At 40.8% G+C, this 144179-nt stretch overlaps 1 protein-coding gene across 2 annotated transcripts; it reads left to right on the forward strand.

The window, feature by feature from the left end:
* The first annotated feature begins 2771 nt into the window (after nt 1-2771).
* Nucleotides 2772-110487, forward strand: LOC115518407 (regulator of G protein signaling 7 binding protein). Of its 2 annotated transcripts, XM_030321886.1 has the most exons (6): nt 2772-2992; nt 3886-4052; nt 64822-64952; nt 82428-82575; nt 93189-93259; nt 105098-110487. In XM_030321886.1, exons 1-6 carry the CDS (start codon nt 2828-2830, stop codon nt 105187-105189), a joined length of 774 nt encoding a protein of 257 aa, XP_030177746.1. In that variant the 5' UTR covers nt 2772-2827; the 3' UTR covers nt 105190-110487. The 2 variants fall into 2 exon arrangements, with proteins under 2 accessions (XP_030177746.1, XP_030177753.1); XM_030321893.1 differs by lacking the exon at nt 105098-110487 and having other exon boundaries at nt 93191-93263.
* The last annotated feature ends 33692 nt before the right edge of the window (nt 110488-144179 follow it).

Below are 144179 nucleotides of genomic sequence, written 5' to 3' on the forward strand. Positions count from 1 at the left end.
AAATCTCCTTTCCTTTAACTCTCCAAAGTACTGCCCAACTTGGGTTAAACCTTGGAGGGGAGGGTGTTAGTTACTTGTCATGAAAGGGGTTTATATCACAGGGCTCAAACAGTCTACAGGTGAGTATTATCCATTCTTCCTTAAGGCCCCTTAGCCTGCCTGAATCTTCCTCCTCAGCTTCCCCATCACTCACCAAATCCTAGCAAATCTCTCTGAATCACCTGATGTGTTTCTCAACCTTTTCTCCCTACACACATGAAGTACAGAGAAAATTGGGACTGAGGAAGGAGGGACAATCAGAGAGTTGGCAAAGAGTTAACCTCTTTCATCTTCCTATATCGGGGGAGACTCTGCCAGCAGAAGAGCCCCCCGCCCTGGTCTCCAAGCCATCTAAACCCCTGGAGAGAGAGTAGCACACCAAGGTCAGAGTGGGGGCTGATGCCTCCCCCTTCTCACTCTCTGTTAGGGAAAACTGATTCTCAACCTTTTGGAAAAAACTGTGCAAATACAACTGAACATCCATTCCGATGTCCACCTGTTAGGGTCTTTTCCTCCTCCAAGTACATGGCGTGTCCTTCAACAATACTTCTTCATCTCTCCAACACCAGCTGGGGGTTCTATGAGTCATCTCCATTCTGACACTAACTCCTGGGACTTAGCATCACCCTCCACTGGCTTAAGGGCTCAGTCCCACAAGACCACCCACACTCCAGAGACCAATCACAAGTACCGAGTGCCCAGATTACCCACACTTCTGTCACACCAGACACCAAGTCAGGGGTTCTCACAAAACCCCCTCAGATTGGGTAACTTGTAAGGGCGACTCATAGAACGTGGGACAGGGCTTGACCTGCCAGTTGACTATAAAGCATATGAGGCAGGAAGGGATGCACAGCGCAAGGTATGGGAGGGGTTTGCCACCTTTCCAGTGCCTCCACATCTTCAACAACCTGGAAGCTCCCTGAACCCTATTATGTAGTGTCTTTTATGGTGGTTTCATGATATCAATATGATCGGTAAAGTTATTGGCTATTCGCGATTAAGCCGATCTCAAGCCTTTCTCTTCAGGGAAGTTGGTTGTGGGGTTTAAAGTTCCAAACCTCTAACTGATTCTTAATCTTTCTGGTGACAAAACACTCCTGTCAGCCCTGTTACTCAGGAAACTAGGAGCTCTGTGACCAGTACTGGGGACAAAGACCAAAATATCATTCTTATTATACCACTCCATCATGCTTACCTGTCTTGTAAAAAAATCCTAGAGACGCACTCCTTAAGGTGTTAGTCTTCCCATTTCTGGCTCTGCCTCTCTGGGTTCTTTCCATATCCCCTTAAGAGACTGACCAGAGGTGGTAGACCTGTTTATCTGTCCCCTGCAAATAAATCCTTCAGGGGAACAAGCATTCTCAGATCACGGGAGCAGAACACCAACCCCACCTCTGTAGGGTGTTATGGTAACAGTGGACTCCAATGGCCGAAGAACTCACTCCCACCCTGCTTCTTGTAGGCATGCCCTGCACTTCCCTGGACCACCTCCACTGGCCTCTGGCTCACTGATGTCTCATAAAGGAGAAGTGGTCATTTCGAAAGCCTGAAGGAGGACTGTTGGCTCTTCTTGTTAAGTCTCTAATGGGAACCCCTCAGAGCCCATCTGGACACTCTGGAACACAAGAACAGGAACTTCACTGGTTAAAATGGGACGAGGACCAATTTGGCTGACGCCCTCTGTGCGTTCTGCCCCCCTGGCTGCCAGTTCCCTTCCCTGCATACTTCACACACACACACACACACACACACACACACACACACACAACTAGAGCAACAACCGACTCAGGGAAATAAAGCTTTCCTTTTAGGTCATCAAGAGATCAACCTTTTCAATCAATCATCTCTCACGCTCCTCTGTTTGGGCTTTGATGATCTGTGTGGCCCCAGATGGTCTCAGATGGTGAGGGCCTTAAACGCACACAGGTTGGTGAGAAATCCATGTTTAGGTCCCAGCATGTGGCAATGTGCTCCACTCTGATGACACTTTTCGTTTCTAATAATAGCGCAGATGAAGTAATATTGCAACTGACGTTCCCGGGGATTTGATTGGATAAGTGCATAAACTGTGGAGGAAGAAGGGGGGGTGCTCCATGGACAGATCACATTAGTATTCCCGTCCTATCAATGTGCGGGGCAGCGCACAACGTCAGGCGGACCGATTCCCTGCGTCTGCCAGTCCCGCCACAGATTCATTTGGGATCCTCAAACAGATGAGCCCGTAGAGACGGGGGATCAAGGCGGCCTATTAGAGCCAATTGCCTGCTTCGGGGACTGCCAGCCCTTCCAGGCCTGGCAACGCGTGAGGGTGGGGAAAGACGACGGAGCGCCGCTGCGGGAAGACACTGAAGCCAGAGCGACACTCATCCCCCCCCCCCCCACCTTACAGCGCAGGCTTTGAAAGCTGCTCCCCCATCTGAATGGAAACTCAGAACCGCCGGGCGGCGCGTTCCTTCTCGCCCAGCGTTGCGATCCATGCCGAGGGGCAGGTAGTGCGAGCCCGCGCCAGCGCCCAGCTCCCGGGACAGGGCCGGCAATGCTGCTGAGCAGAACTTGACCGAGCCCCTTCCTCGCTGCTAGTGGAAGCGATGCTGCACGGCACAGCCAGCGCTTCCCAGGCTCTCCTTCAAGCTGAAGGTTACCCACCCGCGCAGCCAGCCCCAGCCCTGTGAGCGCCGCGCCTCGGTTCCCGGCTCCGGCTGCTTGGCGGCACGCAGGGCAACGACCGGGCCGCCCGCGCCGGGGCGCACTGCACCAGCGGCTTCGGCTTGGTGGATGTGTATGCATGAGTTCTGCACCGAATGGGCGCAAAAAGCGCCCCAGCCGGTCCACCCGCTCCTCGATCTTCCAGATCAGCAAGCCCCCGCTGCAGAGCGGGGAGTGGGAGCGCAGGGGCAGCAGCTCCGAGAGCGCCCACAAAACCCAACGAGCCCTGGACGACTGCAAGATGGTAGGTGAAAACTGGGTTTTTTTTTTTTTTTTTTTTTTTTTTTTGGAGAGGAGGTGGGGGTAGTCTTGTATGTTAATCGTTTGCTTGACTGCCAGCCACTCCCCCACCCTCAGCTCCTCCATGCCGATCACGTGCACATGCACTATTTTTAAATCTGCAGTCCCCAGATTCAGGGTGACAGCCGGGTCGTAATGCCCCCACAAAGAAGTGCCGCGGCAAGGGACTTAGGGTCACCGGCTGTAAGTCATGCCTCTACCTCCTCAGAGAATGGTGGATGCGAAAGACTCGGTGAACTGGCTTGCTTACCAGGGAGGGAGGGGTTGGGAAGCTGGGGGTGCTGCTTTGTGGGGAGACAGCAGCAAATAAACCCAAACACAGCACACGGGGCGCTGCAGAGGGGACGAAGGTTCCAGCGCCCAGGCTGTGGCCGGTCTTCCCTTCAGGCTCCTGAGCCAGTGTGGTTCAGTGGCCTGGCCAGAGGTGAAGGTTTGCCTATGGCAGCCTACCTTTGGCCTTTATCCCTTCGCAAGTACACATCCTTATCTTTGCTGTAGTAAAGGGGAGCATTCTATGTAAGAGTTCCCAGCATCAAACTCTAGTGACCTGGGAGTGGCATATGTTCTTGCTCTTCAGAAACTGAGTCTGAATGGGTGGGGGTGAGTAGGTCCTGAAATAGAGCTTCCAGGACCAGACTTACCCATGAAAAATAAACACTGTGCCTCGGACAAAGAGAAACTTACCATCTTAGTGCTTTGATCTTTAAACAATTTGGAGGCTCCTTAGCTGGCAACTTGTGGAGTTGGCTGAGGGGTCACTGAAAGCCCACCTTTGTATACACCGCAATAGGAAACATTCTAATGATGTTTCGTGAAAGAAATTCAATTCTTTTCCAGCTTGTCCAAGAGTTCAACACTCAAGTGGCCCTGTACCGGGAGATGGTCATTTCTATCGGGGATGTCTCTGTCAGCTGCCCCTCACTCCGGGCGGAAATGCACAAGACCAGAACCAAAGGCTGTGAAATGGCCCGCCAGGCACACCAAAAACTTGCTGCCATCTCAGGGTAGGAGACTCTTGGCATTATTTGGTAACTCATATACATGATGCATGGATGCTGACAGTAATTTACGGTGGCCAAGACCTCAGAGGTGATCTTTGCAAATGTGGGGGTTTAACCAAATCACTCTGAGATCAGAATTATTTTGAGAGCTACAGGCAAGCTATATGCCAAATTACAATCTGAAGGTTTGTGATCCTTGTATGGACATATATTGAAAGATTTGGGTAGTAAGTGATTTTTTTTTAAAAAATTAACTTTCAATATGCTGTCCACATATTGGAACTTGGGGCTTAAGATTTTTTTGCCGAAAGTTTGGCTATCAAAATGAAGTTAAGTCATCATGCCTCAAGATTACTTGTCATCTGCTGCTAAACATCTGCTGCACAAAAGGCCTATACAGTAGAGAGGAAATCTTTGCTAAATCCTATATTTATGCAACTATTTATACCATCAGATAAACTCCTATGATACCCTTTAAAATAAAATCTCTAAAATAAAGTCTTGGATATAAAGTACTCTCCTCACTGTAGTGTATGAAAAGGAAGTTTTAACATAAGAAAATTATTTTAAAAATTGGGGATATTCACAAATCTACCTAAACCTAGGTTTTTTATAGGCCCCTCCCCATTATTTTTATTTTTATCACACTTACAGATTCCCAAGCCTACTTTAGGTGGTAATAGAGTGAAAGCTTCTCTTCTGAGACACCATTTACTTCTTCCTGATCTCTCAGTATCAGGAAAGAAGTTAGTCATGGATTTTTGTCAACAGTTACTATTTTCAAATAAGAGCGCAGGGCATGGAAACACAGAAATCCTTACACTAATACATTAATTTAAGTGCTTGATTTCATCTGGCTATAGCCTTTCTCTGTTTATCTGTGTATGTCTATCACACTCAAAGTTTAAGTCAGACTAACCTGATAATGTTGCAGATTGATCACATGTAGGAATTGTATCTAATTTACTTATTTGAAAGAATCATTCTTTGCCATCTTTAATGTAAATAATATGTATAATACCCATAATATGTATAGTGACTATTATTGGTATATACAGATTAGAAAACCATACGTTGCCTTTCTTAATAATTACATTTAACGAGTGGCATTTCTATCATGAAGAAAGATACACTATCTAATGTCCTTGAAGTGAGAGATAAAGTATGCCACAAATCTATTTTATTTAGTAGAAATACTGAGAAGCCTTAGACTTTTCTGTTGAACTGTTATACTATGAGTAACAGGAAGTGAATCTGGGATTCCATAAAGGAGATGGAAGGGAATTCAGTGTTTAAGGAATTGGGGGAAGAAATGCGGGTGTGACAAATCCCAGAGATGAAAGGAGGAAAAACAATCAGAAACACAAAGGGGAATAGTGGTGGAATAAAAACTGTAGAGAAACCATGATTCAGAAGGGCGAACGGGTTTAGAACAGGAAATTTTATGCTCAGAGCTAAAGAGTAGCATCTTTGTAAACTGTGTGTCCAAGAATATCCAATGGGATTATATTCATGACCCCTTTAAGTTGCAGTCCAAATGGGGAGAAACAAACAAGGAGTTCAGTTTAGTCTGTTTTACTAAACACATGAAGTTCAGACTCTTCCAAAGTTTCAGGAAAGAAGGAGTCTGAAATTCCTGACTCAAAGTTGAGTTTGGAGGATGTGAGATGGATTTTACATACTCAGAAGTTGATAGCCCTTTGCTACTTACTTTTATCTATCTGAGGGTTGATGTTATTGAGAGCAGTTTTTTTTTGTTTTTTTTTTTAAGCTTTAGTGGGAAAATATGGTGTTCTTAGAGCCTTAAAGAGGTAAGGCCAACTCTGTAGAATGTTCTCAGATACAATTTGAAACATTTTCCTCTTTACAATAATAAATACAATTTAACCTTTTTCTAAAACATGACAGAAATATAATTGAAGGAAATCCCTTTAGCTTCTCACCATTTGGGTTTCATTAATGAAGGATATGATTCCCCTTGGTGGTATTCCATTCCTGATATTGCTAGGTATGTGGGCTCTCATATCAAACTTGATGTGAAAGCTGGTAGCGAGACTGTAGCATTCACTTTAAAATTTGAAGCAGGGTTAAGAAAAGCAAAGGTTCCCAGGGACTGTAAAGGCCAAGACTGGATTTCTTGAGTACCCATCATTTTCCAGGACAATCCAGTTAATTCATAGAATAATCCTCTGAGGGAGGGATTAATATCCTTATTTTGCAAATGAGTCTCAGAAAGGTTAAGGAACTTGCCCGAATCCACACAACTAAGAAGTGGTATGACTTTGATTCGGCCCCACGTTGCTTGCTTCTGAAATCCATCATCCTTCCTCTACATATTGCTGCCATTTTAAAAGGTATTACGTAAGATGTGCCTGGATGGCTCAGTTGGTTAAGCGTCCGACTTCAGCTCAGGTCATGTTGACTGGCCTTTGACGGTTTGTGAGTTTGAGTCCAACAGCGGGCTCTGTGCTGACAGCTCAGAGCCTGGAGCCTGCTTCAGATTCTGTGTCTCCCTCTCCCTTTGCCCCACCCCCTCTCATGTTTGCTGGCACTCTCTCTCTCTCTCTCAAAAGTAAATTTAAAAAAACACACACACATTAAAAAGGTATTATGTGAATAGGAGTGAAATACTAAAACACGCTAACATATGGATGAGCCACAAAAAGAGTATGCTAAATCAAAGACACCGGTGACAAAATGCCACAGATCCTTGATTCCTTTCATATGAAATGCTCAGAAAAAGCACATCTATAAGCATCAGCAAGTAGATCAGTGGTTGCCTAGATCTGGGAGTGGCCACAGGGAGTTTCTACATATGAGTTTGAGGTAACTTTTTGGGGTGATCAAAGTGCTCCCAAATTGAATTCGGTGATGACTGTACAGCTATGTATTTACTAAAAGTCATTCAATTGCGCACTTAAAATGAGTGAAGTTTATGCTGTGTAAAATAGAGCTCGATAAGTGCTTTTTAAAAAGGTATGATCACCATCACTATGAATATCATTTGCCTTTGACTGCCCTCATTCTTTTCTACATACCTGGCTTTTGGCAAAAGGGGTATGAACTGAATGGACAGGGAAACAGAAAACTTGGCTCTCCACGCATGTGTCAAGATGCCTGCCTCACAGCTCTCACCCAAGCACCAAAGCTTTGCTCTGAGTAGGAACACAGGTGCTGCAAAGGCAGGACTTGAAGGATTAAGTGAATCCACTCATTTCTCTTTTTTTTAATGTTTATTTTTGAGGAAGGGGGTGGGGGGAGAGAATGAGCAGGGGAGGGGCAGAGAGAGGGAGACCCAGAGTCTGAAGCAGGCTCCAGGCTCTGAGCTGTCAGCACAGAGCCCCACACAAGGCTCCAACTCACCAACCGTGAGATCATGACCTGAGCCGAAGTCAGAGGCTTAACTAACTGAGCCATCCAAGTGCCGTTAAAAAAATTTTTTTCAATGTTCATTTCAATGTTCAATGTTCTATTTTTAAGAGACAGAGCACAAGCCAGGGAGGGGCAGAAAAGGGGGGGGGGCACAGAATCTGAAGCAGGCTCCAGGCTCTAAGCTGTCAGCACAGAGCCCGACACAAGGCTCAAACTCATGAACCGTGAGATCATGACCTGAGCTGAAGTCCAATGCTTAGCCAACTGAGCCACCCAGGTGCCCCCAATTCACTCACTCCTTAACCAGCAAAGACCACTCCTTTCCTGTTTATGCCCTGGCTTCGGGGCCAGAGGAGGGAGACCGGGTTGGAGGTAGACAAGGTAAAAACAGGATGAAGCAAGATAAAAGAAGAAAATAAAAACCCCTTTCATCCCTGACTGAGAAAACTCCCACTGTATTTCTCACTAGCTGGCCCTGGGTAAGAAGGCCATGTTCACAGACACAGTCAAAACATTTTCTCAGATTGTGTCTAGATCAGCAAAAGTTGCGGCACAGCAACTGAGGTCTTCTGGACAGAGCCAGCCAGATGAGTCCTGGGTCTCCTCTGCCTGCACTGACTTATGACAGTTGCTGTCCCTTTAGGGTGCTGATTTTCTCCTTGGTATTAAAGCTAAGGGGGCCTCAAAGATGACTTTGCTGCCGTGGTCTCCAAATCTGTTTTAGCAGCAGATCTTCCTTCAGTCTGAATGTGGAAAGTCAGATTTGTAAGGCAGGTCAAAAGTGGCATTGCTGTGCCCTGCTTGGGGTGTGTGTGTGTGCAGTTCACACATCAGGGGCAGGTGTCTGTTGAGCCAGGTGTCCTTGGACTTCCTTCCCAAAATGACTTCTGAGACAAGGCTAAAGAATCCCTAGGGCTTCGTGGCACAGAACATACTGATTCAGCACAATTTCCTCGTTTTGTCTTTTAAGATTTAGAGGATTTCAAGCGACTTTACAGGCAACCTGGTTGAGTATGCGAGAAGAGTTAGCATTCAGGCAGACCAGGACGGAGTACCATCTTCTGTAACCTGGATGGCATTACTTCACTGTCTGAATCTCAATGCCCTTCTCTGTAAACTAGCTGTGATGCTCACCGTGCAGTAGTTGAGAGGATTTGGGGGGGCCAAGGATGTGACTCCCCAGCCTGTAGAGGACGCTGTGTCAGTCCAAGGCTGCTCTAAGCCTGGAAACCATGGCTATGGCTCCCTAGTCTGGTGTCTAATCTATCAAACACACCACATCTCGAGAATGAAAGGAGCACAGCACGCAGGCTAGAAACAACCCGGAGGAGCCAACGGTCTCCAGGAGACCCTAAGAGATAATGCTGTGGCTGGTGGGCTGAGGGTTGGGAATCCTTTTCCGGCACTGTTTTTATGGCGCCTGTGTCTCACTTCATCTCCTTCTCACCACTACCTTCTGTTAGTGGCTGCTGACAGAGTGAAAGTGAGGTTTAAGTAGGAAAATGTGCGAGGCAGTATCGTGTGATGGCAAAGAGCTTCGACTCGACATCAGATTAGACTGGGATAAAGTCCTAGCTTTAGCACTTACAAGTAATGTGTGCGGATGGATATGCAAATTGCCCCCCAGGGTGGTAGATGTCGTGTCACTACACCGACTTTGGAGCTCCACGGCCTGTGTTCAAATCTCAGCCCTGCCTTTTACAGATAGTGTAACTACCTGATGAAGGTAGATAACTGTCCTTCTCTGCCTCAGTTTCCTCATCGGCAAAATGGGTTTATAACTAATGGGACTGAATCAGATGACACCCTAAGGACTGAGTAAGTGAACATACATCAAGCACTCACAAGGCTGAGTAGCATGTAGTAATGCTATTATGAAATTCAGATTCATGTGAGTATAATTATTAGTAAGACATTCAAAATTCAGGTTATCATGATACACTCACATGAAAAATAAATTTATTCATCAAATATTTTTCAAATCATTATTTCGGTTGAAATACATTTTTGTTGCCCTTAGTTCCTTTCATTATGTTTGGGGGAATTTTCCAGGTTGAGGCTTCCCAGAATGCTATCAAAAGCCTTATTCTTTAATACCTTAACAACAATACGGATAGGTGAGGGTTTAAAAGCACTTAAGTTTAGAAATATTTTCTTTGTACGGGGGTAACCTCGGTGGCTCAATCGGTTAAGCTCCGACTTCAACTCAGGTCATGATCTCACGGTTTCGTGAGTTAGCCCCCACATCAGGGGCTCAGAGCCTGGAGCCTGCTTTGGATTCTGTGTCTCCTTCTCTCTCTGTTCCTCCCCTGCTCATTCTCTCTCTCCCTCCCTCCCTCTCTCTCTCTCCCCCTCAAAAATAAACAATAAAATTTTTTAAAATATTTTGTTTGTATGAATCAAACTGTATTCCTCATAAACGATGTAATATTTACAAAATCTTTTGGCCTAGCTCCGGTAAAGGCTGTGAGACATTGGACAAGTCTGTTAAATTCTCTGTACACCTCAATGAGAGGGCTGCATTGAATGACTTCTGAGTCCTGGTTTCATCATTCCAGTGTTCTGCATTAATTCACTCAGAATCACAGACTTTGTTTATAGAACTAAGCTATAAAACAAGAAACAAAAAACAAAAGCATCATGCATGAAGTTTGATGATTGAATTCGAGAGGTAATTTATTGAGATGTGAACATATGATCACAAGAAGAATCTTAGTTTCCTAATGGCTTCTGAGAATGATATAATCACTGTCCTAGAGATTCGTACCTAGATTTCAGATTTCTCCCTCCAGCAATTACTTTCCTGTTCCCTAGTTTTCTCTCCTTTTCTCCTCCCATCTCTCCTCATGTTCTTTTTTCCCTTTTTTTAGTCTGTTTTCATTTTGTTTGACCATTTGACTTTTCTGCTCCATTTTTCCCAGTCCCCCCTTCGAGCTGGTTCTTGTCTGTTCTCTGTTCCGTTTGCTAGGAAGTTGGGAGGGCGGGGAGAGGGAGAATACAGATTCACAGCTCCATCAGTAACGCTTCGCTCCCACACTGGGGCTGAGACAGCAGCCAGTACGTGGGGTGGGAGAGTATGGAAATGCATGGAGGCAGCCCTCACAGCTTTCTTAATCCACATGATGGAGGAGGTCTTATTAGTACAAGAGGCCTGGTTGGCAGCCATTCCAAGCCACCCACTCTGCCCTGTATGTTCCCTTTCTACTACAGGTGTTTTTGCTTTCAAAATTTTAACCCTCACTGGTCAAATCATGAAAGGGGATTATGTGTGCCCCAAAAGAATACGCCAGCCATCAAAGGGAAGGAAGGGAGAACAATTCTGTGCTAGGGCTATAGTAACAAAATGCCACACACTGGGTAGATTAAACCTCAGATTTGGAGGCTAGATATCCAAGATCAAGGTACAGAGAGCATTGGCTCCTTCTGAGGACTGGGAGGAAGAATCTGTTGTTCCTCTCTTCCAGTTTCTGGTGATTTGCTGGCAATGCTGGTTGTTCCTTGGTGTGTTGAAGCATCTGTCTTCGTCTTCAGTGTCCTTCTCCCTGTGTGTGTCTGTGTCCACATTTTGTCTTTTTATAAGGAAACCAGTCACACCGGATTAGGGGCCTACCCTACTCAGCACGGCCTCATGCTAATGTAACTAATTCTATTTGCAATGATCTATTTCCAAATAAGATCTCATTCTGAAGTAGTGAGAGTTAGGATTTCAACAGAAGAATTTGGGGCTGAGGAGGCATAAATTAACCCAGCAGATTCCCTTGACCCATGTGTAGGAATTCTCTTCACACTTTGGGTTGTTGGGCCCAGTGGGAATGGAGGTAGAGTTTTGCCCAGAACTTGGTACATTCTCTCAACACTTCCCCACCACAGACCTCCCCGTGCCCAGTGCTTTATCATTAGACCTTAGCTGATATTAGGGGTGGGGTTTGTGACCATGGAGAAGAATGCTTTCTATATGAAATGGATGTGATCACAAAGGTCCTGAATCCCTGGTGTGGTTAGCACTTGGCACTGACTAATTTAACTACTAATGTGTCAACATGGAACACACAAAGGTGGTACAAAAATCCAACCGCAGGAGAGGGTATTTGGGTGGGGATAGAGGAAGCACGTGACAGTCCACATACAAAGTGTTCACCCTCTCTGGTCTTCATGGCTAGAACTGGCCAGGCACTGTTCCCTCAGTGGTACTAACACTATTGCTTAAGGACCGGAGGCCTACTCTGGAAACAAGTGACATAGTAATGACTCACATCAACTTAAAGAACCATGCTATTATCAGTGACAAGATGACAGGTGGCATGGAATCTAGACAAGGGCTCTCCCGTGGCCTGTTGAAGTTAGCCTTTTTATGCTTGGAAAAGATAGCAGCCTAATGACCTTCACCCTGTTAGAGCCTTCTTAACAGATGTGCCGATTAGAGAGAAAACAAAATCTAAAATGAACTTGAGGAAAATTTGTTGTCACTTTATTATTTATATGGGGAGGTGCAAGAGAGCACGGCCGTGTTTCATGCATGCTTGCACCCTGGGAAACATGTCAGTGAGGATACGTCTGTTTTGTTTGTTCATTGACTTTACGCGGCATTGTAAAATCTATTCTGACAAAGACTTAGGTTAAGAATTGATCAGTCCGATTAGCTGATTTTTTATGACTTATCTATTACTTTGGACCATTATTTTTTTTTCTAACTGTGAAACCAGTATGTTGTTTTTAAACAACAGAAGACTTTAAAATAAAGCACACTGACGACTGATTTCTGAAGTATAGGTGTTCATTATTACAGCAGGTCAGCAGGCAGTGTGTATTTTAGAACTGCTCCAAGTAATTATGTTTAATGAAAGTTGTTTGATAAAATATTGCCCTGACGTCTGTCTGCTTGGATACTGAATAGTTAAATAATGATTTTCCATTAAGATCACCTTTAAAAATCACTCTTGATATTTTTAGCCCTTGAAGGGTTAGTTACAACTCCTCTAAAAAGCTGTCTACATAAAGCACAGCTCGAGAGCAGTAACTATATTCATTTATTTCCTCTGCTCTACAAGACAGGACTTTAAAAAAAGGAAAAACCACATGAATAACACTTAATTGCTTGTCTCTATACATATATGCACCTATGTATATTGCTGGTCTATATGTATACGTGTATTTATATATAAACAAATACTAAAATTTGTGAAGTAGACTCTTGTTAGCATAAAGTGTCTGAGCCTTTAAACAAAAGAGCTGATTCCGGTTAACAAAAATCAGTATGTGCAGCTATAAGTAAACTCCTCGTCTATATGGATTTAATGGAGTTTGAGCAAAAGGGTCAAATACATACTAACCCAGAAGTCAAACCCCTAGTGTATTCTTCAGTCCCCAATTAAGTCAGTTCATAATAAGCCCCCCTCACCCTTATTTTCAGCACCAGTTCTCTCTCTCTCTCTCTCTCTTCCTCCCCATTTCTGAGGTTACCCTCTTAGTTCACAGTTGGTACCCCCAGGCCATCAATCACAACACTATCTCTCAGTTGGTGCCCTCACTATCAGTCTCTCACCTCTTCTTTGCAATTTACTCACTGGTTCTAGGCTAATCTGCCTATAATTTTCCTCTGATCTTGCCACTTCTTTGATTTAAAACTTCAAGCCAATACCCATTTCCTAAAGCAGTGTTTCTTCAAATGTGATCTCTGGATTCCCAGTCTCAGAATCATCTGGCTTGCCTTCAGACCCAAAGAACCAAAATGTCTGGGGAGCAAGACGTGGAAATTCAAATTTTTAACAAGCACCACCCCATCTCCCAAGAGATTCTTGAACATGCCAAATACGAGGCCTGTCGGCCTGAAGCAGTGATTCTCAGCTTGGCCTGCACACTGGAATCACCTGGGAAGCTTTAAAAAAAATTGCTGGTGCTTGAATTTCATCCCGAGAGTTTTTGATTTAAACTATCTGGGATGCAGCCTGGGCATTCGGATATTTTTTAAAGCTCCCCAAGTGAGCATATGTATCAAAATGGCTTACGTTTGGCTACATTTAACAAAAAATTCAAAGAAGTAGTTGTTTAAAGATACCAGGGTTTATTCTCACACAGAAAAGGAGCCCTAGAATGGAATTTAGAACATGGAATCACTGTTCTGTTGCCCATTCTTAGCATATGGCTTCCACCCTCAACCTGACTTGATGATGCAAGATTATGACAGGAGCTCCAGCCATCAGTCCAGAATAGAGGATGAAAGGGGGAAAGGCTATGCTTCCCAGAGGGGTCAGCTCTTTCTAAGTAAACCCAAACAAAACTTCTAGAACTGCATCACGTAGTCATACCTAACTACAGAGGAGACTAAGAAGTGTATTCTTCTCTGACACCTTAACTAGAAGGGAAAGGAAGAGAATGGATAATGGCCAACAACCAACCATCTCAGTCATAGCACCCAACCTGTATTCCTGGACTCTTCTTTTACTATCTGACTCTTTACTTACTCAAACTGATCTACTTCTTATTCCCTAACAGTGTGTAAAGGATGGTCCTCTCCTATTAGTCCATGTCTATGGGTTCTCTCTATAAAAACCTACCTTTTAACCATTAAAAAAAAAAATCATTTAGCCTCCTGAATGTCGAGGTCTTACGTGCAGTCTCATTACAGCCTACATGCTCCTCACACAGAAATCCACAACAGACAGAAGAGTCCCAAAGGGATTAACAAGATTTGGCTGCTTTTAAATAGACCCATGGAAAAGATAAGAAGTGCAGGAACCTCTTGGGAAAGCAGGAAGTTAAGCAAGGTACGTTTGAGTATAGTTTTCATAAGACAGGAGTATAGTTTGAGTATACTTTCCACAAGACAGGAAGTGAAATGAGACAGAGTCTACAAGGAGTGTAGGCAATGGCACTCAAGAAAACCTGGGTGGCTCAGTCGATTAAGCATCCAACTTCGCCTCAGGTCATGGTCTCACTTGCTCTCTCTTATTCTTTCAAAATAAATAAATAAATAAATAAATAAATAAAGAAAGAAAGAAAGAAATCATTTAGAATACATCTACCTGAGATTCACTGATGCTCTTTTTGGAACAATTTCCTTTAATAAATCAAAGAAAGAATTTCATCAAGGAGTTAAAATCTGATGAACTATTAAGAATAAAAGGTAGAGAGGCAGCATTTTCTGGATATAGGGATAAGCTGTAAAATGACCTATGATCTAGATTATAATAAAGTCATTAAGAAAAACTGAACTTGAAAATCATGTCACATAAACCATGTTATACAGCAGTTAGGTCATAAAATGCATTTAACCCATAACTTCCAAAATTATAAACCTATGCAACATATGATGGCATATTCTTTGGGGAAATATATTCATTTGTAACTCTGGAAGTATCCTCCCTTTCTGGACAACTATTTATAGAGCATCCACCATATGCCACGTGCTTTTCTAGGTGCTGGAGATACAGCAGTTCTGAACAAAATAAAGAAGGTTCCCGCCTTCATGGTAAGGATGATCAAGAAATGCTGTGGGTCTGAATGTTTGTGACTCTGCACCACTCCTACGTTGAAATCTGAATGTCCAAAGTTATGGTACCAGTAGGTAGGGCCTTTGGGTGGAGCTTCAGTTATGAGGTTGAAGCCTTCATGAATGGGATTAGTGCCTTTATAAAAGGGGCTCCAAAAAGATCCCTAGCCCCTTCTACCATGTGAGGACACAGTGAGAAAGCACCAGCTAGGAACCAAGAAGAGAGCCCAGGAAGAGAGCCCAAACATGACGATGCTGGCACCTTGGTCTTAGACAGCCCACCCTCCAGACCAAGAGCAATACATTTCTGTTGTTGTAAGCCACCCAGTTAATGGTGTTTTGTTATAGCAGCCTGAATGTATTGAGAAAAAACAAAACAGGAAGAAGAAAGTACAACTGAGAGATTGACAAATGCAATGAAGGAAATAGAGTGATACAATTAAAGAATGATGGATGCAAGGTAGGGAGTTATTTTCAGATAGGGTTTTCAGAAAGGTCCCTCTGGAATGTGACATGCTAACTTGGTATCTGATCTTGAGAAGGGGCCAGTCATGTGATGATCTGTGAGAAAAGCACTTTAGCCAGAGGCAAGAGCAAGTGTAAAGGTCCAAAGACAAAGTGACATTGTCATGTCTGAGGGGAAAAAAAGAAAACTAGATTATCAGTTTGGAATTGTCTTCAGCTGCAAGTAACATAGACCAGATTTCAGTGACTTAAACAGAGAAGAGTTTATTTTCTCTCATAATTAAAAACTCAGGGGTAGGGGATAGGAAGCATTGGTTCATGATCCAAAGATATCAGATATGAGATATGAGATTTTCTGGAATACTTCAGGCCTTTTCCTCAAGGTGCCAAGAATCCTGCTTAGCTCTAGAAGCTGTGTCTATGTTCCCAGCAGGGAAGAAAAGGCAAAGACATGGGACAATTAAGTGCAGCCCTTTCAGAAGCCTCATACAGCAACTTCTATGAACATAATTTTGTCCAAGATCATGTCATGTGGATCTCCCAACCACAAGTTTCATGATTTCATTTGCATACATCTCTCACCATACTAACTATCCAGTGAGGACAAAAGTTTCCCAATCTGTAAGCCAAAGTGATGCTTCCTGAGGCCCAGGACAGGATCTTTAGCAAGACTGGGGAAGGGTAGGGAGCTTGGACATGAGATGTGGGGAAAGAGCTACAGTGGGGAAAAAGAAGTAGGAGGAGATCCCTGAACATCTACCCACTCTTTTCTGCCCATTTTCTTATTGGGGTGTTCATCGAACTCTGAACTACCTACTTGAAGCAGGCACTGTGCTAGGTTCTGGAAATGTCAAAATAAAACACAGCCTCTGCCCTTGTGGAACTTATGCGCTAGCATCTGTGTAGAGACAGACATGTAAACAAATTATTGCAGAACAGGGTCATCGATGCTGTGATAGAAATATGCAGATGATACAGGAGAGGCAGAAAGGACACAGCTATTAGCTCTGCTTGAGTGGGAGTAACCAAGAAACAAGACTTCATAAAGTGATGGTAGCACTGTGACCAAACTTTGAAGAACAAGTAATGAGTAAATGAGTAAATGCTCCTGTCTTGAACCGAGGGACAATAGAAATAGCAATGTCAATGTGCTGTACCCTTTGCACATATCACTTCATGAGTACATGAGTTCATCTGAATATTTACTTAGAACCCAGTGAGCTGTTTCTCAATGTTTATTTATTTTTGAGAGAGCACGCGTGAGCTGGGGGGAAGCAGAGAGAGGGCAACAGAGGATCTAAAGCAGGCTCTTTGCTGACAGTAGCGAGCTTGAACGGGGCTTGAACTCACAAACCATGAGTTCATGAACTGAGCCACCCAGGCACCCCCAGTGACATGTTTTAAAGCCTGATATTTTGGCTAAGAAATCCATTTACCTAAAAGTTGCAGAAATTAGACCACAGGGGCCTAATCATAGAGCCAATATGTAGAAAGGTGGGAGGCGAGATTACCTTGGCAGTGGTCCCGCCAGGACTATAGTCTTTGGGATTCTTTGGACTTTTCCTTTATGCTTCCATGATAGCGGATTCATCCAGACCAACCGAGGCTTCATAGCTCCCTTCTGAATCTAGATAAGGTACACCTGGAGGCTTTCTGGAGCACCCAGAATACCAGATTTTTTTTTAATGTTTATTCTGAGAGAGAGACAGAGAGACAAAGAGAGACAGACAGACAGAGAGAGAGAGAGAGAGAGAGAGAGAGAGTGTGTGTGTGTGTGTGTGTGTGTGTGTGTGTGTGAGTGGGGGAGGGGCAAAGAGAGAGGGAGACACAGAATCCAAAGCAGGCTCCAGGCTCTGATCTGTCAGCGCAGAGCTGGACGCGAGGTTCGAACACACGAACTCTGAGATCATGACCCGAGCTGAAGTCAGACCCTTAACTGACTGAGCCACCCAGGAGCCCGAAGAATACCAGATATTTTTAAAATTTTCATTTTGTAGTAAATTTAGGTTGAGAAAGTTGAGACATTTGGTTAATTGGTGGGGCTGGGGTTTGAACACTGGTCTCTCTGGTAGCAGAATCTTTATTCTTGACACTATGCCAGGTGGTTCCCCAGACAGCCCCCTTCTTTCTTGGAGCAGTCCCAGAATTGGCCTACTTGCTTTCCTTCCCTTTCACTGCCACCAAATATTATTTCCACTCAAAGTCTCTCTCCTCCCCTGGACACACTTCAGGACAAGGACCTCTTCAGCTGGCACACAGCTGATATGAAGGCTTTTAAGGTTTCCTCAGCTAGTAAGAAGAGGAAAACAAGCAAGCAAGAAAAATAACACAATGATGGTCTCTCTGAAGCTTCCAGTGGAATGTGAATGTATTTGGGCTCTGCATTCTGGAGGCCTCAGCACTTCTCCCTGAGCCCCGACTTTTTCAGACTTTCTTCCTCCATGCTATGTGTACTCAGATCGCTCCATCCTTGGACACCTTCTTTCCTGTCTGTTTGTCCACACAAGTCATAAAAATGAGGACGTAGAATCAGACTTTTTCCCCGGTTGGGTAGGCTGAATTCTGGGTTTCAAGAACCAACCTGCTTCTTTCCCAGCAGAGGACATTTGAGTAGGAGTGGGACACCCCATTACCACAGTGACATTGGCCACATAGCTCCACTCCAAAACATCAGTGCATACAACATCATTTCAAGAGAAATGGAAGTGAGAAATGGTACCAAATGTGCCAGGGCTCAAAGGAGAGCCAACTTCCCACTGTGGTGACAGGTACATGCAAGAGAGTAACAGTGACACTGGATAAAAACATGGGAAGGGGCGGCCTGGGAGGCTCAGTGGGTTAAGCGTCTGACTTCAGCTCAGGTCATGATCTCATGGTTTCATGAGTTTGAGCTCCATATTGGACTCTGTGCAGACAGCTCAGAGCCTGGAGCCTGCTTTGGATTCTGTGTCTCCCTCTCTCTCTGCCCCTCCCCTGCTAGTGCTCTGTCTCTGTCTCTGTTTCTCTCTCAAAAATAAATAAACATTAAAAAAAAAAAGCGGGGTGCCTCGGTGGCTCAGTCGGTTAAGCGTCCGACTTCGGCTCAGGTCATGATCTCACGGCTCGTGAGTTCGAGCCCCACGTCGGGCTCTGTGCTGACAGCTCCAAGTCTGGAGCTTGTTTCAGATTCTGTGTCTCCCTCTCTCTCTGACCCTCCCCCGTTCATTCTCTGTCTCTCTCTGTCTCAAAAGTAAATAAACATTAAAAAAAATTGTTTTTTAAATAAAAAAAAAATAAAGGAAGGGAAGAACTCAAAAGGAACAAGAATGGGAAGAGATTATAGACCAATCTCAAAACACCACTTCTTAAAATACCCAAATCCCTTATCAGTGAATGCACAAGAGCTCCAGTCTCCCTAGCAAAGGGAGTTTAAATCACAGGAGTCATTATCCACCTTGCTCCCCCTTGTCAGAATGCCAGTTTTTAGCCACAATGATGGCTTGTTAGAGCTTCAGACTCTGATTGGACTGTTTTATTCTCTTAGTGGGTCTACTTTTGAAGTGTTTCAATTTGACTTGGAATTTCTATTTCCATTCTTGCCATCTATTCCCTGAACTGAGGAATTGGGTGATGCCGATTTTTTTTATCTTTTGCAGATATTCGTGATCCATAAACAGATCATTTCTGATTTTTCATCTTTTGCTATCATTCCTATCACTGTGTCACTCTTGAAATTCTTATCTATCTTAGAATTAAAGAATAAACCACTCCCCCTCACCTGCACCAAAACATTTCTGATATATGTTTCTGAGATGGAAATTTATTAGGCAGAAATAGAGTTCCTAAAATTGTTGCAGGTGTGTAGTTTCTTGAATTATACATCTCAAACATTTTGGGTTTTGTGTCATTATTTTTGTTCAAAAGGATTTTTTTCAGTTGTTCCACTCCTGTCTGTCCTTTCTCTAGTCCAAAAGCAGCAGGTGGGGTAAGAAATGAGTAATGGGAAAGTCAAGGATAAATCTTAATCTTAAGACTACTGTTCTTACTAGCACTTTCTTAACTTCCATAAAAATCTATTCATTTTGATTTCATAATAATCCTTATCCCAAAATAGTGGCTGGTGTACAAAGACCTTCTCTTTGAGGACCACTACAGAATTTTCCACCCCCAAATGAGCTAGGTAAGACAACTAACTATAAAGGATCAGACCCTTTCTGTGGATATGATTTGGCAATGTGTAGTTTGGGTAAGTACAGCTGTCCCCTCCATGGAACACAGAAATAGCCTGAGAGGTGAGTGGCAGCAAGCTTATAAACTGGGTATGTTAAGGTTTTTCAGAGAAAGAACCAATAGGATATATATGGGGTGTGTGTGTGTGTGTGTGTGTGTGTGTGTCTGTGTGTGTGTGTGCGCGCGTATAAAGTGGAGAATTGATGTGGAGAAGAGACTGATGTCCCAACTCAGTAGCCAGGAATAGAGAATTCAAACTTTCTTAACCCTCTTGTTCTTTTCAGGCCCTCAATGGATTGGGGGATGGCTACCCACATTAGGAGGGCCATCTGCTTTACTCTACCAATTCCAACACTAATGTCTTCCAGAATGACCCTCACAGACACACAGAGAAATAATACACAACCAAATATCTGGGTATTCTATGGCTCAAACAAGTTAAAACATCAAATTAACCATCACACTGAGCCAGTTCCCTTGATCATAGCAGATGGTTAAAAGCCCCACAACTCCTAATTCTCAGAGTGTAGCTGTGGGGAGATCACCTGTGGACATTTGGGAAGCCTTCTGTACGGGCAGTAAGGGGAGATACTTGAGGAAGCCCCTACCCATCAGCATATGGTCAGGCATCAGAACATCATTCACCCCTCACCAGGGAGGAACTACGTGGTCAACAGTAGGTTCTGAAGGAGATTGCTGGATCTTCCCGACTGGGTGACTCCCATGAACATTTTTCACCATAAGTCATGTTTTCTTACTCTCTGAATTTTGAGCTCAAATGGCTGCATCTGTTTTAGTACTGTACCATCACTGAATAATGAGGAAACTGCTCAGATTATTTTAGGCCACACCATGTACCATAATGCAAAATCACTCGGCAAATGTTCTCTCCACAAAAACAAGCCTTATCAACTGTTTTTATATTCATAGATTCAATCTTTTGTTTTCTGAGGATGAAATATGTTTCAAGTTACCAAGTCTGTTCAGACTAGAGTGCCTTTAAATTCTTCTCTAAATTTCAGTATTAGGTTATTATACAGGGCACCACTGTAGCTCTGACATGACAATGTGAAGGGAGTTCAGGTACCTATTTAGGTATAATCTTTGCAAAAGAAATGTCATCACGGTTCATTCTGGGACAGTCTTGCTTCACGCTTCAGTATTCTCAGGGCATTCTCCAACTTCAGGCAAGGAAACTCTGTGGGCCATGAGGGGGAAAGATGTAGGAAAGGGCAATGATGTAGCCGGAGAGAAAGTGAGTTAGAAGAAATTTGTTCTTTGGGAACCATGCCGATTCAAGAGTTGGTATTGACAAGAGATAAAGGAATGAAGTGAAGAGAAAATAAAGGCAACTATGCAATCACAGGGTTAGGGGTCAGAGGACATTCAAGCTTTCCAAACTCAAGTCCATCAGAGGCCCAGAAGGCAGTGTGAGAAAGAGAGCATGTGCCTGCATGTCTGAAACAGGCTTCACTGACTGCCGGTTCCCTGTGCAAGAGTGGGCCAAATGTGCCATACTTGCAACCTGTTTGTTTCTTAAGAAGCTCCAGGAATTCATGTTTATGTGTCAAATATCAATTTTAAAATATTGGCCAACAGAAAGATTCTGCTGACTACAAGTGGCCCTCAGCTATCAGTGTCTATCTCTGTTACTTATCGCCTGCTTCCAGCTCAGAATATTTGCAGGCTGTTGGATGTGAACAATAAGAGAAATACAAGGATGTCTTACCATTTGGGTTTGGCTTTAGTAACTGTGACCTGTATTACCTTCTTAATTTCTTTGTTGCTTTCGGAATGGCACAATGTCGATGCTAAAATTTGTTATTACCTGTCACCTCGTTATAAAAGTAACCAAATATAGAAAAGTATTTTATGGGGCGCCTGGGTGGCGCAGTCGGTTAAGCGTCCGACTTCAGCCAGGTTACGATCTCACGGTCCGTGAGTTCCAGCCCCGCGTCAGGCTCTGGGCTGATGGCTCAGAGCCTGGAGCCTGTTTCCGATTCTGTGTCTCCCTCTCTCTCTGCCCCTCTCCCGTTCATGCTCTGTCTCTCTCTGTCCCAAAAATAAATAAACGTTGAAAAAAAAAATTAAAAAAAAAAAAGTATTTTAGCCTTGAATTAGGTAATTAAGGCCCAAAACACTTAATTAGCATTAGGAACATGTAAAACATTTGTGGAATTGAACCTAAGGAGAGAAAATAGAGTATTTGTACATTTGCCCTCAAGTCAAATTGCTTGAAAGACCCTTTCTCCTTTGATAAGATGACAATTATTTAAATTATCATACAGCTGACACATTACTTTCTCATATCAAACGGGAGCCATTGATCTTATTATGATTAAGATCAAGACAAATAGCCTGTCAGATATGTAACAGAGTCTGAGGGCCACATGAATGCTGAGTAGAGGGTATTTTTTTTAACTAAACAAAATCCCAAGGTGGGGGGGGCAAGGATCACCCTGGTTTCTCGTTATTTATATGATCTGGCAGCGGATAGTATTTCACTGAAAGAAGATACTGTATACCAAGTACTGACAAATGTCCATTTGCCCCAGAGTCATAACCATTTCTCAATAGCTGTTTCTGAATTCCCAGCAGAAAGTGTTCCTCCTAGGACTTATTTCTGCTTACAATTGTGGAACCTACATCAAACCTTTCAATATTCAACGTGTCCCTTTTCTAAGATTCAAGATTTAATGTAGTAGCCCAGTGGACTAACCATTCTTCTCTTGCTCTTCTCCCTGCTTACCCACACTCTTTCCCTCGATCACCCACAGATTTCCTCAGCCCACAATGGGGTTACGTGCTGATAAACTCACCGTAGGTTGAAAATATTCTAGGTGGAAAATGCATTTAGTACACCTAATCTACTGAATATCATAGTTTAGCCTGGCCTTAAAGGTGCTCAGAACAGTTGTTCTTAGCCTACAGTTGGGCAAAATCATCTAACATGAAGCTCGTTTTATAATAAAGTGTTGCATTCAGTAAATGACATGGACTCTTCCGACACTGGATACCATACTGACAGTGAGAAACAGAGCGGTTGCCAGCATAAGGGCTTTTACCCCGGAGCTCGCGTGGCTGACTGGGAGCATCAGCTCGCTGTTGGTATGGGCATCACAAGAGAGGATCATTCTACACATTGCTAGTCTGGGAAAAGGTCAAAATTCGAAACTGAAAGTAGTTTCTACTGAATGTGTCTTGCTTTCAGACCATCGCGAGGTTGAAAACTCCGAAATCAGACCATCATGTGCCAGGGACTATCGGTATATAGGTGAACTAAGGATAAGGTGGAGGGGCGGGGGGTGGGGGCTAGAAAGGCATAGGTGGCACCCTGAGAGGGACAGAAGTTTGGAGAAGAAACTTAAGCATCTGGAGAAAAGCTGGGTCAAATGACTAACCTTTAAGTTCACGAAAACTCTAAGATCCCGGGCTTCCATAGTAACTTAATTTTTTCTTGATAGTTTGTTCTAGTTATAGACACAGCATCTGTATCTATGATTCGACATCAGCATTTCAAACATCAGTGTTATATTGCTGATACCATAATACCTTCTGGGGGCCTAAGGTTAGTAAGGTCCCCCATTTCTGAGCTTTCAAAGTGCCTTAAAAATGTTATTATTGGTTATTATTTTACTACTCCCCAAAGGGATAGCACACATGAGCCCACTCATCAGTCTGTCATCACAGGCACCACGCTCTTTCAACCCCACTCCCTCTGCCCCCAAAGCCTCTGAGCAACGTGAGGAACCCGGCTGAGGGCCTGTGTGGAGGTGCTCTGAGAGCTCCCAGTCCACAGAGTGGCAGAGGGGTGCTGGGTTCCACACTGAGGTGGGGAAATGGCCTCCTCTCTAACTCTGTGCCATACCTGATCATCTGGGGCTGAAGAAACTGTCCATCAGCTCTGGGGTATCTATTAATGCTTCTGCTTCTCCTCCAGCTCATCACAGAGGTCTAAATTTATTCTCACACCCAGGTGGTAAGCAGATACCATGCAACCCACCGCAGTCCTCTTCCTCCCCTTTGGGTCTATTTCCTACTCAAATCTACTTCCTCTCTCCCCCACAGATACATACAACACGTGCCCCCGCGCATATCCGCAGATGCAAATACTGGTGATGGATGTGGGGATGGGGGCAGAAAGTACAAAAGAGATAAGGAAAGGCGTTCACGACGTGAGGACATCTCTAGCCCAGTATGGTAGCCTAAAAAGGTCAAGGGAATAACTGGAAGAGCTACTGAGGCTCATATTCCTTCCTAGGTGAGTTCATAAAGACCCTTCCCATCCCCTGCCATCACAGGGTTCTTTGGGCCCACAACTTTAGAGCTGAAGTAGGTGCTGCGTACAATCCCTTGACTGCTTTCAGCCTTAAAGGCCCCCGAGAGGTGCACTTTCCCTTTACTGATGAAGTACAACCCACTGTCACTATGGATTTCTAGTGCTGTGCAGGATACAAAGTGCTTCTCCAAATACGATGTCCGTTAACCCTTTCTACCTCTTGGAGCTGTGGACGATTCTATTCTACATACACGCAAACTGAAGAGCTCTGAGAGGTGAGGTGGCCTGCCTCTGGCCACACAGCATAGGAGTGACAGAGTTGGAACAGGAAACCAGGTCTCGGGACTTCCAGCTATGAGCCCTGGCCACTGTCCCACAGGTACCACCCTCCCATCAAGTCATTATTTGTCTTAAAGTAATTTCTGGATAACAGGAGCTGAGATCATATGGATTCCTCTATCTTTTGTAAATGGACACACATTCCCTCTATTTATGATCCCTCATTTACCTTCATGATGTGTTCTGGTAAGTTATGCAGAGCTGGAAAACCCCGGTCATTGGAGGGCCAGCAGCGAGTCCTCAGGAGCAAAACCACCCCAAGGAAGCAGGCATCTTACAGGTGTAATTACTCGCAGAGTGGTGTTCTGGGGATAGCAGGGCCCCTAAACTCTTTCCAGCCCAGGCCCTGGGATGGAATCTGTGGTTTTGCACTGAAAGCTGAATCGCTAAATGCTAGAGCTTTGCAGTCCAATTAACTTTGCTCCCAAATGCTTCTTCAAATACGCGTTAGACATAGCAGGCAGTCTTCTAACTTGCAGTCTCTGCCCTGGAGGAGTGGTGGGTAAGCTCCACTTGGCTCAGCCTCAGGGTGTACAATCAACTCCCAGCTTTACTGTAGCCAGGAAGGGGCAATGGCAGTGACAGACAGTTCTAGTCCTCTTGGCACCTCTGTGGGACAGTTGTGGCCTGAGGCTACAGAGGATCAGTTTAGCTGACTGTGGCCCTGAGCAACTAAAGGCATTGTTTAGACACCTACCGATATTTTACAGAAATCACCCCAGGGTTCTTGGAGACGCCTGAGGGGAGGCTGGCTGTCACCCAGCAGGTAGGGGCTAGAAGCTATGGAGATGTGAGGGCTAATGCTAACTGGCTTTGTAGCTGTGAGCGCAAATGGTAGTTGCCCTCAAGCTGCAGCCCCTCACTGCCCTCCTGCCCTTCCGCTGCACCAGCTCTGAAGCAGACATTCAAAGCTCTCTAAGACCTGCATCATTGCAAAAACACACATTCCTCTTTCCACTTCCAAGACAAAGACCCCATGAAAATTAACTAAGAAGTCACCCGAGTAATATACTCTGGTGCTGGTGTGCTCAAGAAAGAGTAATTGTAGGATGTTTCTGTGCGCTCTTGCTTCCAGAAGCCTCATGGCCTAAGCAGTGATCCTAACCCTGCTGCACATCCTACTACCCGGAGGAATTTTTTAAGATGCTCTTACCGGGGCTCCACCCCAGATCAATTAAATCAGAATGTCTGGGGATGAGGCCTGGACACGATATTTATAAAAAAACTCTGCAACTATTTTACAAGCCTACAGCAGTGTTTAAGAACCACTGAGAAGTTGAGAGGAAGGAGGACCGGACTGATTATCAGACCCTATTTAGAGTTATCACCATGCTTTCAGCTGGGTTACTTTGATCAATCCCCTTGACTACTGTGGGCTGTACTTACCATGCCTACACTTCCTTGAAGCTGCACAATGTGTGTGTACATTACAGCATGGCTTGTGACAGCAAAAAAGGAGGAATGATCTAAGTATCCAATAGAGGATTGATTAAATAATAGGCCCAGGTGCTAAAATACTGTGCAAACATTTAAAATGACATTTAGTGAAAAAAATCATATTATTAAACAGTTTTGCATAATGACCCCGTTTTTCAAACAAAATGAAGATTATATAAGTAGATCTAATTCCAAGGATATACACCAAAATCTTTACATGTGTTCCTTTTTAGATAAATGACTTCCTTACATATCTCTATTTTCTAAATATTTTGTATTAGATGTTTAGGGGCAAAATCTACACACACATGTCAAGCCATGAATATCAGTCTTGAATGCAAGCAGGAAAATATCAAAAATAATTTATTTATATAGGTAGAGTTCGAGCTTTTATACTTATTAGGTAGGGAAATGCAAAACTCTGATGTTTTACTTGTCTTCTAAGTTACTTATAAAAAGGTACTAGCCTTGGGGCACCTGGGTGGCTCAGGTTGAGCATCGGATTTCAGCTAAGGTCACAATCTCGCGGTTTATGAGTTTGAGCCCCACATCGGGCTCTGTGCTGACAGCTCAGAGCCTGGAGCCTGCTTCGGATTCTGTGTCTCCCTCTCTCTCTGCCCCTCCCCCACCTGTGCTCTATCTCTCTCTCAAAAATAAATAAAACATTTTTAAAAATTAAAAAAAGAACGGTACTAGCCTTGGGGTGCCTGGGTGGCTCAGTCATTTCAGTGTCTGACTCTTGATTTTTGCTCAGGTCATGATCCCAAGGTCATGGGACCAAGCCCCATGTCAGGCTCTGCGCTGAGTGTGGGGTCTGCTTAAAATTCTCTCCCTCTGTCCCTCTCCCCTGCACACACTCGCATTCTGTCTCTAAAATTACAAAAAAAGAAAGGTACTAGCCTTAAATTTGTTCATCTTCTTTATTTGGAACTAAAGATCCAGAAGAAAAAAATGAGAGAAAACATTTCTCCTACAGTATTTGTTCTGGGCCCTGGCGGGGCTGCCCCCATTTCCTTGGAGAGAATAATTAGAGAGGAAGCAGGAGTGAAAAAGGCAGGAGGCTGGAGAGCCAGGAGAGAAGGCTTTTGATCTGTTTTTCTTTTCTAGAACATTCTGTCATATTTTTTGCCTGGTGTGTTGGTGGTTATGAAGATAAAATGAAACCATCAGTCCAAGGACTGAGCACACCCTTAGCCACACAACTACTCAACATTCCCATTCATTCACACATGTTTCTGTGAAGGAAATAACTACTTATCACATGTGTGACCTCAGAGCAACCCCATCTCCTTCAGGTCTGTTTCTATCCCTAAAAAAGTAAGGAAAATAATAGCACCAACGTTCCTGGGCTGCTCTCAGAATTAACTCACGTGATGTAGGTAAAGCACTTAGCAAAACACTGAACACACAATAAGCATTCAATACATGCCAGCTATTATTATTATTATTATTATTATTACAATTTAGTCCAGCATTCCTTAACCAAAAACACCTTTCAGTATTACTAAGATTTTCACTGTAATCCAGAGAAAGAATTGTACAAGTTATATAGCTCTAACAGTTTGGAATGAGAATGATAAAAATAGTTTGGAAGATTATGTTTTGATTAGAAAAATGTACTTTTTTTTTCATCATTTCAGTACTAAAAAAAAAGATTATTATTTCAAGTGCTCAAGAATAATCCCTCTGTGGTTTAACACCAAGAATAGAATATTTCATTTCAGAAAGAATGCCTAAGAGAAATGATGAGCCACTGATAAAGGTTATTACACTACAAAATGACTTTGGGTGTAAGGCAAGTGTTTTTGTGTTATAAAAGTGATTGGGCCTTTCTAAATGTTTTCAAAACACGGTATATGCATATAATATAATGAATTCCTAATGACTTTTGTTTTCAGGCTCAGGGTTCAAGAGGACCAGGACTTGGTAGAGGAACAGGGAAAAAGAAACTTTGACATTGATGGTTTCAATTAACAAGCTTTACCGGAATAAATCGAGTATGAGAACAACATAGACCAGTGGTTCCCAAACTTGTGATACTATTGGTCACCTGGGGAGCTTCAAAAAATACAAGTGCCAGGGGCTTATCCTCAGGGGTTCTGATTTACCTGATGGGGGGCATGCCCTGGGCTCCAGAATGTATTGTCTTCAGGTGATTCTGATGCTCGACTAAGTTTGAGAACCACTACCCTAGACAAAGGATCCATCTGAGCAAATGGCCCCCAGGTGTCTCCCTTCTTCTTTCCTCAGGGGGAAGTTCCCAGGGTGTGGCAATGGCAAGCAGCCCCCACTTGGGGCCCTCTCTGCATTCCCCATTTTTCCCTGCCCTGTGCTGGAAAAGGTATATCAACTGCCCAGAAATAATGTGGGATACATCATCCAAGTCCAATGATCAGATTTCAGACTGTAATTCATGCTGTGACAACAAGATGCCGCCTCCATTTCTTGACATCTCTGTCTCAGCTTTGAGGCCCTTTAGCTGTGTCACATAACCAGTAAACTCTCATTGACATCCACATAAGAGCGTCCATGGGCAGGGTTTTAATTCTGAATTAGATGGTATCAATAAAATGAGAAAACATGTTTCAATCACTCATTTTAGGTAGACGCCAAAGTTCAGATGGTAGCTTTGAAGGATCTGGTAATCAATAGGCAAATACCCCCTGGTCTGAGCTCTGCTCTACATGGGTCTGTCTGTCTGTCTGTCTGTCTGTCGAGGAATGAGCTAAGTTGTGTCAAATGGAAACTTAGCTTTTGACATGAGACACAAGGAAGTCATCTACTCATCTTTGTAATATAGTTCAAGCTTCATTGCTTACATCTGAAGTAATGATATAAGGTACTTTTTAAACTAAAATTTGAAGTCCCAGGCTATCTCCAAAAAAGAAACTAGGAAATATGTAACAGATGTGAATTATGTACAAAATCAAATTATATGGAAAAAAAAAATTTTGTTGGCCTGGAATGATGAAAATAGCTTTAAGTTTTAAAAGTGCTTTCATGATAAAAATAATCTCATCTTGTCCTTAGAATATACCTGTGTGATATTTTTATTCTTGTGCTACCGTTGAGGAGATGGAGGCTTATACAGATCAAGTGTCTTGTCCAAGGTCACATAATCAATAAATAGAGTCAGTACTCAAACTCATGACCTCTCAATTCAAAGGCCACTGGACTTTCCACTATGCCATGACTACAAGAACGCAAGTATGGCTAACTAAGACTCAAGTTTATTAGATAATTTCTAACTTTTTGCTTTTCCCTTCATTTTCTTTCTAACTGCCAGGAATAGGCTTAGCTCTGTCACTGATCAGTAATTGAGGAGATATATCAATTAGGATTTTTTGCAAGAAAGAAGAGCTTCTTCCAAATACCTTGAGGAGGAGGATTTATTGGGAGGTTATGGAGTTTGGGGAGGGGGGTGGGAAATCACACAATCAAAAAGGGACACAAACCAAGGAGACTGCACAGATTACATAACAGAAACCGGCTGGCCAAGATGTTGCTCTAGCCAATGCCAATGATGGACGCTGCTGCCCCAGATAAAGTCCTAACCATCCCTTCCTCTTAGGTCACATACCACAGCTTCAAAGCCTTGGTCAGAATGCCCAGTGTGTCAGGTGCAGTACCCTGGCTACAGGTGCAGAGAGAGAGGCCCTCTTCCTTTCGGCTTCCACAGTGGGAAGCAGGACATTGGTACCCCTCAACACCACAGGTAATCGAGAATCTCCCAACAGAAGGAAGGGTCGGATGTTGGGACGGTCAAAGAAATGACAACTATCTCCTGCAAGACAACACTGATTTAAAAGATTATGTTTTTCTATTTTCCTGCAACATTAGAAAAACATTAAGAGAAGTTTCTAAGGAAAATTAGAAGCTACTATAAAAAGAGTATTCATTCTTACTCATTTTTTTCCCTTGTAAAAAAAAATCTGTGGTTAATAACTCAAAGCCACTGGTGACATTAGTCAAGCTACACAGTTAGAAAACAAAACTGTCCCTAGGGAGTGTGTTAGGAGGTCTGTGGGGTTTCACTCTCCTTAGCTTTCCAACAACCCAGCTCTGGTCCATGAAAAAAGTAGCCCCATACAACAGGTTACATCTACTGTGAGCCAGAATCTGCGAACACACTGCTTGTTCATTCATTCGTTCAGCCTACTTTTATTATGTACTTCTCTGCGTGCCAGGCATTGAGGTTTTCAGTACCTGGTACTAGCAATACAAAGATCAACAGTCACAGATTATGGAAAAACATCTTGCTTGTGCATCCGTGTGGTGGGCCTGTCTCTGTAGGTACGAATTTGAGTTTGTGTAAATTGCGATACAAGAATTAGTGATAATCTGATTTTTCAAACCACATGGGAGATTTAGGTAATCTGCTACAGGAGTAACAGAGAGACTAAAATGTTTAGACCTTATTAAAATGTATCATCTTGGAAATTCACCTCCTGCTGTATGCTCTGGCTTCCCACCTGCCAGATTTTCCCCTTTTGGCTATGTGCATACATACTCAACTAAAAAATAAAAATTCCTTATTGCTAAGTGCTATTTTTAGAGAGAATCTTAGGTCTTGAAAGATTTTGTTCCATAAATCTGTTCAGCATGCTGTCTTTCAGAAAAATAAAAAGGAAGGAGCTCACCAAAGACAGGTTTATGCTTACAGTCAGGCTAATTTAAGCGATAAAAACAGAGCTAGAGACATACACGGGAAGAGCTGAACAAGGACTTCATGTTACCATTGTCTAACCCTTTTTTGAAACAGGGCAAGCAGCACCACAATTCGTTGTAATATCCTTTCTTTCCTGAAGCTGTACCTGGGTTGTATCAACTCAGTGTCTGTTTTCATAAACCCCAACAGAAAGAGGTCCCTAGAACAATGACGCTTAATCTGCAAAACACAGAGAGGCAGAATGGGCTTTATAAAAGAGCATTTACTCTTAGGAGAAATTGTGTAAATACGTTTTCAAGTGTCAAAATAATAACCTTTTATTTCTGTAAGTTGACTGTTAGAGCATCTATGTTTGCTTTTCTAGGTATTTGGAAGGCCATTTCCATTTAAAAACATTAAGTAAAGATGATGATGATCTAGTCTCCCACTTCACAGAGAAAGTAAAAGCATCAGCTGCTCAAATACCTCTATAAATAATAAAACAAAGTTTCTCTAAATTCTTCAGTCCGTGAGGGACTACTTTTACCTTTAGTGGCTCTCCGCATTCTTCAGGGAGTCCAGAGCTCCGCACGCTCCTGGCAATCCCTGGCAGGGCCATTTTTCTCTGGTGCGTTTGGGGAGCAGGGGGCTTGTCCTGCGTTCGCTGCTGAGTCAGCCCACGCTCCAGCATGCATCACAGATGTTACCAGATTACCCCCACTTGGTATTGCTCTTTCCTCACAACTTCATCCCATACGCACATGGGTGGGAATGTGGATTACCACTCTTGGCCATCATTTCCCATGCAACGCTAATAGGGAGCTGCTGTTACAAATTAATCTCTTCCCCTGCCCAAGCATCCCCTGGGTGCCATCCTTGAGAATTCGTCTATATCTTAATATGGCTCAGGTGAGAACCATCCCAGTTTCTCCAGTGAGAAGGCAGGTAGCCCCTTGGTTTCTTTCCTCCTGAGTGAAACCTCATTCTCCACCTGCATTCAATTCCCTTATCATTGCTCCTGAAACGTCTTAGCTTTTGTGTTGCCTTTCCAGCTTTAGAGGGATTGATGTGGTTGGTGATACCAAAACTCAGCCACAATAAGGCAGGCATTTTCAGGCCAACCCTGGTTGTATTAATGAATAAAAAACTATGAAAGCCTCTAATACTAGGTTCTAGGACAAATGGCTCTACTTTCCCGATTTGATGGGCTTTGCAGAAGTGTATTTCTTGAGATCCAAAAATATCTTCTAAGACAGGTGTTCTCAACTTTGGATTAATATGGAATTACCCAGAAAACTTTTACAACCCCTCATGCCCAGGCCACAATCCACATCAATTACATCAGCACCCTTGGAGGGGGACCCAAGCTACTCAGGTGATTCCAAAGACCAACCAAAGTTGAGAATCACTGCCCTCAAAAGTGTCAAGGTGAGGAATTCAACATAAATATCATCACCTGATATTTTTTCTTCCCTAGAGTAACTTAAGTGCCTAGATTTGAAGAACCTGGTTTTAAGAACAATTTCATACCCTTCCAAAGCCTCGTGTCTTTTTATAATTATACACATTGAAGTAAAACTGTGTTACAAGTAAAGGGCAGTGGTTACTCCAACTTTTTTTCCCCTCATGTCTGAGGTACATTACTCTTACAACAAAGATTAATGGAGCACCTACTGTTTACCAGGTGCCGAGAGTAACCCCGAAATAAAGCAGACATGATACACCCTTAAGGAATTGATATCTGCTAGAGGACACATACAATAAATAAGAAAACAAATAAGATTATTACATAAGTGGTATATGGACAAATATAATATAAAAATATAACGTGACAGTAAGTGGGTCACCTCCAGGAACAGGGAAACAGCAGCTGATTTAGGTGGCCAGGTAAGTCCTCTCTGAGGGAGTGACATTTGAGATGAAACCTGAATGGTAAAGAACCAGCCATGTGAAGATCGGGGGCAGAACATTCCAGGCAGAAGGAGGGTTGAGTGCCAAGACCCTGAGGCAGGAACAAACTTGGCGAGTTCCAGATTCTGACAGACTGGAGTGTGGGGACAGGGTGGGAGAGAAGGACAAGACAAGGTCAAGAAGGGAGTTAGAAGCTACCCGGGCTTGTTAAGTCACAGGGAAGAGTGGATGTGATTCAAAATGCAGTAAGAAGCCACTCGAGGAAGATATTTGTGTTTTTTAAATGTGTGGGGAATGATTATGGAGGGCAAGAGAGAAATCAGTTGCTTCGGTGATAGTGGCTTATTGTATTGTTTCAGAGATTAGGCCAGAAGGACTTCCAGATGGATTGAGGGGTGGAGGATGTGGGGTGGGGAGGGATGAGGAAAAGGGAAAACTCCAAAATGAGTGCTCCACTTTTGGCCTGAGCAACTGACTGGATGTTAGTGCCATGTCATGAAACAGGGAGGTCTCGGTGAGGAACATTTGGGAGATGAGAGGACAAAAATCAAAGGCTTTCTTTGGACATAATAACTTTGAGATTCCTTCTGACATTCATTAATATCCATTAGAAGCCGGTGTCCATTAGGACAAGTCTAGAGCTCAAAGGAAAGGTCAGGGCTATACATCTAAATCTGAAGGTCACTGACATGGAAGTGGTATTTAAAACTTTGGGACTGGATGAGTTTGCTTACAGAGACAATGGAGACAGAAAACAGAAGAGAGCTAAATACTGAGCACTGACTTACTCTTCACCTTTTGGGAAGAAAAGAAAGATCCAGTGAAGGAGGCTGAGGAGGGGCCATGAATTTAGGGTAATTGGACCCTGAAAGTCAAAAGCAAAAGTGTCTCAAGGGTGAGAGTGTGATCATTGTGCCAAAGGCTACTGAAAGGTCAGAAATGTCTAATAAGTGACTTTGACATGAGCAGCCAGGGAGGCAAGGGGGACGGAAGTGCAGGCGGGAGGGGTGAAGAAACTATGGTGGGTGAGAAGGTGGTGGTAGTGGCCACTCACGCGTGTACCCACAAGTCTTGTGGTGCCTGGAAGCACGTGCTTATTACCCAGGTCCTGACTTACAGCACTGAGTAGAAAGACACATGACAAATGTGCACACTTCTCTTGTCAGGACAAAAGTGGGCGCATTAGTTGCCCACCCCCAGTTGGCATGCTATATATGCAGTGGATCCCCTGGTTGGAATAATGGCTGCAAGAAACATGGATGAATGTTTGGGGGAGGATTGATTCTGCTCTTACTTACCCCAGGCGTTTTCCTTCTGGAAAAATGCTACCTACACCCCCCCCCCTCCAGTTAACCATCATAATCAAAGAGCAAGATATATGGTCAGCTTAAAAAAGCTGTCTATGAAAGTTGCTTATTAAATGACAGAAAAGGCTAATCTAGCTTCAACCCTAAATCTCCTGAAATAAGACTTCTTCACATTCCTATTCCTTTTCACTTAAAACTTAAATAATCTTAAACACTGAGAACAAACTGAGGGTTGATGGGGGGTGGGAGGGAGGGGAGGGTGGGTGATGGGTATCGAGGAGGGCACCTTCTGGGATGAGCAGTGGGTGTTGTATTGAAACCAATTTGACAATAAATTTCATATATTGAAAAAAAAATAAACTTAAATAAATTCATATGGCTTTTAGGTGAGGTAGGTTTTCACCTTCTTTCCACAGCAGATAGGAAGCTGTATATCCTCCTTTATGGAGATTAAATGGTCCTGTGGCACCTTTTAGGTCGTGGCCTCAAGAAGTAGTTGCATTTGTGTCGACAGTTACTGTCAGTGGAACAGCTTAGTATCGTTTTTTTTTTTAATTTTTTTGAAGATTTTATTTATTTTTGAGAGACAGAGAGAGACAGAGTGCAAGTGGGGGATGGGCAGAGAGAGAAGGAGACACAGAATCCGAAGCAGGCTCCAGGCTCTCAACTGTCAGCACAGAACCTGACACAGGGCTTGGACTCATGAACCGCGAGATCATGACCTGAGCTGAATGAAGTCAGACGCTTAACCGACTGAGCCACCCAGGTGCCCCATCAGTTTTTTTTTTTTTAAGCGAAAATCTAGCCTTCTGGAAAAGAAACTCTGGAAATCAAAATGCACATAACACACATCAAAAAAAAAAAAAAAGATTCAAAGAGACTTAGTTGTCTGGGGTGTCCATGCAGACAAGCCCTGGGGGTACAGTCATGACTGACATAAATTACTATTATTGGTGCCAATTTAAGTCTCTATGTTGCAAAAAAGAAAAAAAAAAGATAGTTTATAACTTTCAAAGTCAACATAGTCTTGCTCTGCATAGCAAGGCTTTCCAAGCTGGAGTCCACCAGTCTCTTTGGAAAGGTAATGTCTTCAGTAGACATAAAGGAAGAGAAAAAGAGTGGTCCATAATCTTGGAGGAGGGCCAAGTTTGAAGACAGAGAAGCTTGTAGCCAGAGCAGTAAAAGGAAGACGGTTCCGATTTCCATGGGCAAACCTCAGTTGGGAGTAAGGGGTGGTGGTCATAGTGAAGAGATTAGGAATATAGAAAACTCTGAGAGAAACCATGTGAGGTATCCAGTGTGCATCAGGGACAGCGTGGTGCAAAAGAGAATGTGTTACCACCGGGGTGATTGTGTTCCTTCCGGTGTGGATTGCCATGGACACTCACAATAAAAGAAACCAAATACGTGCACTGGTCATGGCAGCGGTGGCAGCAACAGCAGCAGCAATAGTAGTAACTAGCAGGATGAAAATCTTAATCCTACTTGCACTTATTCCTGTAACTCATCTTTGTGCAGAGGGGGGGCGTTTCTCATCAAGGCAAGGGATTCATACCACACACTTTACTTTTCAAAACAGAATGTACATAAAGTATGCGTGTAGTCTGTCAATCAACACAGAATGTCTACATGTCCAGACTATAAGTATTACTTTAATTGAGTCTCACTTGCTTGAGTCACTGGATTAAGGGAAGTTCCCCATTCGCTGTCAAACCTACTGATTAATGCTCATGTTAGCAAGCATTTTCTAGTACTTGCCTTGGACTTCTGCCCCACCAATCGAATTGTATGCTTATCAAGAGTCAGGTTATATTGGTGTCAAAACTTGTTTATGTTTATGCTGTCATTTTGATTGGGTAATATGATGGGATAGGAGGGGCAAAAAAGAGAGCTGTTAGTATAAAAACTAAGTCGTTGAATAACTTCACAAAGTGACCGTAACAGTGAGAGGATAAGAAAAAACTTATTATCGGATTAGGTATGGACAAGATAACTATAAAAGGCTATGAACAATAATCATTAAATTCTAGGAAGAGTCTAGACATCACAAGTGTCTTTAAGTTCTGATGCACTTTAGAGAAACTGAAACGGGGAATTGGAGATGCCATATTGCGAGTGTGGTTTTTGCCAGATGGAGAACTCCACAGTTAAAGAGAAGGTCCTAGCCTTTCACCAGAAGACTGGTGGGGGAATATGCAATTATGTGTCAGCTTAAAATAACAGTTTAAGATACAGAGTTATAGGAAACCTATTAACCACTCAATTGCCACTCATTGGGTAAGTTTTACTGTACCTGTGGGGATGTACACTTTGGATTTTCTGAGTTTATTTCTCACTAGAAGCTTAGCTAAAATCATTTATATTCAAGAGAAATATCCTAGAAATATGTTAGCCATGAGTTTCTCTAACTTCTATCCCTGGATTAGGTCAGATCCCAAAAAAAGTTACATTGCAAACCATTTCCTCTAGATTATGACGGGAATTCCTTCACCGAAATATGATTTAAGTGTTAGACTCTTGAATTTTATGGAGGACCCATAAAAGAAATGATCATAGGAAGAATATCTCTGTCTGGTTTGTCAAACTGATATCTAAGCTTTCTAATACACCGTTCAAAGCCTGGTGCATGAAGAATCACATGATAAACTTCACTTAGTGTGAAACGCCTGAAGGCATCCGTGGGAAGAGTAGAAAAGAGAAGAGGAGAGAAATCATAGTTCTAGACATAACTGTCCCAACCAATTAATTACAAAGCTCTTTTTTCCTTCTGCTTTAACATTTCTTGTGGATTTCTGAATTTTAAAAGTTGATAAACCTAATATGTATGCATTATTTCCTAAACCACATATACAGCTAATTCTCTTCCTCTGATTTTTTAATTGAAGTATATAGTTGATATACATTCCATTAGTTTCGGGTGTACAACATGGTGATCTGACCAATCTCTATGTTATGCAGTGCTCACCAGAAGTACAGCCACCATCTGTCACTATACAATGCCATTACAATACCAATGACTATATTCCCTATGCTGTAGCTTTCATCCCCGGATCTTACTGATTCCATAAATGGAAGCCTGGATCTCGCACTCAGCTTCACCCATTCTGCCCATCCCCTCACCTTTGGGAACCACCAGTTTGTTCTCTCTTTATGAGTCAGTTTCTGCTTTGTCTGTCCATTTGTCTTGTCTTTTAAATTCCACATAATAAGTGAAATCATATGGTATTTGTCTTTCTCTGACTTATTTCACTAGCATAATGTCCTCTAGCCCCATCCATGTCATCACAAATGGCAAGATCTCATTATTTTTATGGCTAAGTTATACACACACACAAACACACACACACACACACACACACACACACACACACACACACATCTATGATGTATACCAGATCTTCTTTATCCAGAAGGACACAGGTTGCTTCCGTATCTTGGCTATTGTAACTAATGCTGCAATAAATGTAGGGGTGCATGTATCTTTTTGAATTCATGTTTACAGGGTTTTGGGGGGAAATATCCAATGGTGGAATCACTAGATTGTATGATGTCTATTTTTAACTTTTTGAAGAATTCCATACTGTTTTCCACAGTGGCTGCACCAGTTTGCATTCCCAGCAACAGTGCACAAGGGTTTCTTTTTCTCCACATCCTCGCCAACACTTGTTATTTCTTGTCTTTTTTGATAATAGCCATTCTGAAAAGTGTGAGATGGTATCTCTTTGTGGTTTTGATTTGCATTTCCCTGATGACCAGTGATGTTGCGCATCCTTTCATGTGTCTGTTGGCCATCTGTATGTCTCCTCTGCAAAAAGGTATACTCAGTTTCTATGCACATTTTTTATTGGATTATTTGATTAATTACTGTTGAGTTGTATATGTTCTTTTTATATTTTGGATATTAACCCCATATCAGATATATCCTATGCAAATATCTTCTCCCATTCAGTAGGTTGCTGTTTCATCTTGTTGATGGTTTCTTTGGCTGTGCAAAAGCTTTTTGCTTTTGCTGTATCCCAATAGTTTATTTTTGCTTTTGTTTCCCTTGCCTTAGGAGGCATATTTGGAAAAATATTGCTAAGGCCAATGTCAGAGATTACTACTTATGTTTTCTACTAGAATTTCTATAACTTCAAGTCTCACATTTAATCCATTTTGAGCTTATTTTTGTGTATGGTGTGAGGAAGTGATCCAATTCCATTATTTTCCATGTAGCTGTCCGGTTTTCTTAAAACCGTTTATCAAAAAGATTGTCTTTTCCCCATTGTATATTCTTGCCACTTTTGTCATAGATTAATAGACCATATAAGCATGGGATTATTTCTGGACTTTCTATTCTGTTCTATTGATCTATGTGTCTATTTCTGAGCCAGTACCATACGGTTTTGATTTCTGTAGCTTTGTAGTGTATTTTGAAATCTAGGGTTGTCATACCTACAGCTTTGTACTTCTTTCTCAAGATTGCTTTGGTTATTTGGGGTCTTTTGTGTTTCCATAAAAATTTTAGCATTATTTATTCTAATCCTGTGAACAATACTATTGGTATTTTGATAGTGACTGCATTAAACGCATAGATTGCTTTGGATAGTATGGATATTTTAACAATATTAATTCTTCCAATCCATGAGCATGGAATGTCTTTCCTTTTCTTTGTGTCATCTTCAATTTCTTTCATTATTGCTTTATAGTTTTTAGAGTACAGATCTTTCACCTCCTTGAGTAGGTTTATTCTTGGCAATTGTAAAGGGAATTGTTTTCTTGATTTCTCTTTCTGCTACTTCATTATTAGTGTATGGAAATGCAATTGATTTTTTATATTAACTTTATACCCTGAAACTTCACTGAATTCATTTATTACTTCCAATAGTTTCTTGGTAGAGTCTTACAATTTCCTATTTATAGTATCGTGTTACCTGCAAATAGTGACAGTTTAATTTCTTCCCTACCAATTTGGATTCCTTTTATTTTCTTATTGTCTGAATGCTATGGCTAGGATTTCCACTACTAAGGTTGAATAAAAGTAGGGAGAGTGGACATCATGGTCTTATTTCTGATCTTAGGGGAAAAGCTCTTAATTGGTCACCATTAACTATGATATTAGCTGTAGGCTTGTTACATCTGGCCTTGATTATGGTGAGATATGTTCCCTCTAAACCCACTTTGTTTAGAAATTTTATCATGAATGGATGTTGAATTTTGTCACATGCCTTCTCTGCATCTTTTGAGATGACCATATGATTTTTATCCTTCATTTTGTTAATGTGATATATCATGTATTATGTATATATTGGTTTGCAGACACTGAAATATTCTTGCATCTCCAGAATAAATCCCACTTGATCGTGGTGAATGATCTTTTAAATGTGCTGTTGAATGCAGTTTGCTAATGTCTTATTAAGAATTTCTGCCTTTATGTTCATCAGGAATACTGGCCTGTAGTTTTCTTTTTTGTGGTGGCTTTGTCTGGTTTGGACATCAGGGTAATGCTGGCCTCATAGAATATATTTGGAAGCTTTCCATCCTCTTCTATATTTTTTAATACAGAAAAACAGGTATTAACTCTTCGTTTAATGTTTTGTAGGATTCACCTATGAATACATCTGCTCCTGGGTTTTGCTTCCTTAGGAGTTTTTTGGTTACCAAGTGAATTTCATTACTAGTAATTGGTACATTCATATTTTCTATTTCTTCACGATTCAGATTTGGCAAACTGTATTTTCCTAGGACTTTATCCATTTCTTCTAGGTTGTCCAATTTGTTGGCATACAATTTTTGTAGTAGTCTCTCATAATCCTTTGTATTTCTATAGTGTCACTTGTTACTTCTCCTTTTTTGCTTCTGATTTTATTTAAGTCCTCTTTCTTGATGAGCCTAGCTAAAAGTTTCTCAATTTTTTTTATCTTTTCAAAGAACCAGCTTCCTGTTTTGTTGATGTTTTCTATATGCTGCCGAAAAGAGACCCACTTCAGACCAAAAGACACACACAGACTGAAAGTGTAGGAATGGGAAAAGATATTCCATGTAAATGGAAGTTAAAACAAAAAAGCCAGGTTAGCAATACTTATCACACAAAATAGACTTTAAAACAAAGACTGTAACAGAAGAAAAAGAAGAGCAATACATAATGACAAAGAGATCAATCCACCAAGAAGATATAACAATTATAAATATCTATGTGCCCAACACTGGAGCATCTAAGTACATAAGGCAAATACTGACAGATATAAAGGTGAATATAGGCTTTTAATTCTCTTGGGTAAATGCCTAGAAGTAAAATGCTGGATCATAGGATAGGTACATGTTTAGCGTGAGTTTTTGTAGCCACAGTTTTTGCAAAGGGACAATACCTATTACCCTCCCCAAATCAATGTGTAGAAATTCTTCTCACCAAAGTTTGATATTATTTCTCTTTTTCATTTTAGCTTTCCAGTAAGCAGACATTTTGAAAATCAGGTTTTCTGAGATAATAGACCACAGCTTCTCAGTGTTGGCACACATAGAAATTTCAAAGCTTTCTACCTTAAAAAGCACTTTCCGTCATTGGCTATTACCCTTCAGTAAACCAAATCCAATATTAAAAACAGGTAAACATAATTCAAGATGTTTCATGATAAAGAGATAATTTAATTCTCCTTTAAAGTGAGCTAAATTTAAAAAATAAATAAAGTGAGCTAAATTTAATATAATGATTAGGACAATCCTGTCAGAAAGAGACTCACTGCAAATTATGAAGATATAGGAAGTATTATCATCTGAATGTACTAGTAAGAATCGAGTCACTTAAATGGTGATGGAAATTCTTCACTGATATATCCATTGCAATTTGCATTCTGTATAAGCAGTGAGTTTGGAGATGATCATTCTGTTTCCACTTCTAATTTTTATTTTAATGAACTATATTCGAAATCATCATTCACTATGATCAAAGTTATAAACTACAGTTTTGAAAGACACTAGCAAGTCTTTGGAGGGAAAATAATGAAATAGAATAACTGCCCACTTACAATTAAATACTGATTATTTTGTATTTGACTCCCAATCTTTCTCTCTCTTTCATGCAGTTTTTGTTTGATATCTGAATATCTGAAACTTGACAAAGTAAATATATGACACTGCAATCGAGTTATCCTCACATTTTCTTGTTGCATTAAATAAACATTTATTTGTGTTAATATAACACACAAAATTGGTTGTCAACACCATCACCTAATCATTTCTTTCTTACATGTACCATGGTAAATCTACTATAAAATCTGTTCACACATTTGCCATAATAAGATGGAATACAGAGTTAGGTTTAAAACTGAAGGGATAAAAGTATTGGAAAATAACAGAGATACACATTTACATAATTAAGGGTGGGAAAGGCCTTTCTAAAAATGAACCCAAGCCAGTGACCATCAATAAAATGTTGTATACATTTGCTATGTGAAAATTTTACATTTCTATATATATGTGAAATAACCACATAGAAACAGATAAATTCAGAATGTGAAATATCTACTGGACAGCTGACCCAATCTCTTCCAAAAAAGCTAATGTCTTGGGGGAAAAAGGTAAGAGACTGTTCTAGAGTAAGAAGAGACAAAGGAGACCTAACACCTTGTATGAGCTTTCACTGACTTTTGGTTTAGAAAAATTGAAAAAGATTTTAGGGACTTTTAAGAAAATTTGAAAATTTGAATACTCTGGGGCGCCTGGGTGGCTCAGTCAGTTAAGCGCCTGACTTTGGCTCAGGTCATGATCTCATGGTTCATGAGTTTGAGCCCTGCATCGGGCTCTGTGCTGACAGTTCAGAGCCTGGAGCCTGCTTCCGATTCTGTGGCTCCCTTTCTCTGCTCCTCTCCCACTCGCACTCTCTCTCTCTCAAAAATAAATAAACATTAAAAAATTATTTTTAAAAATATGTTTTCTGTATTAAATAATTACATAATTAATGTATTTATCAATTAATTTCTGTAGCTATTTATTTAGCAATTGAAGGACAAACATACTATGAAAAATATTTCAACAAGTGTTTTAGAAATAAGTTAATAATTTACTTTTACAAATTAGTACAACAAAAACACTTGAGGGAAAAAAAAAGAAAAGAAAAAAAACTGAGGATATGAAATCCCAAATCATGAAAGAAGAAATAAAATGACCAGAAAGGTTATGGAAATTTTTCCTAGTTTGAAGTAAGCAAAGAAATGCAAATTAGAGCCAAAGATTGAAAAAAATTGGGAAATATACATATTGTCAGAAATGGCTGGTACAGGACATAAATTAGTTTAAGCTTGATGGGCGACTACTTAGCAACATTTATCAAAAGCCTTAAATTTATTCCTCCCTTTCAAGTACCTATTGGTCATGTGTAGGTCCTCTTTTAAGAAATGTTAGTCATCAGGGACTCTCTCTCTGTCTCTCAATAATAAATAAACGTTAAAAAAATTTTTTTAAATAAAAAAGAAATGTTAGTCATCAGGGAAATGCAAACCCAAGCCACAATAAGGTATTATCTCATACCTGTTAGGATGCCTATGAACAAAAAGACAAGGGGCACCTGGGTGGCTTAGTTGGTTAAGTGTCTGACTTCCGCTCAGGTCATGATCTCACTGTTCCTGGGTTCAAGCCCCGCGTTGGGCACTGTGCTGGCAGCTCAGACCCTGGACCCTGCTTTGGATTCTGTGTCTCTCTCTCGCTCTCCTCCTCTCTCTCTCTCTCTCTCTCCCTCCCTCCCTCCCTCCCTCCCTCAAAAATAAGTAAACTTTAAAAAAAATTTTTTAATAAAATAAAAGATAAAAAAAACCCAAAAAGACAAAAGGTAACAAGTGCTGATGAGGATGTGGAGAAGGAAAACCCTCTGCATTGTTAGTGGGAATGTAAATTTGTACTTCATTATGAAAAATAGTATGGAGATTCTTCAAAAAACTAAAAAACAGAGCTACCATATGATCCAGCAGTCCCCCTTATGGGGGGGACTTTGAGATACTGGTATCTCAAAGAAACATCTGCGCTCCATTCATCGCAGCATTACTCCTAATAGCTGAGATGTGGAAACAACCTAAGTGTCCTTGGATGGGTGAATGGATAAAGAAAATATGGTATACATACAAAATGGAATATTATCCAGCATTAACATGAAGAAAATCTTGTCATGTGCAATGACATGGGTGAATCTAGAGAACATTATGCTAAGTAAAATAAGCCACACACAGAAAGACAAATACTGCATGATCTCATTTACATTTGGAAGCTAAAAAAGTCAAATTCATAAAAGGAGAGAATAGAATGGTGGTTGCCAGGGGTTGAGGTAGGGGAAATGGGGAGATGGGTCAAAGGGTATGACGTTTCATTTATGCAGGATGAATGAGTTCAGAAGAACAAATGTACAGCATGGTGACTACCATTAATAATACTGTTTTATATACTTGAAATTTGCTAAGAGAGTAGATCTTCCCATCACACACACACACACACACACACACACACACACACACACAAATGGTAACTATGCAAGGTGATGGATATGTAAACTAGCTTGAATTGATTGTGGTGATCATTTCCTAAATGTATACATATATCAAAACATCACATTGTACACCTTAAATAAAAACAGTTTTTGTCAATTATACCTCAATAAAGCTTCTTAAAAATATTCCTACCCTTGCAGGGGAAATCTCAGTTGTAGTAATTTATCCTAAGGAAATAGCTGTGCATTTTGCAAGGACTTAAGAATATAAGTTTTCCATACAGTGGAATTCTGTAGGTGTACTAACATGGAGAAGTTCAGGATGTACCATTATTCTAAAAACGGGTTACAAAATACTATTTATGACATGATCTCACTCATTCTAAACTTGCGAGGTTTATACATTATATATTTACTTAAGAAAACACCTGAAAAATACAACGAATGTCAATTATTACTATGTGGGATTATAGGTAACTTTTTTGTCTTCTTTATTCTAAAATTACTTTCCAAATATTCTATGAGCATGTATTCATTCCCTATTAAGTGGGGGTGGGGAGGGATGTTACCTTCAAAAGAAAGCAGTCCATTTGGAGCTTTGCTAGTCTTTTGAGATTTTTTTTTTTCCTACTTCCTTTTGCCACACAGAAAAGTGCTCAGGACCAACCTGATTGTAGCCTCTGCTGTATTTCTGTCCGACTTAAATCTATTAGGAAATATGAAGTACTTTCCCACATGTTATCTATACTAAACCCTATGAAGGCACTTGAAATAAATCTGATCTCTTCCTTTTATAATTAAGCAAAGAGAAGATCACAGAAATGAAATGACTCTTTTCCCTCAGTCGGAGGGGAGTGGTGGTGAGTGGGGTACCAGGGCTCCTGACTTTTCCACAGACCCTCAGGAGTGGTTTTCCAAACAGTGGTGAGGTACATCATGCTAACAAAGCCAATCGTGCCTGATTTGTTGTCCTCAGGGATTGATACTATTTTTTTTTTAATTTTTTTTTCAACGTTTATTTATTTTTGGGACAGAGAGAGACAGAGCATGAACGGGGGAGGCGCAGAGAGAGAGGGAGACACAGAATCGGAAGCAGGCTCCAAGCTCTGAGCCATCAGCCCAGAGCCCGACGCGGGGCTCGAACTCACGGACCGCGAGATCGTGACCTGGCTGAAGTCGGACGCTTAACCGACTGCGCCACCCAGGCGCCCCAGGGATTGATACTATTTACTGAATACCACCCCGAATCAAACCTAAATTCTGCTTTTTAAGTGAATTTCATAAATAAAATAATTTTTACTAAATTTTTTCTTTAGAAATAATTTCAGACTTACAAAAAGGGTGCAGAAATAAAGCTTGTGCAAATACCTACCTACCTACTGTAAATATTTTATTCACTTATTACAAATATCTTAACCCTATTTGCTTTATCACTTGCTATATATATAATTAAATATATGATTATTTTTCTAAATCATCCAAGGGTAAGTTGAATCCATCATGGCTCCTGACACCTAAATATTTAAGTGGACATTTCCTAAGAATAGGGATAGTGTATTACATAACCGTAGTACAGATATCAACATCATAAATGTACATGGAAATAATAATCATGTAATCTATCCATATTCCGTATTTGTCAGTTGACCTTAGTAACTGTTGTTTATAGCACTTTTGCCTGAAATTTTCAGTACAGCCTTTAATTTAGGTCAGGTATTGCACTTAGGTGTTAGGACTATTTTTTTAATGTTTATTTATTTATTTTGAGGGGGTCAGGGGCAGAGAGAGAGGGAAAGAGACCGTCCCAAGAAGGCTCCGCTGTCAGTGCAGAGCCTGATACGGGGCTCGATCTCACAACCATGAGATCATACCCTGAGCCAAAATCAAGAGCAGGATGCTCACCAACTGAGCCACCCAGGTACCCCATGTTATGACTCTTCAGCTTCTATTAATCTGGGCTATTTCTATAGAATTTTTTTTTTAATCTTTTACACATTTTTGAAAAAAAGCAGCCCTCCCTTTTTTTTTTAATTTTTTTTTTTAACATTTATTTATTTTTGAGACAGAGAGAGACAGAGCATGAACGGGGGACGGTCAGACAGAGGGAGACACAGAATCTGAAACGGGCTCCAGGCTCTGAGCTGTCAGCACAGAGCCCGACGCAGGGCTCGAACTCACAGACTGAGAGATCATGACCTGAGCCGAAGTCGGCCGCCCAACCGACTGAGCCACCCAGGCGCCCCCAACCCTCCCTTTTTAACAGAACTCTTAGTCTGCTGTGGCTGCCATAAAAAGGTGTCATAGAAGGGTTCTGAGACAAGAAATTGATTCTCACAGCTCTGGAGGGTGGAAGTCCAAGATCAAAATCCCACAATGGTTGGGTTCTGGTGAGGGCCCTTTTCCTGGCTAATAAATGGCTCCCTTCTCACTGTGTCCTTACATGGCAGAGAGGAAGAGAGAATAGGCTCTCTGCTAGCTTTTCAATTCAGGGCACAAATGTAGACCAAGGAAGGCACTGCCCTCAGGACCTCATCTAATTTGACTAACCTCCCAAAAGCCCTATCTTCAAATACCATCACACTGGGTGTTGGGGCTTCAACATATCAATTTTGAGGGGACACATACATCTAGTTCATAATATAGAACATTCCTCATTTTGTAAAGCAAATGCATTTTTAGATATATTAGAAATGAAATAAACTAGGTGCACCTGGTTGGTTGAGTATCTCAGCTGGTTGAGTATCTGACTTTAGGTCAGGTCATGATCTTGTGGTTTGTGGGTTCGAGCCACGTGTCACGCTCTGTGCTGACAGCTCGGAGCCTGGAGCCTGCTTCATATCCTGTGTCTCTATCTATCCCTCCCCCACTCGCACTCTCTCTCTCAAAAATAAATGAATAAACACTAAAAAAATTTTTTTTATGAAATGAAATGGCCTATAACCTATAAAATAGTATTTTCTAAAGCCATGAAACCAGAATAAAATCATAGCAGCAATTTCCCAAATTGAGTGCTCACTGAGCTGATACTTTATTTTGTTGAAACCCCAGTCGTTACCACCTAGTCTCTGTATTGGGCTTTCTATTTATGTGTCACCCTCATTCAAGAATGTGCCCCCTTCTGCCAACACAGTATTAAAATAGAAAAAGATTACTCTCTACAGAAACACACTGTGTCTCAAGGATTTTTATGGAAGTCAGGCTATATCAGAACCATAGAATGTGCTTCAATTCATTTTTAGACATCAAGTATTCAGAAAAAGTATTTCAGATCAGCACTTGGCTAATAAGAACAAAGGGATTTTTTCATGCAACTCCTGATCTTTTTAAGTCATTATAATACAGTATGTTTCTTCTGTACTTTGTTGAAATATTGCATCTTGATTTCTTCTCATTATGTTAAGCAGTTATTAATATTGAATTAATTAGCCCATTACATGTTAGTATACTGTTGTTTACTGTTCACCTAAAATCTTTCACTTTGGGGGTGCCTGGGTGGCTCAGTCAGTTGAGCATCCAACTCTTCATTCCAGCTCAGGTCATGATCTCTCAGTTTGTGGGATTGAGCCCCACTTTGGGCTCCACCCTGACAGTGCAGAGCCTGCTTGGGATTCTCTCTCTCCTGCTCTCTCTCTGCCCCTCTCCTGCTTGTGCTCTTTCTCTCTCTCTCTCAAAATAAATACATAAACATGAAAAAAAAACATTAAAATCTTTTACTTTTTAAATTTTAAGACAGTTTTTCTAGTATTCCAATTAGGTATCATCTAGTTCAAATGTACTTTCTTTTAGAAATGTATTTGCTAACCTGACATCCTTAGATTAAGCTTATCAGTGAACCCCAAACAGTACCCAACTCCATGTTTGATACCTTACAAACTTGACCCTTCCTCGTTAATTAGAATCTGGGTATGAACCTTTTTTCAAATAGTTTTGAAAAATTAAAGCATCCCTTTATCTCTTATCTACAAAATTCACTTTCCTTACTTTCAAGGTATATTCTAAAACAAATTACCCCAACATTCAATAAAATGTGCTTCACGGTGATCAAAAAATGTTGATAATGTGGTCTAATGTAAGCAATCCAGATACATTTACCCAATAAAAAAGTTTCCAAAATGATATGTTAAAATGTACACATTAAGAAAAATTCCTATTTTTTTTCTTTTTTTAACTCCCTTTTTTCTATTAATTGTGATTATTTCTTTCAAAGTCAGTAATATTATCTGAACATCTTTCCAAAATCATCCAGTTTTTAGGCTATATTTGCTACCTCTGACATTTGCTTGATTATTTAGCCTTTCAAGGAGGATATGTGTTACTGCATATCCTTTTTTTTTCTCCTTTGTCTTTGCTAATTTCTCAACAAAGCAGAATTTTTTGTTTTTATAAAACAAAAGTTTTGGAATAAAAATGACCCAATATACCTAACATATATTCACTTTTAATTTCTTCTACATGGGAAGAAATTATTTGACCTGATTTGACATAATCTGGAAATAGAATTTGTTCTTTGTGCTCCACATCGACTCCTAACACCTGCTTCTGAATTCAAATTGAGGGTTTTCTGGACTTTTAAATGTTGCTTTCTTCTTTCATTGATGTGCATGAACCATTTCATTTACTCGGAGGCTTTTGATTCTGTTTTGAAACAACATGGTCATGGTACAGTTGTAAATGCTCAGATAATCTAAAATCAGAATTTTTTATTTCATGGTCTTGTATGATCCAAAGGAAAATAAATGATCAAGACTTAACTTTTTTCCTCTCTTAATGATAGTTTCTGTGGAATAAACCATATCGGATTCACACCTGCAATCTGTAATACTTTAATGCCAGTCCTTTTATTAAGGAATTTCTGTTGTTTTTGTGTTTTAGCCTATTTATCTTTTCTTTTCTTTTTGGAGCTTCATTGTTAATCTCACAGATGACCTAATATTGCTTGAATTTGTTACTGTTTCCTTCCTTCCTTCCTTCCTTCCTTCCTTCCTTCCTTCCTTCCTTCCTTCCTTCTTTACTTTATTCCCCCACCAAAACAGCAGGCACACAGCATGCCTGCATTCAGTGTTTAGTGTAGTCAGTATTAAAAGCCTGGACTTTGGAGGCAGTATTCCAGTCCCAGCTTAATAGTTCTGTGATCCATGTGAAAGTAACCCATCCTCATCTTTCTCCATCTTTAAAATATCAAGGATATCTACATCAGAGAGTCTGTGTCAGATTGGGCAGGATGATTTGTGTGTTTCGCTTCTGGCCATACACTTGGTTAGAAAACTCTAAGGGCATACAAGACAACTAAGTTGTGTAAGCTACAACAAGCAAACACCCTTTTAAATGTGTAACTCATCTTGCAGGAAAGAGAAGTCCCTAAAGTCAAACATGAAGGGGGAATAGGGGCACCTGGGTGGCTCATCGGTTAAGTGTCCGACTTCGGCTCCGGTCATGATCTCACAGTTTGTGGGTTTGAGCCCTGCGTTGGGCTCTGTGCTGACAGCTCAAAGCCTGGAGCCTGCTTCAGATTCTGTGTCTTCCTCTCTTTCTGCCCCCTCCCCCTCTGGCACTCCATTTCCCTTTCTCTCTCTCTCTCTCTCTCAAATAAATATTTAAAAAAAATTTTACTGAAGAGGGAATAAAAAGCCAAGTGGTAGGCAGCATGGAATGATCCAATGGCTTCCCTGAAGGAATTTGCTGGCTCCATTACTGGTGAGCTTCCAGTCGGAAGGCCATGTGGGGACAGGAATTAGAGGTGAGATACTCCCATGAAGTCCTGTGCTGGCTGTCTGTTCCTTGCCCCTCCAGATCGACTTTTCACCCACCTCCACCTTGTATCACTGGGCTCCCTTCTCCTCTGGCTTCCAGCTGGGCTTAGCCAATAAGGAAGGAGTTGGGAAGGAAGGAGAAGAGTGAGGTCAGCATATTTATTTTCCTGTTTCCCTCCCTGTGCAATCCCTTTGAAGTGGTTATGTCCCATGGGTGTCCGACATATACAACTCTCTCCCCTTGGGTCCCAGGAACATCTCTCCGCCCTCGTTCCTCAGTGGTGACAGCACCATGTGACCAGCTTCAAGTTGCTGTGACTCCCATTTGCTCCTCATACCTTTGTAATAAGGAATATGTAAAGAAATACTCCTCAAACCATCCACTGGTTTTCTGGTTGAGCTTCTGATACAAACCAAGAATTTCAAAGGGCTACATGTTTAGTGAAAAGGGAATCCAGGGGAAATGTACAACCAGCACAAAGAGATCACTTGATTTGGCCTTCTAAGAAATTATAACCATGCTTTACCCTGCCATTGTAGCTCAAGAGCAACACATCTCAGATATCTACAGAGAAAGTCCTGCTGAATATGAGGTCACAAGCTTAAATTGTGAAACACACAAGGAAAGAATCTTGCAAAGGTGCAAGAGACATGGAAAATAGTAGGATTGAATTCTCCAAGAGCCTTAGTTAACAGCACTGCCTGAGGTGCCTGGGTGGCTCAGTCAGGTAAGTGTCTGACTTTGGCTCAGGTCGTGATCTAGCGGTTCATGAGTTCAAGCCCCGCATCAGGCTCTGTGCTAATCACTCAGAGTCTGGAGCCTGCTTCAGATTCTGTGTCTCCCTGTCTCTCTGCCCTTCCCATGCTCACACTCTGTCTCTCCCTGTCTCAAAAATAAATAAACATTAAAAAAAATTTTTTTTAAACACATTGCCTGAGGGGCGCCTGGGTGGCGCAGTCGGTTAAGCGTCCGACTTCAGCCAGGTCACGATCTCGCGGTCTGTGGGTTTGAGCCCCGCGTCAGGCTCTGGGCTGATGGCTCAGAGCCTGGAGCCTGTTTCCGATTCTGTGTCTCCCTCTCTCTCTGCCCCTCCCCCGTTCATGCTCTGTCTCTCTCTGTCCCAAAAATAAATAAACGTTGAAAAAAAAAAATACAATGGGAAAAAATTGTTCTGAAGTTTTAGAGGATACAAACTAAAAGAAATCAAGGAGTGTATAAAATTGCTAGGAAGCAGCACCAGAAGAAAAAAGATAAATATTACCTGGGATTTAGAGCAGACTTTAGCTGAAAATAGGCAATGGGTATGGACGGACAGTTGGCAGAAGCAAACATGAGGGAAAATAGTCAACTCTGCTCGTGGTTGAAAAAAACACATGGAAATATAGAATTGTACAAACTATAAATTAGCAAAATGTCAAAAAAACGAATACAGCCTGTTCTGGTAATTCTATGTTAAAATTGGCCTACGTATATATTTCTAGAGACACAGAAATTTAAACTTACATAATTAAAATAAAAACCACAGTTCCTTAGTCACAGTAGCCAATTTCAAGCGCTCAATAGCCACATGAAACTAGGAGCTATCATACCTTTCAGCACAGAATGTTTCCATTAGCACAGGAAATGCTATTGAACTGGAGTCTGGAGGATAGACACAGGAGTGGTAGATCTTAAAGGTGCACAGCTCTCATAGTACTTGACATTTCAAGTTGTTCTCCATTGCTTTTATCGGTTGATCTTTGCATTGATACGTTACCCAATGTCCTCTTAAACACTTGGCATTTTCAGACCTATTTTTCTAATCTAATGGAATGAAATAATGTATCTCGCTGATTTAAAAAATTTGCATTTTCCTGATTACTAATTAGGTCAAGTATTTTTTCACGTATTTATTAGCCTTTCATATTTCCTCTTCTGTGAGTTGCTGTTTTTTTCCTCCACATTACCACGTTGAAATTATTTAAAATGGGGAAATGTTTATGATATAGTGATAAGTTAAAAAAAAAAAAAGACCAAGCTTTTATTCTTTGTTTTCTAAGTCTTCCTCTTAGCTCCACGTAGACAGAGTGATTATTTTTCTTTATCCCTGCTATTATTTTTATTTGACATTATTCCTTTCTGGTAGAACACTGTGTGCTTGACCTAAAAAAAAAATTGTCTGTGTTTGTGTGTATGTGTGTGCCTGTCTGTGTCTGTGTGAATGTATGCGTGTGTGTATAAAAGCAAGGACAGAGCAGAGAGAGAAAAACATTTCAAGATTTGTATCTTTAATTAGACTACATGTTTAAATTGCAAAGGAAACTGCCTTCCATAACTCAAGTAGAAGGAAATGAATTTGTGTATATTGTTTGGAGACCTCACATATTCATGTTTTGGAAGTTAACTTAAGCACACAGTAGTCCAAGTAGTCAACTTGGAAAAGAAATGACATTCTTTAAAGAAGTGAAACTGCAGTGTTTAGAAACAAAAACAGAAACAAGACAAAGAGAAATGATAGTGTAAAAACCGAATAGAAATTAATTCCTGCCCAACTTCAATCCTTGGGAAAAACGGGCTGTATTCCCTAGCACGTTTCATGGCACTTTTGGCATCCAGCATGTGGAACCTTCCACTAGTGAAACGCAATTAAGTTCCCACACGTACCCACGCAAATTTGTCCCCTATTGGTCCTTTCCCTCTGTTTTACTGTCAACCAGGCTCTTTTCTATTATTCTTTCATTTCCTGCCTAGATCATCTTTCCCAATTTCCCTGTTTACACTCTGCTGAACGACGTTTCCCACCCCCGGTACAAGTGCTCTTTACAGCAGGTCCGAAGAGAACAAGAATTTTTACCTTTAACAAAGACAGACAGGAGCCGTCTTTATACCTGCTCATTGAGACTGCAGTCTCTAGATGATGTTACAGCCTCACATCCTCCAAGTGATTTTTGTTAGCTGTAGGCATACCGGGTATCTGTTATGGATGTCTGGAATTTTAGTAGTGTGGGCTAGAATATGCCTTTGTGCATTCTCTCTCTTTCCCACTTGCTTCGAAATGAGCACCCCTGTAAGTGACTTGTTCAGAACAGGAGTCAGAGAGCCTCTCAGTTTATTGTTCTTGCCATTGCCCTTGCCCTTGCCCTTGCCCTTGCCTGGAACAGTGCCACTTTCCAGTGGACCCACTTTGCGGGGCTCTTTGTTAACTCATGTACAAATTTGTAACGTGGGTGTTGCTGCTTTTCCTTTGATTTGCAGTAAGGTGTCAGTTCATTCTAAGGGTGTTGTGACATGAGTTATAGGACAGGAAATGAAAGAAGGCCACAACGAAGTAAAATTGATAAAACAAGATGTTTTTAAAATTAGGATAAAACCTTGCCCAGTAAAACCTGGAGCGCCAACGAAATAGGATTTGCAACTTGAATGCACACCCTTCAGGAGGCCTCTCAGAAGAATTGCCAAGCAATGCTTGACTTCCCAGGGGCGCTTGTGCTGCGGGATGCCATATCACTGTGGTCCTAGAACCTCCCATGGTCTTCCATCTGCTGAAGTTTGAGCTAAGGTGTGCATATTTGGATCTACTTGCTAAGATTTCCCTAACGTGTATCCTGGATGTTATCTAAAAACATTTTTCTTTCCAAGTGCCTGGAATGTACTGGGACTTTTCCTGAAGCTACTCTTTTGCATAACAGAGTCAGATTTGCAGCTGTGCAAATGATTTGGGGATGCTCCATAGGGTCACCTGCTTTAAATATCAGCCTTACCACTGGAATGCTGGCATTATTACTTCTTTTCTTGGATGCTGGATGCCTTCCCTAAAGGGTATGGCTGTAACAAGCTACCCCATTGCTTCACAAAGTGTGGTTCCTGAATCAGCTGGGAACTTATTAGAAATCGAATAACCAGACCCCAGACCAGACCCACTGAACTGGAAACTCGAGGAACAGAGCCCAGGGTTCTGTGGTTTAACAAGACTTTCAGGTGATTCCAATGCTCATTAAAACTTGAGAGCCTCCTACTAAAGCCTGTGGATGTCAAAGTGACATGTGCAGATGATGTGAAAGGAAATATTGTAACTTTATACTTCATAGTCTCCATTTCTAATGTCAATTTTTGTGCACCGTATATACCTAATATGCGTTATTGTTTATGTATAATTTATCAACACATGCACGTTGTGTACTAACTAGGAGTTCATGTTTAATTTTGTTATTGATACAGATGCATGATGCACAAAGTTTGAAGACCACTTGTATAACATTCAAAAACGCTTATGCTTTAACTCCAGCTGAGCTATTAGGCAGCAATCATGTCATGCATTCGTGTTCATATATTTATCTCCTTTGTTCTAAAATGCTTTGCAAATAATTTATAGCATTCATTTCTCCTGTTGTACAGAGAACTCTGACATTCCCAGTAAAGTAACAAAAAAGAGACCTCTCTGTTGCATCCTGGATTCTTTTTGCCTCTCTTTGAACAACACAGAGAATAATGATGGCCCATGAACAGCATCAATGGTGCCTTCCCACATCCAATGTGCATGCAGAAAAGGCACAAAGAGCTAGAAAGAGGAATCTATGCCCAGTCCTCGCCATGCCCTTTTCCCACTCCCATTACTCTGCTTAGATGGAGGAGTCCCTGGGGCCTGGGGGGCACTCTGTTCTCGTTGGCAGTTTTCCTCACTCCCCCACAAATACCAGCTTGCACGAGCCTGGTGTGCCTCCTGTGTTGCACACTTATGCTCCCTTTGTCTTATGTATTCCTGAGCTCCCCAGAGAATACCAGTGTGCACTTGTTATAAATGGAAAAAATGGAGGAACTAGGAGTACGGCGGACTTTCAAGCCACAATAATTTAGGAGCTCAACAAACGAAAAGAAAAAAATGATTATTTCATTCCTAGCATAGTGTTTGCATAAACTGTACTCTCCGTAACTGTGCATGAGGTGAATGAACAAACATATACATACAGTTCGGTTCCTGAGCACTGTGTTCTAGTAAAATTACATAGCAGCTTAAAAGCAAAAATACAGGTTTGAGTCTTACCACCGTCCTTACTATCGGTGTGACCTCGAGGAAGTCCCATGGCCTCTGTTAAGCCTCATTCCCTTTACTCTGTAAATCAAAGATAAGGGTAGTAAGTACTTCATAAAGTTACTGTGAGAATTAAGTGAGATGTAGCTGCTCAGCATGGTATCTGACACATGGTAAACTCCCGGGAAAGGTCAGTTAAGTCATATGTCGCTAATGCTGAACCAAATGCCAAAAATTCACAAAGCGTATTCCTGCCCTCAAGCCCTTTCTGAGTGAAGTTCACGCACTCTTTTTTCCCTAGCTAAGGCCAATGATCTTACATAATCTATGCTTTTCTGAAAATCAAAAGCAATGCCTTCATTGAAGAGACTGACCTAAACATTTGTTAACCACTATCTCCTCCCGCCCATATGTCTGTCTGTCTGGAAGAGTTATTTTTGTTCTTGAGCTACAACTACTGGCAGAGGGGCAGAGTTCTTTTCCTTCTGTCTCACCTAATGGAACATTATACTTCATCATTAAGAAGGAAGGGGGAAATTATATGTAGATCTCCACGCTGGAGCCATTTAGTTGAAAACTAGATGGCAGTAAAATGATACCACATCAAGGAAGGAATAAAAGGGTACAAGTTTTCTATCACTGTTTGGAAAAATTAAGTTGTCTCTGAGGAGACTTTATAGCATGTTATCATCAAATAAAAACACCCTAGGATAATAACGGAAGTTTCTATGAACTCTGAAAAAAATGACTCCAGAAACAGTACTTTCCTCTTTTTCCCCCAGAATCACCCTTTGTGAATAATGGGAAATCAACAAATATTATTTGAACTAATAGTTAAGTAAGAAGAAAGCCTGTGACAAAGGTGTGAGGATGTCTAGGCACAATGTGCAGAATTGCTTCCCGGGAACACTTCTTCGCCCATTCGTTTGGGCTTGTTACAATCACATAATTCCCATATATGACTTGACTTCAATATTTTCAATAATGTATGAAGTAGGTCTTACTGTCCTAATTCAGTATTTCGGTAGTAAGAATTTGAGACACTGCCCAAGTTCGCACAGTTATAAGTAATGAAATCAAGATATAAACCTCAACCCACTTATGGCCTCATGTGGAAGATGGGAAGGGGCCTTCAGTTCATCTTTTTTCCTTCTTTGAGAAAATGTGAATTACTGCAGCAAAGTGGATCCCTTCCTCCTGTGCTCACATTACCACTGCTTTGCTTCACTGACTTGAATACTCCAAGGTTACTAGCCTTGCCCCTCTGAGACCACTAGATCGGTCACATGGACTCATACATTGGGTCAGCCTTAAACCTTCAGTTTGATTCATTTCAAAAAACATGAACTGAGAGCCCTCAACGAACCAGGCACTATGCTATGGGCTTGAGAACCAGCAATAATGGATAAACTTCTCGCTCCTGAGGGTATCAGTCTGGAAGGAAATAGACCAAAATGATAATAATGGATAACTCTGGCATTGGTTTAAGTTCTCTTTTCCTCTTTTTTCTTATCTGCATAAAATGTCTGCTAGCATGTGTTACTTTTATAGAAGAGCTTAAAGAAAAAAAAACAAGGGCTACAAGAAAAGAAACTCTTCGGAAACTGATCTCTAATGACAAAGGCTGAACCAACACCATTACCCCAGCCTTCTGACTCCTTACGTCATAGAGGCACTATTGTTCAAAGCCACTTTGGGGAACTGTTTAATTGAGAACCTGCTAGATATCAGACAATCTGTTCAGTGTTGGAAGTTATAGAGATAAATAACATAAACTTTGACAATTTTGGAAAAACGGTGGGATATGATATTTTCCATTTATACTGATACTGGTCTCTTCTGTTTGCATAAAGCTTTCGCCTGTTTTTGTACAAAGTAGCTATTACACCCGTCTAGAAATGCACAATGCCATGTTGACATCAAGTGTCTTCTTTTGAGAGCTATGCAAAAAAAAAGCCCATAAATTATCATTGCATGCCAATAGAAACACAGAATAACCCCACAGAATCCTCTTAAACATAATATTTAAAGAACCTCTAGTGTTGGGTAGGAGTCTGAAGCTGAAAAAGTAAACTGCAAAATGCTAAAAAAAAAAAAAAAAAAATTATAATAATCCCAACGCTTCTCAAAATCCTTCCTGTAAACGAGGGAATGAACTAGAGGGCTAACCCAAAGTGCTAGCACACAGCAGAATGCTGTTGTTATTAATATGATAAATAGATGCCAGAAATGCCAAATCTCTACCCTCTGCCTCAACCCTGTCCAAATAGCCTTTCTGGCTTAATCCTTTTATGAGGCTAAAAAAAATAATTCAGGCCTCATGCAGACCATATTGGACTCTCATGGCCTTCTGTCACCATTCAGACCCTCGCCCTAGATAAACAGCTCCTCACATGTCAGAGGAAACTATTGGCACTGACAACCACAATGGATTTGATCGTTACCCTATAACTATACAACTGATATGTCATCATTCATTATTCAAGTATTGATCACCATCTTGTGCTGTTACAGATAAATGAGATGAGGCCTTTTTTTTAAATCAAAAACTCTCTTTTGGATAAACTGAAGGAGTTAAATTTGGTCAGCTCGTATTGGAGGTTGTTTTAAAACTGCGTTATTATTTTGGCAATATCGATGAAGCCTATAGCTTTAGCTAAAGAGAAATATGACATCACATAAATTAATGACATGATTAAGAATGAAGGGCTAAATACCATTTAGATAAACCAAGAGTTTAATATGCTGAGCCCTAAAACTCCAGCAGATAAAAGCAGGAGTTAACTGCAAGCTGCAATTAATGACCCAGACTTTGAATATAATGAAAATTAATGAGCTGAATTCTTTCTAGTGTAACACATGATAATCGACCTTTAAAGATCATTGGTATCAGATAAAAACAATAAACATTAGACCATAAAAATCTTGATTTTCAATGCAGAAAATATTTTCCAAATGCAATGTAAAAACGTAATACACTTATTTAAATATAAATATATACACATATATATGCATATATATTTACAAATAAACAGATCCTGGCTACAGTCGGTGGGATAGGGCTATGTTGTAATAATGTCCGTGGTGCTGATTGCCATCCCAGCAGAGATTCAGCAATCCAGGACTCAGACTCTAACAGCCACAGACCTCTCTCTGCTAGCTGTAAGAATGACAAGACGGCACTTGGGTGGCTCAATCAGTTAAGCATCTGACTCTTGATTTTGGTTCAAGTCATGATCTCAGGGTCATGAGATCTAGCCCTGCTTTGGGCTCCAAGTTGGACATGGAGCCTGCTTAAGTTTCTCTCTCTCCCTCCCTCTCTCTCTGCCCCTCCCCCGTTCTTTCTCTCTCACTCTCTCTCGAAAACTTAAAAAACAAAAAAAGAATCACAAGATCCAGTAGGCCAGGACCTAAAGAGCTATTTGCAGACCCCATGTCTCCCAACCAGAGACCATAAAGAGAAAAACATTGAGAGAATCAGGGAAAAAAAAAAAAAAAAGGAAATTCCAAGAGATTCTCAAGCCAGAAAGGAGAAAGGGTGGGGAAGCAGATCAAGACAGAATAAGAAAGATACTTCATTTTGGAGAGTGAAGAAATATTGCTTTATAAGTATTAGCTTTCCCTGTATCAATAAACATAAGTCTCAAGTATCAAGGAAAGGAAATCATAATGTGCACCCCATTAACTCCTTCATCCTCTAATGTCCGGAGAAATGCCCACAAAGTCCCTTCAGAATCGCCACAAAAGTCATCACCTCTTCCCAACCTCCCCAGTAATGCCTTAAACAGTAACATTTAAAATAAATAAAAGATTGTTTATAATTCATTGTAATATTTTTAGTCTTCAGTATCAGTATCATGTCAGGAAGCTGATGGATATTGTTTAAATGTTTAAATATGGTTTTTTACTCTTTAAATGGGAAAAAAGTGAATAAGATGCCCCAGTAATGCTACCCATTATTTATCCAAGCTCCCTTCTGCTGCATGGGGAAATGTCAAAGTCCTGCCAGAGGGCAAACCAAAAGCCACAGGGAGATGAAGACCAGAATGTGGCCCTAGATCATGAAAGGTGCTGGCCCCTCTGGGCCCCGATGCTTTGCATAAAGGCACCTGAAGAAGCCACCCACAGATAATTCAGGTGTGTTTCCAGTTTCACTCCTTTGTTAAAGTCAGGTTTCATTTCTGACTGAACCTGAATGGCTTCAGGGCAGAGTCTGATCCCAGCTCTTGTTCAGGGACCCTCGAGGAAGTCATGGAACTCTATGTTCCCATGCGAGGACGTGCTGGCAAGTGACGGGAGTTACTGCAATTACTTCTTCAGAGGTTCCTGGAGGAACCAAACTTGTCATGACTCTCTATGAAGAACATAGAAGAGGTTGCCACCAAAAACACGTTTCATGAAAACTCACTAAAGAAAGATTATGAGAAAAATGGAGACTATAGGGAGAGTCAACTATTATATATATAGATACCTTGAAAAAATGTCTGGTTTCTGTTCTCCTGATTAACTGGGCTTCTCTTTTAATTGCAGCGCTTATTTTGGTATAAAACAGTATAGTCATGGGGCACCTGGGTGGCTAAAAAGGTTAAGCATCCAACTTCATGGTTTGTGAGTTGGAGCCCCACGTCGGGCTCTGTGCTGACAGCTCAGAGCCTGGAGCCTGCTCCGGCTCCTGTGCCTCCCTCTCTCTTTACCCCTCCCCTGCTCACGTTCTCTGTCTCTCAAAAATAAACATTAAAAAAAATTTTTTTTCAAAGAGTGTAGTCACTTAGTAGGTATCTAGCATCAATTCCATGTTTTTGAACTTGGCTAGAGCCTGTAATTATGTTTAAGAATTTTAAACCTGGGGCACCTGGGTGGCTCAGTTGGTTGAGCATCTGACTTCGGCTCAGGTCATGATCTACAGTTCATGAGTTAGAGCCCTGCATCGAGCTCTGTGCTGACAGCTCAGAGCCTGGAGCCTGCTTTGGATTCTGTGTCTCCCTCTCTCTCTGCTCTTCCCCTGCTCATGCTGTCTCTCTCTCCTTCAGAGATAAATAAAAACATTTAAAACAATTTTTTTAAGAATTTGAAATGTATGGAGCCCCCTGGGTTGCCCAGCTTCAGCTCAGGTCATGACCTCCACAGTTTGTGAGTTTGATCCCCGTATCCGGCTCTGTGCTGACAGCTCAGAGCCTGGAGCCTACTTTGTATTCTGTCTCCCTCTGTCTTTGCCCCTCCCCTGTTCACACTCTGTCTCTCTGTCTCAAAAATAGTTAATAATAACCATTAAAAAAATGATAAAAAGAATTTGAAACCTAGCATAACTGAGACACACATACATACACACCCACGCGCGCGCGCACACACACACACACACACACATTTTCCTTCTCTGCCCTGTAATTATCCATTGGTTACTTAAACTATGAAGCCACCTTGAGACCTCTCCTTCACGGAAAATATATGAAGGCAGGACTCTGAAGCTGTCCCTGCATTTGACACAGAACTGGGGTATACTGTTGTGAGTGGCATCCATCTGAGAGGAAATCACGGGGGAAAGCGGGGGGGGGGGGGCGGGTGGTTACTGACAGACGTTTGGAGCTCACTATCCTTGGGTCAAGTCGGTGAATCCTCTTCCTCCCTAGCTATTTGCTCTGAAAAATAAAGAGAGGATATCATTCCCTTCCTACATGCCCTTTGGCTTCCTGAGTCTTGTCTTGCCATTTCGCCTAATAGCCGACAACAGAATTGATTATGAAAGGAGAAACTTGGCTGTATCTGCTGCAGCAGAAGTTCTGGTTTCTGTCTCCGGGAGCTGACAAACCCCAAGTGTTCTGCCTCACCCAAGTCCGTGAAATGCTGAGGGGGGGCTGTCTATGGGGTCACACCTCTTTTTCTCAGCCTAATGGCGTGTTTATTTAACCAAAACCCATACTGGGGAACTCTAAGCAAATAAACAATGTCGCAGAAGAGCAGATAATTTTTAAAACTGAAGACCACACTCAAGCATAAAGCTAAGTAAACACAACTTTGATGTGTTAAGATGGATTGCAGCCAACTTCTAACAATCCTTCACCATTTTTACTGGGTTTCCCACACATGATCTCATTTGATCCTTGCAACAACCTTGAGATACTACTTTAATCACCAATAGTTGTTATCCCTGTTTCACAGCAGAGGAAACTGAGTCTCAGAGAAGTTAACATGATTTTCCAGGGATTACTGTTCTAAGCAGCAATGTCTATATTTAGAGCTGAGTTTTCTGACTCTAGACCCATTCTCCTTTTTTAATGTCTTGCTGCCTTCAACTAAATATGTAAACCATTACATGAGGGACAAACTTTCAAAACAACAAACATTTTGCTGGTTTTTAAAAAGCTCTTAGCAGTTGCATGGAACACCAAAAGTCTGGCAACCTCGATAAAAGAGCAGACCGATGCAGGGCCAGAGCATTTCATAACTAAAATCCCTAGTATGTTCACTCCTGAACTTGACCTTACTAGTCGTTAAGCTTCTCAGTTGATTTGTTCAATTTAGACCATGTAATTATTTGGGGAACCATAAATCCTTGGACACCAAGTAAATGCCCATCACCTAGATTCTACAATTAACATTCTAGTATACTTGCTTTGTCTGTCTGTCCATCCCTCTAGCCAACCAGCAATCCGTATTATTTTTCTGAAGCTGCAGATATCAGTAAATTTTATACCTAAATAATTCGGCATGCATATCATTAATTATCAATAATTGCTGATGGCTCTTATTTTTTAAGTAAAACTTGCATATAATCAAATATACAGATATTAAGCGTACCATTCAGTAAGTTTTGCCAAATGTATACACCCATGTAACTCAAACCTCTGTCTAGATATGGAATATTACCCTCGCCCCAGAAAGCTCCTTCTCTGCATGCTCCTTCCCAAATCCCCTCCTTACCATTATTCTACTATTTATCACTAACAGTTAGTTTTATCTCTTCTAGAACTTCATATAAACGTGTTCATGTGTTTGTGATTCATTCATGTTGCTCTGTGTGTCAAGAGTTTACTCCTTTGAATTGTTGAGCATCACTCTACTGTAAGAATATAACTAGTTTCTTATTCACTGTCCTCTTGACAGACACATGGGTTATTTGCAGTTTTTAGGTATCCTAAATAAAATTACTATGAACAGTCTTATAGAGATCTTTTTGTGAATATGTTTTCATTTCTTTTGTTAAATACCTAGAAATGGATTGCCAGGTCACAAGTAGGTATATGTTTAGTTTCATAAGAAACTTCCTTAACTCTTTTTGAAGCAATTGTACTGTTTTAACTCACATCAACAATGTCTGGAGAGTCCCTGTTGCTTCGCATGATCAGCAACGTTCGGCATTTTCAGGCTTTTTTAATTTTAGCCGTTCAGGTGGGTGTGTATCATACTACTTTTTTAGTTATCAAATAAGAATATTCACAGAGTATATCCACACTTCCATTATCAAGGGGCATCTCAGGCAAAATCTGTATCTAAATCCCCCTATTACTATACCAGTTCAGGCTTCTTAAGTCATATGATTATGACATTAAATCTTGATTCTCATCCTTCAGGAGTTGATGGAAAGATTCATTATTTAACTTCAAATGGAGCTCCAAGTCACTGACTATCATTGAAGTTAATTTTTAGGATGTTCGCCCATTAAAACTAAGACTTTCTATTAATCAAAATTATCAGGTTGGCTCTTGATTTATGCTCAATAGAAAAATAAATAAATAAGCACAGCCTAGTCACAAACCTGTAAAATGTCTTTGACTAAATTAAACGGGCACCACCACAAAGGTGACTCTCTTAGACTTAAACTTGATATTAATAAGAGTGAATCCATGTAGACTAAGCTTAAGTAATAATACGTGGTAAAGTTACTTCCACGTTAAGTTGCTTCCAGTTGCTGGAGGAAAAGTCATAGGCCTAATTCTGTCTTAATGTAAGTTATTCCTTCGGTCTTCTAATTTATCCTTAGAAAGTTTCAAGCTTTCACATTGCTGTTTTCTTGGCTTTTCCTGCATTTTCTCTGTTATAACTTCATTGTTCATTTATTATGAAAATAACCTACATGATCTTTTTTTTTTTAATGTTTATTTTTGAGAGAGAGAGACAGAGCATGAGCAGGGGAGGGGCAGAGAGAGAGAGAAAGACACAGAATCTGAAGAGGCTCCAGGCTCTGAGCTGTCAGCACAGAGCCCGATGCGGGGCTGGAACTCACAAGCCATGAGATCATGACCTGAGCCGAAGTCGGATGCTTAACCGACTGAGCCACCCAGGCGCTCCCACCTACATGATCTTAATGCTTATCAAAATGTATTTCAATCCACTGCTTATAACATTAGACATATTATAACTCATTTGACATTTTGTCTTTAATGAACTTTTAATAATCAGCAGCAGTAATGCAGCTTAGAGCCCTGAAGCAGGAAGAATAAATTGTACAAATCCTGAAGCTAATGGAACTGGTCAAGGCATCTCATTAAACACCAACATAAACAATATAGTAACTTTTCCACTTCTCTTTAACTAGTTCCTTTCTTTGACTATAATTTTCCAAGATATTAAAGGATACTCTGCAAGTATATGTATGAATTTTTGAACCAGAAAATTTATAGTGTAACCTTAGCATCAATTAATCATTGTTAGGCACATTATATTTCTGGTGGCACCCATTCAGTTCTTCCCTGCACCATCTAGGATGGGCAAATGGTTCCACAGTTTTGAGAATCCCCGTTGGTTACAGAGGCTTTAGGGAGATGGCATCTGCAGCAACGTTATGAATTAGGCATTTTAATCTCTGTCCTGACTTGCCTTTTTCAGGAGCACTAAATATACTACTTTATTGCTCACCATCTACCTATAAGATAATAAAACATACTGGTTCTTGGGGGCGTCTGGGCGGCTCAGTTGGTTAAGTGTCCCACTTGGGCTCGGGTCATGATCTCCCGGTTCGTGAGTTTGAGCCCCGCGTTGGGCTCTGGGCTGACAGCTCCGAGCCTGGAGCTGCTTCAGATTCTGTGTCTACCCTCTGTCTCTGTCCCTCCCCCACTTATGCTCTGCCTCTCTCTCAAAAATTAATAATAAAACATTTAAAAAACATTAAAACATACTGGTTAAGATATGTTAATATGATAATCCTTTGTTTAAGTTACATCAAATGTCACCTATATATGAGTTTGCGTATTTTTGGAACTAAGTACTAGGCACACGTTTTGTACTTCTGAAAATAAGGATACTCCATGACTTGAAATGATGTTACAGTGACTAATTGTCCCACACATCAAATGTGCGATAAATACTACAGATTTATTATAAGTTCCTTTTGTTTTAATCTGCGTATGTGTCACGAGGGCCAACGCTATACACAGGTGAAAACAGGCAGCTATTTTGGGATGATGAAGGAGCACAGAAAAGACCTGCCTGCCTTCACATATTTTTCCTCTAGGCTGCCTTAGGGATAAGACACTACCTTCAGATTTTTCTGTCAAAATCAACATCTTAGGGTAATACACCAGAATCGTTTTTTACTATATGAACCATTAATGCCCATTATTCCTCCAGAATCTAGTAGAACCATGAAGGGATGGAACACAGAGAGTTTGAAAGGCTGCAGATGATATAACGTGTGGTTGGGGGCAGGGAGAGGGGTAGTGGGGAAGAACCCCAGGTAGCCCGGGGCTGCTGAAGGGTGAAAGCTCCGGAAGAAAATCTGGGACTTTCACAAAAGATACACTTGTTTCCAGTGTTGGCCTCAGGCTAGACCCATGAGACCCAAATGAGAAACCATCATAGTCCTTTATTTTCTGGAGAAAGCCGAATTTTGCATGTGAGCTCTTCTGAGGCACTTGGCTGTGGCGTAGGAAAGACAGAATAACTTTGCCGGCCTCAGTACTACTGAGGCAAAACCCTGGTGCATTTCCCCGTGTTACATAAGCCATATAGTTAGATAAATGCTGGTTCATCTACTAAATAAGTACTGAAAATGAAAACTGATTATCCTTGTCAAGTGCTGTGTAAATACAAACTCTTTTTACTGTGAGTCCAGAACTTAAATAAAAAATCAAGCTATCATTCTTTTTCCGATAATTGCCCCTAACATTTTGCCAGTGACCACTTTATAAAGGAATCAAATCCAAATGCTGCATTATTTAATCAGATTTCACTGCGTTTTAAATGAACAGGGATAGAAGGTGACACTTTAGGACATGTGACAGAGCTCATGTCTAGGCTCCTTCTATTTCTAATGTATCTCTAAACTTCATCCCTTTTATTTAAATTGCTTTATTCAACAGATGCAATTGTAACAGCATATAAAGGGTTTTTTCTGACAATGTACTGTTCCCTAAATAAAAAAATAAAAGTGATCCCTCCATGTTTTATCATATTCCCATTTATACATTTTATCATAGGCAACAGAGAAAAGTTCAAGGACTTTAGAATAAATTTTACAACATAAGTTCAGTAATTATTTAGCTTTAGATTGTTAAGCATATATTTGAATTGTATCACTTTTCCTTTTCATAAAATGTTTCTGTTTTCACTAAAATCAGTTGGCCTTTTGTAAATTAACCATAGCAAACAATAAAGGAATATTCTTCAGACTGAGACAAAAGACCTTGATAAAAATAACTGATATCTTGGCTCTCTAATCATATTATTCTAGAGCCTTAATATTAAAGAGCTCTCATAATTGGCAATTGAATAGCTCTCCGTTAGTTTCTCTAAAAATAAGAGTTTTTAATCTCTTCTTGCAGGCTAGAAGAGTCTTATGATTTAAATATATTTTGGAAATCTGTTTCAACAGTTAAATCAAAAATGCCTGATATTTTCAATTACTTAAAACATTTATGATTTTAAGCTCCCAGCAGAAATCTGCTGCTGAAGGGGAAAAAAAATTAAGAGCTGTTAGTCAGAAAGACGCTTATGTAAGAACTGTGACATTGGTCATTGCTTTGAAAGCAGGAAGTCCTATATTTTAGACTCAAGGCTTTAAGGAATCTTTATTGAGCATCCCTCCCCCCCCCACCCCCAGAGCTGAGACAAATGGCTGATGAGTGAAATCTTGAGAAATGCTCACAGCTTTTCTCCTTCATTCTGTTACAGCCCGGAAGATGGTGAGATCCATCCAGAAATCTGTCGGCTTTATATCCAGCTGCAGTGTTGCTTAGAAATGTACACAACAGAGATGCTCAAATCCATATGTCTGCTGGGGTCTCTTCAGTTTCATCGAAAAGGTATCTGCATTTAGTGTGCTGCCATAAACACTGAGGAATGTTAAACAAAAGCTAATCTTTCCCAAAGCCCTAAATACACCCCATGGCTATCTACACACAATTGGAATGGATGTAAATGTTCAGGGAATGTTTGATATAAATTAATAAAAGAACTCTAGACCAATACTAAGTGCATAAGAACACTGATCATCTTGAACAGAAATTGTGGTAGAAACTGTTCTCAAATGTATCATTTTACCACTTGTGAACATGACTTTGGTTACAATCAGCGTGGGGAGTAAAAATATATAACAATCTTACTAGGGGTAAATGCCATCCAAGACTGCTGCTATTTCCCTAAATGAATTTGGCTGCAAGAAGACAAATTACATATTATGTCTCAAAGATTTAAAAATAGGGGGAACTCAACCAACAATAGGGAGGCAGATGAGTAACAGAAAAATCTCATTCCTGGACTTAAATCATAAAGGAATATATTGGCTAAAAGGCCTGAAACTTCCAAAGGTGCCCATGACTTGAGCGTGGTTTGATCAGACTTTTGACTCACATTCTGAATGATCCTCTCTGCCTTCTCCTGGGGGTTGGCTTTACCCTCACACTGCTTTCCCTGACATCAGCAAACTGATTCCAATGGGTCCAGTCATCACACCTGCATACTAAAGGATCCATAAAGAGACTTTTCCCCCACTATAGACTAGAAAATGTCCTGAGCTTCTTTCTGATTGGGTCAGATTGGACCATGGGTCTATAACTGAACCAATCACTGTGGCCAGAGGAATGGTTTTATACAGATTGATTCGGCAATCAAGGCCCATTCCTGGGGAGGAAATCAAAAGTTTCTATTAGTTTCTAATTAGGAGGATTCCAGCTATATTTTCTTTACTCATTCAGTGAACAAATAATTTATTGGAAATCTCTTAAAGGCAAACACTTTATGCTTGAGCTCAAAAGAACAGGATGATGTGAAGAAGGCAATCCTTGTCTGTGATTTAAATTCAGAGAGAGTAAACCCTGTAATTTCAGGGAATATTTTATAAGAAGGATGGGGCTTGAGCTGGGCTGTGAAGATAGGGTTCAAGTAAAGAAGGAAAAAGAAGGACCTTGCAGTTCACATAGAGACTTGACATCAAATGAGCGTGCAGTTTGGGGGGAACTAAATGGCATAACAAAGTCCTTGTAAAAATCAAATCTTGCATACGTGCTACGTATGCACAGGGCAGAACTAAAAATAGGATCATTCTACACTGCTCCAGAGAAGGGAGAACATTTTTTTGAAACATGAATATTACTTTTTTTTCCCCCTTTCTCCTTCTAAAAGCTGACCTTTCAACAATTTCCTTCACTACTTCTGTTATTCATGCAACTGAACATGTTTGGAGAGATTAGCTCCTAGACGCTCCTAGATGCTCCTGATACCTGATCAGAAAACTGAACACTCACACACACTGATGACATTCAAACAAGTTGTCACTGGCCCAATGTCTTCACTCATCCTGTCTATCACTCACTCGCTCATGCTGTCTCTTACACACACACACACACACACACACGCACGCGCGCATGCACGCACACGTGTGTGCACTCATGCGTGCGCATGCATGTATTCTTACATGAACTCACATGCAGAGTAGCATCTTCATTCTTTTTAAACGTGGTTGAACAGAACAGGTATGGGTAGCTTTTTTCTGGGCTCTGCATTGGCTACTCTTGCAGTATTTTATATCATGAGCGTGTTGCCACTGCAATCTCCCTGGTTGATGACATGTCCTTAACACTCAGTGACCTCCAACCCCACTCTCGCTCTAACTCCTGTGTGCCACCTGGTCTCCTGCCATCCATTCCTACTCTGTCTTTTCACAACTGGCTTTTGAAAGAAAGGCTCTTCTCAGCTAGCTCTCTGTTTAAAAGTAAAAGGGACTCCCTCATCCAGGTTGTTTCCTTATTGTATTTGGAAATACTGTATTGTCTTGAGCACACAAGTAAAAACACACGGCCTCTTAGCTGATCAGCTCATTTGGTCTTCAGTACCTCCTGTCTACATTGTCAGTCTCTGACCTGCTCCCTTCCCTGCTTATTATTCTAAAAATAATAACCCCCCTGCTCTCACACCTAGCCTTCCATGTACAACACTAAAAAGAATCTGCCTGATAGGGTCTTTGATTTCTCCCACATATAGGATTAAGACTCCACTTGGACATCTATTTTATGCCTCTAAAATCATTATTATTTAAAGTGTAAATCCTTAGACAAACTGGTTCAAAATTATCCAGGATGCCGACTAACCTTGCAGGCTCATGGATCCTACCCCAGACCTACTGCATCAGAATCTCTGGGGGCCCTCCAGGTGATTCCGAAACACCGTGAAGATTGGAAGGTGTCACTCTACCCTTTGAAACAAAAGGAAATCACCCCACTATATGAGTAAAAACTAAACCTTCCAGATCCTTACCTTGCCATTCTCTATCCACCTAAGTATATGCTTTCAACTTTGTTCTATGCTTTCTTCTTTATCATCCACGCTGATGAAAACCAAATACGAAAGCAGTAGGTACCTCTGATGAGCAAGGGCTGTGTGTGATGGCTCGTGCTGTCTCCGCAAGCCCTTGACACGACCATTGAAATCAAGCTGTGGTTTTCAAAGTGTAGTCTCCACACTAGGAGTACCAGCATCACTCGTTAGAAACGCAAATTCTTGGGCCTCAACCTAGATCTATGGTATCGAAAGCTCCCCAAAATTTACTTTCTTCCTGCTTGAAGAAAATTAAAAGAACAATTCATCGAGACATTTCTCCAACTGAATCTATTTGTAACCTTCTGTAACCTTCTGTAATCACCGTCTGGAATCAGCAAACCATCCTTCTACCCCTGGCAAGCCTCCTGTGTTTCCAGGAAACACGTCCAAGAGCTAATTGTCTCATGTACTGTTACCTCTAAGCACCAGTAGAGGTAAGGCAATGAAGACAAAGATTTTCTTAGTGAGAAATCTTTAAACTAGGAGTAAAGAAAACTATCTTATTTAAAGTTAAAAAAAAAAAAAAACAAAAACCTGGGGCACCTGAGTGACTCAGTCAAGTTAACTGTCTGACTTTGACTCGGGTCATGATCTCAGGTTGGTGAGTTGGAGCTCCGCATCGGGCTCACTGCTGCCAACACTGAGCCCCATTCAGATCCTCTGTTCCCCTCTCTCTGCCCCTCCCCCCCCCACCACTCTCACCCCACCCTATCACCCCTCACCTCCCTGCCTGTGCATGTGCTCACTCTATCTCTTGAAAATAAGTAAACCTTAAAAAAATAATTAATAACCTTGAAAAACTATGTGGAAAATGGAAATAAGTAACTAGAAGTAGGCACAAAGGAAAATATCATTAAACCAGAGAAAATAAAGCACTAGAAAACATGTATGAAAATACATACTTGACAAATATCCTGAAAATTTCTGGAGTGCCAAATAAAATACTAGCTCTTAGAAAAGGGGTGGTTCCATTAAAGAAATTATTCCTAATTTTTCTAGCCCTATATTTGTATTACACTTCTTCTCTATTTCTTTATTCTCTCCGTTAATTTCCTCATTACACCTAGGAGATTAACCCTATAATGATTGCTTTCGACTCCTGGCTTCTTTCTGTTGACTAATTTATATTCCCACCATCAGAATGGCATAGAAAATGTCAGTTCATGTCATTAGTTTTTCTTCTTTCTTTCTTTGGTATCATTGGAAACTGGAGAGTAACCTGTGTCCAAGAGCCTCCAGCTAGTAAACAATAAGTATATGAAATGTGCTGCTAACAATCTGGAAGGCCATGACGAAAGAGAATAGAAATACTTGACTCCAGTGACCATGGACTGCCAGAAATGACTGGAAGAAATATGTCTAGGGGAGCCTCATTGACTCAGCCCATAGAGCATGCAGGTCTCAATCTTGGGGTTGAAAATTCAAGCCCCAAATTGGGTGTAGGGATTACTTAAAAGTAAAATCTTAAAAACAAAAGGAAGAAATATGTCCACAGACCACAGCACAGGAGTACTCTTACTCAAGTAAGAGTTGGGCAAATTAAGAGATGTAACATGCATCTTGTCCTGGAAACGTACAGCCCCTTCTCATAAAAGTAGACAGAGGGGAGTCAGCAAGCCTAAGCGGCCTTACTGCATGAGAACAAGAAATGGGGAAGGGATGGGGAAGAAGGCTCTGCCAATGTGACTAAGTCCCCTTTCCCCAGGATCTACACAAATCTGTCTACCAAGATTGAAGATGCCAGATAACATATTCTTTATCCAAAGGCAGTAGTATCTCTGGTGTGGCCTTGGGCTAGGGTAGTGGCCTGTCTAGAAAATCTCACTAAGTCCCTTTATCCAGGAAATCAGTAGTCCTTGGAATCTTGTGAATAGTGACTCCCATTCTAGTCTGTGACACTTCAAATATCTTTCTACTTAGAATTTCTTTCTGGTATGTTTCTTCTAATGTGTGGTAAAAGTTGGTGTTTGGATAACTTTTAGGTTAGCTAGTTTCTTATCCCTCTGCATGAGTGTTACTGGTTGGCCATTCCCCCTCTTCTTCACTATTTCTTTTCCATCAGAGAAAAGGAAGGAATTGTAACTGAATCAAGTTTGGCTCTATAGGAGGGTCTTTGGTCAATTTGTTGTTGTTGTTGTTGAGATTAGATATTGAAGCTAGATTGTTTCACAGTTACATGTACTTTTAACTTATTTTTATTTCTAGTTACCCCCTGGCTACCACCAGAAGTTCAGCAAGTACTCTGAATCATGTTTAGTTTTGCTATTGTATTGAGGAGTCATAAGCGTACTCTTTGGAGAAAAAGAGTGCACAAAGTTACGGCAGGAGCAAAGAGTATGGTTTCCTTCTGGGAAAAATAAGGCTCAAATCATTTTAAAGCTCCTGTAGGGAGCTTGGATTTAGTACTGAAGATTGTCTTCTTCTCCCAATTAAGCAAATTCTAAGTATCCTTACTCCTTAACATAATCTTCTGTGGATCTTCATGCTTTTTCCATGCACCATGCTTCTGAATTTTTGCTGTCTCATACATCTCCCTGGTACAATCTACTTGGAAATCTTTTAAAATTTACAAGATCATGCTACTGCCAAAAAGAAGAAGGAGAAGGAGGAAGAGGTAGAGATGGAGGAGGAGAAGGAGGAGAAGAATAAGAAGAAAAACAGTAATGAAATGATTTTCTTTTTTCACGGCCAACAAAATTAAAGTCAATTACAGTAATGTGAGGTAAAATCCAGATTTAATAAAGGCATTGGGTTGTACCATGTAGCTTGTGGTTTGGAGAATTGTTTATTTCAAGAAGATGACAGATGGGAATAATTTTAGTCATTTTGTAGTTTCATATTCTAACACTTAAAGTTGTAGATTGGACCATTGCTTGACAAAGTGTAATTTCTTTGTTTATACTGCAAAATAGTTGCTCTCTCTTCTTCACACTTAGTTAGTAGGAAATCTTTTCCCATAGCTGAGTCCATGTATCGCACTGACCATCAGTGCCTGTTTCCTGCCACCAGATGAAATGAGACTGTAGGTCTCATTTGCTCTGTTGGCAGTAAGTGGGGCCAGGTTTCTAAGGGAATTGAATGATCCTACTGTTTTGACCATGGTTTTCCTCCCTCTCACGTTCTCTCCCCATTCAATCAGTTTGGGCAACAGTGCTATTGAAAGGAGCAGAGACAATAGAACATTCCAGTGCAGCTCCCCTTCACATGTGAACTTGCTCTTTCCATCTGTGTTTTTGCCTCACCTGGCTCTGACAGTGAGGGGGCAGTGGTCCCCTCTGACTCTGCTCTACCTCTGGGCCACAGCTTACAGCCAAATTGTTCCCAAGTCCTCTGAGGGTATAATGTAATCACAAAGGGAAAGGAGAGAGAAATATTGAAAGTTGAAAAAATCTCAATTCAAAATCTAGTGGGAGCTGAGAGCTCAAGATGCTATTATGAGAAATTAATGAACTGCCTGCCATCCAGCAAAATACAGAATGAACTCAAGACAAAGAATAGAATATGAGCAGTAAAGACTCCAATATATTCAACCCTCCTATTAAGAAATGTAAAGGAAATGACCCACACCAATAAAAGAAACAAGCAACATAAAAACAGAAATAGAATATAGCCACAAGACTTTATTTTCCAATGTAATGAAGCAATTGATACTAAAATAGAACAGCAGGTTAGAAGAAATGAAGCAGAATAGATCTTAGACTATGATTCAAATTCTGAGTGGAAACATGCGTTCATTCTTTGAACAAATATTTATTGAGCACCTATCATATCTAAGGATATGATAGCACCTAGAACAGGTGCTAGGGGACTTCAGGGATCAAGGCTGAAGACACACCTTTTACTGTCAAGTATATACTCTAGAGCAGAAAAATAGGGGGAAAAAAAGAAAAAAGAAAAGAAAAGAGGAGAGGAGAGGAAAGAAAAAAAAGAAAAAAATTCAAATGTTCTAAAAATCCCCGATACTAATAAGTGCAATGTCAGTAATTAAAATAGAATAGATGATACAATAGAAAGTAACTGGGTGGCTACCCTAGAAGGGAAGGCCAAAGCTCTGTGAGGAGACAGCGTTTAATCAAAGATTTGAATGACAAGATGGAAACAACCTCATAAACATTGGTGTCTGATGCAAAGAATCCAAGACTAGAATGAATTTGCACTGTTTGCAGAATATAATTATAACCACCTTCTGGAATCTATTACAAGGGTTATCTAGCACCGTCTATTTCTCTCTCTCTCCCTGTCTTCATATGCCAAACAGTGAGTAGGACAACATATTCATCACCTTGTACCAAAGTTGAGTCAGTTGAGGACTAGGATGATAGCAGTAACAATAGCTTCCACTTACTGTGTACTTTCTACTAGCAGCTGCTTTATACATACTATCTGGCTTTTTCCTCACTGTTATTTCCTCCATTGGACAGATGAAGAACCCGAAGCTGAAAGAGATAACTTGCCCAAGGTCCCATAGCACATTAAGCCCACTGCAAAGTTCCTGATTGTTCCAGCACACCAGACCCTTTCCCACTAAGCTCCATTGGAGAAGGGCAAGAGAACATACCAAATGGAGAAATAAAAAGTACTAGTACGATTGGTTGAATTTTATCCACAGATTTGACTTTTTGAAGATTAGTGTACATATTTCAAAATACCGTGTTTAATGGCTAAAATCTATTTTGTATTTAATTTCCTACCAAAATAACATTAAGTTGGAGAGTTACTTTTAAGATGGGAAGCAAACTTAACTCCATAGATCATTTAATGATCTATTTATAGATCTATTTCTTATAGATCTATTTATCATAATGATCTATTTATAAAATATTTTACTTTGGGTGGGAAGAATTCTGACAAAGAAATGAGTATATTTAGTAAAATTAAATTAAATTAAAATTAAACAAAATGTAGCATTTGTGTGATCCAAAGGAAGGATAATTCAGCCATCATACTCCTGTGGGAAAATTGGAATTAATTAATTATACAGTAAATATACCTTATATATTGTTCTGCTCTACTTTAGGGGCCAGAAATGAAGCAGTAAAAACTGCATAGGGACCTTCTTCAAATGCATCTCTTTATCTGCTCTTCTCCAGTGCTGCTGCGGGACCCTTGGGCCTCTGCTTCCTCACATAGCTACGTGCAGCTGCCAAGATGGCTGCTACTGTGGGGGCAGTGACAGGAGTACAGTACCATAAGGAGCACAGAGGACTGTGGGGAAAGGAGGATAGTTCTGTATCTCTCCCAAATTGGCAAATGTTTATTTTCCAGTGTATGGATAAGAATAGAGCTCTGTTTATGTTATCATTTTTATTTTCCACTATGTGTTTTATGGCACTGTGAATATCTTCGTACCACAGCGTAGAAAAGCCTTTGAAACTACTTTCTAATATAGGTAAAAAGCTAACTGAATTAAAATAATTTACCTCTTCTCAAACGACATGCTTTTTAGAAACTCGAGAGTAAAGTTGGATTACTTCACAAGCAGCCTACGTTTCCTCAGTTTGTTTTTTCTTTTCATAGTGCAGAGAGGTAAAAAGCACCTACCGGTTATGGAAACACTTGAGAGCGAGAACAACTACCTAGATAAGGTTCCATACATGCATCTCATGCAAACCGTGTTCGTTTTGCTCCCAGTCAGGATGAAAACTTTTGTGAAAGCCTTGTCTGTGCAGAGCAGACAACGTGTCGGGAGTACCAAGAACACAGGCAATTTGCCCCAATCATAAAGGAGATGAGAGTGCAGTGGTGTCATATTAGCTCAGAGAAGATTGGCTTTGATTCCTAGGGAAATGTACGCAAATGGATGAAATGGACATTGCTAGACACCAGGGGCCTCCAAAGAGACACTGTCTATAGCAGTGCTTCCCAATGTCACTGGCAGGAAAGCAAGAAGGAATGGGAGGGAGAAAGGGAAAAGCAGTAGAGGAAAGCATGGATAGAGAAGAAAGAGGGTAGGAAAAATAAGAAATCAGGAGAAGGAAAGTCAAGTCGAGTGTGATAAAGAAGCTCGCACTGGAAATAAAGGACCCCAGCACCATCTGCCAGGGCCCATGCCTAGGATTTCTGAGGTGGAGGGTACTCTCTGGAACTCTTGAGGCTGCCCCAGAATCAGATGTGTTTTTATTTCTCCTAAACAACTGACCATTTCTCACGAATATAAGAATAACCAACTTTCCAAACTGGTATGTGCTTCATGGGTGGTTTCTCTTAACTTTTCCTCAAACACGCCTATTATATTATCCATAAACAAACTAAAAATACATGGAAACCCCAAGGGAGCTGAAGGCAAAAAGCTTTGCAAGGCCCTGAGGAATGTAGCCAACTTTCTGATGTCTAGTTCTTAACAGTGATGAAGCCAGCTTAGTGTGATTTCAAGGTACTCTATGGACTCTCTCCCCTACGTCTATCCCCTCCCTGAGCAAATATTTGTTCACTGAGGCCTGAAATTGATTTTTCAGGGGACAGAGTTTTTCATTTCATAATCAGAAATGATTTTGAATGCATATTCACTCTCTTGGGTACAGTAAAACATTGACTTGAAGTTACCATTTGTAAGCTGGTTGACCCCTTTCCTGAGAGCCCACCTGATGTTAGAGAACTGGTACTCCAATCTAAGGACACTTGGTCAAACAGGGAAGCTAGGGATAAGGAATTCAAACTAGCCACTGTCCAGGTGTGTAGACCAGAACTCTGCTGACTCATTAATGTGGTCCTAAGAACATCTATGAACTGAACCTAATTTTCCAGCTTCATCTTTTACTAACAGTCCTCACCTCACCTGCCCCCCATACCTTGTCCTGCCGCTCTCCAGGCATCTTGAACTATCTGTAGGTATAGTATCTGTAGATACTTGAACTTGCACATTCTTTGCAGTTCCTCCTTTTGCTTGGAACTTATTACCCATCCTCCCCCATCCCACGCCCATCCCTTTCATCTGACCTACCTTCTGGGTCATAATTTAGATGGGACTTCTTATAGGAAGCTTTCCCTGGGCCTACATCCCCAAGCATTTCCATGGCACGGATTTTAGCACCTTTTACACTGAGGGGTAGGTAGTTGCCTGTTTTCCTGTCTGTTGTCCTCTCTAGACTTGATCACCTTGAGTGTATTCACCGTTGTATCCCCAGAATTTAGCATAGTGCCTAGAGCAAAATTTCCATGAATAACTAGTGAATGGATGAATGTACTGCTTTCATTTTGCATTTATTGTCAAAAGAGAGGGAGTATAATTGGTGGAAAATCTTGTCCAGACATGTTAGACTGAACTCATACATATATTTTCCCTCCTTCGGAAACTCCATTGAAATAACAGAAAAAAGATATCATGAAAAAATAAATAAATTCATATTAGTTCTTATATTTGTCAGGATAGAGTACTGCTTCATGAAACAACACCAAATCTTGATGGATTAAAACAGAATTCATTATCCATGGCAGAGTCCAATGCGAGAGCTGAGAGGGTGAGCAGTTTTGCTCCTTCCACTCTCCACGTCCATCCAATGGTCAGGAGGAGAAAAGACAGCAAGGAGAATCACATGGGAGGATTTTTCGGAGCGAATTTGGAAGAGGAATACATCACTCCTACTTACAATCCACTGGCCGTAGCTCTCCCACATGCCACCCCCGCCCCCCACCCCCACTTGTAAGAGGAAAAGGAAACAGAGGTTGGCAAACAAAGAACAGTCTTCTATGCCCCTGAAAAACAAGGAAGGACGTCTTCAACAAACCAGAAATTTGGAAGAATTTCTCAAAGCTCCAATGTTATTGAGATTGGATTGGTAGATATAAATGAACAGAGGAAACCACAGCTGATAAGATACTCAAAAAGAAACAAAAGAAATTCAAGCAGGAGAAAATTACTGCAAAAATAAAATCAATTCCAGAAATACTTTGAACTTGGAATCAACAAATGCAAATCACAGGAAGGGTTTCTGGGACTATTGTCAGGGAAATTAATGTTTGAAATGGCATTCAGAAAAAACTGGGCTGCCCCACACTGAGCAATGAGACCATCACTGCTCGCCCCAGGAGGACATCTGGTGTGATTGTCCGGACTGGGCAGCAAAGCAGAGCAGAGTGTGAAATAACTCTGAGCCTCCATAAAGACAGCTGTAGAAGAAAAAGAAAGTGAACACATTACTCCAGTGTTTTTTCACAGGCTAAATTGTTCAGTATATCTCAATGGAGTAGGAGTTTTATTTTTATTTTTATTTTTTAATATATGAAATTTATTGTCAAATTGGTTTCCATACAACACCCAGTGCTCATCCCAAAAGATGCCCTCTTCAATGCCCATCACCTCCCCCCCCCACCCCCCATCAACTCTCAGTTTGTTCTCAGTTTTTTAGAGTCTCTAATGCTTTGGCTCTCTCCCACTCTAACCTCTTTTTTTTTTCCTTCCCCTCCCCCATGGGTTTCTGTTAAGTTTCTCAGGATCCACATAAGAGTGAAACCATATGGTATCTGTCTTTCTCTGTATGGTTTATTTCACTTAGCATCACACTCTCCAGTTCCATCCACGTAGCTACAAAGGGCCATAGTTCATTCTTTCTCATTGCCATGTAGTATTCCATTGTGTATATAAACCACAATTTCTTTATCCATCCATCAGTTGATGGACATTTAGGCTCTTTCCATAATTTGGCTATTGTTGAGAGTGCTGCTATAAACATTGGGGTACAAGTGCCCCTATGCATCAGTACTCCTGTATCCCTTGGGTAAATTCCTAGCAGTGCTACTGCTGGGTCATAGGGTAGGTCTGTTTTTAATTTTTTGAGGAAACTCCACACTGTTTTCCAGAGTGGCTATACCAGTTTGCATTCCCACCAACAGCACAAGAGGGTGGATCCCATTTCTCCACATCCTCTCCAGCATCTACAGTTGGAGTAGGAGTTTTAAACAGGAAACTCTGAGTAGACAGGAGGCCCAAAAAACAGGCAAGTGCCCAGGTAACTTGTTACTGGAGATGAGAAGCACCCAGAAGATAAGCTTTAAGCGCCCATTTTGCAGCCACACATCCTGTCCCTTCACCAAAATAATCAGAAGGAGGGAACTGTAATCAGAACGATAGGCAAACAGAGATCCTCAAAGATAAATCTAGATAGATATCCAGGAATGACAAATTAAAAAAAAAAAATCGACTTTGGATGAGCCCCACTTCTCTCTCTCTCTCTCTCTCTCTCTCTCTCTCTCTCTCTCTGCCCCTCATGGGATTCTCTCTTCCTCCCTCTCTCTCTCCGCCTTCACTCGCTTGCTCCCTCTCTCTAATGAAAAAAAAAACCCAACACCCCAAAAAGGGGATGCCAACTGCAATAAACAAACAGCTAATACTTGAAGAACAAATTGTAAAGTGGAAACAGACAAAGAATTTAAGATATATGTAGTTGATATTCTCAGAGACATTTGAGTCTATCATACCCATAAAACAATAACTGTCAGTAACAAAAAGGAAGCAGCCAAATTTGTTGGAGATAAAAATGTTATCAACCAAATAAAAACTAAATAGCTGGGTTACTTAGTGTTGGGAGGCAACTCTCCAGCTTCTTGCATTTCTGTACATCTTGCCAATGGAGGCACTGACTGCCCTTTTGTTTTATACTATCTTTTCAAGGGTATTTACTTAGCAGATGCCTTGGAAAATAGAGATAGCATCGCTTTCCAGAGCAAGGCATCCTGACTATTCAGTATAATGAAAATGTTTCCCTCTTGGGCAAAGGGCAGACATGCTTATAAAAGGCACATTTCCTAAGCTCAGGGTTCCTCTTTTGTCACACAGCCCCTTGTTGGACAGGTAGTGATCTGACGCTTTTTGTGTCTCCCTGTGGGAATTAGGATTCAAGAAAACAACACAAATGCTTATTAGTATGGCCACTACTATTCTGTGAGTAATAAACTGTTTTTGTCTCTGACCCAGAAGTCTCCAGGCTTCTTCCAGTATCCATGAAACTGTGGCAGGCTCACCAACAGGTATAATAAAATCTCAGACCCTTCACAGTTCTTAACAATTGTTATAATGAATATACTGAGACCCTAAAATAGTGAACTATAAGATCAAGTCAAGGTATTCTCCCAGAATTCAGCCCCCAAAATAAACATGGAATATGGAGGATAGTTAAGAACCATATAGGATGGATCCAGAGACTCCAATAAGAAATAGGAATTCTGAAAGAATGGAGGGAATAGAGAGAAGGAGATAATCAAGAAAAAGAGAAAAACTTTTCCCAAACCTAAAAGAAATAGTTAAATTGAAAATGCTGTAACATCTCAATGAATCACTCCATAGAGTACTTAGCAACTATTAAGGGAAAAGGGTACATCTATAATGGTAGATCCCCTTTTTCCATTGGAATGAAAGCTTTGGACAGAAACCAAGCCACTAATAATACTTAACTAACAATAATGGGACAAACTGACTCATATGCTTTCTAATGCACTGTACTAAGCCAGTCACAATAGCACTTCTATAATACCCACGCCAAAAAATGTTTACTCTGAATCCACACATGCAGAAACAATAAGAAAATCCAAACGGAAAGCCTTTCTATAAAACAACTAGCCTGACCTCTTCATTCAAAAACATTAATAACATGGGGGTGCCTGGGTGGCTCAGTAGGTGGAGTGTCTGACTCTTGATTTCAGCTCAGATCATGAATTCTCAGTTCATGAGTTCAAGCCTCACATTGGGCTCCATGCTGACAGCATGGAGTCTGCTTGGGATTCTCTCTCTCTCTCCCTCTGTGCCCATCCCACAGAGGGGGATTTCTCTCAAAATAAAAATAATAAAATTAAAAAACAAGAAAAATGCTAATGACATGAAAGTCAAAAAAAGACAAGGGTGCAGTTCTAAAAGAAAAATGACAACTAAATGCAGTGCACAATCCTTTTATGGAAACTTCCTTTTAAGTTTATGGAACTTAAAAAAAAAAGGTTAGAAAAACATTATTGGAACAATTGGGGAAACGTGAATACAGACTGCATATTAAATATTAGTATTGTATCAAATTGTATTGAATCATATTTAATCCAAGCTAAATAATTTTTTGGCCCAATCATTGTTTTGAGGTTATGTAGGGAAAAGATCCTGTTCTTTAGGAGATATATGCTGAGTAGTTAAAGTGCCATTAATGTCTGCAACTTACTCTTAAATGGGTCATAAAAAGTTATATTTATATGTATATGTGACTTTAAATATAAAAATTATATACAATCAATACAGTATGTATATATGAAATCTATACACATATACATACACATAGAGAGATGGAGAGAAATAAAATATAACTAAATGTTAACAGTTTGTGAAACTGGAATATTTTTACAGGTTTGCCATAGGTTTGCAAATTTTCAAAATAAAAAAATAGGTAATAAATTACAAATGCCAATCAAATGCCAAAAAAAGATTAACATAAAAAGAAGCTATTCCTATACATATTTAGGACCCATTTCATAAATCAAAAAATGTGAAGATAATACCCTAAAAAGTTTTCAGAGAGCTGTAAACAGGCTACACACAAGTCATTCTGGATATGGATGTAAGATAAGGAAACAGTAGCATCCAAGTTTTGAGAGAAAGTTACTGTGAAGACAGATTTCCATATCTAGTCAATTAAAATTTAAGTGTGAGTGCAAAGAAAGAGAAAAGAGAAGAAAATGTATTTTCCACAGACATTCTCTGAAGTAATTAGTCAAGGATATGCTGCAACAAAATGGAAACTGCATCCAAGAAAGCTGAAGATGTGGGACCCAAGAAATGTGGTATACAAAGAAAGCAGGAGCCATACGTATGCAGCAGTAGAGATATGAAACAGTTACAAGAAAAAACATATTCAAATTTATGTACTATTAAAAATGTATTTAGTTAACAAATACATAAGGGGCGCCTGGGTGGCTCAGTCGGTTAAGCGTCTGACTTCGGCTCAGGTCATGATCTCCCATCTCATGAGTTTGAGCCCCACGTCAGACTCTGTGCTGACAGCTCGGAGCCTGGAGCCTGCTTCAGATTCTGTGTCTCCCTCTCTCTCTGCCCCTCCCTCCTCTCAAAAATAAACATAAAAAAAATACATATGCAAGATAATTTCTAAAAGAGATAAGTACTATAAAGACAATAAGCAGATACTGTACTGGAAAGGGATGCCCAACATGAAGTCAGTGCTATCAGTAAGTGAAAGCAATTAATATCAACTTGCAGAGTAAACTTGACCCCATAAATATTCTGCAATTGAGAACCCCTTAAATGCATACTGATACCTTCTGTCTTTGAAGATGTTTCAGCCAGAGAAGATACAAGATGATCAAAATTCTGCAGAGATTTTGTGAGCTGATAGAAAGCACTCAACTGCAAGCCCAATGTTCAAGGCTTTTATTTTTGTTCATCTGCATTAGCAGAGTTAGAACTAGTCACTGAAAATGAGGAAAAGGAGGAGATGACCTGGTGAGATGACAAGCTCACAGGTGTGTTTCAGTTATATGAACAGTTATTTTACTTTGAAAAGGTCAAAGAATGATGTGTGTCTTATATAAGTAGCAGAATTATTACAGGCAGTTAAGTGTAAAACTGATTGTAGATTGGGTTCTCTTTATGCCTTTGCCTGTAAAAAGTATATACTTGAGGGAGGTAAAGAGAGGACTCCAGGGGCACCTGGGTGGCTCAGTCAGTTAAGCATCCAACTTTAGCTCAGGTCATGATCTCACGCTTCGTGAGATCAAGCCCCATGTCAGGCTCTGTACTGATAACTCAGAGCCTGGAGCCTGCTTCAGATTCTGCGCCTCTCTCCCTTTCGCTCTCTCTCAAAAATAAATACACATTAAAAATGATTTTAAAAAGAGAGAGAGGACTCCAAGAAAGAGCATCACACTACCTCGTGTCCTCCCTGTTCTCATTTGAATGAAAGCTTTGAGCTGTACAGTCCTGACCACAGGAGAGGGGCTACTGTGGCCCCAAGCCAAGCAAAACCCATAGGCAGAGAATTAAGTCTGCTTATGTATCTTCTTTCTCTACTCTTCACTGCCCAAAAAGCATACTGCTTTCCCCAAATCATTTCAACTCCACAGGAGTACCCCAGGAACCATGTGTGGCCCAATCCTTCAGAGTTTTGAAAAGCAAAAAGCTAGGGTTTGGTTCTTTTTGCTTCTCTCTCAGAGCTTAGCTGTCACTGCAGAACTGTATCCTAAGGCTGACCCTGCTGAGCGGCGGGTAGCAGATGGGCTCTAGTTGTTGCACTTTCCCAGGAAGCACAATGCAAATACTTTTAAGAGGTCAGTGCCCTTCAACTGTGAAATCGTAAGATGCTAAATTACGTGCTTGATTAAATTTCACCCCCCTCCCCCAGCATACCATAAAATTGGAAAAGCAATTCCATCACCCAGGATCAATGTGCATAAAGTATACACAAAAGGATCAGAAGTTCTCATCAGTAAACTGTGTGTTTGCTTTGGCTGAATATTCAGAGGTCCATTTCTACTCTAGGTTGATGAATGATGTATAGTTAATTACCACTTAATTGCTTGTTTCTTTTTCCTTGTGTTGCTGCCATATAGGTTAGAAATTACAAGGATGAGATTTTGGCTAGTCTCCTGCAGTCAGGAATCCAAGGGAAAATCTTCCCATTAGATTTTACCATCCTATTCACAAGTGTGTTTGCTTTATTTATTTATTTTTTTTAACCATGCAAAACACACATCAGGACTAGGGAAACTGAGCTAAGAGGTAGCCTGGTGTGGCTGCTCTCTCATGAATATTCAACAATATGGGATATAATAAATTCTTACCAACTAGTCTAGAGCTGTATCTACGTAATACAAATAAAACTGGATAAAAGAGTAAAAAAGAATCTAGCATCAAGTCCAGTACCTGATACTTAGCTGATACTCAAGAAATTTAAATTTATTCATTTATAAATTCATTTATAAATGAATAAATGAGTGAATGAATGAACTCATAAAACTCAGTTCTCGGGCTTCATAAGCCATTTCCATGACACCAGGATACATACACCCTTGCAGATGGCAAATGTTCAGAGCAGAATAAAAGACATTAACAGATGATATCTGGGCAATAGACTATAATTCCCATTTATTTTCACATGAATTTATTGCTGAACCAATTTGAAGGTTTGTTTCTAGAAAGTATTGATTTATTCACTTGCGATCAGTCATGGTAAAATACAAGTCTTAGCAGAGTGGCAGTGCATTGCTGTGGATGGCTACCCAGTATGTACATGGAACTTTCGTTTATGGCACTTTGTGGTCTCAGCAGAGCAAGGCTGGATCTTGAGGCTGAACTATTTCCTCAGAGAAGGATAAAGTGAAGGAGGCTAGAAAGCCAAGGAAATGGAAGACAAGTCCACAATCTCAGTTATTTCCCATATACTAAGATACAACTATTTTCTACATGCTGGGTCCCCAAATTTACATTTATTTAAGGGAGATGAATCCAAGAGAGTCAGTGTCAGAGTCAGAGAAAAGGGCAGAAGCTCTCATTCAACCTGCTGGGTGTCACCTACTCCTGGCCCTTATAGTTGCTCCTGAATCAGAGAACCAAAAAGCAGCATGATTTCACAGGCTGAAACCCCCCTCTCAAGATGACCTGATCTATCTCACTAAGAATGGATTATAGAGCACCAGTACTCCATCAAAGATGGAGCCCTTACTTTTACCTTGATCTTCAGGGTTTCCCAGAATGTTGTGAAACATGCTATGTGCTGTGCGCGCGCACACACACACACACACACACACACAAAAGTATATATATATATATTTATATAGCTAGAAACAGAGATAGATACCTATATTAAGTATTATTCAGAAATAAATGAATTAGTATAGTATTTCATATTCAGAAGTTATTAGGGTTAATGGAGCCCATGACTCAAAACATAGACAATCTTTGCAATGATATCATGGCTATAGAACTTGCATTTCTGATTTCTTATCCTTTTCTTTACCAACATCCCCTCTCCCCTCTTTAGGAAAGGAGCCTGGTGGGGGAACCAAGAGTTTGGACTGCAAAATTGAGGACAGTACTGAAACACCTGCTCTAGAGGACTCCTCATCATCCCCTGTAGATATTCAGCAACATTCCTGGCAGGTTTCCACAGACATTGAGAACACTGAAAGGTGAGTGGGAAGTTACTGCCAGTATTCCTCCAGTTCATATTCTTAGGGGCTACAGAAGTTGAGATTTTCTCTTTCATACTCTTATTTCAGAAAACTGAGCTAGCAGAAGGTAAGGAGTCCAAACCCTGCAGTAGAATGGTAGAATTTCCAGTAGTCATAGGCTCCCAGGGCTCTTTGTATCCCACTCCAACACATTGTGTCTCCATGGAAATGAAAACAGTGTGCTCCCATGGGAAGGGAGAAAGTTGGATCCATATACCATCACAGTTCACCCACAGGGCTGGGTACTAAAATTTCCATTTGCTTAAAGGGAGAGGAATCCAAAATCATGCAAATATGCCTCCAGTAGTTTCTTAGATTTCAGGTGTATGGAATGGCCTGCTTAGGTTCCAGTCCACGGCTAAGCGTTCTGCCCAATTGACAGACAGCTTTTCGTAGTGCTCCCTTCTCTTGCTTTCCCAGAATGCAGCTGAGGGCCCCTTAGTGGCCAAAGCAAGTTAATGCACTTACCTTAACAAGCACCAGATCACTGCTAGATAGGGAGTTTCCTTCTTGGGAAGAAGAGATTCTAGAGTAATTCAGTTTCACTTAGGGAAAGGAAGCAATAATAATATAACAATAAGTGCCATGGCTCATATACATGCTAAAATACCATTCTGTGAGGCAGGAGGACAAGACCCTTATTTATTGGCCTTCACAGTGATATCATGTCCTTTGCTACTAATGTCCCTAGAGCTGGCACAAAGCAGTTGAATGAATACTGGGCAGTTCCACTGAGTGCTTTGTGTAGAGTTGAATCATTGACAAGATAATGAACATTTTATTTTTTTTATTTTTAGAAATGTAACACACAATGGCATTTATAGCCATTGTGGTTCTACTTTCAGATTGTAATATAATTCTAAAGCTAATTACTGAATTTCTGTGTTTATAGAAAATTGAAGCATGTGGTAATTATATGCTATTAATAAAACTTGGATTTTGTATAAGCTTGGAAATCTAACAATTCAAACAATAAAGCTGTTTGGCACGGTCTGATAGAGCTATAGACAAATGGTGAGGGAATGATTTATCTTAATTTATGAAATAGAAAATGCTTTGCTCTATTTTCAGGAAGAAATATCTGCCAGAGGGCCATGATCAGGGCATAATCCATCAGCAAAGACATTTGCCTTTTCAGAAACCAAGCACAGCAGCATATCTAAGCCTTCTGAGCTTTTAAGAAAGCAGGCTATGGCTGGCAATAAAAATAAGACAGGGTGGAGTTGGGTTGAAGATGGTGGCATAAGAAGACGTAAACTCACTCCCTCTCATGGATCTGACAAATACACAATGATTTATAGAATAAATTCCTTTGAAAAAGAACAGCAAATTGGATGAACAGAGCATCCACAACAAAGGACGGACAGGACAGCATTGAGAAGGGTAGGAGAGGCAAAGACAGTGCCTTGCCAAAAAGACTCCACCCTAAGTGCCATGATCCACCATCAGAAGGGATCTCAAAAGTACAGTACTTTTCCCTAAGAAGTGAGGGGTTTGTCCTCCACACCAGGCACCCCAACCCTTAGATCCTACATGAGAAGTATGAGCCCCCTAAATGTCAGACTTTGAAAACCAATGAGGATTACATCTAAGATAACTGTAAAACTGAAAGAAATGGAGAACCCACTCTTAAGGACTCAGATTTACTCGCTCTGGGACCCAGCACAAAAACACCAATTTGAAAAGTGCCTAGATCATGTGTAAAGGAAAACAACTTACTCAACTTAAAGTACCTGCCAGAGAGGCAGGAAAATGTTCGGACTTTATCCAGCGACAGAGACATTGGTGGCCACCATATATGTGACCTCTTCCTACCTTGCTAAGTTCAGTATTGGTAGGCACCATTGTGGAACTATCCCTCTAACCTGTTAGACCTGGTGAGCATGCCCACAATCAGAGCAAAACCACACATCATAGCCAGGCCAAGTGCCAATTCCACCCACCCTGACACCACAAATACAAACCTGCCACAGCAGATGGCTGTGTGCAGACCATAGAGGGGACAATACTTGGGCGCCTAGCTCTGGTGGTCAGAGGGGCTCCACATGACATCTCCTGTCCAAGGACATTCTTCAAGACTGGAAGGTGTAGTTGATTTGACTAATACCATACAAACCAACACAGAGAGTAAAACAAAATGTTTCAACAAAACATTATGTTTCAAACAAATAAACAACAAAACAAAACATCAGAAAAAAATATTAATGAAACAGATAAGCAACCTACCTGATAAAGTGTTTACAGTAATGGTCAGTAAAGATGCCCACTGAGCTGGAGAAGAATGGATGAGCATGGAGATCCTCAACAAAGAGACAGAAAATATAAGAAAGTTTCATACAGTAGTTACAGAGCTGAAGAATACAACAACTGAACTGAAAAGTACACAAGAGGAGTTTAACAGCAGGCTAGATGAAGCCAAAAACCAGATCAACAAGCCAGAAGACAAAGGAATAGAAGTCACCTGGGCAAAACAACAAAAAGAAAAAAGAATTTTTAAAAAATGAAGATAACTTAAGATAACTCTGAGACATTAAGTGGAATAATGTTCACATTATAGAGGCTTGAGAAAGAGAAGAGAGAGAAAAAAGGCCATAAAACTTATTTGAAGAAATAAGAGTTGAAACTTTTTTAATCTGAGGAAACAATCCAGGTTTAAGAAGCACAGAGAGTCCCAAATAAAATGAACTCAAAGAGATCCACAAGACACATTATAACTAAAAATGGTAAAAGTTAAAGATAAGAGAAAATCTCAAAAGCAGCAAGAGAGTATGCTAGCAGATTTTTCAACAGAAACCTTGCAAGTCAGAAGAGTGGCATAACATATTCAAGTGCTGAAAGGAAAAAAAATCACCAAGAATTCTCGGCAAGTTATTCAAAATTAAAAGAGCAATGAATAGTTTTCCAGATAAGCAAAAGCTATAAAGGAGCTCATCCCCACTAGCCCAGTATCACGATAAATGTTAAAGTGACTTCTCTAAACTGAAAAGAAATGATACAAATAATAACAAGGGAATAAATATAAAATCCTACTGGAAAAGTTAAATATGTAGTAAAAGTGGTAAATCAACCACTGACAAACCAACTATGAAGGTGAAAAGACAAAAATAGTACAGTTAACTAAAACTACAAAAATTAAAATGATGCATAAAATAAAAAGATGTAAAAATGTGACATCAAAAATATAAAATGAAGGGGAGAGAAAAAAATGTAAAGTTTTGTCATGCTGCTATTAACTCAAAACAGACCATTATACACATAGGAACTTGTATGTGAACTTTATGGTAAGCCATAGAGCAAAAACTTACCATAAGTACACAACAGAAAATGAGAAAAGAATCTAAACAAAACATAAAAAGAGCCATAAAACCACAAGGGAAGAGAGAAAGAAGAAAGGAACAGAGAGGAACTGCAAAAACAGCCAGAAAACAATTAACAAAATGGTAATAAGTACTTATCAGTGGTTACTTTAAATGTAAATGGACTAAACTCTCCAATCAAACTATAGAGTGACTGAAGGGATAAAATAAGACCCATCTATATGCCATCTACCAAAGACTCACTTCAGAAGTAAGGACACACACAGACTGAAAGTGAAGGGATGGAGAAAGATATTTCATGCAAATGGAAATGAAAATAAGGCTGGTGTAGGTATATTCATAGCAGACAAAGTAGACTTTAAAACAAAGACTATGATAATAGGGGGATGCCTGGCTGGCTCAGTTGATAGAGCATGTGATTCTCGATGTTGCAGTCATGAGTTCAAGCCCCACACTGAGGGTATAGTTTACTTAAAACAAAGACTGTAATAATAGACAAATAAGGGCATTACATAGTCTAAAGGGATCAATCCAACAAAAAGACATAACATTTTTAAATATATATGTATCCAACATAGAAACACCAAGATATATAAAACCAATTATTAACAGACCTAAAGGAAGAAATTGACAGCAATACACTAATAGTAGAGGACTTTAACATCCAACTTACACCAATGTAGAGATCATGCAAAGCCAAAATTAATAAGAAAACAATGGCCTTAAATGATCCATTAGACCAGATGCACTTAGTAGATATATACAGACATTCCATCCAAAAGCAACAGAATACACATTCTTTTCAAGTGTACATGGAACATTCTCCAATACAGATCACATGTTAGGCCACAAAACAAGTCTCAGTAAATTCAGGAAGACTGAAATCATATCAAGTATCTTCTCTGACTACAATGGTATGAAACTAGAAATCAATTACAAAAAGAAAACTAGAAAAACCACAAAAATGTGGAGATGAAACAACATGCTACTAAACAACCAATGGGCCATCAAAGATGTCAATAAAGAAATTAAAAAAAAAAGAGAGAGAGACCAATGAAAACAGAATTATGACATACCAAAATCTGTAGGATGTAGCAAAAGTAGTCTAAGAGGGAAGACTATAGCAGACTTAACTCCATAGGCAAGAAAACTGACAAATAATCAACCTAACTTTACAACCTACAAAGACAGAAAAAAAGCAAAGCCCAAATTCAGTAGAAAGAAGGAAATAATAAATGCAGAGTGAAAAGAAATGAAATAGAGACCTAAGGTGGAGAGTGGGGGTGGGGGACAATAGAAGATCAATGAAACTAAAAGCTGGTTCTTTGAAAAGATAAACAAAACTGAAAAACCTTCAGCTAGACTAACCATGAAAAAAGAGAGAAGTCTCCCATAAATAAGATCTGAAATCAAAGAGAAGTTACAGCTGTCATCACAGAAATGCAAAGGACCATAAAAACTACTCCAAACAAGTATATGCTAGCAAACTGGACAATCTAGAAGAAATGGATAAATTCCTAGAAACATACACTCTTCCATGACTGAATCATGAGGAAATAGAAAATCTAAAGAGACCAATTACTAGTAAGGAGATTGAATCAGTAATCAAAAATCTCCCACATAACAAAAGTCCAGGACCAAGCAGCTTCAAGCTGAATGCTATGAAACATTCAAAGATTTAATACATATCTTTCTCAAACTCTTCCAAAAAATGTAAGAGGTGGAAACACTTCCAAAGTCATTTTATAAGGCTAGCATAACCCTGATACCAAAATCAGACAAAGCATCACAAAAAAAAAGAAAATTAGAGGCCAATGTCATTGATGAACATTGATGCAGAAATTCTCAACAAATTATTAGCAAACCGAAGACATTAGTACATTATTGTATCCATACACTATGATCAAGTGGAATCTATTCCAGGGATACAAGGATGATTCAACATCTGCAAATCAGTCAGTGTGATACACCAGATCAACAAATGAAGTATAAAAATTGTTTGATCATCTCAATAGCTGCAGAAAAAGCATTTGACACAATTCAACACCATTTTATGAAAACTCAACAGAGTGGGTATAAAGGGAACATACTGCAATATAATAAAGGCCATATATGATAAACCCATGGCTGACATCACAGTCAGTGGTGAACAGTTGACCACTTTTCCTCTAAACTCAGGAATAAGACAAGAATGGCCAATCACTTGTATTCAACATAGTAATGAACATCCTAAAAACAATAATTAGACAAGAAAAAGAAATAAAAAGTGTCCAAATCCTAAATGAAAAAGCAAAACTGTCACTATGTGCAGATGACATGATACTATATATAGAAAACCAAAAAAACTCCAACAAAACACTGTTAGAATTAACAAATTAATTCAAAAAATAATAATAAATTCAGTAAAGTAGCAGGATACAAAATCAACACACAGAAATCTGTGATAGCTGTATACACTAATCACAAATTATCAGAAAGAGAAATTAAAAAAATAATTCCATGTAAAATGCATCAAAAACCTACACACTGAAAAATATAAGACACTGATAAGAGAAAATGAAGACAACAAATAAATGGAAAAAAGTATCCCATGCCTATGGACTGGAAGAATTAATAGTGTTAGAATGTCCACAAGTATCCAAAGCAATCTACAGATTCAGGGCAATCCTTATCAAAATTCCAGGGAAATTTTTCACAGAACTAGAACAAATAATTCTAAAAATTGCATAACACCACAAAAGATGTTGAATAGCCAAATTATTGTTGATAAAAAACATAGGTGAAGGTATTACACTCCCTGATTTCAAGCTATACAACAAAACTACAGTAATCAAAACCATCTTATATTAGCATAAAAACACACACACACATCAATAGAACAGAATGGAGAGCCCAGAATTAAACCCCCACATAGATGAACAATTAATTTATGACAAGGAAGCCAAGATCATACAATGGAGAAAGGACATTCTCTTCAACAAATGGTCCTGGAAAAAATAGACAGCCACATGACCACTCTCTTATACGATGCACAAAAATTAACTCAAAAATGGAGTAAAAACCTGAATGTAAGATCTGAAACCATAAAATTCCTAAAGAAAACATAAGATCTGAAACCATAAAAGTCCTAAAGAAAAACATAAAGAAAATTCCTAAAGAAAACACCTGAACATGAGTCTTAGTGATATTTTTTTGTGTATAGGATTCCAAAGGCAAGAGAAACAAAAGCAAAAATAAACAAATGGGATTACATCAAACTGAAAACATTTTGCATAGTGAAAGAAACCATCATTAAAACAAAAAGGTGATCTACTGAATGGGAGAAAGATTTTGCAAAGCATATATCCAACAAAGATTAAGATCCAAAATATGTAAAGAACTTATACAACAACAAAAAGAAACAGTCCAATTAAAAATGGTCAGATCTGAATAGACATTTTTTCACAGAATACATAGAGTTGGCCAACAGACACATAGAAAGATGTTCGACATCACTAATCATCAGAAATACAAATCAAAGCTAAAATGAGATATCACCTCCTACCATTTAGAAGAGCTAATACCCAAAAGACAAGAAATAACAAGTGTTAGCAAGGATGTGGAAAAAAGGGATCTCTCACACACAGTTGATGGGAATGTAAATTGGTGCAGCCACTATAGAAAACAGTATAGAGGTTTCTCAAAAAAAATAAGAATAGGACTAACATATGATCCAGCCATTCCACTTCTAGGTATTTATCCGAAGAATGTGAAAACACTGATTCAAAAAGATATATGCACCCCTATGTTCATTGCTGCAGTATTTATAATAGCCAAGAAATTGAAACAACCTAAATTTTCATCAGTGGATGAATGGATAAAGAAGATCTGGGTGGGTGTGTGTGTGTGTGTGTGTGTGTGTGTGTGTGTGTGTGTTTTAAAATGGAAAACTATTCAGCTTGCTATTTGCAACAAGAATTCACCTTGAAGGTATTATGCTAAGTAAAGTAAGTCACACAAAGAAAGACAAGTACCATATAATTCCACTCATTTGTGGAATCTAAAAAAAAAAACAAAAGAAAAGAAAAATCAACTCATCCATACAAGAGAACAGATTGGTGGTTACCAAGGGGAAGGTTGGGAGATGGAGGTAGGCGAAATGGTTGAAGGGGGTCAATTATAGTGTGACGGATCATAACTAGACTCCTAGTGATCACTTTACTTACAGTACATACAGATGGCAAATTGTAATGTTGTACACCTGAAACTTAAATAATGCTATATGTCGGGGCGCCTGGGTGGCGCAGTCGGTTAAGCGTCCGACTTCAGCCAGGTCACGATCTCGCGGTCCGTGAGTTCGAGCCCCGAGTCGGGCTCTGGGCTGATGGCTCGGAGCCTGGAGCCTGTTTCCGGTTCTGTGTCTCCCTCTCTCTCTGCCCCTCCCCCATTCATGCTCTGTCTCTCTCTGTCCCAAAAATAAATAAACGTTGAAAAAAAATAAAAAATAAATAAAAAAAAAATAATGCTATATGTCAATTTTACCTCAAATAAAAAAAAAAAAAAAAAGGAGAGTATAGCCCACGGTTTTGAAGTTCAGTCTTCAAGTCAGATTCAGATCAAAAGAAGTGGGAATGACAGAGACAAGTGGGCACAAGAGACCTGGCCTGGTAGAGCAGCTTTTCCTAGGTTCCCCCTCTGTCTGCCCTAGGAGATCAGTGGATCTCACCCTGGGTGGGATATTAAAATCACCAGGAGGGCTTTTTTTTTTTTTAATTTTTTTCTAATGTTTATTTCTTTTTGAGAGAGAGAAAGAGGGACAGAGTGTGAATGGGGGAGGGGCAGAGAGAGAAGGAGACACAGAACCTGAAGCAGGTTTCAGGCTCAGCTGTCCCACAGAGCCCAATGTGGGTCTCGAACCCACGGACTGGGATCATGATCTGAGCCAAAGTTGGCTGCTTAACCGACTGAGCCATCCCGATGCCCCAGGGGGGGCTTTTTAAAAACACTGATTCCTAGGGTGCCTGGATGGCTCAGTCAGTGGTTGAGTGGCAGCCTTCTGCTTAGGTCATGATCTCACAGTTTGTGAATTCAAGCTGTGTATCAGGCTTGCTGCTGTCTGCACAGAGCCTGCTTTAGATCCTCTGTCCCCCCTCTCTCTGTCCCTCCCTCGCTCCCACTCTCTCCCTCTCTCAAAAATAAATAAAACATTAACAACAAACAAACAAACAAAAACAAAAACAAAAACAAAAACAAAAAAACATTGATTCCTGAGCCCCGTCCCCATAAACCGCTCCCATGGGGGGTGCGGTCTCGGCATAAAGTGATTCTCCAGTGCAGCACCGGGACTGATAATTGGTCCTTTCCAGGAGACTCTGCTTGAGTCTCACATACTGCATTCCTAGCCCATTCCCACCCTGTGCTTCCCCACCTCCCATCCCACCTGCCCTTGACAATTTTACAGAAAATCAGAATGTGCCCCTTGCACTTCTGGATGTAGGGCCCTGCCTTCCTTTCTTCCCCTCCCCCACTTTCACCTTTTCTCTCTAGAAATATCCTTTGCAGCTTATTAGCATCACTGCCCCAGAAACATCTCCTCATACCTATGGGAAAGAATTCTAAATGCTTTTAAAGGTGTTATTTCTATACCTGATCCACAAGTCTGCTTTCCTCTCCTTTTCCAATCAGCTATTCCTGAGAAAGAGTTCCTTTTTACATATTAGTCAATATTTAAGGAGAGACACTATGGGGTCTCGGGCCTCCCCTAGGACTAGTGGTCCTCCAACCATACTCAAGAGAATAGTTGTGTTTCAAGAAAAGAACTGAGAGGCAGGGGTGCCTGGTTGGCTCAGTCAGTAGAGCATGTAACTCTTAATCTCACAATTGTGAGTTCAAGCTCCACTTTGGGTGTGGAGCCTACTTAAAAGAAAAAAGAAGGGGCACCTGGGTGGCTCAGTCGGTTGGGCGGCCGACTTCGGCTCAGGTCATGATTTCTCGGTCCGTGAGTTCGAGCCCCGCATCGGGCTCTGTGCTGACCGCTCAGAGCCTGGAGCCTGCTTGGGATTCTGTGTTTCCCTCTCGCTGACCCTCCCCTGTTCATGCTCTGTCTCTCTCTGTCTCAAAAATAAACGTTAAAAAAAAATTAAAAAAAAGAAAAAGAAAAGAACTGAGGGATTTCATACCGAAGATTAAATAGTGTTTTTTTTTCTTCATAGAACAAAAGAAAAATAAGTTAGTAGATAGAATTTCCTCAACTTGAGGATTATGCTCTCAAATAAACTTCCTTAAATCCTTAGTACCAGCGATTGCTTGCCTAGTGTGGAATGAACTAAAAGATGAATCTGATTTTTGCACTGGTAAATGAAATCTACCACTACGTCCTGTGCTTTCAAGAAGACTACGTCCAGTGGATGACCACCTGAACGTGTGGGGAACTATGGTCCCAAGGACTTGAAACGTCCACCTTACCCTTACCCCAGAGTAGCAGCCCCCTGAGCAGGCTTACTGCTCCACGTTTGGCGGTTTTAGGATCATATGCACTCTAAGACGAGGGAGGGGAGGTGTTGGAGGTGGGGAGTGACTTACCTACGGGCAAGAGGAAGGTCCAGCTTTCCCAGGTGCTTCTCTCTCCCTGCCTGCCTCTCTCTCTCTCTCTCTCTCTCTCTCTCTCTCTCTCTGTCTCCACCCCCACCGCCCACCCCCCCATCCCAAACCATTGTGAAGAGCGCTTCTCTGAAGGTTTTACAATTTGTCAGTCTCCCAACATTCCAAGCCAATTTAATAAATGTTGAGCCCTGTAAATCCCTAACACCTGTGTTACACTGAATTTCAATCACCATAATGAGACACTAGCAAGTGAACCTGTACAGCCACAATAGCCTCCTGACCATAAAGCCTGAGAGCACCATCACCCAGCCTCAGCTTTGCCCAGAGTACCTCTGTTACTCAAGTTGCATGACCTTGACCTCCCTCTTATACAACGGCAATACTGTCCTCATTATCAGAGAAGAGTCTGGTCCAACTGAAGGCAAGAGGAGGGCTCCCACAGCAGAATGCCCTGTGGCAATGTTAGCCAGAGTAGTCTCGTTCCTTCCGGAGCCATCAATCTCAGATATTTTTTCTTATAAAAACAAAATAAATTCAATATTTGCCCACTGGAAACTAGAGCTTGTACAATTAAACACAGACTCTCGTCTGTCAATTGTCTCATAGAACAGAATGGGGTTGCATTTCAAAAATTTACAGCTGATTATTTTTTTCTTTTTATCACTTTTACAGAGACATGCGAGAAATGAAAAACCTTTTAAGCAAACTCAGGGAAACTATGCCTTTACCATTGAAAAATCAAGGTAAGTTCTTGTCATTTTTCTTTGAGGCAGAGGATGTTGTTAACACGATAACCTTGGGACTTGTTTCTTGAAAAATTACAAGTTTGTTTTACACAAACAATAGAAGGCATTGAATATACATTCCTCTCTCTTCAAGAAGATAGGATAATGAAAACAGAGTCCCTCAGGCGAGCACAGCTGTGCTCTGACCCTCAAGCAGAGGCCTCCTCTACTGGCCCTGTCAGTCAAGAGCATGGATTCATTGCCATGCTGTGGAAAGCACTGTACCAGGAGTGGCAAATACAAAAGAACTGGAAACTTGGCCCTTGACTTTAAGAAGTTTACCGCCTATAGGAGGACACTTAAGAAACTTCCAAAGGAAGCTCTCTGCCATATAGATGTTCACTTATCTAAAAGAAGTAATAACAACATATATTGAGACCTCACATTGTGCCACTGTGGTTCCACACCCAATTCCACTATGTGGGGGTGGTTTTCCACACCACCAAGCAATTAGGAGACACCAGCGGGGTGTTCTGCAATTCATCTGAATTCTGACAAGACAGGGATCCCCCACGTTAAGGGCTACACATGACTGCCCTCCCCCACCACTTGGGATGTACAGGTGTGAAGCTCCAACGGCCCCTCCATGAGTTTAATTAATCTGCTAGAGCGGCTCACAGAATTCAGAGAAACATTTTACTCAGTAGATCACCAGTTTATTGTAAAAGGATATACCTCAGGAACAGCCAGATGTCAGATGCCAAGTACAGAGTGTGGGGAAAGGACAAGGAGACTCCATCCCTTCCCAGGTGCACCATGGTCCTCAGATCTCCACCTGTTCACCAACCTGGAAGTCCTCTGAACCTGTCCTCTGAACCTTGCTGGTTTTTATGGAGGCTTCATTATGTAGGCATGATTGATTCAATAAATCATTGGCCGTTGGTGATTGAAATGTCTTCAGTTCCTTCCCTTCCCCGGAGGTTGGGGGTGGGACTGAAAGTTCCACCCCTCTGATCACAGAGTTATTCTCCTAGCAACCAGCCCCCATCCTTAGGCAGTTTTTGAAAGTAACCTCATTAACATAACAAAAGGCCCCTTTCCGCTGTCATCACTTAGGAAATTCCAGGGATTTTTAGGAGCTCTGTGCCAGGACTGAGGTGGGAGACAACTGTATATGTCTTATTATAAATCGCAATATCACAACCACTAAATACTTTACATGGATTAATTGTATTAACTTATTTAATTCTAACAAAGCCTTTGAAGGAAATAACGACTAATGTTTCCCAATTTACAGGAAACAGGGGCAAAGAGAGGTTAGCTAACTCTGCGAAGGTCACACAGACTGTAAATAGATGGTTGAGATGTGGTCCCAGGCAGTCTGTCTCCAGAGCTAGCCTATGGAAATATACACCTTCACACAGAAATGGAAAGGTATTTTCACTAGAGTGAAACTTCATAAGGGAACCGCCTCTATATGCTTTTGTCAACTATTACTGTAGCTTCTGTACCCAGAGCGATGCCTGGAACCTGGTAGTAAAACCCCTGGCATACACGATAAATGTGTGTTCAATCTGTGCCCAACTTTGCAGTCCCAGGGTCTGAAGATCCGTACCAAGGATTTGAAGGAGCACGTTCCCCTACGTGGCCAGAGCGGCCTTAAGTGAAGCAAGCACCAGCTTCGGAGAGACATAACCAGAGGGTGGGGAAAGGGTTTTTAGAGTAAGAAAGAAACTCCTGTGGTTCCCCCTGATCAAAGCCTGGGCGGAGGGAGGACAGGGTGCTGCTTGCCTTTGAGAGGATTTGGCAGCAGAGCTGGGAGTCTGCTGGCTCAGGGAGCAGCAGAAGGTGGCAGAAGGTGGAGAGGTTCAAGTGGGAACACCAGATGAAGAGGCCGACAGGTAGCGCGGCCTGAGCTCCACGGCAGGGAGGCGGGGTGTAAGGAAATGAGAGGCAGGGGTGCAGAGCATCAATTAACTCGGAGCCCCCCTGAAGGGCCTAGAATCAGACGAACGGGCTTGAGCCACAGGGGTAGTGTTGTAGAGGCCTTGCGGTGGTTTCCGGAAGCAGACATTGTGTGTCTAAATGGGGTGTCTGTCAGATCAGATGGGGGCCCCCAAATGCGGGGTGATGATCAGGTGGAAGCCAGTGGCTTAGGAGATGAAAGGATTCACCAGAGGCAGAACAAAGGAGATAGAAGTTTATGGCCTACACCTCAAGGAAGCCGCGGGCTGAACAGCAGAGGAGAGGCTGTCTGCAACCAGGCGGTGGGTGGGGGCTGGTTTTAAAGGGGGAAGACGAGGAGGAATGGAGACATATGGAATGTTCCCTTTTTTGGTAACTGTGCCTGGTGGGAAGTAGCCCATTGGTGGGGTAGGGTCTATGGCTATTTTGAGGTGGCCACCTGATGGATGGGCCTGCGTTCAGCCAGGTGGTCGCTGTGGGCCCTTTCTGCATTCCACCTCACAAACCTGTTTGCCTAAAAGTGGCCTCTACAGACACAGTGTAGTGATGAGAGAGCCCCCCCCCCCGACAGCATGGAAGATTGTTGCTAGCAATCCGCATGGTGGTTGGGACCAGGGACTTTGGATTAAGGCGATGCTTGGGTTTGAATGCTGGCCCTGCCCACTTACCAACTTTGTGCCCTGGAACAAGCTGTTTAACATCCAGCCATTTCATTTTCCTCAGCCCTGAAAAGGAGATGATAGCATTACTTACTTCAGAGGGTTGTCCTGAGGTTTAAATGAAGCACGGCTTGTGGAACGTCTGCTACGGACCTTTCAGAGAGCAGATGCTGACGGGTGCTTTATTGTTATTGTTATTGTTGGTATTGGTATTCTTTACCAGCTGGCCCACCCAGCCTAGCTCAGGAGAATGCCACATTCTCATCAAATAGAACAGCCCCTGCTACCACGCATTGATCTTGAGCCTGCAGTACAGAACATCGGTCTCTGTGACTTTGGAGTTGGAGCCATGTCTGAAGCTATTCTCAGTTTCTTTATATGTCTGGCAAGTTCCCCCTGTCAGCAGCATGGAGGTCTCTCCCTGTACCTCACAATCAGGAGCCCAGGAGGATGAGTACCAGAGCCCTCAGAAAGAATTTCATGTGTGCCATGTAGCCTCTATTTTAAGTCAAACCATCCAAAATATTTGCTCTACATTTCATGAATTGCATCCAATAGTTTCCGAAATGTGCACTAATGGAAAAATGGAAATTTCATTTTATTTACCTAGGACATTTTTATAATCAAAAAAGTATAAATATTTTGTATAACTTTGTATTACTTTTATAAAAAGAAAAAAGTAGAATTTTAAATATATTTCTCAAATATAATAATAATAAATGATTGGTACTGTGAATAAAACCATGAGTGAAAAGGGCATAGTCCAAATAAATGATATTCAGGATTTAAACTTTAAATCTGTGTGGAGCAGAAAAAGGAAAAAGCTAGGAGATTCAAGGACCTATTCAGGAGGGAATGAAGCAATAGGATTTTGAAATTAAAAAAAAAAAAATGAGGGGTGCCTGGGTGGCGCAGTCGGTTAAGCGTCCGACTTCAGCCAGGTCACGATCTCGCGGTCCGTGAGTTCGAGCCCCGCATCGGGCTCTGGGCTGATGGCTCAGAGCCTGGAGCCTGTTTCTGATTCTGTGTCTCCCTCTCTCTCTGCCCCTCCCCCGTTCATGCTCTGTCTCTCTCTGTCCCAAAAATAAATAAATGTTGAAAAAAAAAATTAAAAAAAAAAAATGAGGTGAAGGCTTAAATTCAGGTAATTTCAGATCTCTTCACTTGGGGGAGAAATGGGACCCTCAGCATGTGATGCCACATCTCTGTTCTTTACATGTTTCATGGGTACTCACAGCATGATGTCACTATGAGCTGAACAGTAGAGAAAGGGGGTTGTGAGTCTGAATCAGAGGGTCTGAGAAACCCTGAAGGAAGGAGAGCAGGTCTCTTGGGTCCCTCTGGGAACATTTTTTTAGCAGATGCATATGGCACCATTTTAATGAACAAATTGGTCAGATTCCTCTGTCTGATTCCATAAACCAAGAAAGACCATAGGGGCTTCCCATGACCTTCCTGGAATTCTTTTGCACGGATCTGTTAATTATACAGGTCTAGGTTAATACATGCAAGAAACGGTGTGGGGTAAAATGTGGAAAAATGTATCCCAGTTCTTTTCTCGAGGACCTTATTGTCAAAACATCTTTGTAACTGGATGAAAACCATTATAGAAAGCCATCTGTTTTCTTTCTGGCTCTTTCTTTCCTTTCTCTTTTTATTCCATTTACATGTGGGTCTGAAGCAGAGAGAGAAAAGGGAAAAGATACCACTACTGGTTCCCTTTTTTCCAACCTCAAACCTGACCATGTGAAAATCCTGCCAGGCAGGTGCTGGGGGATTCTACAACGGAGATGCTCAGATGCCCCTGTTCTCCAGGCTCCACCCTAGTTCTCAACTCAGAAACTTCCAGGTTTATTTCAGCATTTAAAGGTTCAAACGTATCTCCCCCCTTTCGTACCACAATCAAAACTTGACTCAACAACAGTTTGTTTTAAATTGATTTTCAGTGGCCAATAAAGGAAGGTGGCCAAGAGCAAGAATTTTAATGGGTAGCGATTATGCCCTCGTTTCAGACAGTGCCTTTTCTTTCCCATCCTTCCCGTTTAAGACTGGAGACAAAGAGATGCACAAAAGAAAAGTGAGCTGTCCTCTTTCTGCCGCGGCTCCACAGCAGGCTTCTGACCACGGTCAGGTCTCCTGGCTCTCAGCCCACTGTTCTTGCCACTGCTTCAGCGCCTCTCCTGTCCTACATTCTGGGTCACTGGCAGTGCTGTAGGGAGCTTCATTAATTATGATAGTCTTGCTGTGTCAAATGGATTACAAATGGAACCACCTGTGGGGAGCCTGCAAGGTTACTGACAAAGGCTAAAAGGAGATTGGAAAGTGAAGGACAAGCATCTTCTAAATGCGTGTTGTAATCAAACAAAACAAGGTGGCAGAAATAAATTAGGCCTGAAAGACAGTTTCACCTTTTCCAGAATTCTGACTTAATGAATGCTGTAGGGTGTGTTTGTATATTCACTCTTGCCTAGAATGTGGTTGTTGAGACCATGCGTGAAAATCCATCAGAAGGGGATCAGTCAGGAATTGAATCTGCTCTAGAATGGGTCCCCTCCTGGAGACAGTGCTATTCCAGACTAAATTGGGTCTAGGGACAGTTCCCCCAGACTCATACTCTCAATCCACTCCAACCTGGACCCCCTGTATCCATCCTAGCCATGTCGGCAGAAGTGTTTGATATCTAGCTAAAGAACATTGGCCAGTTATGCCACCTGGTAAGCCTAGAGATGACCTTTTAGGTCCTTTCATCAGGGCTTCATATAAAGACTTTGTGTGCTTCAGTCTAGTGTCTGAATGTTATTCTGGGTAGTTTTACTCCAGTAGCCCCATATCCTTTGTAATCTCTTCAATCTTTCATCCAGGATTCAGTATGACGTATGTACTTCCCTCTCTGCTCCAGTTAATTCACACATCTGTTTCTTAATGCATTACTCTATGTTCAGCCCCTACTCACAAACGTTACATGCCTACTCATTGTCTACTAAAAGAAGAACAGACTTCTTTCCCTAACATCTGGTGTCCCCACCATCATCTAACATGTGATGGTATCCTATAATGTGCCAAGTTCTGTGTCAGGTGCTGGGGATATCTCTCCCCCTAGAGGCTCTCTCTCTCAACAGAACAAATTGGATGAGAATTACCTGGGAAGCCTTCCCAAATGACATGCTTCCCTTCATAGAGATTGGGATAATGTTTTGGGGGTAGGGCATGTGAATTCTAAAATCAACTAACACGCAAACACACACACACACACTATTGGAAAGACAAAGAAACTAGTGCTTAGAATACAACAGTGCCATAATAGCTACAGGTCACTACAAAGACATATTGGATTCTCATCTAGCCATATTGGAGTTGTAAGGGGCTGGGGTGTGAGATGGGGGAGAGGGTTGTTGATATCAAGGATTGCTTTTTGGAAAGTGAGTTGAGATTTCTTAGGATGAATCAGTTAGCCAAAGAAAGAGGTGGGGGCACCTGGGTGGCTCAGTCGGTTAAGCGTCTGACTTCAGCTCAGGTCGTGATCTCTCAGTTTGTGAGCTCGAGCCCCGAGGTGGGCTCTGTGCTGACAGCTCAGAGCCTGGAGCCTGCTTCAGATTCTGTGCCTGCCTCTCTCTCTGCCCTTCCCCCACTCACATTCTGTCTCTCTCTCCTTCAAAAATAAATAAACATTAAAAAAATTTTTTTAAAGAAAGAGGTGAAAAAAAGAAAAACAAAAAGAGAGATGAAAAAAAAGTCTAGGCAGAAGATTCTAGATATGTGAAGATATATGAGGAGACGTAAGAGCAGGGCATTTTGTTGAGCTACAAGCACTTCATTAGTTGGTAAAGTGGTTAGAAAAGAGACATGAAAGACTAGAGAGGTAGGAGGATCTATATCATTAAGGCCCCTATAAGCTATGTTAAGAGGTTTGGATTTGGGGCACCTTGGTGGCTCACTAGGTTAAGCATCCAACTCTTGATGTCTGCTTGGGTCGTGATCTCACGGTTCATGAGATCGAGCTCTGCAATGGGTTTGGAGCCTGCTTGGGATTCCCCCTCTGCCCCTCCCCACCCCTGCTCTCTTTCTTTCTCTTTCTCTTTCTCTCTCTCAAAAATAAAAGGGGGCGGGGTTGGATTTTATCCTGAAGCCATTGGAGGGGTTCAGTTAGGAGACAGTTGCAGTAATCCAGGTGAGAGATGCTTAAGATCTGACCTAGGGCCGGGGGGTTGGAGAAGAGGATGTGAACAACTGATGGGCTGCACAAGAGAGAAGGCAGAATCAAGGATGAAACCCAGGTTCAGACTTGAAAAGCGAGGTGAATGATGTGTCTATTCACTAAGTCAGAGAGAACAGAGGAGGAACGGTAGAGATAGAGGATGATTGAAGTTTTGGAGATGGAGGAACTCCCAGAGCAATGCTCAGTGGTGAACACTAGGCATACAAGTATCATGCTGAGGTGAGACATGTGAGCTGGGAGGCTGGAAATACATATTGAAGCATCATCAGCGTAATGGTAAATGAAGCGAGACCCCCCCCACAGAGTGTAGGTATAGAGAAGAGCCTAGAATACCAAAATTTAAGTTTCAAGGGGGAAAGAACTGCAGTTTACAGAGGGGACTGAAAAGAAAACCAGAAGAACATTATGAAATCAGTCAAAGAAAGTTGTAAGCTAATCTTGAAGGAGGATTGGCATTTGCCTAAGAAAGGAGGACTAAGAAATGGTGTGTGTAAGGGCAGAGAGCCAAGAGAAGGTATGGCCATATTTAAGGAATTCTATGTATTTCTGTTTTGTACTATTCCCTCCTTCATACACCCTTCATTCCAGACTAGATTGTTTCTTGGAACAAAATTCAAGTTGCCTTTGACCTCTATGACTTTGTTCACACTGTTTTCTCCATCCAGAAAGCCCATCTCCCCCTTCACCAAATGTGCAAGTTCTCCTCATCTCTTGTGGCCCAGAAAGAACACCAAGACCTCCATGATTTCCCACAATTATCTTCTTCCTTCTCCTCCACCTGGGAGTAAGTCCACCCTTAAGAGCTCTCAAAGCATTGTATTTGTATCTCTCTTATGGCATTCTTAATAAAGCTTCATAGTTACTCAAGCGAACATCCTTGAGACCAAGAACCACCTTTCTATTAGGACCCTCAACACCCAACATGGAGCCTGTACTTAGCAGGCCTTTGATTAATGCAGGGCTTCTCATAGTGTGGCCTCAGGACCAACAACATCGACATGTCTGGGACCTTCTAAGCAATCCAATTTCTCTGGCCTCACCCCACACCTACTGATTCAGAAATGCTAGAGGTGAGGCTGTACTTGAACATGCTCTCAGATGTTGCTAATGCAGCTAAGGTTTGAGAACCCCTGAGTTTGCTGAAGGTCTCCTTTTCTTCTAGAGTAGAAATTTGCAACTACAGTTACATTATGAGCACTTCTCTGGATTCTGAGAACATAGCTTTAAACTTTAAACTGAGCCTGGGTGGCTCGGTCGATTAAGCAACAGAATTCGGCTCAGGTCATGATCTCACGGTTCATGGGTTCGAGCCCCGCCTTGGGCTCTGTGCTGACAGCTCAGAGCCTGGATCCTGCTTCAGATTCTGTGGCTTCCTCTCTGTCTCTCTGCCCCTCCCCTTCTCTCTCTCTCTCTCTCTCAAAAATAAATGAACGTTAAAAAAAGGGTTAAACTCAAATGCTCAGCTGATTATTTGCAATCTTATTTTTATGTCATTCTGTTTATTAGCATATAATCTATATAAGCAATCTTTTATTAGCAAAAGAAATCTGAGCAATAGAGAAGTGGTATCATAGTGCCTTACGTGGCGGCAGTGTCCCTGGCTTTAGTAGTATCCAGGAATTAAGCTCTGAATGACCAAGATTTTAACTTGCTGATGGCTGAATTACCTATTCTCCTTCTCTTTCACTTTCTCCTCTGCTTTCCTCCCTCCCTTTTCCTTTCTCCACTTTTCATTTTCACATCTAAAACTGTCCTTGGTTACAGTTCTTTCAGAGCATATGCACTTTGGAGAAAAGATGTTACAAAAGTCTGAAATGTTCACAATAAAAATCAAAGGTTTCCCAGCAAGGTCAGGTGAATTCTCCCAGAAAGTGAAGCACAAGTGGGGAAACATTCCATTTCCTTCACATTCTTTTGGCAGCCCATAATTTCAGAGACAGGATTTCAATCAATGTGGAAAGACATCTTTCCTTGGAGCTGAATCCACTCCAAACCATTCCAAGCAGACTTGCTGCTGCTGAATTTCAGCATTTACTGCCGGTGTCAGCTTCCCAGGGTGTAGGAAGCTGCTCTGAATTTTTGCCAAGATTGTTTGAGCTTTTGTGTCACCTCAGCCCTAGGTGATGATCAGATAAGCTCTGGGCTAGGCAAAGGTGTCACAAATGCTCAGAAAGATGCCCCAAACGAGCGGTCATCCTTAATAGGCAGCCTGTCCTTTGCTTAACATCTGAGCACTTTCTCATCAATTCTAACACTTCTATTCACTATGAGTGCTCTGTATGTGCACATGTATATATAGCACTCAAAGTGAATGTATGTGTGCATATCTATCTATCCATAGATAGGCAGAGACAAAAAGAGCCTGAGTGAGGAGAATTTCAATAGCATAAAAGGTTTTTTTTGATTTGCTGTAACGAATGCACAAAAGTCAGTCTTGATATAAATCTCATAATACCTGTGCACAATACCTGTATGCTTTTAATACATAGAAAAGAGAATGTGGGAGGTGCCTGCGTGGCTCAGTCGGTTGAGCGTCCGACTTCGGCTCAGGTCATGATCTCATGGTTCGTGTGTTCAGGCCCCGGGTCAGGCTGTGTGCTGACAGCTCGGAGCCTGGAGCCTGCTTTGGATTCTGTCTCCCTCTCTCCCCGCCCCTCCCCCACTCATGCTCTGTCTCTCTCTGTCCTCAAAAATGAATAAACGTTTAAAAAATATTTTTTTTAAAAAGAGAGAGACGTGGGAGCAAACATGACACCACAGGATACACATGTACAGTTTTTTCGTAAATACAACATGTAGCAGGCATTTCCTCATGCAGTGGGAACAATACACATCTATCTGCACTGCATTTTATAATATATAAATAAATACCCATTAGGTCACTATGCCAATGTCTTAAATGTTGGGAGAAACGGAAGGATATATGGGCATTCAGGAAATAGATCTTCCAGGTCTTAAATAGAAATAAGATTTTTTTCTTCCCTATAAATGTCTTCATAGTTTTGGTGATCTGTTCAAGGAAATATTAAATTCCTGGTGAACTTGCATTTCAGAAAGCATAGTCAGTATTCAGAGAGATACCAACAGATAAAATTCTTTATCTTCACAGTCTGCTATACCTTGCCTTACCCAAATAGGTTGTTTATCGATCATTTGGTGGTTAAAGAAGAGTCCTAAAGCTGATGGGAAAGTGAGTTATCATTTTTTTCTAAATAGACCATAATTCATCTCTGAGAGATTCTCCTGAGAAATCAGGCTCACATATAGTATTTGACATTGCTTTCAGTGTCTTAACTATTTGGGGCAAGTTTAACTATAAAAGACAGATGTCCTATTTTTAGTCTCAAAATGTTGACATCCAGAATATAGAAAATTGCTTTTCACGATGGGAAGGACAAAGAGAGTACTGTTTTCTCCACATTCACAAATATGAATCTTAAGAGAGAGTATTAACCTGTGGAGACTGGGAGAGTGCACTGTTTGATGAATTTGATGTGCTCAGCTAGGGTACCTGTCTTCTTCCCTGGCTGTGACTTGCCATTCTGGTTCTATCTAAATGTATAGCATGGTGCACCATTCCAAGGAACACTGTCAACTTGGTGAGCGATGCTAATTTACAATAAGTATGACACATGACAGCCTTTGGGGAGGGGAGGATAAGCCAGGCACTTGGATGACACAATTTATGTGAGAGGACTGGAAAGCCGACACTTGTTTTGTTCTGGACAGTTTACTGAGCATCTAGGCTCAGCGATCAGGAAAAGCAACCCTCGTCTACAAACCAGTTTTATTGATGTGGGGCACATTTTTCCCTTACCCATCTCTTCATCTAACTCCTGACTCTGGGCTCCTTCCCAAGGTCCTATATCCCAAGGTAGGATGGAGAAAAGAGAGAGCCCCTTAGCTCTGCTCTGGGAGGGTGGTGCAACTAGTCCTGGAAAAGCTTAGGTACATAAGAGTTACCAGAGCCAACCAACCATCTTGTGGCCCCTAGCTCCATTCTGATTATGTCCTAGTGCTGCCCACATTGGCAATTTCCAGGTCATCTCCTCATGGTCCTTCTCCAGCCTCTGGGACCAGACTGCCAGTTCCGCTCCAACAGGCTATTTCTACCCACCCTCTCTTTTGGACTGGACTCTTTCTTTAAAACCCAGCTCACTAAACTGAATTTGGTTTACTGGTTTATTTCTTCATCTGCTTGTCATCATGCTAAAAATTTCAACCCAAGACTTATAAATTCAGCAGTTGGCAATCTTCTCAGAATGCCATTGTATACAGAAACCTATAGAAATCGCTAGCCAAAGACTCAACACAGAACAGTTGAGACTTCTTCCTGAGGCAATAAAGTAGGTGAGTACAGGCAACACAGTGGTCCTATGTAAAGGAAAATAGTAAATAAGAGCTGTATTTACTGAGTGCTTCCTCTGTGCTAGGCACTGAGGACCTCACCCAAGCTTAATGTCTTTCATAGATTGTTTCATTTAATCTCACCTAAGGTAAGTGTTATTAAACCCTATTTTGACTAGGGGAAAACTGAAGCTTAGCAAGCTTCAAGTTAAATGTTCACATAGAGCTAGTAAATAGTAGAGGCAGGTTTAGAAAAGAGGTCAACCTTACTCCAAGCACGGGCTCTTTCTAAAAAGCTATGCATCTCCCAACTGAAAGAATGTCTTGAGCAGTTTACATTTAATTCTAAGCAGTGGTTCGCAACTGTAGGCTCTGAGCTCCCCACCACCACCAAAAAAGAACATTTGGCCCTATCACGGGACATTTTTGGTTTTCACGGCTGGTGGAGCAGTGTTATTGGCATCTAGTGAGTAGGGAGAGGCCAGGGATGCAGCTAAGCATCCTACAGTGCTCACGACAACCCCAACAACAAAGAATTATCTTGCCTAAAATGTCAACAGTGCTGAACAAGAAACCTTGATTCAAAAGATGGTGGATTTTAAAGCCAATTCATAAAAACCCCAGTTATTGTTTGTAATTCACTCATATGTACATTCTGTCCCATCACAGATGACAGCAGCCTTCTAAATCTAACTCCCTACCCCCTGGTTAGAAGACGGAAGAGAAGGTTCTTTGGGCTGTGTTGTCTTGTCTCAAGCTAGGCAACTCCTCCTGGAAACCCACCAATGCGAAGACCTGAAATATCACAGAACCTGAGGACCTCCAGACAGCTGAACCACAATTATTGGTTTTGACTATGTTTTCTATGCTTCCTTATTACTTTTATTCGCCTCCCTCTACCCTTTTAAATGATTTTACATGTGAAAGCAGCTGCTGTCAAGGGGGGTAAAAAAGATTCAAAAAGCAGGCTGTTTTTAAAAGGATTTTTAAAGCTGACATTGTGCATGTCTGCTCCAAACCATACCATGACAGATGCGAGAATTATGGTTTTTAAATTATTTAAAGGTTTTTTTTTAAATGTATCATACAGAGAAAAAATTATTTCATGTATAATAGTATATCTTTAGCTCTTGCTGATCTCATGTTAACAATTTATCATATATGAAAGTCTTTAAACATAGAAATCTCTCTAAAACTGCAAAACTGTGTTCAAAAATCCAATCTATCAATATTATTAGAGATAATATTATAATCAAACATATACCACCTCACTTATTGCTTTGTCTGTGCTCATTCACATCTAGTCTTCCATTCTGTCGGAATCCAAGAGCTTCTACATAAAAACATCTTAATTTATAATGCAACAAAAACCATATATGGAAAGTATTTAAATTTTGTAAATACACAATTATCCTAATACCTTCGTACAATGCATATGGGCAACTAATTTCCTTTTGATCCAATGGTGTCTTTTTCAGCTTCTTGGAGAATGAAGTAATCCAGTTAGAAAATGGTGTAGTAACATATACAATTACCCTCAAATGTAAAATTGAGTATTATCACATTTTGTTCTAATTGAAATCTGAAGCATGATGTCTGCACAGCAGCATAGTGTTAAATCTTATAGGGCATGCCGGAATTAGCTCAGATCGTAAAAATATTTAACATTTTCTGTTAATAAAATCTTTTTAGTTAAGCTAAGCTTGTCTCATATTAGATGACTATGCAGATATGACTTTTCCGATGTGTACTTGGTGTCTTGTCTTATGCTTAGAATCTTGAAAGCAGGACACATTAAGCAATACTATATTTTAGAAAGGAGGAAGCCACACGCTTCGATTTTCTGCTCACAGTTTTGTTATGATCTTCCTCACTAAACCTGTAACATGGTACAAATTTTGTTATATTGTCCCCTGTTCTTCCTTGGCCCGTTTCCCAAACAGAATTTTCCATGGGTTGAGAGATCAGGCCTTTGGACTTTTTTTCTTGCTTTCCAAAATCTAAATGACCCTAAAGAAGGACAAGAAGCAACCAGTGTCTAGTACAATAAAAGGATGGGCTAGATGGCTATAAGTGGTTTATTCAAGATGCATTTTTAATCCCAACCCTATACTTTCTCAGTACTTAAGTGCACAGGCATTTATAGGTCCACCAATATTTTGACCTAACAACTAAATTTATTAAAGCTGTTAGCTTTACTGAAGATGAAGATAGGTATATATGAAATAGTGGACTAATTATTGTATTAGGTTGAACCATATGAAATTGCTGGCATTGGACTGTTTTGACCTATAAAAATAGCAATTTCATATGGTTCAACCAAATATCTGATGTTGTGAAAATTATACTTGGAATTGTCTTCTAGCATTTGTGATTGAAAGCGAACAGATTAAAGGGTTGGAAGAGATCTCAAAAGGCTACACAGGTGTCTCTTTAGATCATACCAGCTCACTTGGGGCCTTAATCTTGGAATCCAGAGTTGTGTTCCGATGACCTGGTAATGAATGCACGGTTGTAAGTATGCCTGACTCCATATAAAGAGGTATCTCTGAAACTTATATGAGAAAACCACAACTTTCTAAATCAAATATTTGTAAAACAGTTATTGGAATATGCTACTTAAAGACCCTTAGAATGAATACCCCCTTGGAAAGCAGGGAACTACTCCCAGATTTATCTGGTTTGTAAAGCCTGATTTCATAAATCAGGTTGACTAAAGCTTAATATTGTTTTTGAATATGGTCATTTCCATCCCCCGTGGTTAATTCACTTAGGTCCATTGTTTTAGAAATTATAAACAGCCCAACTGGGCATGCTCTCAGCTCCCGTCTCAGCCCTCGCCCACCTTTCCACTATATTGAACCCTTTGCTTCAATCTAGTTCCTACTAATTCATGCAAAGTTATCAACTGATAAACCTACCTTGGTGTTCAGCACGTTCCTCTAAATGCTTGACCTAAATCACTTCTGCTTGGTTAATTTGTGCTCACTCTCGCCTTAGTCTCGGTATGAAAGGAACACTTACCTTCCATGCCATTGTCCTTTGTACAACTGAAGACTGTTAATAAATTCAGGTCTCACCTCCAGGTCTGGGAGGGCTATAGTAGCTATTCATGGAGATGGGAATTTGTCTAATTCCCTAGGTAGGCTTCCCATATCTAAGGTAAATAAATTCAGCCACCTTATCTTTTATTCATAGTGCCTGTTTCCCAGACTTTGATTGGTTTTATAGTTCCTGTGGACACACTCCAAGATTTATAGATCTTCTTTCACTAGCAGGTCCTAAAATTAAATGTAGTGCTCCAAGTCCTGATGACCTACCCTGGCTCATAGTGACAATAGACAGCTCACCATCTCCCATTAGATATGCCAATGCGTCTCTTTAGGAGCTGACCCCACTCTCCTCTCACCTACCAAAGGACTTTCTCAGGTGTAGTCCATGAGATAGAGGGCTACTGTCTCGGCTTCTGCTAGTAATTCGCTTTCAGATTAGCAATAACACTGAGCTGATCTCTAGGGGTAAGGAGGAGAACACTGAACCCATTCTGTTGCATGGGTATTCACATACTGAAAACAGAAAAGGATGTCAACTTTTTCTGGCACACCCTCACCCATTTTACCACCATAATTTCAATATCCTGTGTTGATTCATTGTTGTTGCTGTTTTTGTTGTGTGTGTGTGTGTGTGTGTGTGTGTGTGTTCAGATTACAGAGGCAATATATATTCTTTATGGGCAATCTGAAACATACCACCGAGTATAAAGAAAATAAAAATCACCTGAATCCCACCATAATCATATTGTTTAAAACCACATTTCCAGGCTTTAAATCGTCAGTGGCTAGGTTCAAAGGCACTTGTGGATAAGATAGGTGAACAAATGCCCACAAGGCCAAGGTATCATTTTAAAATATCTGTCCGCTGATGTTTTGCATGCTTCTAGAAACAGATTGACTGCAAACTTCTGGTTGTGCCACTGTTGAAGGGTACAAAGAAGACTTTAGAAGTAGCACAGCCCGGATGCCTCGTCTAATGAAAGCTTTTAGGGAAATTCTAAAATCCTGCCGGATCATTTTGTTCCTGGGTGCTCTTCTAACAGTTGGATGCTTACTGTATGGCAATACTGCCACCTACTGAATTCTGAGCTTTAGGGTAAGAGGGGAAAACAAATGTGCAGAATATAAAAGCATCTCATTCATTTTAGACAGCAAACAATGGACCAGGTTAACAATATTCCATATGGAATTCAGATTCTGGAAGTCTCAGAGCTGAAAGGATTAAGGATATCATGCAGACTAACTTCCCACGCCACCTACATGTACCTAAAAATTGCCTATCATTTCTTTGTGTTCTCGAACGTCACCAAATGCAAAATGCTCAGGTTTCAGGTAACGGTAGATAGGATGAGAAAAAGCAGTGATGCTATTGGCCCATAATAAATCATTATAATGAAATATAAAGATCAGAAATAAACCCAAGAACAAAGAATAGTTGAGTGCATTATAAAGAGATGACCTTTCAAATCTGTGAGAAAAGGTGGGATTACTAAATAATTTGGGATGACTGTTTGGCCATTTTGGGGGGAAAATCCTAGATCTATACCTCATAACTTCCATCAAAATAAATTCTAGGTGAAGTAAGGATTTACATGTTAAAGCACATAAACATATACAAGGAGTATGGCAATATTGATAAATATTTCTGTAATTTTACTATGGAGAAAAGCCTTTCTAAGCATGACACCAAAGGAAGAAACCAAAAAGAAAAAGATAGATGGATTTGACCAATTAAAAATGCAGAACGCTATACAGTAAAAAATAAACCAAATTAAGAGAAAACAAAATTTGAAATATATGCAACAAGAGTATAGATCTCTAATGTATATCAAGAGCTTAAACCCCATTACTGATGGGAGGTTTCTATGATCTACAACCTTCCCAACAGAATGTTCCTATTTCATTCTTTCCTCACTGCACTTTTTAATTATTGCTTGTTTGTCTGTTTATTTCCACTAAACTGGAAGTTCAAGAAAGCAGCCACTGTGTCTGTTTGCTTCCTGTTATATCCTCAATACTTAACACAGTGCTAGACACAAAGCAACTACTGAAAACATATTTATTGTGTGAGTGAATAATGAATGCATGAATAGATAACATTTTATGATCAAAAAGAATCAAACTTTCCAGTAGAAAATTGAGCCAAGGACACAAACTGGCAATGTACCATAACTAAAGTAATGAACTAATAATAAATATGAACATATTTAAATACACTAGTAATCAAAATGCAAATATTACAATACACTCCTTTTTTTATGTATCAGAAGACAAAAGATATAAAGAATTATAGTTCCTAGGGTCAGTAAGGAAGTATGAAGCGGACATTCTCTTACAGAGTAACAAGAGTGTAAACTGATCCGATCTTTCTGGAAAATATTTTGGCAACATATTTTTTGTGTACGTCAAATACTTCCACTTTAGGGAGTTCTCCTTTAAAAAAGGTTAAGAAAAATGAATTCAAGATACATTCATTCATTATTCAAAAAAATACATGCACACAAAGGATGCTTATAGGAGCATGGAAAAAATTGGAGGAATGAAAAAAATATAAATAAGCCCATAATACAGGGTTGGTTAAATATGGTATATCCTTTCAAGGGAATACTACTGTGCACCAATTAAGAATAAGCACTAGATGTATATTTACTGAAATAAACAGCTATATTGTTAAATGAAAAGAGAAAGATATAGAAGAATACAGTGTGTTCCCATTTTAAGAGTATACATACACATGTGTGCATTACAGTGTCTGAAAGGATATTTGCTAAAAGGTTAACAGCATCTATCTCTGGGAGGTGAGATTTGGAGCAATTATATTTTCTTTTTGCATATCGGTAATTTCTGATTTTTCCACAATGAGCATGTAGTATCTGTATAATTTTTTCAGGGAATAAACAACAATGTTCACAATATATATTAAATGAAAAACACATGTTATAAAACAGTATGTATAGCTATGACACAATATTTGTAAAAAAGAAATTATATATAAAATATCTATGTATGTATATATATGCATAAGAAGCTAGAAAGACATACACTAAAATGTTAATAGTAGTTATTTATGGGTAGTGGGATTATGGGTGATTATTTTTTCTTTTGCTTTTCTGTGTTTTCTAATTTTTCTACAATGAATATGTATCCTTGTGTAATAAAAACTAATAATAAAAGTTTTAAAAAAATGAAAAGTGAGAATTTGTGACTCATCACTTCCTCTCACCCTCCCTGCCACCCCCCTGGACTTATTCCCTGTCATCAAAGTGTGGGCAGTGGGGTTATGGAAAGGAAACACCAGGACACCATAACTTTGAAGATAAAATAGAGAGCCAGGACAAAGATGGATGGGAAGCAAAGAGAGAGGGTGGAAGGGAGGGAGGGATGGAGGAAGGAAGGAAAGAAAGATTTAAGTGAAAGTGAAGTCAATAGAGGAAGGATTAAAGCAGGCTTTGGAAATATTTTCCCTGACAATAGCAGTAAGTCTCTTTAACTCTGTTTTCCTGATAACTATGACCCCCCCCCCAAAGAAAATCAGTTAAATAGGTTTATTTTCTTAAATTTTTTTAATGTTTATTTATTTTTGAGAAAGAGAGACAGAGACAGAGACAGAGTGTGAGCGGGTTGGAGCAGAGAGAGCAGGAGACACAGAACCCAAAGCAGGCTCCAGGCTTCAAACTGTCAGCACAGGGCCTGACGCGGGGCTCGAACCCATGAGTTGTGAGATCATGACCTGAGCCAAAATCAGACATTTAACTGGCTGAGCCACCCAGGCACCCCATATAGGTGTATTTTCCAATAAAAGGAATCATATACGTGTCTGGAGAGACATCTAGGAATTCAGTTCTCCCAGGAGTGTATCCCAAGAAGTTTTTTCAAGAGGCAAGCTTTGAGGTCCAGCTGGTTATCAAGGGCTGTGCAAGTACAGCCTGGAACTACACAGGCTATCGTCTGATTCTCCGATGGGCGCAAGCAATGCGCAACAGTGGCTAGCAGTTCCGATATCCATTCTCTCCTTTTTCCCTCTAGAAACAGAGACCCCAAATTTCAGCAAGACACTGGCCACCTAAATTTAAGACCCCGTTTACTATGGTTTGGGATGTGGCTACGTAACTGGGTGTTTAAAAAAAAAAAATCAAGTGCATACTGCCCTTAGCAACCAACATTCACAGCAGCTGAGAGATGGATGCTGTGGCTCAGTAACGCACGCCTCGGCAGGTACCACAGCGCCTCCTACAGTTCATGCCTGGCACTGCCCAGATCCCCTTGCTTCTCACATGGACCTACTCCACCCAGCTATAGCTTCTTCTGGATTATGTTATTACCGCTACTATACAAAAGAGGGACAGTGGGACAAACCACAGCTTTTCACTTAATCCATGCTAAATTCCCCCATCTTAGGCACTTCTGAGCTTCCTGGTAAAATGACCCAGACCCTTAACCCCCAAGTGATCTGAGACCCTGGTTACCCTGCCCTTAGTACACTTTAGTTGCTTATATTGCCCATTTACAGTTAAACCTGGGGCGTACCAGAGGTGACCAGTGGTCATGTGAGTGCCAACATACTCCTCTGTATGAACATACCCTCATACTGCAGTAACTCTCCCTGCTCATGACGATCAGAGCCGATAACCTCTGTCCGTATGGTAACTCTTACTCACCTGCTAGTTTTCTGCCTGTGGGACCCTAAGTTGACCACTTAGCAGTGGTAGCTTAAAGCTTAGTGGGATTCTTATTTTCTTCACTCTATGACCTAGGACCTCTAGACACACAGATTCTAGACCCCCAAAGAGAGAGCACGAAGTCCTCAGTGGATTCCTGAAGTCACTCCTACTCTCACCCCTTTATTTTTGGACTCATGAATTTAGACCATCTAATGACCACTGGTTGGTGTAAGGAGTATAATGCATCCCATAGGTTGCATCACCCCAATAATACAAGGCATCCTCTCCTTAAAGAGGCCAGGCCACCACTCCAGTGCGATGGCAGCTTCTGCTTGGTGGATCCCACAGTCGTGTTTTCACTGATGTACCTGCTTTGCTAAGAAGTGGGGCCCTTACAACCAACGGAATGGGAAAAGATATTTGCAAATGACATATCGGACAAAGGGCTAGTATCTAAAATCTATAAGAGCTCACCAAACTCCACACCCGAAAAACAAATAACCCAGTGAAGAAATGGGCAGAAAACATGAATAGACACTTCTCTAAAGAAGACATCCAGATGGCCAACAGGCACATGAAAGATGTTCAGCGTCGCTCCTTATCAGGGAAATCCAAATCAAACCACACTCAGGTATCACCTCACGCCAGTCAGAGTGGCCAAAATGAACAAATCAGGAGACTATAGATGCTGGAGAGGATGTGGAGAAACGGGAACCCTCTTGCACTGTTGGTGGGAATGCAAATTGGTGCAGCCGCTCTGGAAAGCAGTGTGGAGGTTCCTCAGAAATTAAAAATAGACCTACCCTATGACCAGCAATAGCACTGCTAGGAATTTATCCAAGGGATACAGGAGTACTGATGCATAGGGGCACTGTACCCCAATGTTCATAGCAGCACTCTCAACAATAGCCAAATATGGAAAGAGCCTAAATGTCCATCAACTGATGAATGGATAAGAAATTGTGGTATATATACACACTGGAATACTATGTGGCAATGAGGAAAAAATGAAATATGGCCTTTTGTAGCAACGTGGGATGGAACTGGAGAGTGTAATGCTAAGTGAAATAAGCCATACAGAGAAAGACAGATACCATATGGTTTCACTCTTATGTGGATCCTGAGAAACTTAAACAGGAACCCAGGGGGGGGGGAAGGAAAAAAAAAAAGAGGTTAGAGTGGGAGAGAGCCAAAGCATAAGAGACTGTTAAAAACTGAGAACAAACTGAGGGTTGATGGGGGTGGGAGGGAGGGGAGGGTGGGTGATGGGTATGAGGAGGGCACCTTTTGGGATGAGCACTGGGTGTTGTATGGAAACCAATTTGTCAATAAATTTCATATATATATAAAAAAAAAAAAAGAAGTGGGGCCCTTGGTCTTAGGCAATGTTATGTAAGATCCTGCATTGGTAGGTCCGACACTTTGTCAGTCAGTGGATATTGTTGCTGGCTGAAGCCCTGCAGACAACATTGGCAAACTACTATCCAGAAAGCAGGTAAATCCCAGTCAGGGGTGGATGTAGTCTCAATTTGTCTCCAGCTGGCAGTCTGTTCTCCAGAAGGAATGGTATTAGATCGAGGGCACAGTGTCAATCTCTGTTACCAGAGGCTGGACATTGAACGGAAGCTGTAAATAAATTTTGCTGAAAAAAGCTTGTATTGGTTTCTTATTGCTGCCCCTATAACAAACTGCCACAAACTTCGTGGCTTAAAATAACCCACATTATCATTATATTTCTGGAGGTCAAAATCAGTTTTACCGGCTTAAGTCATGAGGTCAACAAATCTGTGTTCCTTCTGGAGCCTGTAGGGGAGGATCTATCTCCTTTTCTTTCCCAGCTTCTGGAGGCTTCCTGCATTCCTTGGCTTGTGGCTCCTTTTTCTATCTTCCAATCAGCAAAAATGTAGCATAGCCTCAATTCTGTGTGTATGTGAATCCTTTTTTCATCTTCAGGTATCCTTCCTATTCTGACTCTTCTGCCTCATCTTAGAGGGAAATGTGCTTGTTTGTTGGGCTTGCCCACATAATCCAGGATAATTGTCCCCATTTGAAGATCCCTTAATGCAATCAGAGCTGCAAATTCCTTTTGCCAAGTAACACATTTATAGGTTCCAGGGATTAGGAAGTGAACATCTCTGGGGGACTATTATTCTGTCTGCTGCAAGGCCAGTGCTGTTGGACCCATTTACAGTTTCCATCTCTACCAAGAGCTGTTTTTTGAATGGTCTATCTTTCTCTGCTGCAGATAGCATGGCCTGCTCTTGAACTCCAAGGGTCTGTGCTATGACTTTTTTATTGGAGCTTGCCAGAGTGTCCACAGCATCCTTTTATACCCAGATTCCTCTAGTACCGTGGCCTGTGCCAGACGATACGGCACAAATGACAGGGCTACTGATGGTAAAAGCCTAAACATGCTGAAGACCCCCTTCTTGCTCTGGGACCAAATTAAAACTAGAGCTCTACCTCACATGTGAGATATGCTGCCTTCCAAACCTATGGAGGCTGCTCAAGCTTCAAGTTTCTAGCTTCATGGTTGGAAATGCGAGGGACAAAAACTTGTTTTTGTTTTGGAGACGCCCCAGGACCTCTCAGATCCCTTGACTCCTAAAAGCTTCACTGATGTAGCAGACCCCTTAATCTCTGTAAGTTTTATCTCCCATTCTCTGGAGTTTGTGTGTCTTGCTTACCAAGGCATTCAGAGGACTCGCCATTTCACACTTGCTGTGTCCAGAGAACATCATGCCATCGACTTGGTGTGCAAATGTGAGGTTCTCTAAAGAGAATATTCCGATCAACAGGATCGGACTGTTGTGAGCCTTGGTGAGGTCATCTAGGGATACACAAGTCTGGTTCCCAAAGATCATCTGAGAACACAGACTGATGCTCAACCCTCGGTACCAACCACGGAATGATGAAAACAAATATTATGCAGTGAGGACATAGGATGCTACAGGCATGTGAGATCCACTAGAGGTGGAGAGGACTGGTTCCAAAAGGTCATCTGAGAACATGGAGTTGGGTTATACTCACATACACAGCTGCTAAGTAATAATATTATACAATGAGTACACAGAGCTCCATTTTCTGTGTTCTCATTGTTAGATAAAAGCCCATAACAATTTGGCATAATTTTAATAGTGTGTATGCTTTGCTGGTTGATAAAACTCAGCCAGGGCTTTTAGGGACTTCATCTCCACCTGCTCCCGGGTAAAACCTCTGCTGGGAATACTTAAGGATAGTTCATTTGTTGCAGGGAAGATAAAAGTAGCAACTCTTTTGGGGGACCCAGAGCATCTCAAGATTCTTGATTCTCTTCAAAATTCTTACCTGGATCCTCTTCAGATTTTCATATAACTTTTTCTGTCTATAAAGTGCAGTCAATAGAGATCTTTGGAACTCGGTTAAAGTCTCATGATTATTCTTGAAACCATATAATCTGTTCTAGTAAAGATACCACGTTCGGCACAAAGCTATACTGGGCTTCTTGGATAAGCTTGCAGCAGTGGTGTTTGAAGGGCAGACCTACGCCGGCCGACTCCATCTTGTTCTGTGTCCTCCACCCTTGAGTGACTATGTCTCCGACATGCCCCCTTTCCGGGAAAATCGCAGAAACCTCAGACCACGGCTCCTCCCCTTGAGTAACCTCCTGCTCACCGTTCACACTTCCCGATGAAAACACGCCTGGCTACCTGTGTAACAGGACTCCGACCCTTCCCCAGCCAATTGGCCGAGGCCACGACCCTTCCCCAGCCAATCGGCTGAGGCCACAGCCATTACCTCACCAACTGGCCCTAGACCCCTATAAAACCTTTGTGCTTTTGAAACTCGCTCTCTCCCCGGTATCTCACCGCTGCGTCGGTGCAGGTAGGGGATTGAGCTCGAGCTAGCTCGAATAAAGAAGGCTCTTTTGCTTTTGCATCGGACTCGGCTCCCTGGTGGTCTTTGGGATCACAAATCTGGGCATAACAGTGTTCATCTGCCATGACCCATCCAGTGTTTGAAGAAGCTGAAGTGATGATTAAAATGGGGGGTGTGATAAGAACTACACTGCTGGGGCGCCTGGGTGGCTCAGTCAGTTAAGCATCCGACTTCAGCTCAGGTCACGATCTCACGGTCCGTGAGTTCGAGCCCCAGCATCGGGCTCTGGGCTGATGGCTCAGGGCTGATGGCTCAGGGTGATGGCTCGGAGCCTGGAGCCTGCTTCCGATTCTGTGTCTCCCTCTCTCTTTGCCCCTCCCCCGTTCATGCTCTGTCTCTCTCTGTTTCAAAAATAAATAAACGTTTAAAAAAAATTTTTTTTAAAAAGAACCACCACTGCTGAATCTTTTCCATCACCTTGGATTTGTGATAATGCTGTTTTGTTTTGTTTTGTTTTGACTAATTGTCTTGGTGAGGATGGAAAAAGTTTTCAGGAACTTGCACTTAGTGTTTCCTATTTACAATAGCTTTTCCTCTGTATCAAGAAATTGGGTGTAATGGTATGGCCACTATTAAGTATATCCATAATATTATATGTTGGGAAATTAGAGAAAAGGTTGCCGGATGGGTCCATGGGCACAGCCGGCCCACGGTGAGGCAGAGAGGGATCATGACTCTGTTTATGACCTTACCTCCATTGGTTTTCCCCTGACAGATGTCAGATTCCTGGGAAGCAACGTCAGCTCAGGACCTATGTCTGAAGGCCTTGAAAGATCTAAATGTTTCCTCTTCCCATTGTTTGGTTACCTGGGTGATGGCTACAGGACCCTTTGGGGAAGGCCTGGAGGAATCACTACTGTACAAACCTGGCAAGTTTCACAGGATCTGTCTTAATATCGATGCAGCTTCTCATTTGGTAGACAGGTTTGAGTTTAGCTGTCTCAGCTGTGGAAACTGAGCAAGAGATGGTCACTTTCCTTGGGGAAGGGATGTCTATCCTTGATCTCCTCATCTATCCTGATCTCCTCAAATTATATGTATATTAAATAATACCCTGCTCACTTGTCTTACCCCTAGGAATACCATGATCACCATTATCAGCCATCTCCAAAGATCCCTGCAGGTCAGCCTCTCCTGTGCCATTCAGATCTTGCTGCCCATGACAGCAATTATTCCCACCTTGCTTCTCATGGTTATGTGGTCTCACCTAGCCTTTTCCAATCCAGGATTCTATCATCCCCATTGCTACTAGAAGCCCTGTTCAATAACAGCATCTAACTATCAGCCAGGCCTACAAAGGATGGACACCACTGAGCTCCTTATTGATGCTGCTATTCCCCTAATTAGCCCATTCCTTACTGCCTTGGAAAATAAAGTGTCCCTGGGTCCGCCCAAAGAACTGAGTCAGCTGCTGAATTTTCCAGGCTCATAGGGGATCTATCTCAGCAAACTCCTTCCTCTATACTGTGCCGTGAGAGTTTTGCTATCTCAACTTTATTTAATGAGGCTCATCATTTTTTCAAGCTTCCAAGTGCCTTAACAGCAGCACATTTAAGCCACCTTCCAGAGCCCTTACCAAAGTGTTAAATCCTATCTCATGAAGAGGGTCTTTGTATTCATCCTTTGTATTCTGTCACGCCTGATCCAGCACCTTCTAGACCCACTCCTGGGCATGCTTTACTGGTTTCTCCTGGTACCTGTGAGTCAGCACCTTTGATGTGTAATCCATCACCTCCCTTCCTAAACCCAGCACTTGCCTACTGTACATCTCATCCTCATTATTGATTTTTCAGCCAGAAAAGGAAATGAAGGCAGATCTTGAGGAAAACTAGCATTGTCTCCTAAAGCCCGTGTCTCATTTGAAGGGTCTGCATTGTCTTAAAGAAGAAGAAGAAGAAGAAGAGAGAAGAAGAAGAAGAAGAAGAAGAAGAAGAAGAAAGAGGAAGAAGGAGGATGGGGAGGAAGGGGAAGAAGAAGAACAAGGACTCTATCTTCCACAAGGTAGAGTGGGCCATGTCTTCAGGCCCAGAGGCCTCGGGACAATCTGGGGATTTAAGATGCTCACCTGAAAATATTCAGGAGTTCCCTTTCCAGATCTCCATCTCTATCAGGACCTTAACTCTGATATTGAGAATTCAGCCTGCTCTGAAATTCTGCCACTCTTACAATTAAGGTCTAGGGTCTGGTTCTCAGGGATGTCTGTCCTCCAGCTACAGGAGATAAATTCTTCCCAAAAGGCCCACTCACTCTCATACTTTGCTTAAAATTGCAAAGTATTTTGCAAAATAGCCTGTCATTTTCTCTCATCAATAACCACTCAATTCCACAGCCCCCTAACTGCTAGTTCTCCCATGCAGAGATGTCAGATGTGAGCCAGTACATCCCCTCCTACCTACATCCCCTCCAAAATCACTAGAGGTGAATGTTGTAGCAATGGCACTGCTCAGTGCAGGGCTCAGTGATCCACTTCTCGTCAGGGCTGGAGACCTCACTGCCCTCTGTCTGTTGAGTACTACTACCCTTAGAGTCAACTACCTAAGACCACTTAGTACCCAGTGTCTTAGGATATGTTTCACAGAAGCAGATTCTAAGATAAGGATTTGTGTGCGTTTTTGTTTTCGTTTGTTTGTTTGCTTTGAAGGAATGCTCTTTGACAAAATCTGTGAGGAAAGAAGGAAGCAGGATAGGAAGAGGAAAGAGCTGAGCAAAGATTGTCTCAGGTAAATCTAAGCCATCAGGAGCAGGGGAGAAAGGGTCTGCAGCATGAACTGTATTGCCTAATATGTCAAACACACGGTATCTTTCACTCACAAAACAATCATATCTCTACCCTGGGCTTTCCTCAGAATATTTCACTCACTAACTGGCAAAACTACCATCCTTCCACCAACAGTGAGGTTTACACTGCCTAAAAGAATTCACTACATTTCTTCGAAGTTCTTTAAGCTGTCTCCTCACCAGTACACCAACGGGAGAAAATAATTCGAAAGTGATCAATTAATATCGATGTCAAAAAATACCATTATGGAGTTAGAATTTTACAGGGCTTGGGTCTCAGCTGTTACTTTTGACTCTGCCAAAGAAACTTCTGTATGAAGAAACTCTTCCACAAAACTTCACAAGGTTAAAGTCTCCATTATATTACTCAATTGAGGAAACCTATAGCATGGAAGAGAGGGCCCTGCGTTTTATATGGGTTTTCATTCCAGTTCTTGCATGGACTACAGAAGCATACTTACTCCTCATTCTATGTGATCCTGGGTTACTCAGTACCCTGTCTGTACGTGGGAATACTATGCCTAAGGAAAAGCCACGACAACCATCTATTGCTCTAGGTATCTAAGAGGAAAGAGACAAAAAACAACTTCACCACATCGTGCAGGAAACTTTGCCATGTTGAATTTGTTCCAATCCATCCATTTTTGAAAATCCCCTTGAGTCTCCTAAACTTTACCTTCTAAAACAGTACATTTTCTATCTCTGAAGTTTTCATTTGGTCCCTTATTCATATCAGAACTCATCATCCATACGTAGAAACCCCCAAGTGAGGGTAGAGTGGGGCCAGTATTCATGTGGCCCCGAATGTTCAGAACCCCAGCTGTGGCACCTGATCCAGGCCTGCTCTTTCCATGTCCTTCAGCAGCCCACTGTACTTAAAGCTTTTCTGCTTTCCCTCCCTCAAATAAGTGGTCACTTCTGTGTTTTATTACCTCACAGATTTGAAATGGATTTCTATATACCCATGAGTTGTCTAGAACACTGGTACAATTACATACTTCAAATTCTAATCAAATAGAAATTTTACTTTTGCTACGTATTGCTATGGTGAGTCTGGCACTGAGCTGAGAAGGTTATATGACTTATTATAGAGCAGGAACCACCTTCAAATCCAAGTATAAAAGGCTTAGAAAATATCAAAGGTGAGCCAAAGAAAGAATGTATGCTTACTGAATATACAGTAGCTTTGCTTCATAGATATATGACAGTGTAGTTATGGAAGTGAACAGTTCTACCGAAAAAGTGGCATAATGATAATAAAGGGCAACCAGGTGAATTGTTCAAAACCTACCCCTGCCAAAAGAGTCTAATGCTACAACCTGTGGTGTGTGCTCCTCATACATTTACCCTAAAATGAAGCCACTGGTCAACAATTACCACCCACAGTCAACTTTAACTACTCATTCTAACCCACAAACAGAGAAACAAGGTTCACTGGACATGGAGATAGTCTATAACTTGAAAGGGAAGGACTGTCGTCAAACAAACAAATCAAAAACACTGACAATGGAGAAAAACACAGATAGTTCTTTTTTTAAATATAATTGTTAAGTTAGCTAACATACAGTATATACAGTGCACTCTTGGCTTCGGGAGTAGATTCCCATGATTCATTGCTTACATACAACACCCAGTACTCATCCCAACAAGAGCCCTCCTCAATGCCATCACCCATTTCCCCTCTCCCCGGACCCCCTATCAACCCTCAGTTTGTTCTCTGTATTTAAGAGTCTCTTATGGTTTGCCTCCCTCTCTGTTTGGACACTATTTTTTTTCCCCCTTCCCTTTCCCCATGGTCTTCTGTTAAGTTTCTCAAGTCCACATATGAGTAGAAACATATGATATCTGTCTTCTCTGACTGACTATTTCAACTTAGCATAATACCCTCCAGTTCCATCCGCATTGTTGCAAATGGCAAGAATGCATTCTTTCTCATTGCCAACTAGCATTCCATTTATATATAAACCACATCATCTTTATCCATTCATCAGTCGATGGACATTTGGGCTCTTTCCATATTTGGCTAGTATACTCCAATAAATTCTAAAGATATTCCAGCTCTATCGAAACAAACATAGAATATTTGGAAAAAGGAACAATGACAAAAGAGCTAATAATCCCAATCAACTGCTGAAATAAAAAATTCAAAAGTGTTATTGAACACAACACTAGCAATCAAATACAATCTATAAAAGAGATAATACAGCTAGACCAAGGGAGATTGTCCTAGGAATATATGACTGGTTCAGTCAATCAATGTTATTTCCCATATCAAGAAACCAAAGAAGAAAACCATGTGAAGATCTCAATAATTGAAGGGCAGGGGGCAGAAGCATGTGGTAAAAATTCAACATTTACTCATGATATTTTTTTAACTCTCAGCAAACTGGGAATTAAACAAGACTTCCACAGAAGGGACATCTACAAAAACCCACAGCTAACATTATACTAAGTGGTGAAAGACTACACGCTCTCCTCCTAAGAAGAGAAACAGGTAAGGAGGTATTCTCTCACCATTCCTATTCAAAATGTACTGAGTAACAATGCAAAACAGAAAATAACAAATGTCAGCTAGAATGTGACGAAACTGGAACCCTAATACATGGTGGGAATGTAAAATGGTTGTGCAAGCTGCTTTAGAAAATCGTATGGCAGTTTTTGAAAGGTTTAACATAGAGTTATCATATGACCCAACAATTTCACTCCCAGTTATATGCCCAAAAGAAATGAAAACACGCCCCCCCACACACAAAAATCTGTATATAAACATTCATTGCAGCATTATTCCTAATAGCCAAAAAGTAGGACAAAACAGTGTCAATCATCTGCTCAAGGGATAAATACAATTTAGCATATCCACAATGAAATACTATGTGGCAATCAGAAGGAATGAAGTACTGACACATGTTACAACATAGATAAACCTTGAAAACATGCTAAGTGAAAGAACCCAGTCACAACAGACTATATACTGTATGGCTCCATTTATGTGAAAAGTCCCGAACAGGCTAATCTAGAGAGACAAAGAATAGCTTTCTGGTTGCCTCGGGTGAGGGGGTTGGAAGGGAAATGGGGAGTGACTGCTAATGGGTATGAGGTTTCTTTTGAGAGGTGTAGACATCTTTTCCCCAAGACAGGCATGGCTGGGCTCTGCTGACACATGGCTTCTATGAATCTTGTTTTCCTAAGCGTGAAAGGATGATTAACCTCACTTGTGACTGATGCCTCCTCCCTCATAAATGGTAATACCTTCAATTGAGTCATAATTGAATTTGGCAGACCTGGGAACAATTTTGCCTCTTAAGGTGACAATGGATGTCTGTGCTATAATTTATTGATGAGCTAATACCATAGTTTAATTCTCAGGGGGCAATTTTACTTCTAAGTCCTTAAGAGACTTTTCCTTTTCACTTCCTTGTATCAGTGACAAAGTGGCAATAGGCTAACATGCAGTCGTTCACTAAATTCGTTTTTTAAAATAGAATATTGAAATAAATTGTTGTAAGCCACCAAAATGACCCCTAACGGAGGCAGCATGTGATAGCAGAGAGCATGGGACTGTAAGTCAAAAGTTCTGGGTTTCAGGGGCAACCTGGGCGGCTCAGTTGGTTAAGCGTCCAACTTCGGCTCAGGTCATGATCTCACAGTTCATGGTTCAAGCCCCGAGACGGGCCCTGTGCTGACAGCTCAGAGCCTGGAGCCTGCTTCTGATTCTGTCTCCCTCTCTCTCTGCCCTTTCTCTCTCTCTCTCTCTCTCTCTCTCTCTCTCTCTCTCTCTATATATATATATATATATATATATATAGTAAATAAACATTAAAAAGAATAAAAAAAAGAGTTGGGGGTTTCAAGTTTCAAGCTCAGTTCCACCTGCCTCACAGCTCTGACAAGTCACTGACCTCTGTCCATCACCCATCAGCCCTGTAGAGACAATATATCTGTCCTGCTGATCTCCAGTACTATTATAAAACATCTGTAACTTGTAAATTTCTATGCAACTTTAGCAGACCACTTATAGGAGCACTTGATCAAGCAGCTTGGGAAAGTGCTACCATTCTACAGGACATTTTGATAACTTCACCGCATACTCTGTCCACAGCTTCCCTAACTGAGCACTGCCTGCTTCCACCATGCAAGAGGCAGACAAGCCCTGAGAAGAATAATGCACTGTCACCATAAGCAAGCATTTAAATAGTTGGATGCAACCTGCCTACTGGGGTGGGGGGGGAGCTATTTTGTAACTCGAAGCATGAGTGTTGGGATATTCTCTTTTTATCCCTCCAAATCTATCTCCATTTTTCACTCCCCACTCTGTGCCCCAGGAGGATGACCCATGGAATTCCCATCAATGGGCTCCCTTGGCCTTTGGCTTCCAAATGTGTTGTTGTCAAAGGGGAGCCCTGGCAGGAGTGGGGGAAGGGAAAAAGAATAAAATCAGAATATGGATCACCCTGACTCTGTCCCTTCATAATCCCAATGGCCTGGCTGAGTGCCTTGACTGAATGTCTCAACTCCTGACAGAGGGCCTTCCATACAGCTCTCTCTCCAGGTTCTGCTCCACGGGGGGTTGTAATAGTATCCCAACTGTTACTAGCCTGGGGTCCCCACACTATCTCTTGTGGTTTTCCTATACCCTGTTCACACTTGACAAATCCTTTATTTAACTCTCCTCCAACCAGCCATCTGTTTCCCACAACTATACAGTCTCCTTGTGCCTTATATCCTACAGTTGATACAGGCACACTGAGCCTCTCATACTAAAGGCAGCATAAAACATTCACTCCTCCCAACAAATATTCACTGAGAGACAACTTTGCCAGGCTTAGGGTGAACAACATGAATCAATCCTCTCCCTTTATCCTCAGATGGTTGATTCGGGAAGGCTTCCTTGAAGAGATGACACTGAGGCAGGACAACATAAAAAAACAGATGTGCAAAGAGTCTTTAGGAAGAAATTTCCAGGCAGAGAGACAAATAGGAGAAATGATTCTCAGGCAGAAAACAAGAATGACCTTTTGAGGGATAGATACAAATCCATGTGGAGATAAGCCCATGGATATAAATCCATAAAGACTCTTTCTTTGGCTGCTGTGGCAAGAGCAGACTGTACATACAGCAAGACTGGCAGAGACACACAGTTACAAGAGTATTAAAATCGCTGAGCTAAGGGATAGTGGTGGCATGCATCAGGTTGGTGACACTGAGAGCTGGGGAGAAGTGGTACTACTCAGAAAACATCTAAATTCGCTTATGAATTGGATATGGAGTATGGGAAAAAGGAATAGAGGATGCTGTGGAAAATGTTCTTGGTAACTCAGTTGTCATTTACTGAGGTGTAGAAGATGGGCTTTTTGTACATTTTTGCAGGTGGGAATGGCTGTGGAGAAATAAGAATCTGTGAGTCTACTCGATGCCCAAATTGAAACGTTGAGGAAGCAATTGAGTATGAACCTGGCTGTTAGGAAAGTCATGAGAGTTCAAGAGCCATATGTGTGAGCCACCCTCGCATTGACTGGATAAGATTACCCTGAAGAACAGTGTGGCTGGAGAAGGTTAGGGACAGAGCCAAGAGCACTGGCTGAGGTTTAAGTCTTGGGAAAATGAGGAAGAGCTAGCAAAGAAGAAAAGCCACCAGTAAAAAAAAAAAAAAAAAAAGAAGAAGAAGACTACAGTGATGGGTATTCAAGGACTCATGTAAGACTGAGAACTAAATCACCTAGGAAAAAGGGTGTTCAGAAAATCAACTGAGGGAGCACCCGAGTGGCTCAGTCAGTTAGGCATCCAACCTCTTGATTTTGGCTCAGGTCATGATCTCGTAGTGGAGTCAGGCTCTGCGAGCTTGGGATTCTTTCCCTCTCTCTCTCTCTCTGACCTTCCCCCACTCATATTTGCTAAATAAATAAGCTTTAAAAAGAAAAGAAAAATCAGTTATGCTAAATGTTGCTGAAAAGTGGAATAAGACAAACCTGAAGAGGTAAATCATTGAGCTTGCTTGACATGGAAGATGTTGACTTCAAACCGTAAGTTATAGAAACAAAAGTATGTTAATGAGAAAATTGAAGGTTATAGAATGGAGACAGCCAGTGTCAACAAACTATTTGAAGGAATTTTGCTGAAGGGCAGAAGCCAGAGGAAAAGGTGGAGTCAAAGAGGGGCTGTTAATAAGACAGAAGATAATAGAGCATGTTTGTATGCTGATGGGACTCATCTAACACAGAAAGAAAAATTGATCATGTAGGAAAGAGGGGAGATGGAGGAAGGAAAAAGGCCTTTAGGAGATGAAAGATCCACTCTGTAAGCACAGGACCACTCACAGGACCTCAGACATTCTAAATTCTTGGTTCTAAATTCCAGTGCATGTTAGAATCCCTCGAGAATTAAGGAAAAAAGATGTCCCACAGCAGATCAAATAATCCAGAATCTCGGCATTGGGGTTTAAAAATTCTACATATAAGCCCTGTGGTAACCACTGAAGCACCGAAACAGCAAAGACAGATTGAGTACAAACGCAAGCTAATTAATCAACCTTGGTGGTTGAAAGATGAGGCCAATTCTTTGATTGCTTCTATTTTCTTAATGATATATACACAAGGTCTGAGCTGAGAGAGTGTCGTTGGATTGGAGAGAGGGTTAAGATGTGAAATAATTTTAGGAACTAGGAAAGCAAATCTACTCAAAAAAAATATAATAGGATTGCAGGGTTTGCAGAGAGTCCACTGAGATTTGTGGTGATAAATATAATGTGACACTAAGTTAGCACAGCTGTAATTTCTCCTCTAGCAACATCCATCTGGGTCCAGGCAGGGAGTAGGTGGAGATATTCTTTTGTGACATCAGAAGCAGTTGGCTGCCATCACTGACTCCTGATTCAAGTTACAACGTGGAAGCAAGTTGTCTTTGGAAATTTGCTATCTCCATCCTGCTTCCTAAAATTAATACACGCCAGGCTGACCTAACCCCTACCATCAGCCCACTGGAACATTATAAAAGAAGAGCTAGTAAAACCAAATGGAATTCTGATTGGTGGAAGTTAAGGGTGAGGAAAGGAGATTTGAACAGTACCTTATTGAGGCACAATTTACATGAAGTAAAAATGTATAAGCCTTATGTATACTGCCTGATAATTTTGCATATTTTATATACCCATATGTGATCACTACTAGATCAAGACATAATAATATTCCCATCACCCCACGAAATTCCCCTCTTGCCAACACTCATATTCCCAGGATGAGAGGCTCCAAGGCTAACTCTCTGATTTCCACCTCAACCCAGAGAAGCCAAGGTTAGAAAGGGATAGGGCCTGACACAAGAATTTCATTCATTCATTCATTCATTTGTCCATTCCTTCTTTTGTTCACAATCAGATAAACAGATGATACATACACATGTAGCACCCGGATGTCTGTTGTCACTCCTTTATGCCAGAGATTGCCTATCTCCTCTTCCTGGGCACCGTCCAGAGCTGATATCTACTACTCTTCCTGTTGCTGAATCCCAAATTAATCTCGGGGCAGCAGACAGGAAACCATCTGCAAGGACTGACTTCTAATGTCCCTTCCAGCTTGAACAGCTGATCATTCCAGAGCACCAGCCTCGTCCATAGTCAGAGCTGTGTGACAGGTGTCATCATTGTGGACTCAATTCCTATGATTGATCTAAAAAGCCTTCAAGCTCTACACCGGTGACAATACTCCCTGTTGCTCATACATTTAAAACACAAGTATATGTCTTTTGTAAAACAGTTTACATCAACTACACAAATGTAGTTCAAAATATGTCCCAAAGATGGCAGTACAATTATACTTTGTGTTCCACTGTGCCTTCAACTATTTTTAATTCTGCTAAATTATAAAACATGTTGAGGGGAAAACATCATGAGAGACTGGAAAAAACATGAAATTTTTGTTTTCTGTATTCCATTACTGCTACGGGAACATGTGTGAAAATAATAACATCACACTCTGCAAAGTACTTTGAAATACGCAACGCACAATCACATACATGATTTCACTTAACCCTCACAACAAACCTGTATGATTATATTTAATTTCACATCATGAGGTTCAAAGATTAATTATGCCTAATTCAAGGTCCACTCAGCTACCAGAGCAGCAGAACCAGTTTTCTAAAGACCAGGAGTCTTACCTGCACACCCCTGCTTAGCAAAAAGCAAATATTTTGTACAATATACAAACCTGTATATTTGACCGGTCCATATTTATTTTTTAATGTTTACTTATTTATTTATTTTGAGAAAGAGAGGCAGAGAGGGAGGGAGAGAAAGAATCCCAATAAGGTTTCACGCTCAGCACATGAGCCCAACACAGGGCTCCAGCTCATGACCAAGATCATAACCCAAGCCCAAATCAAGTCAGTTGCATAACCGATTGAGCCACCCAAGTGTTCCCATAATTTACTTTAAATAGCAGGGGTTATTATGATCCAGCAGAAACTTGGGGTTAAAGCTATAGAATTTGGAGATGAGGTCGTTTGATAAGGAGAGTGACCAGCTCCTCCTGATTTGCCTGGGACTTCACCAGTGTAAGCACTAAGTCTCACCTCTTGGGAGTGCCCTCACTCCCAAGCAAACCAGGACAGTTGGCGATGAGCACCCTGAATCATCCTGTGTGCCCGTTAACTGATGCATGTCCAACAGTTCTCTGAAAGCTCTGCCAAGTGGTGCCCAGTACACTGCCTTGTACTTAAAAGTGGTCAATGAATCTTTAGGATGGTTTAATTCAGCATTGTGTTTGGTTGGAGGGAGAAATATTTTCTGCTGTTTCCTAGGTAGGACATGATCGTTGGAGTTACTCTTGTTGGCTCCAGTTCATCAGCTCAGCCCTTTTGGCATCATTTCCAACTCTGGTCCCATCTAATCTCAGCTTAGTCCAAATATTCTGTACTGAGGCAGCTTCTTGAGGGTGCAGCCAAGTAGAGGACTGGAAAGATATCGTGAGTGGGAGAGACTTTCCTCCACTAGACTCTCTACTTAGACAACATAAAGCAAAACCATATACTAAAGCACTTCCTCAGTGTTGAGTGAGTGATACCCAAATGGCCAGTCTTTCCAACCCCTTGAAACTACAGATATGTGAAGATTAACATGTCACTGAGAACAGAAAAACAAAGTCAGTCTCTCAGGACTGGAAGTTTTCTTTCTTCTCCCTAGTAAATGAAGTTATCAGGCAGGAAGCCATTCTGTCACTATAACCCCAAAGAAAGGAGGAAGAGAGTGAGAGAGCTCCCTAAGGAAGAAGGATGTGATGGCAAGGAAGTTGTAATAAGTCAGGAGGAAGTGGCCATCTGGTGCCTGTCGGCCTCCAGATTAGGAAGAGGACAGAAGTAGAGAAAGCAAGATTCGAGATGTTTGCTGTGTGACTTTGGATTTCCGGGTGGCTATTACAAGAGAAGACAGGGTGAGAAGAAACCTGCAGACCTCACAGAGATACCTCAAGACCCATGTGTCATACGATGCCAGAGGCCACAATTATGTCAGCGGCTTTTTTTTGTTTTTAAGTTTATTTCTTTATTTTGAGAGAGAGAGAGCAGGACAGGGGCAGAAAGAGAGGGAGAGAAAGAGTCCCAATAGGCTCTGTGCTGGCAGCGCAGAACCAACATGGGGATGGAACTCACGAACCATGAGATCATGACCTGAGCCCAAATCAAGAGTCAACACTTAACCCACCCAGGCACCCACATGAGCGGCTCTTTAGCAACTCTAGGCAGCTGCTTTTCAGTAAAGCTGGAGGGGTTAGGGGGCTACCTGATCTTGCGGGACTGCCGAGTCTCTCGCAGCTCCTGACGTATGGAAACTTGCAGGAGCTCCCCTGTGGCATGTATTGGAACACATAGGAGTTGGCTCTGCTCCCTGGTAAGCTTGCTGGGGTCATTCTGCACTGACAGCCACACCTCCAGGACCACAACCCTGCGAGAAGACCAAATAGGATTCACAGCCAGATCTTAGGAAGAACACACAGGATCACCAGCAGCTGAGGTGGGTCTGAGTCAACACAGTAGACTATTCCAAGAAATTAGACCACAGGTTCTCCAGCAACATTAGCAGACCTCAGCCACAGGAGCCAGCAAGGGAGATCAGGGACAAGAACAGCAGGGAACATTCCTTCCACAGAAGCACAAGGGTCCACTCACAGATCAGAGCCCCATCCGCTCCCCCTTGCCAATGACATGAGAACACAGTAAGACCACGACCCCAGAAGCCATCTGTGTCAGGGACAGGGTGAAAGGGGGAGAACTGTGAAAGAATAAACATTTACTGAAAAGGAATCAGTTGAAATCAGAATATAATGATAAATGCTTAATTTAAGTTCCCCTGGCCCATACCACCCAGTAGAGTATGAGGTAGGGGGAAAAGTACTCATAAGAAAGATTGGATTAACTGTTGATGAATAACATTTTCTTTGCACTTTTGTGAATAGAATGAATAAATATGCCATTCTTTTGCAGGCGTTAATACAGTGAAGCTTTTAGTGTATTGATAATTCAGCAAATAGCTCTTTTGATGAATTACTCAATCAACTAATTCCTAGTCCAGAAATCACAATGTGGCAAACTGGTACAGAGCAAATAATTTTTAGCAAAATTATCTTTTGATAAGTTGCTGTTCAGTGAATTGATCTATTTCAGCCTACTGGTAAGGAAATAAAGAGTATCCCCACTCTCACGATTTTATTTTTACTCATATTGTCTTAGCAGCTCAAAGTTTGTGCTAGTTGTAAACGCTTTGAGACATTTATATTGCTTCCATATCAGCACCTGCAGCTTCACCATTTTGGCATAAACATGAAATCTAATGAAGCATGCGTGACTAGTCACAAATCTGGTGCGAGTGGCTCTCCAAATACAGTTCTAGCCTTTCCAGAATCCTTCCAGGCATAATCAGAATGCAAAAGAGGAAAGGAAGGAAACAGGGTGGGGGACAAGGAAGGGAAGGTGGCATGATACAAAAAAAACCCTGAAGCTAACTGCACTGCCTGTGTGAAAATCCACAGAAACAGCACCACGCTTTCTCTGCTGGAGCTTGCGTGCCTTGGGCTCACTTTGAGATAATCTTCTCCAGCTCAGACCACTGTGTAGCTCCACACCACACAGAATTCTTTCCCGTGGCTAAACTTCGTTGGTGGATGGTATCCAACAATTTTCCTAAGATCTATTTTGCGTAAGTTGAGACTTATGTGTCCCTGGGAGCATCTGTAGTAAGACATCCTTGCAATCAAAAGCATCCCAATGTCATATTACACAGTGTGGAAGGAAAGCTCTTGGTCTCGATTCTAGCTCTCTTTGCTCAGCTCAACACAAGCATTGGTGAAGCTGGTGGTCTTCGTGGTCTCCCTCCACCTCCTGCCTTTTTTATGGCTCTCTGATTGCAACAACTGCATGACATCTTCCATCAGCTAACTCAGCCCCCACTGATATCCCCATTTTTTGGACACCTATAAGCGCTGCTTGTCTGTATCACTCATTTGGGCTCTCAAACTCCATACAACTCATATCTTCCTTATTTCATGCATGTGTCATTCTAAACATCATAAACCTCTTGAATGGAGATGTTGTGTCTCGGATAGTCAGAACCTCATTGCGTAATGAGGACATCCGCACACGCTCTAATAAGGGCTTATGGAATTGAATGGAACTTTCAACTGCAACTTAAACACTCTGCTCTGATTTAGAAATAATTTTGCTTGCTCATATGCTCAAAATAGACACCATACCAAGTCATTTAGTAGAAAGAATGCTTTCAGAAAGATTTTTATAATGATGGGGAAAGATAGCATTCAAAAATGGAACTGAATTAGTTCTTTGAAAAACAACTTTGGAACATGATATTCTTCTTACAAATTTGTTGAACAAAGCATACAGATCTAGTATATATAGATATTTCGGGGTCAGGGAGAAACAAATGCAGGATCCAAATGAGATAATAGAGACAGAGATTGAGTAATTCACTTAAGAGAGAAAAACCTTACAAAATGAAAGACAAGAAAACAGAGAAAATAATTATCTTCGTGTCTTAATAGGTCATAATGGGAGTATGAGGATATTTTTAGGATGAATATGATCTTGGTGCAGAATGGGAAACCATGGTCAGAAAACAAAATAATTTTTGACAAAGGGCTCATACACAGATCTTTCTTTAAGTATTAAGTATATTAAAGTCTCCCTAAATAAACTTAAAATCAATTTTTCAATGTAGATGCATATCTCAAGAATAGATCTGTTATTATAAATACAGAGAACAAAGTGATGGCTGCCAGAGGGGAGGGGGAGGGGGGATGGGTGAACTGGGAGAAGGGGTGAGGTAGTAGGTACAGGCCTCCAGTAATGGGATGGGTAAGTTATGTGAATAAAAGATAGAGCATAAAGAATACAATCAATGATATTGTAATAAGAAGCTAAGGGGATAAGTAGTGTCTATTCTTGTGGTGAAGGTACCATAATGCACAGACTCGTCAAATCACTACACCATACACCTGAAACTAATGTAATGTTTTGTGTCAGCTATACTCAAATAAAAAAATATGTATATCTATTTGCTTCTGGGCATTAAGACGCATTCTTTACATTCTATTGCACTTGGTTAATCTTTGGGGTACTGAATTTTCATTTGGGAACATCATTCAGAAGTATGGAGAAATTGCAGTTAAAAAGCACATGAAATAAAGACAAAAAAAAAAGAAAGGTTAAAGATTTTGTAAGCAAAATAGAATTAGAGAACTACTCTGAAAATTTTTGTTGTATATGGAAGTCAAAATGACACCATTTATATTTAGAAATATAGCAGTAAATGGCAGAAGAAACAGCTAAAGGAGGTGGAAATAGTGCCTCCATGGAGAGGACAACAGAGATGGAAGAGGATAGGACAAGGACTATTTGTTTTACTACAAGCTTGGTAGTCCCCATTGATTTTTAAACCCACTCACGTATTACATTGGGGGAAAAATTAAAATGAAGTTATAACTCAAGTGTGAAATGCTGTGGAGCTGACTGGAGGTGCTACAGACCTGGGTGGAAATTCTTGGCTGGGGACCTTCACTCTGGGCGACTAGGTGGAGAAGTACCTAAGGTGGCTTGGGGTCTGTGCCTCATGTTAAGCAGAGGGCTTTTCCCTGAGGCTGTTTTCCTGGAGTAAGTTCACAGTGTGTAAAAGGGATCAACCAAAAGTCCAGTGTAAGTGTATTTTTAAAGATATGGAGATTATCACCAGCATTAAAGAAGTTTCTTCCAAGAGGAAGGAGTGATGGTGAGGAAGATAGAAGCCAACTGTCACTTTCTTAGAATGACAAATCCATTTTAACCATGCACATATACTAGTGGGAACATTTAAAAGAGTAAAAGCCTTTTTGCTGCAATCTATGATGGATCATCTCCAAAATGTAAATAACCACTTCCCACAGGGATTGTGCCGTTTTCATACATGTCTCTCTCACATTACTGAATGCAGTGCTTTTCGCACACCAAAGTAGTCAGTGGATATTGAGTGAATGGATGAACCTTGATCCATGTGTCTGCTGCATATTCTCCCTGTGCCCTCCCAGATCACTCTCCAACTTTATCCACTCTGTTGACTTCCAGTTAACTCAGACAGTGGGAGGCCCTTCCAGGAGATCTGGTGATGGGAGAGAAAGAGGGACAGGTATTTGCTCCATCAGCTCTTTCCCTCTCTTTTTCTCTCTGCCAGGTCCCAGGATGGCAGTGGCCATGTTCCCCCCACCCAAGTCCACAGTTCTTGCTAGGCAGCCTTTTTTCTACAACTTCAGCTCTGGCCAGATTCCAGCAACCCCTCCCTCTCCTTGTCCCTTCAGACCCAGGGGAGGTGCCAGATTCCTGCTGTTTTTAGCCCCTGTATGTTCACCACCTTCCTCGCACCTTGGCAAACACTCCTGTCTTTATATTTCTTCCATTTCTCTTTTGATTCTTCTGCTTGATTTCTCTCCTGTTTCCAGCTCAACCTTGACAGATGCAACATGTACCCAAAGTACTGGTCAATCCAATTCAGTGAATCTTTAGAGTACAAGGCATTGTACAAAGGTAATGCAGGAGATACAAAGATTCGTTCTTGCCCTTTAGGGAGGGGTATACAAGGAGACATAAAAATAATCATACATTCAACATACGGATCAATTAGATTCCTCACAGATGTAAAATATTAAAAGAGAATGATGGGCAAACTCGGAGAAGGCACACAACTTCCAAATTTTCTCTTTTCCCACTTGGTTGATAAAGAAGCTGGGTATATATCACGGGAGAGTGGGTATATATCTATATACTGGGTGGGTCTATACATCTGCCTTATCCTTTGCCATAAGTAAGTTAGGACAAGTACCTTAATAAACAGTTCCTGGATCTGGGACTCATTCCAGCACCTATCTGAAATGCACTGAAGACCTTAGGAGGTTGATGTGGAGCAACGAGATGTAAAGCCCAAACTCCTTTATTATTTGTGAATGCATAATTTTTTGTTAAAAAGCAGAGAGTTTATAAAGTCAGAGGCTTCCCAGGGTAGAGGGAAAGAAATACATTTTCCTGATCCTATTACCTTTTGCCTACCCTCCTCAGCTTTGTCTCCTGAGCCATAACGTTGGTTTGTTGGGAGAAGAATTGAATATAGACCAAGATTTTTAAAATTATATGACAGGGAGTCTTACTAGTTAAGGGCAGACTACTTGGATTCAATCTTGATCTTGCTACTCCCTTAGATAAGCTATTGAACATCTCTGCGCTTCCGTTAACTTATCTGTAAAATGAGGATAGGAATAGTACTTATCTCATAGGATCATAATGGAAATGAAATGAGTCAACATGAAAAGCATTCACTGTTGTTCTTGTATTCTGGGGAGCTTATGAAGTCATTATGAAATCCTTTGTCTGAGTTAGACTTGGCCTGGCACATGGACTGTTTTTCTTCATGTGAAGAATTCCACGTGGCCAGTAAAACTCTTGAAATGTTGCCAGTTCAATGTCTCTGTCTTAATTTTTATCTCCTAAGATGAGCCGAGATTTGGTATAACACTCTGAAACATAGTAAAATTTAATAAAACTTAAGAAGTCTTCAAACTCTAAGGTACAGAGGGCTCAAAGGAGGGAGGGAACTGATTGGGAGCAGGTCAGGAGACACTTTATGAAGGTGGGAATTTGAGATGGAAAGTGAAAAAATCAGTAGGACTTGCACGAAGGACGAAAGAAACGGTATACAGCTATCCTCTTAGGAAACCATTTTTAGTCACCAGATTGTGCTTGTCTTTTGTTTATTCCAGGGTACTCTTTTTAAAAGCACTCAATCTTCCCAAGGACAGCACTAATAGGCTCTGATATTGTCTATTCTGGTAGAAAAAAAAAAAAAAAGAGGGAGAGAGAGAGAGAGAGAGAGAGAGAGAGAGAAAGATAGCCAAACAAAGGTTATGTAACCATGTTACAAATGCTTTGTGTTTCACTTTGCCAGAATTTCATTAAAGACTGAGTTTACAATACTTAGGTATTGATGTGTGTGTGTGTGTGTGTGTGTGTGTGTGTGTGTGTGTGTGTGTAATCCAGATGCTACCTTTCTATCCCTGCTTCTAAGTCACTTTCTTCTGGTTTATTTGGGGGAAAGGAAGTCTTGTCTCGTACCTGTCCTGAGTCAGGACCATGCCACAGCTAGTTCTGTCTGCCTGTTAGTGTCCCCACAGGCCATCATTCACTCTCCTGCTAGTTGTTGCCAACACATGTGGCCTATCGCCCCTTTGAAAAGATGGCGCCCCCACACTGTAGGTGTCAGCAAAAACGAGACTACAAGACTGGATTTTCACTGCCCTGATTTTTTATTTCCCCCCATCGCCAGCCTACAAGGTTGTTCTGGCAAATTACATTTATCACAAAGATTTAGAGTTCTAGGAAGTTCACAGCAAAACAACTTATAACTGAATATTAGATGTCCTTGGTCTTGAATGTCTTGGCTTTTCCACTACTGGGATTTTCTTCCTTCCCCAGTTTTACTGCCAAGTCTCTCCCTCCTTATCCCCTCTGGATCCTCTACCCTTTCAGATTCACCCCAGCATAAAAATCTTTGTTTATTCTTATGCAGATCAATTCATCTTTTTGTTTCATCACCCTCTTTGAATGCATGCCCTCCAGGTCTCTCCTTTCATGCTCAAACAGCTCACCAAGGCATTTTCTTAAACAAAGACATTAAGAGGACTCAGGCACCAGGTGCTAAATTGTAAAAAGGTATGAGGTGATGCAGAGGAATCCTCACAGAGGAAAACTGTAATGGTATGAATGGATCAGTCAGGATAGTTATCCCTCCACTGAGGTGCCAGCAAATCTACAGACAGTAGCAAAATGGAAGACCACCTTTGCTTAGTCAGATCAAAGGTTAGATGAGTGCATAAAGGTGGATTGTCTAGAAATAGAACAGAGAGGGAGATTACCATGGGGGTGTTTTATTGAGAGAATGCCCTCAGGGAAACATGTAGGGGAATGAGGAAACTTGGATGGGGCCAGGGAAAAAAGCCAGGCGCTATGGCGTTCAGGCAAAATCTAGCCCTAACCTGTTCCCTCAGGGAACTCTGGAGCAAGAATAACACCACAGAGTTACCCTACTTTGAAATGGGAGTTCAGGCTGTTGTACTCACGTTTCAGGCAGACACTGAGTGTGCACCACCCTTACGGGGACAGGGTAACCTCCTAAGCACTTCCAGACACAGTGGCTCTTGTTGGCAGAGGGCAGTTCTCAGAAGGGTGCACCTGTGAGCAGGTACCAGCTAACGTGTAAAGCGGCTGGGGGAGGGGTGCCCCATCCTGATAAGGGGGGAGGGGCATCTACCCCATAGATTACATAGTAAGAGCATCGACCACAATGCCCAGTACCTCACAGAAGAACTTACTGTGCTAGAGCCAGGTCTGGTCGTGACTCAAGTAGCCACTAGAGAGAACCAGACCCAGGGCACACACACCGAACTGCATTTTGCCCGTCACTTTCTTTGGCATTTTTTCCCTTCCCTAACTCAATTCAGAATTTCTACTCCCTCCGTATCTTCAGCATATTTCATATTTTAATTTTATAATGACTCACCAACCATTAACATTTACTATTCTCACCTTCTGAGTGTTGCCCGGTTCCACAATAGATACTATTACAGTCGAGCCACCAAATTCTGGTAACATAACTAGATGCACATATGAAGCTTACAGAGGATCAAGGTGTTGCTGGGTTCTGATTGGTTGGATTGCTTATAGATTGATGTAAACCTTAGCTACAGAGGCGCAGATTCATGAAAATGGTATTGCTTTTGCAAAAGCAGTAGATGCGGTATTCACTTAATATTTTATATAGCAGTGTTTCTAAGCAAATATTTGACAATGTCCCGTTCATGTCATAACTGCAGAAAGAATAACCCAGAACACAATGTTTCCCTATAACAAAAGAGAATGGAAATAAAAGATGTGCACAATTATATAGTGTAGTATTAGAGCCAAGATTAGTCAGTTACCAAGAACAATCAAACTAATTAAATAAACGAGTTTATTTCAAGGACTCAAAAACCTCACAGACCCTAAAGACAGGCAATGACACAGAGAGCTGCAATATCAGAAGCTCTCTATTTCTTGGCGACAGTGCAGTCTCCTCCACCCTTGTTTTTCTCTGCCGTCAGGTCCACGTGTAGGATCTCTCAGTCATTGTTCTTTCCCTCCTCATCGTACACATGGCTCTGAGCTCAACAGACATAGAATGCTAATGACTTGAAACGTCCCTCTAGGTCTCTGAGAACGAGACTCTGATTGGGCAAGGTCACTCTCTCTACACCAGCTGAACTCTGTGCAGGATCAGAGGAGCCCTGTCACCTACTGTTGGGAGCAAGAAAGCTTAAATTAGACTATTTAATTGGGTAGGGGTGTCTGGGTGGCTCAGCTGGTTAAGTGTCTGACTCTTGATTTCACCTGAGGTCATGATCTCACAGTTCGTGAGTTTAAGCCTCATATCGGGTTCTGCAATGATGGCACGAAGCCTGCTTGGGATTCTCTCTCTCCCTCTCTCTGCCCCTCCCCTGCTCGCTCTCTCTCTCAAAAATAAATAAATAAATAAACTTAAAAAAAATAAAATGTAACTGAGATTCATAGATACATTGATGTTTATGGTAGAGTTTGCAGGTATCACACACGTTCACACCAGTAACTGGTTATTCCGTGTTCTCCAGCTGCTTTGCTTTCTTCTTGGGTCTTATGTATTTCCTATGGTTTGACCTTCTTTGTTTTCAAATAAAAGTATTAAAAAGCTATAAATATCTTAAGTGATTCCTTTAGCTGCATCCTACAAATATTGATTGACGTGTAGAGTTTTCATTACTACATTGTTCTAAATTGTTTATTCACTTTTTCAATACAAAGACTGTTTTTCAAACACTATAGTTCCTAACTTATTTTTGAAACTATTCTTTTGTTTTAATTAGCATGCATAACATTAACCCTTAGGAATGTATTGAATTTTCCAATGTGGCCTATGTCATAAGAAAAAAGAGCAGAGACTCAAACTTTTGAAACATTGCTCTTGTCATTTACTGAAGATCTGCATACAGCAAAGAATGAGAGTGACCATCAGTCAGGAACCAGAGACCAGTGCCCTTCAGAATCCACCATATGAATTTTGAGGAGTTTCCTCTGTACACAGGGGTAAAATGCAAAGGTCTCCCACATGTACCTTCCAGGAAGTGCTTTGAGACCTCCTGGGAAGAGAAGACGTATCCACAAGTAAAGAAAGATTTGAAAATGTGATTTCCAAATAATAGGAAGCACAGTAAACTGGATTGAAAAAACATTTGTAAAGAGACAAAGTATTTGTCCGGGGAAAAAGTAGAAATGTCATTGAAGTTTATTTAAAGGGCTGCTGGTGGTTGTTCAATAAGTAAAACTTTAAAATATCTGCATGAGTTACATTTTTTTAACTTTGTATTTAAATTCCAGTTAATTGACATACCCTGCAATACTAGTTTCGGGGGTACTATTTCGTGATTCAACATACGTGTCGATGTAGGCGTCATACAACGTCCATATGGATGATGCCTCCATACAACATCCAGTGCGCATCACAAGCGCACTCCTTAATGAATTACAATTTACCTTTTAGAATACACACATAACATGCTGTTCATGTCTCTTTGTAAATATTCTGTGAGTCTTAAAAAGGATGTGGATTCTCTGTAAGGTGCAAAGTTTTCTACACGTCTCATAGTCTTGTGGCACTTGTTGGTATCAATTCTTAATTTGTCTGCTTAATCTTTCAGTTTCTAAGTGTGTGTTAAAATCTGCATTCGGGGGGAGCCTGGGTGGCTCGGTCGGTTAAGCGGCCGACTTCGGCTCAGGTCACGATCTCGCGGTCCGTGAGTTCGAGCCCCGCGTCGGGCTCTGGGCTGACAGCTCAGAGCCTGGAGCCTGTTTCAGATTCTGTGTCTCCCTCTCTCTGCCCCTCCCCTGTTCATGCTCTGTCTCTCTCTGTCTCAAAAATAAATAAATGTTAAAAAAAAAAATTAAAAAAAATAAATAAAATAAAATATGCATTCGGTTGTTGATTTACCTTTTTTTCCCCCTAAAGCCTGGCAGTCGTTGCTATATTTTAAGGCTGTTGTTAGATGCATGTATTTTTACTGGCCATATTTTATGATCCTATATTTTATTTTACAGGATATAATACCTTTTCCATCATTTATACTTTTTGCCTGCTAAATTATTACCGTTGCTACTTAAGCTTCTTATTGTAGAATATTTTCCTGGTATAGGTCTCGTTTTCTCTTAAACATTGTATTGAGTTTTTGTCTTAAATATTGTTCTTACAGAGAAGATATTGTTGAATTTTTTTTAAAGTCCAATCTAAATCTGTCCTTTAATTGATTTAACTGTTTGCATTTATTTTATATTAAGGCTTGTTTCTGTCTTATTTAATCCTACCATTTACCTTTCTTTTTGTTTCTTTTTTCTCCTTTGTTGCTTCCATTAGGGAGTTTGAGTGATTTTTCTTCACCTAATAGTTATATATTATTATATACATTCTTTTGGGGGCTCTCCTTTAATACCCACACTTGAGTTTATTTATACTGCTGATTTTTAAAATTAATATCTGTAACTTAATCCTAATAAAAAAAGTAATTTAACACATCCTCATGTCCTTGTAGTACTTCCCATTGCCCCCCCCCACACTTATCATGTTGATAATGTCTACAATTTTAATTTTTGTTTATTATAGGTATAATAGTTTTCATTTTCTTTAGTCTTGGCTTTTAAAAATGAAAAACCATAGACTTAAACAAGTTATTCTACCACCCATATTTCTCTTATCTCTTGCTGTAGACTCTAGAACTTTTCCTCTCCACAAGTGTTTTCAGAGTCTGTGTGGTAGGCCTTCTGAGGTATGCATGCATGAGGATATTTTTATTAAACTTTCAAATTTGATTGAAAATTTGGTGGGGTATAAATTTCTAGTTTTGAAATTTTTTTAGTACTTCAAATATATTACTTTGTTGCCTTTCTTCATCTCATGTTGCTGATGAGAAATCTGATGTATGATTTTTTTTTTTGATGATCTGTTCTTTCTCTTGGAAAGCTTTTATACATTTTCTCTTTGTCTTTGATAGTGTTTAAACCTCTCTATCATATCTAGATATTTATTTTTCTTTTTTCATCTGAAATGTTTTATCATTTATTTATTTTTGGAAAATTATCCAAAATTATGTCCTTAAATAGTTCCTCCTCTTTTATTTTTCTTTCCCTTTGGGTCTCCCATTTCCTAAATGTTGGCACTGCCTTCCAAATTTCTTAGTGTTTCCTTTTCTGTTTTCTTTATCGTTTCTTGCTGTTTTCTGAAAGAGTTCTTTTGATTTTCCACATCATTATCTTGTTCCTTAGCCATCTATGTCTGTATCTATCGAATACTTATTTTAAATTCTCAGAGTTTCTATTCCAATATTTCTCAGATGGTAAAAAATATACATATTATCCAGTTTGTGGTCATTCTTTGAGATAGTTGAATTCTTCATCTGTTAGTCATTTTGGCCTTTGAGCTCATGTTCACATAGGGTTTCAACTAATCTTTCTAATAATGTGCACCAGTGAACACCCATAGTCAGGCCCTCATCTGTGTCAGTCCAGGTGTATTGAGGGAACAGAAGAAAACATGAGTCAAGGATGAGAGTCGTACACACAATAGAACCACTGATGATCCCTGCCCCTACCCCAAGCCTTTACCATGATACTTAAGGAAGGGCAGCACTGAGAATAGGCTAGGTTGAAGTCATAGCCCTAAGGGTTTAGAAGAGCAATGCTGAAAGACCGACACTGACCTTGCTTTTATGAACACCTTACCCAGCAGGACTTAAGATGCTGCCCTGATTTTGTTCCCAGCACACAAATGTCAGAGTTGAAGAGCAGATAATGATTGTTCCAAGGTAAACCAAAAGAGAGGAAAGAGTAGAACTTAATATTCTAACCCATCCTCCCTTTATCATCACAGGCAGCAGCCCTGCACACCAGCCTGAGCCACCCAACAACTCCTGCTCTTCTAGGACAGGCTGTGGTCTTCCCAGGACTTTTTCACGATTATTGCTGGTGGTGCCGCTCCTGAAATCCATACCTTCCTCTTACTTCTACAATTACTGTGGCATTGCTTTCGAGGATAGCAGCCTGCAATGTAGGCTTGTCTGCCATCTTGGCAGAAAGCAGAAACTGAGACATTTCAATAGCTCTTGATCTATCAGGGATCCAGCATTTTGGACTCAACATAGCCTCCAGAAATACTGAAGCAATTTGCACAGCCACTAGAATGTAGCACAGGGCTTACTATTTTGTAACCTCACCGGCAATGTGTTTAATCGTTGTGTATTTTTCTAATTCAGTAGAAAAAAGTACATCTCACTGGTTGCTGTGCATTTCTCTGTTCATTAATAAAGCTGAAATTTTTTTCCAACAGGTTTACTGAGTCCCTGGATTTCTTCTCATGAGAATTTGATGATTTATGGCTTTTACTATTCTACCTTTTCAAAGCTTAGTGTGTTGTTTTTTCTCATTTATTCAGTCTTCTATGATTTACTTTGACTTATGATTTATTGATTTGACACTCAGGATTTTTTTAAGTATATTATAAAAAAGATTTTATAGCATGATAAGAGTAAAAACAGATCTGATAATACCACAGAAATGGCATTCTCCGAGAGCTGTCTATGAAATAAAGATGGGGACATATTTTGTTTTCTATGTCCAAATGTTACTATTTGTATGCACTCACAACTGTCAATATTTTCCTTTATTATTTTATCTATTGTTTCTAAGCCTCTAATTATAAAAATATCTCTTTGCAACCTTCAAAGCTGTTAAATTATATTTTATTCTGATTTCTAAACTTTAGTATTTTATTAGTCAATCTTTTAATTCATCTGAAATGGATTTGCGGGGTGAGGAAAATGGTTTGAAATGTGAAAATTACAAATTGACTTTCAAAATGGACTCTCCCCTACCTTTTATCCAGCTAAATTATTACTACAGTAGATGGCATAAGGCCACGTATCCAGGCATTGCAAAGAAGATAAATACTCTTGTCAAAGAAAGATTGCTCAGCCAGAAGAGAATAATGACAGAGAGGAAACTCATAAAATTGTTCTTATTGAGAGACTGTTTTGGTTTTTGTTGTTGACTGTTTTTTTTTTTTCCCCCTCTTCTGCTGTTCTGATAGCTTGATTGTTGGGGGAAGGGCTGAAAAAGGAAATGGAAGGAGCTGGCTGATTTTAACTCTTTATCTAATGTAAAATTGCCTGCAAAATACAAGCACAAGTTTGAACTGCTAAAGCTGGCACAACCCAGCCTGAAATACATGGTTTCAGGGAGAAGCTGAACGGTGACAACTACACTTTGGAAGTGGATATGAAAAAACTCAGTACCTACATGATTTGCTTTTTTTTTTTTTCCTATTTACCTTTGACTCAAATATTAATGAATTTATAATAATACACTTATATTCTTTGATATCCATATCATTTACAGATTACACCCGGCTCTTTCAACCCCAAATGCTGATCATCAGTTTCCAGGCAGTCTTTGTAAGCCGGGGGAAAGTCCTGTGGTCACTTTTTGCTAATTGTCTGGAAAAAATAAGATACCCAGATGACAGAAATGTTCTCAGTGCCCTTCCTGTGTGTTTTCTCCCTTAGGAAATAATTTGCTTTATTGAATTTCTACAGTTCTTACCTTCAACGTGGCGCAAGGTGTTTATCAAGCTGCTTGCAGACTTCATGCCCGGATAATTCTGCGGCTTGAGCGCCACAGTCGTCAAATTACTTGAACGAAGTCAGTTTCCTCCTTTGTGCCTTAATGTTTTCATTTGCAGTAGCATGTAGCTCCTACGTGTTTGAGGATTCATTTATTTGAAATATATTTATATGAATGCTTGAGGATCATAGATGAATGGGATTTGATAATTGCAAAGGAGAGGTTAAAAAAGGAACAAGAGAGAACTTAGAGTTATTTTTAACCTATCCACTCTAATGGCAACAGCTGCTGCTAATTCCTAAAGTGATATTATCTGGCTTGCTTTACACGGAGTTTTTATTGTTGTTGGTTTTTGTTGTTGTTGTTAGATGGTGTCTAACATATATGAGTATCCCTTAAATAAATGAATAAATGAAACCCAGCAATTCATTTTCCATGCTCCAAAGTTAACTAAAGGCTATATGGCAGCCTAAAATCAACCGTCTACAGTGACTAATTTGAAGAAAGTACATTAAAATCATTAGATAAAGCCATGCCTCACTGGAAAAAATTTAATACTATTTTACAACTTTAAAAGCTAATCCCATAAGAAAGTAATTAAGAACAGCTCTGTGGTGCTTTGTTTTGGCCTCTTTTCTTATTCTATTAGAAACAGCTGATTAATATTCCTGTTAGATGTGTGTAATTCAGATTAAATGAGAAAAAAACCCACACTTTCCTATTTCAAGTTCTTTCTACTATATTGTGAGATCTGGTTCCTACTGGCCTTTACTACTCAGCATTAGAATACTTTTCTTGGGTGGGTTTTACCTCTTAGAAACCCCCACACTAGGGGTCTAGGTTCCAAAATTGAAGTTCTTTTATTAGATTAGCTGTCCTGTTCCTACCCCACCCGCCCCCCCACCCCCCCTGCATCCCTGAGGGAATAGGTTCAGTGTGGCCCAAACATCAGACTGGTGAGGGATGAAGGGAGGATGAGAAAGTGGAGGCAGCCAGGTAGCAGGTAAACCCTTGAGGGGGATAGGTAGCAGGACCCTGGGCAGCTGTCTGGGTGTTGGGGGGAAAGAAGGAAGAATTTAAAAGGAAACAAGGGAAACCCAAAAAGTTACAAACTTAACTGCAGCCTTAATGTTCAATCAGCCAGTCAGTCAACCAACATCTATTGAGTGCCTGCTGTATAAGCTGGCAGTGTGCCAGGTTCCAGACACCTATGTCAGTATCAAAGTTACAGCTTCTTCCCATTTTTAAAGAGTTTATAATCCAGAAGAAGAGACAACAGGAAGATCTAATGGTGACAACAGAAGCTAGAAGGAGATAAATGTCATGTATTCATTCATCCTTGAATTCCTCTGCTCCCGTTTTCTCTTAAATCTACTCCAAAAGGGCTCTTACTCCCACCACTCCTCCAAAACTGCTTTCACAGTATGGAAGTTTCTCAAAAAACTAAAAGTAGAACTACCCTATGATCCAGCAATTGCACTAGTAGGCATTTACCTAAATGATACAAAAATGCTGATTCAAAGGGTACATGCACCCCAATGTTTATAGCAGCATTACCAACAATAGCCAAATTATGGAGAGAGCCCAAATGTCCATCAACTGATAAATGGATAAAGAAGAGGGTGGTATATTTACAAGGGAATATTACCCAGGCATCCAAAAGAATGAAATCTTGCCTTTGCAATGACGTGGATGGAGCTAGAATGTATTATGCTAAGCCACATAAATCAGTCAGAAAAAGACAAATACCATATGATTTCACTCATATGGGGAATTAATAAAAAAAACAGATGGCCATATGGGAAAGGGGAAAAAATGAGAGAGGGAAACAAACCACAAGAGACTCTTAATGATAGAGAACAAACTGAGGGTTGATGGAGGGAGATGGGTGGGAGGTGGATTAGATGGGTGATGGGTACTAAGGAGGGCACTTGTGATGAGCACTGGGTGTTGTATGTACGTGATGAATCGCTGAATTCTACTCCTGAAACCAATATGGCGCTGTATATTAACTAAACTTTAAATAAAAAGTAAAAAAAAAAAAAAAACAACACCTGTTTTCATAAAGGTCACCAATGACCAAATGCTAAATCTAAC

The sequence above is a fragment of the Lynx canadensis genome, chromosome A1 (assembly GCF_007474595.2).
Source record: "Lynx canadensis isolate LIC74 chromosome A1, mLynCan4.pri.v2, whole genome shotgun sequence".
Lineage (NCBI taxonomy): Eukaryota > Metazoa > Chordata > Mammalia > Carnivora > Felidae > Lynx > Lynx canadensis.

Excerpts from the sequence above, each read along its gene's own strand:
- LOC115518407 (XM_030321886.1), top strand. The coding sequence starts at position 2,828 with ATGAGTTCTGCACCGAATGGGCGCAAAAAGCGCCCCAGCCGGTCCACC. Across the intron at positions 2,993-3,885 it reads CCCTGGACGACTGCAAGATG|CTTGTCCAAGAGTTCAACAC; the intron begins GTAGGTGAAAAC and ends ATTCTTTTCCAG. Across the intron at positions 93,260-105,097 it reads TTTACCATTGAAAAATCAAG|ATGACAGCAGCCTTCTAAAT; the intron begins GTAAGTTCTTGT and ends GTCCCATCACAG.